The 144,179-nt window shown below is 39.3% G+C and overlaps 1 protein-coding gene and 1 non-coding gene across 2 annotated transcripts; both read left to right on the forward strand.

The window, feature by feature from the left end:
* Positions 1-65,113: 65,113 nt before the first annotated feature.
* LOC119541058 lies at positions 65,114-65,220 on the forward strand. The gene has a single exon (XR_005218188.1). It is a non-coding gene; the product is annotated as a U6 spliceosomal RNA (small nuclear RNA).
* A 6,343-nt stretch (positions 65,221-71,563) lies between these two features.
* Positions 71,564-93,880, forward strand: MCHR2 (melanin concentrating hormone receptor 2). Its single transcript, XM_037844774.1, has 5 exons — positions 71,564-71,745; positions 79,264-79,473; positions 83,288-83,482; positions 91,132-91,251; positions 93,565-93,880. Exons 1-5 carry the CDS (start codon positions 71,564-71,566, stop codon positions 93,878-93,880), a joined length of 1,023 nt encoding a protein of 340 aa, XP_037700702.1.
* The last annotated feature ends 50,299 nt before the right edge of the window (positions 93,881-144,179 follow it).

Below are 144,179 nucleotides of genomic sequence, written 5' to 3' on the forward strand. Positions count from 1 at the left end.
TCAGTGTGTTTACTGCTGAAATTTATGCAGACCTCTAAAGAGTATACTGACTTGCCAACTTGGAATTAGAGAAAGGCCAGAGGAAAATTGCTTTTCCAGGTAAGAAGCCATCTATGCTCCCCAGGGACTACCCTCATTACCCAGAGACTAAAGGAACACATCCCCTCCCCATGACCAAGGCCAGGTCTTCCACCCCAAACCAGAGGATTTCCTAAGTGGAGGCAGAACAGTAAGTAGCTGGACCCAGACTCCTGGGCAGCAACTAGACCTGTCAGAACCGAGTCTAGTTCCCCAGGGGCAGGTTCGCCTTGCCCAACCTCATTTTTTCTGACTCAGAATTTCCATGTAGTTCTAAGTGCCTCCCAAAACTATACCACCCAAGCAGAGGAGAAAGAGAGCAAGTGGCTATCCTGGGCCCTGATCTGCCTAGACACCCACTCTGCATGGTATGGAGGCGCCACCTTGACCCAAAGCAGTCACTCTTTTTTCTGTTTTCCTAGGGCTGAGTCCCTAATTATCTCCTTCCACCCTTGCATTTTCTCAGGCCTGTTTCCTCCAAGAAGTTGTGAGACACCAGCCAGAATTCCTGAATGCTCAGTCAGTTGACAAACTCTCCACTTCCTTACAAAGTGTAAAAGAAACGATACATGTCTGTGCTTCAATGTTTTGTGACATATGAAACCTTCTGTTGGGCAGGGCTGGCAGCCTGGACTCTCTTGCCCTAGTGGAAGAGCCACGTGCACTGTTTCTAAATCCCCTTTTGACCCTGAGTCAGTGATGTTCTTGTTTTCCCACTGCCCATCATCCTCTGTGCTATCAAAAGCACTGATGGTGAGCATTTCTTAAAAGTGTTCCACTATCTTCTCTGGCATTGTTTTTCTAAGCTGCTAATCACTGAAACATGTTTACAGATAATTGAGCAAAAGATCAAATATTGGCACATTATTTTTAGTACATTTGACCATTTTCAAGTCGGTAGGTAAAACTTAGTATTCTGTGTGCATTCATGAAATAAAAGTCAAGAAAATTCCTACAAGATGAATATTTTTTAATGTTTAAAATTTTCCACTTACATATATTTTTTCTTCTTACATATTCTTCAACTTCCAGAACTTTTTGGGAAATCAAGAAAAAGATGTTTTCACCATGCAATTTTCTCATCTTCACATATATTTTTTCTGTTTTGAAATAGCAAGTACTAGCATCAAAAAAGATTGTTATTCTAAGGAGAATAAATTGTCTTTATCCAACAACTTAAGAAATTAAATTTAAGAACACCTTGCTGCTTGTATTATTTGAGATTTCTGGATGGTAAATTTTGTCCAGATCCACTTTCCAAAGTCTTCTCATGTTTTCCTCTATCTTTCCTTGGTGTGGGATAAAGGGTTTTAGGTCTAGCTGCACAACCACCCCACACCCCATTTTTGTGAATGAGGACATCAGCAGGTGTCTACTGCCCTTACCCCAGACCACACTCATGTTATCACTGAATACAGAACTTGAAAGAGGAGGGCCTTTAGCTCCGTGACCTTGGGCCTCAGTTTGCTCAGCTATGAAAATGGAATATTAACAGTACCTACTTTATATGTTTGTAATGAGAATTAACTGAGCTCATTTTTGTAAAACATTTCGTTTGTTAAATCTACTAAAAATAATCTCAGTTAGTACTTAGAATGGAGGACTGACAATGACAGCAATTAAACATGAAATAGAATTTCTCAGAAAATCTACAGAAGTCCATTCTTGAGAGATGGTTAAACAGAGCACAGACATTCATCAAGGTGGAAATATGATGGGGTGGGGACTGGGTGCTAATTGGGGTAGGGCTGTGACTTGGAGGAGTTTCTTTAAACAAGATGATTTTATATGTACATTCCAAGTGAAGAACTGACATATTTTTAAAATAAGCTCTTTCAAGTGCAGGATAATCTATGTTCAAAATCTATGACATAAAGAATTTTACTATAAATAATCATAGTATTTTAAAACCAGGCTTTTTTTTTTTTTTTTGTATAGAGTTGCTAAACTTGGGAGAACCCTGCTCTGCCATTCATATTCTAGACTCTCAACATAAGCCTCTCTGCTTTTTAAGTTTAATGTAAAATGAGTATGGGTTGCCCTTATTTTAAAGGTTTTAAATAATCATATTTCAATCCTGGGTTTACCAACCTGTCAACCACTCTTTTCTGCCACCACACTCTGATGGTGATTGCCATCTCAAAGGTCTAGGCCACCTGTGAACAGAGTTTTAAATATCACTTCCCTGGATTAATTATGCATAAAGCTCAAAATAGGTTTGGATGGCACCCACTGAAGCAGAATTAAACTGAAAAAAAGTTGTGGTGGCCACAAAAAAAAATGTGTTTATCTTTTGTATAATAGGTAACTGTCAGTATTTTTTCTATCCACCATAATTGAGATATTCACAATTAAATTCATGTTTTGTGCTACATATATCAATTAATGAAATGTTAAATGTATAAATAGCAAGCTAACTGTTAAGTATTATACTCATGAAGGGAGATGTTAGGCAGTATCTTTTTGTATTTCCTGCCGAATGTTATTTTAGTTGGTCCTAACTCTAGACCCTCTGAGAAAATGCAAATTAAACAAAAGGCATGGTTTTTGCCTCCAGGCAATCTGCAATATACAGATATAGAAACCATACACATTAAAGAAATCCAAGTATGCAAATACACCTAATTTAGATCCAACTCATTCATGTTTTTGCTGTCCCATCCCTTCCTTCCTTCCTTCCTTCTTTCCTTCCTTCCTTCCTCCTTTCTTCCTTTCTTCCTTTCTTCTTTTCTTCAAATATTTATTGAACACCAATTATGTGCCAGGCATTCTTCTCAGTGTCTAGGGAAAAAAAAAACAACACATTTTTTTTGGAGCTCACATTATAGTGGGTCCTGATACTGGCCCTGGATGGATTAATAATAACAGCTGACATTTATAAAATGTGTGGTTATGTGCCAGGCACTATGTTAATCATTTGCATTCAATTCAAGTGAATGAATATTTATTGAGTGCCTAGGCTATTCCAGAACATTCTAGGTTCTTGGAATATAACAGTGAGAAAACTTATATTCTACTAGAGGGAGACAGACAATAAACAATGGCCATAAGAAATTAGTAAATTATAGAATATGTTAGAGTTGACTGCTATCGTGAAAAAAACTAGAGCAACATAAGCTAGAAGGGGAGCTTTTGCAATTTTAAATATGGTGGTCTGGGTAATTGTCATTGAAAAGTTGGCATGCAAGCAAAGCTTAAAGGAGGTGAGGGAGTTAATTGTGGATTTTTTGGAGAAAGAGCCTATCTTGTGGCTATCCAAAGGAAAAGCATACAGGGAAGAGAGAGCAGCCTATAAAAAGATTCTGAGGAGATGGCATATCTGGCATGTTCCAGAAACAGCAAAAAGTCCAGAGTGTCTGCCGCAGAGTAAGCAAAGGTGTGACGAGTAGATGAGATCCCAGAGGTAATTGAAGGGAGGGGGCTGATCATGTAGGACAAGTGTAAGGACTGTGACTTTGATTCTAAGTGAAATAGGCAACTTTGAAAGATGAACAGTATCTGTCTTATGTTTTAGAAAGATCTTCCTGGCTGCTGTGTTGGGAATAGAGCACCAGGGGACAAGGATGGAAGGAGGGAGCTCAATGAGGAGCCTATTGCAAAAATCCAGGAAGAGGTGATGGTGGCTTGCACCAAGGTGTGCCAGGAGAGGGTTTACAGGTAAGAAAGTGAAGCCTTAGAAAGCAGAAGTAACTTACCCTCCAGGTTGACTCTAGAGGCTGAGCTCTTAGCAACTGTGTCTGCCGTCTCTCACCGAGACCCCTTTAACCTCAAATAGGATCCCATGAAGTAGGTATGAACTGTTTCTCAGAAACGGCTGATCATTTCATGGAGTGAGCTTTCAGATTGTTAAAGGAAGAACTACTTTTACAAGTCAAATGTCAAGTCCTGCCTATCCTTCAAAGCCCATATCGAGTCTAAAAAAACTACTTACCTAAAATCCTATTGCATTATATTTGATGCCTCGTGGTTTCTCTCATAGCTTTGTATAGACTTTTATGATTCCTCAACTGAGTTGTGAATCCTTGAGGACAGGAAGCAAGATTGCATCTGTCTCCCCAACATTCCAGGAATAGAGCAGAGGTATAGATATTTTAAAATATCAATTGATTGATTGGTTGGTTGACTGATTTTCACTGGCAATATACTTTGAAAATGGCCTACAACTACTGGAAATAAGTTATTTTAAAATTCTGATAAGGAAAGGATGGGAGAAGATAAAAAGTCTGTGCTATGTATGTAAACCTCAACAATAATATGTGGTACTTAGATAAGGAATTTATTATGAAAGAACACAATTCTTCATATTTATATAGCACATTATCATTTATTTAATCCTTGCATTCAAATTATTTAATTTGATCACTGCAGTGGCCCCATGATTTTATTCTTACATTGATACTTTTTTTTGAAAAGACCAAAATTACCAAATAATGTTTGATGAAAGATGAATAACGTAGCCAGGGAAAAAATCAATCCAAGACTAAATTTAAATTCCGTTCCCTGTACCTTTAGGATTTATATTTTATAAGCACTAGTGAAAAGTGGAAAAGATAATTAATCATCAAGAGTACACTCTGCTGACCCGAAAGTGGCATTAGTTCTATCGTAAATATTCCTACTTTTGTCAAATATGTTCCAAACATAGATCTGCACACAGTTCCTTTCACAGGTGAATTAAGCACATACTTAAAACTGACCTCTCTGTCCTCTTTCAGCACTTCAACATCTGATGTGGGTTTTAAATGTCACCTATTACTAGTATATCCTTTTCCTCCAACCACACATAGATCATTAATCATGCTCAACCCTACGCAACATTTTGCAGAGTGACATTAACTCCTATGCATGCCTGGTGCTCCCATCACTCTCAGATAGAATTACCACCTCTAGTTTCTCAACCCTTCTTCAGATTTTCACCATACATTCTTTCCATTGAACTCTAAATACCCTAATACAGCTCCCTCTCTATTATCTGTGCTAATGGCACACTGCAGTAAGTGAGAGCCACAGAAAACTTGTAACTTCAATTTAGCCTTTGATCCTCTCCTTATTGCCCTTTACATAAGTTGATAATAAGCAGTGAAATTGACAGATTGAAATGTCACCTCTGTCTGCCCTCTGACATAAGTGTTAATGAAAAGGAATATGACAAGGGTCTGACAGGACATTAGGAAAGAAAAAGTGAGGGGCTGGCTGACCCATATGACAGCCAGCTCTTCTTGATAATTGAGTTTATTTTAGCTATTTCTTCTACAAATCATCCTGTGAGTTGTAGTTGAATATTGCACTCTTCTTATCTTTGACTTTGTGACCAAGTAAGTCACTGAGTACTTCCAAATCACAGATTTTCCATCTATTCAGGTGGGTCAACTAGAATATTCATGACAATTTCATAAGTCAAAAGTATAGGACCTGGCTTGCCATCTCACTAATAAATCCATAAAAAAACAGAGAAGGATTACAAATCATAAGAGAAAATCATGAGAGGATTTTCAGTTAACTGCAAGATCAATGGACCTGAGTTCAGAATCCCACAAGGTGGCTCTTGTACACTTTGCTGCCATAAATAAATGGAAAATATTTACTAGACTGAAAACAAATCGAGGGGATGGTTACATCCTCCTAACTTGTAATGCCCTAACAAAGACAAAGAGGCTACAGTAATCGAGAAACTCAGGAGCTATCCAGCCATCCTTTTGGGTACAACCTCCCTCCACAATGCCTCATTTTCTAACTCTCTTCAGAGATTGTTCATTGTAACTTCTGGAGACCAATAAATCAGTAAATGGGAGGTGAAAAGAGCTGGCAATGATACACTGTGACTTTAGAGATCTGGCAGTTTTCTTGTTAGAGTAAGAACAAACAAAACAAAACAAAACAAAACAAAACAAAACATCAAGCTACAGAAATGAGAAGAGCCTGGTAATGACATATATTCAATTGGGAAGAGATAGAGTCCCTCTCAGGGGAAAACACCACTAAATATAAAGAAGAAATGACTACTAGACATGAGAATTTGAAGAGAAGCTTGTAAAGCATCAAACTGTCTTCCAGTTGAAGATCTGGGAAGGGGATTTTACCAATGCCCAAGTAGTCAGGGAGTTAGATAAAGAGGAAGCCACTTACCCTGCCTATTGGCAAATACCAGGATTGGAGAGAACTTGTCTCATTCCAGGGTTGGTAAGTGGAGAGAAAATAAGATGAGATCCCGAACCTGAAAATATGGAGCATTGGGAGCAATGGAAAAATCATTCTAAAGTTTAGAGTAAAAGCATACTTTTAAAAATCACATAATACAGTAACCATAAGACAGATTTTTTGAAAGAGTACATATCAATAAGGGTAAGATTTTGTGATTTCTCTGAAATAGGAGAAGAAAGTCATGAAGAGAGAACATTTAGATAAAATTGACAACCCAATAAGTTTTAAAGACAATCTGCCAAGATTAAAAGGGATCCTACTGAGATAAAGAAAAAATTAAATGAATTAAAATTGCAAAGTAAGAGAGAAGATGATATTAAGGAGAGAAGACAACAGAGATGCAGCCTCCAAGAGATAGGTATTCCTAAGTAAGAAATTAGGGTGTTGAAAACAACATTAACAGTGAAAGACATAATTGAAGATGGAATTTCTGAAGCTGAAAATATTAGTTATGCCAAGAGAAATGATTCACTTTATTGCTCAAAAAATTATTGCGAATAGACCCATATTTAGATGCATGCATTACTTTATTTTTATAAATAACATATTTCAAATATACAAGAAATTAGAGGGCATTATAATGAATATCCTAGTACCCACTACACATTTTTAGCAAAAGCAAACATTTAATTTATTTGTACAGGTCCTTTTCTTTAAGAAGTAGAATGTTATGGGTACAGTTAAAGCTACCCAATCTCTTTTCCCTTCTCCTATGAAATAAAAACTATCCTGAAATTGGTATATATCTTTCCTGTTTATGTTTTTCTATTTTCTTGTATTTGCATGAATCCATGAAATATACACATGATTGAGCTTAATATTTTAAACTTTACATATATGGAATAATTTGTGTAGCATCTTGTAAGTCACTGTAAGGAACTTGGTTTCCACGTTGAGTGAAATGAGAAACCATTGGAGGAGTCTGAGCAAAGAAATAGCATGATCTGACACATATTTTCAATGAATTTTATACTACAGACTGTAGGAAGCTAAGGGTGGGAGCAAACGAGAGTGGCTTAGACCAAGGGTGATAGCAGAGCAGAAGTAAGAACCGAATGAATTCTAAGTATATTTTTAAGGTAGAACCAATGAGATAATCTCTGTTTTATTCACATTTGTATCCCTAATGCTTATCAGGGCACAGCAATTTTCTACACTACCTAAAATCTTCATTCCACATGTAGCAGGAAGGATTGTTAGGAGAAAGGGACTACTAACCATTATGAAATATATAGTGCCAGCTCAACATGCATTAATGGAGATATGCTTTCTCCTGCTTACATTCCACATGATAACATTGATGTTACAAGATTCTGTTGATTAATGAATTTGTGGGAAAGTTTCCCAGTTAAATTTAGATAAATATATCCAAAATATATATTATATGGAAGTATTTCACTAGTGGGTAGTGGGTTGCTGCTTATCCTGGTCCCCAGGCCCTTGGAAATGTTTTCTGTAGCCTTGATACTAGAAGGACAGCTTGGCTGGATATAAAATCATGTTTGTAATTTCTTTCTTGAGTGTTTTTAAAATACTGCTCCATTGCTACCTTGTTTTGTTTTTGAGAAGTCCAATCCCAGTCTAATTATCTTGTCTTTGTAAGTTACTTGATTTTTTTGACTTGGAGAATTTTTCTTTACCTTTAATGTCATTAGGATATCTCTCAGATTTGATCACTGCAGGTCAATTTTCCCTGATACCCAGTGAGCATTTTGATATGTAGATTTGGATATTATTTTATTTCCATAAAGCTTTCATGAGTTAGAGTTTTAAATATTAGTTTGTTCCACCATTTTGTTTATCTTCTTAAGGGACTCCAGTTATATTTCAATTGGATCTTCTTTTTCTGACTTTAATTTCACCCATTTTATCTGTGACTATTTTTACTTTTTTCTTTACCTCATTTTCATTCTCTTGGTTGCTTTTCTTCTTTACCTTAATGCCCTTTATTGAGTTTTCATACGAATCTATTCTTCCATGTGAATCTTGTAATATTTCCCTCATATCTAATATGATTTTGTCTTTTTCCTCTATTTCCTGAGTTCAATCCTTTTCCCTTCATTTCTTGTGCTGGTTTGAATCTGTTATGTACTCCATAAAAGATTTTAATCCACCCTTGTGGGGGCAGACCTCTTGTGGGTGAAATCTTTTGATTAGGTTGTTTCCATGGAGATGTGATACCAACAATTCAAGGTGGATCTTGATTAGTTTACTGGAGTTCTTAAGAGGGCTCAGAGCTGACACAGGCCCAGACATTTGGAGATGCAAATAGAAAGACATTTAGAGATGCAAAGCTAAGAGACGAAGCCCAGAGTTTGCCCAGAAGAAGCTAAGTGAGAAACCACAAATGCTTAAAGAGAAAGACACTGGAATCAGAAGCTGAAAGCAACACAACCCAGGAGCAAAGGACCAGCAGACACCAGTCATTGCCTTCCCAGCTGACAGAAGTGTTCCAGACACCATTGGCCTTTCTTCAGTGAAGGTATCCTCTTGTTGATGCCTTATTTCAGACACTTTTATGGCCTTAGAACTGTAAATCTATAACTTAATAAATCCCCTTTTTAAAAGTCAATCCATTTCTAGTGTATGCATTCTGGCAGCTTTAGCAAACCAAAACAGATTTTGGTACCAGAGAAGTGGGATGCTGCTGAGTTTGCAAATACCAAACATGTTGGAATGGCTTTTTAAATATATAAGGGGCAGATTCTGTAAGAACTGTGAGAAGCTTGATAGGAAAGGCTGAGATTGCTTTCAAGAGACTGTTGGTAGAAATATAGACTCTAAAGATACATTCAATGAGACCTTAGACAGAAATGATGAATGTGTCATTGAAAACTGGAAGAAATGTGATCCTTGTTTTAAAGTGGCAGAGAATTTGGCAAATTGAGTCCTAGTGTCAGATGGTGGCAGAATTTGAAAGTGATGAGCTGGGATACTTAGCTGAAGAGATCTCAAAATTAACTGTGGAAAATGCAGCCTGGCTTCTCCTTGCAGCTTATAGTAAAATGCAAGAGGAAAGAGATAAGCTGAGAACTGAACTATTGGGTACAAAGAAACCAGAAACTGATGGTCTAGAAAATTCTGGGCTTCCAGAAAGTGAGATCCCATAAGCTAGTGCCCCATGTGAGGATTTAATGAAACCTGGAACCAGCCAGCCATTTCAGTGCAAGCCAGGATTGGAGATGGAGTTATCCAGAAAGGATTTGCAGAAAGTCCTATTGTCTGATGGTTTTGACACCTATGCTGCATAACAAGCCAACAAATATTTTGTGAGATCTGTATAAATGGAACCACTGCCAGCCTGGACTCAAAGAGAAAGAAAAGAGACAGATTGAAGGAAAAATTTCTTCGAAGGCAGAAGCATGGAAGCTGAGGTCTGTAGTCAAGGCACTTTGGGCCAGGAGAGTGGACCCATACATGCATGTGGAGAGGGTGAGCTTGCCCCAGGGTTCAAAGAGGGTATAGAACACTCCCCAGGAGTTAGAGAGAGCCTGGCCACCACCCCACTGTTAGGAGAGGGGCAAGCCTATGCCCCAGAACTGTCAGAGAGTTCAGGTACCACCCTGATGCTTGAGGAGGGTGGGGCTAAAAACAAGGTGGTCTCCCCAATACTTGGATATGTTGGAGCAATCACTCCAGTTTGGAGAAAACAGGGCTGCTGCTGACGAAGGGGCACTTCCCAAATATGGGTTCATTGCTCATCTCAGCTAATAGGAGTCACACCAAACCAGGCTGAAGCAGAAAAGATGATTTAATTTATTGGTAGAAAGCAGGGGAAGTTTGCCCAAATCTGCCTCCCCAAAGTGTTTCTCCAATTTGGTTTTATACCCAGATTCAGAGACAAAGAGATAATCATTCAATTAACATGCATCAAGAGCGATAGGCAAAAGGCCCATCTATCTAGGAGGTGTGGGGCAACCTCCCAGTAATTTAATTGGTCAAACCCATTAGAGATAACAGCAGTCAATTATTTTTGTGAACATGTAGCAGATTTGGAGAACTTTGGTAATTTATTATCTCCTGTTTTCCTATTTCCTTCAGGAGTTTGGTGACACCTGTGAAAGGTGCATACTTTACATTTACATATGTTTGCATAACTTACATTTACAAATTGCTCCTTTGTGAGAATAAAATCTACCATTATAGCCTGCTTTCAGTTTTAAAGGTTACATTTTAAGGTTACTTTACAATTTCCTGCTTGTTTACAGTTGTTTAAGATTATATTTTAAAGTCACTGTTACACTGCCTAAGCCCTTAGAAAGGGTGGAACTCCCACTCTCTCAAGTCCTAAGGATAAAACATCTTTGTATAAATGACTCATAAATTTTGAAATTTAATAGAGTTTGCCCTGCAGGCTTTAGGGCCTGTTTGGGTCCTGTGACCCCTGTTTTCCTTTCAATTTCTCCCTATGGCAATGGGAATGTTTATCTTATGACTGTCCCTCCTTTGTATATTGGAAGCAGATAACTTGTTCAAAGGTTCACAGGTCTACAACCAGAGGGGAATTTTGCCTTAGGACAAACTACACCTATACCAGATTTTAATAAGACTTTGTATTTATCTACTGTTACTGAAATGATTTAAGCTTTGTGATATTGTGATGGAATATATTTTGCATATGGAAAGAACACCTTTTGGAATCCAGAGAGTGGAATGTGGTGGTTTGAATCTGTTATATGCCCCCAAAAAAGACTGTGTTCTTTTAATCCACTCTTGTGGGGCAGACCTATTATAGGTGGGATATTTGATTAGGTTGTTTCCATAGAGATGTGACCCCCAGTTGTGGGTGAGACCTTTTGGTTAGATTATTTCCATGGAGATGTGACCCCACCAATTCAAGGTGGGCCTTAATTAGTTCACTAGAGCCCTTAAGAGAGCTCAGAAAGAGACAGAAAGAGCTCATAGCCAAAAAGACCCAGACACTTGGAGATGCAAACAGAAAGATGTTCAGAGATGCTAAGCTAAGAGATGAAGTCCAGAGTTTGCCCAGGAGAAGCTAAGTGAGAGCCCACAGATGCTTGAAGAGAAAGCCATAGGAATCAGAAGCTGAAAGCAATGCAACTCAGTAGCAAAGGACCAGCAGACACAAGCTATGTGACTTCGCAGATGAAAGAGGAGTCCCAGATGTCATCAGCCTTTCTTCAGTGAAGGTATCCTCTTGTTGATACCTTAGTTCAGACACTTTTATGACCTTAGAATTGTAAATTTGTAACCTAATAAATACCCTTTATAAAAGCCAATCCATTTCTGATATATTGCATTCTGGGAGCTTTAGCAAACCAAAACATTTCTTCTTTGATTTTTGTATCCAGTGAAATAAGTTGTATTTTCAGAAGGAACATTAGAACTCTGCATTTTGAGATGCTTTCGTTTGTTGTCATATTTATCAGGCTTTATTTTCCTGGTATTTCCCACCTCTGAATTAATATTACCTATAAAATTATCCAAACCCCCATAGTAAACTATTAATAGTCATATTTTAAATGACATCAAGTTTCATCAATATATCTATTCAAGAGATTTTCATGTTAACCAAATCTCTCAGAAGATGGCTGACAATATTTTTTAATTTATGGTATTTTATAATTAGCTTTAATTGAAACTACCTCAACATTGTGCTGCATTTTCTTCAACACAATTGCTCTTCCAGCTCTATTAATGAGGATTCTGAGCCTGAGCAGCCAAAAAAAAAAACACGCTTGTGGCTGTCACATTACAAGGTCACTGGGAAATCAGCACCAGAACTCTCACCTTGTTAATCTGGTTCAATAGTCAAGATATACTCAGAGTAATAATCAGTCAGTAAAATTCTAATGTCTCCCTTTGTGACATGAGAGAATTTCCAATTCAATTCTTTTGACTGCATTTTCAGTTAAGACATCTTCCTCAGTTTATCATAATTCATTTTTTATCCACTTCCTAAACTCTTTCCAAAGATCAAGTCTCAAATTTGGCTAAACTTTGTCATGTTTCCATATTAAATCCAAACTGTTTCTGAACTAGATGAATAATGCTTGTGCCAGAGCTGAATTAAAGGATGAGTCTTTAAAGGAAACTAAAATATCAATGAAATATAGTAAAAGATAGTGTCACTTAACTTAGTTTCTTCCATGCACCTCTTTATATAACTGACAAAGCATAAATTGGTCCCTTTGTTACTAGGTTAGGCAGGAAAGAAATGGCACACTCAGGTAACTGAAGATTTAAGAGAGGGAATGTCTACAAAGTTGTGAGCAGGGTTTAGGGAGGCCAACAAGGGATCATGACATCCAGTGACCATCACCTTGGCCTGCAAAGAAAATGGAAGAGAGTGGTTTCCAGAACCCAGTGGAAGGATGAAGCCAACCTGCAGCAACCAGCAGGGAAGGATGTAGGAAAATGTCCCCAATCTTACCTCTGTCTTTCTATCATCTGCCAGTGCTTTCTGTTGTCTGACTTCAACTGGAAACCAGAACGCAGACCATATACTCCTGTGACAAAGAGCCAAATGAAGTAGAGTGGTGAATGGATATGGAGGAGCAAATGCAAAATAACCAAGAGTTGCCTCTCTCTTTAGTGACTGGGTATGATTAACTCCATCCAGTTATAAGAAACAGGAATATTGAGAAACACTAAATAAGTCAAAATGTACCTTACATTCAATGACTATAATAATCTTGAGCTTTCAATATTAATATATATGCAACTTTTGTTAATAGAAAGTTAATTTTTCCTCCTACCACTAAACAAATATGAAACCAATAGGAATATCAGTTAGAATGGGTGCCAATTATACTACTTGTGTTTCTCAGATGCCAAGATCCAGTTCTCTTTGGGCTGGTCTGAAAAGAACTGGATGGCCTTCCCAGCATGAGTTGTTTTGACACCTTTTGATGCAATGAGGTGAGCATTTCTTATAAATGTTTGTAATCAGTTCCATTTTGATTGATTGTCAGGAAGGAGATTTTTAAAATTCTTAGCCAGTAGTAGATTTTCAGCTTAGACATTGTAGTTTTCATTTCTAGATGTTTGATTGGGGTCTTATTTATGTCTTACATGTTTGTTCTTAACTCTTTTTTTGGTCCTATTCCTTCATTTCTGCCACTAGTGTAAATCTTGCCTGGAGTTTTTCCTTTGTTTTGGTCTCTGCTCTCTTCAATACATGTCCCATGACTTAGCATCCACCCTGTACCCCAGTTTCAATGACTCTCTCCTGTCTTATTCTTCATTGCCTCTTGGAAGGTATGGTGTTAGGCAACTGTGTTTGTCCAAGCAAGCTATTAAAGGCATAACCCAGGGCATCTCTCCTGTAGGCAGTAGAGTCTGGCAATAACAAGATTGGGTTAAGGCAAATTCATCCCAGGCTGCTATTAGGGATGGCAGTCAGCAGATCAGAAGGCCTTAGCTGTGAGGCTGAGGTTCAGAGACAACACACAAGTCCCCAGGAAGTCTGGTATAATTACAGTCCCTTGTCTTTATCATTCTGAGTGATGAAGCAGAGATCTAGGCAATGTACTTAACTTTTTAAAGATATAGATACAGTTGTAATAACTTTTAATATGCTTCTTGGCTAAATTCTAACATCTGTATCAGTTCTGGTTTGGTTTCAAATGGATTGATTATTCTCCTCAGCATGCATCACATTTTCCTATTTCTTTGCATGCTGGTGATTTTTTGTTGGATGTCAGAAATTGTGATGTTTATTTTGTAAGATGCTGGATGTTCTTTTATTCCTATAAATATTCTAGTGCTTTGTTCTAGGACATGGTCAACTTACATGGAAGCACTTTGATCCTTTCAGATCTTGCTTTTCAGCTTTGTTATGTGGGACAAAAGCAGCCTTTAATTTATTAAGGTCTAATTTTGCCCCATTACTGAGGAAAAACCCTTTTGAGTGTGCTGTATAAAACTTTCTGATTTATGAGGTTTTACACTCGGGCTGTTGGGAAAAGAATTATTCCCAGCCCTATGTAATCTCTGAGGCATATTTCCTTTAATCTTTCCAGGTGGTACTTTCCCCAGTCTTGGGTAGTTTCCTCACAAGCATATGCTGATCAGTACTCAGCTGAAGACTCCATGAGACTCCTCTGTAAATCACCACAACTATCTTGTTTATGCAACTCTTTCTTCCCTGGTACTCTGCCCTGCCAACTCCATCTATTTGGCCTCCCTGGACCCCCAGCTCCATCTCCTCAACTCAAGGATACTTCCAGGCTCCACCTGGGCCCCCTCTCCCTGTGCCATGATCTGGAAACTCTTTCCCAGAAGTAAGCTGGTCAATCTTGCCTGCTTTGTGTCCTATCTTTTTGTGATCACTGTTCTTCACTCTGTGATGTCTAATGTCTTGAAAACTATTAGTTCATATTTTGTGAAGTTTTTTAGTTGTTTCATGTGTGAGGACAAATCCAGGCCCTGTTAATCCACTTTGGTCAGAGGTGGAAGCCCTTGCCGCTTCTAAGCACTACTTTTTTTTCCTTTTCCAGGCTCAATCCATCCTTATTTTGATGTATTGCCTTTCTTTTAATTGCAATTTTATTAAGATATATTCACACACCATATACCATCTGAAATATACAATCAATGTCTCACAGTATCATCATGTAGTTGTACATTCATCACCACAATCAATTTTACAACATTTTCCTTATTCCAAAATAAAAAAAAAATAAAAATAAGCACCCTAAATATCCCAAACCACTTACCCCCTATTATTTATACATATTTTTGTCTTTATTTTATTACTCATCTGCCCATACACTGGATTCAGAGAGTGTAAGTCGCAAGGTTTTTACAATCACATAGTCACACAATAAATGTTATATGGTTATACAAACACCATCGAGAATCAAGGCTACTGCATTACAGTTCAACAGTTTCAGATATTTCCTTCTAGCTATTCTAATACAATAGAAACTAAAAAGGAATATCTATATAATGCATAAGAATGACCTTCAGAATGACTTCTTGACTCTATTTGAAATCTCTTAGCCACTGAAATTTTATTTAGTTACATTACTTTTCCCCTCTTTGGTCAAGAAGGCATTCTCAATCTCATGATGCCAGGCCCAGACTCATCCCTGGGAATCATGTTTCATGTTGCCAGGGAAACTTACACTCCTGGGAGCCATGTCCCACGCAGTGGAGGGGGGGGGGGGGGGGGGTTGGGGGTGGGCAGGGAGTGAGTTAATTTGCAGAGTTGGCTTAAGAGCAAGGCCCCTTCTGAGCAACAAAAAAGGTTCTCTGGGAGTGACACTTAAGCATACTTATAAGTAGGCTTATCTTCGCCACTGGAGAGAGAAGTTTCATAAGGGCAAAGTCTCTAGATCAAGGGATTGGCTTATTAAATTGTGAGCCCCTATTGCTTAAAAGAATAGCAGGAATTCCCCAGGTGGGGAAGTTCAATAGTTCCATATCTTTCCCCAGTCCCTCAAGGGGACGTTGAAAATTTTTTTTTATTTTCTACCCCAAATATTCTGGGATGTATTGGGGTATTACATTAGCCTGTGCAGAATAACAGGAACTCATTCCCTATTCTAGCTTTCATGTAATTGCATTGCTTAAATTAAACTGACCAAACAGGTTAAATTAGATACTGTGCTACAGAAAACATAAGTGTTTAAAAATAATTATCAACTTTCCTTCAGATTCATTATCTTTGAAATGTAACACTAATCACTTTTCCCATCTGAAACTCAAAAAAAAATTACCAAAAAAATAAGTACCAATAGTCAGTTTCTTTTATGTCAAATCACCTTTATTTAAGTGTTAATCTGAGAACATTAATTTTCATTTGGACAAGCACAGGAAAAATCATACTTATTCCATTCCCAATATTTTCAAAAGTCCCATTGAAATAGTACTCCCAAACCCAATGGAGGAAATAAGGGGTAATTTCAGAATTTTGGAACAGGTGCCACAGAATTTTGAAACAGGTGCCTTGACCACAACCTTCATCACTTTCATTTGTCTAGAAGATAAATTGTAATTTGCTGTTTTATGGCTGCATCCACCACAAGCATATTAGAACTCTTCCAGTCTTTTGAAGACGACTAGGTTAGGCAAGCTATAACTGTAAACTTAGATAGCTTCAAAGCTTCAAAGCAATGCCAGCTAATAAAATTTTGTATTCACCAACCAAACATTCCATGCACCCCCTCTTCCCTCAGATTTCAGAGTACCCTTGGACTTAGAAAATGCAGATGTGTTCTGTCCCTGGAAAATGCCAGATGTGCATAATGATAACATGGTATTCAAGAATAAGAAATCCTTATGCAGACATTGGTTCTTAATGATGCTTAACTACCTGCTCTTGTCAATAATCACAGGATGTACTGCATGAATATCAGGGCTGTGTCTGCAATCAAAATTCTTTAGATGTCTCTATTGATATTTTAAGAACTTTGTATGTTATGTGGGAATTCAGAGGTAATTGGGACTTCGGTAAAAACAAAATAATCCATTTGTTAACCAACACATGGCATTAGGATTAAACTATTAAAGATGATTAAAACTATACTTTTTATTCCAGTTTTCTACTAAATTTCTAGTTTCAATATTGGTAGAATCATAGACATTGAAAAAATATTTATTGCTGCAATAAATACTGGCTAAAGGGTGGCTGGGTCTCTCTCTATATAAGTATTGAAAGAATGAACAACCCTGATTCTTTAAAACGGAGTCTACTTAATTCCTTACCCACTTACACTCTAGACTTAAATTTTTATATATAATGAAGTATATATTTTACTTTTGGGGCTAGTAAGTTAAAAGCTCACAAAACTAAGAAAAAAATTAGAAGGCAAGATAAAATTTAATAATCTGTGGTTTGAAATTCAAATGTGATGTTTGCTGAATGCTTTTAAATAAGACATATGGAGAAATGAATCCTTTTATTGAAAAAAAAAGAATACTATTAGAATGTATCAATAAGGACCTCTTGTCTGGTAATTCCTCCACTGGAGCACACCAGACCTTTCTGACACATGATGTTTGTTCCGTCCCTTGCCTGGTCTGTGCTCCCCAGATTCCATGCTCCTCCCTCTGCACTCAGAACCTCCAGAGCTTTCCAGTCTCAAGAGCCTGAGCTGACACAGCCCCTACCATTCCTCCTCACTGACTGGGCCAGTGCTTCTAGCTTGTTGTCTTTCCATCCTCCTTTTTTCCCTCTCGTTTTGCTAATGTTGTCAACAGTAGGATCTCCAAAATCTTAGACTAACACCTCATCCCTGAACCTCTCCATAGCACACCACCCACTCCTGGTGTCAACCACTGTTCACGGGCAGTCAATTCCTCCAGCAGGTTTCTCCTTATTCACTTTTCTATCATATATGCAGATCCGCCCTTCAGAAGGGTCTCATCTGAATTCCACCATCACGGTTGTAAAAAATTCAAAAGCATAAAAGGGAGACCAGAACTCAAGTGTTGGGGAAGCACTGATTTATGGAACAAAATTCATTGAACTGCAGGCTTCATAAATGCTCAACGATATCTGCTGAATTGTGCAATTAATGCCAATAGCTGAACATTGTATTTTTCATCTGGTTGTTGGTGTCATGTAGACACTGAATTAGATTAATGCAATGAAAGAATTATATAAAATTCTAGTTGAAATCTAACACCTAAAATAGCATCAGCTAAAGTTTGATATGTTTCGAAGTCTTCAAAGACATCTGTGAATGACTAAAACAATGCTGTTTATGTTTAAGTCTGTAATTAGGCCAAAGTTTAATTTGTAGTTATTAAATATGGCCTTTCCTCAAGTAACTTGGAAAACATATTTTTAAGACATTAATCTCTTCTAACTAAACTCTTTGACATTTAATTACCAGGCGTTTCCAGGCTCTAGTGACTATATTCAACAAATTATTAGTTAGAGTCTGTAGAATATCATATTTAGTTTGGTTTTTATAGTAATAGATTTTTCATATTCATCAAATTAATAGTATGTGCCTTTAATCTAGCTAACATGCCAATTCCAATTTTAATTCAATCCTATCTGGCTTCTATATATTATGCTGGCAGTTAATTTTCATTAAACTTTTCATAAAAGTTGCAATAACCTCCTGTGTGTTGTGCTTCTCAAGGACACATATTACACAAACACACACCTCCCTCCAGATTTATTAATCTCCTAATTTATAAATGCTTCCTAAGTGGAACTAAGATTGTTTCAGGTCAGCCTGGACACAGAATTTCCATGCCTAGGTGCCCCCATGTGTAACTGATCCAGTGCCTTGCATTTTCTTTATGTTCAATCAATGTCTGATGACTGACTTCTAAGAAGACATGAAAGTTTCTCTCATAAAACAATATTCAAAATTATGCAATTATATAGAAATCTATCAAAGCAATATACAAACACTTGTGCTCATTTTTTTTAGGATATCAGAGAATACTGTCTTATACTTGTAAAGAAAGGGAGTGGGTAACCTTGAAAATATAATTTCTATTATGATGTTTAAATTGAAGATGATTTCTGGAAAAAATACATAAAGCTAAGATAATCAATATTGAGCTTTTTACTATGTGCTTTCCTGAAACTGTGATGCATCTGTAAAGCATAATTCTGTGAATATAAAATATTATTCTCTTAGCATATATGAAGGGCTTTTAAATGTTTCCAGCTCTGCATAAGTGGTTTATATGCTGTGATGTTTTTATATACACCCTATTCTCCCTTCAGTGATTTATATATTTATATGTTATAAATATTTCAGATTTTAAAAAGTTGTTAGTGAAAATAGCTTGTTGACATCTTAATTGATATTAATGGTCTTTCCATAAATAATTAACTTAGATTTATAAAGTTAAAACTATGGATCTAATTGTTATGAGTTATACTGGTAATACTGCCCACACTGTGGAAAGTAGAAGAGATGGCCCCACAACTTCAGCGCAGCTGGCAGGCAGCCTGATCAGCAGGTTGTTAGGGGCCATGAGAACACACTGCCTCCCTCAAATAGCTGACATTGGGGATTTCTTTCTCCTTCTCTTGTTCTTTCTCCCAATGCCAGGAATATCCTGCAACTTGTTACCCATCTCATTAGCTCACCTTTCCACTTCCATATTGACTCTTTCTCTTCCCAGCCACTGGTATTTTATTCTGATGCGCTTCCTAGGTAGATACAGTATATTGGGGTGAGCAGAGCAACATGCATATCTCTGATATGAATAGTTTCCAAGAAACATTTATTAACATACTTAACTCAGATTATCTAAAACAGAGACACTCCTTTGGTACAAATCTCTCTTCAGTTCATATTGTTTTAGCTCAGTACAGTAAAACCTAGTGAGGTTTCCTTTCATCCTCACCCCTGACCCCAGGCCCCACCTGCCCACCTGCTCTTACTCCTTCCTTGCTTGCTTCATGTTTTCCCAGATGAAATTAATTATTTATGAATTTTTTAAATTCTCTTAAATTTCAGAATCATTAGAAGAGTGAACATTTCATAAATCCTCTTGACTGAATATTCTACTGTACATTAGGTTAAAATAGGTACACAGAATATTTTAAATCACCTTTGTCATGATATATTGTCAACTAACTTTTTTTTCACACCAAAGTGAGAGGAGAATCTACTCTTTTTCTTGAGACTAATTAAAATATGAAGGATGATATTGTCATGAAAATAAAAATCCCATTGGCAAGTCCATGGCTCTACATCATTTTTTGAAGTCTTGGATTTGTGTGATGTGACCCTGAGAGTGAACTACTAGATATTTTTGAACAGGTTACGGTCTCAAAGTTTGTTCCTATGTCTATTTGTTCAAGAGTATACAAGTACCCACCAACCCTACTTATTGGGAAGAGCTGACACACTTTTTAATTCAACAAATATTTATTTAGCACCTACTATGCTTCCAGAAACTGTCCTACACATGGGATACAACAAGAAGAAGACAGATGTATTAGTTAGGGTTCTCTAGGGAAACAGAATCAATAAGAGATATCTATGAATACAAGATTTATTAAAGTGTCTCATGGAACTGTGGGTATGCACAAGTCCAAATTCCATAGAGCAGGCAGCAAACTGGTAACTCCAATGAAGATGTTTGATGAACTCCTCAGGAAATGCTTCACTGGTCAGCTGAAGAAGAAGTGAAGATCCTCTATCTGTCTCACTTAAAAGTTTTCAACTGATTGATTGGATTAAATCCAGCCAACTGCATTCTCTCCTTGTGGAAGATGTGCCCTTCATTGATGTCATCGGTCACAGCTGCAACCAATTGACTGATGATTTAATAAACCAGCCTGTTGGTTTATTAACCAGCCACAAACATCCTCATAGCAATGGTTAGGTCAGCGCTTGCTTGACCAGACAGTTGGGTACCATCACCTGGCCAAGTGGACACATGAACCTAACCATCACAGTCCACCCCTTGTCAAATTGGCAGTTATACACATCACCTAAAACCATACTTTATCTCTAAGTAGAGAATAATAACAGACATGCGTTTTGCCTAACAATACTCTGCTGTGCAGCGTACAGCTGGAAACACACTAAATCTCTCCAGAATAGGGTGCAAGTCCTTGGGTGACATTAACTCTTAAAATTGATTTCCTTTAGCTTAAATACAGCAAAATGAACAATACAGTTTATGCCATATGATAAGGGGATAAGAAAGAGAAGAAAACAAAGATATTTGCTTTACAGACAAATGCAAACAAAACAAGGAGGAAATATTCATGCCATCATAGTCCTCATTTCTGTAACTGGTCATATGGCCATAGTTCATATTTATCACTACCTTCCTCTACTACCCATTCCATGTTCCCTTTACCCTCAGCAAGCACTTCAGCTGGCCATGGTTCTTTGCCTCGTGGGGTGACCCAAACCTTATTCCTGAAGTTTCTTGGCCATTGTTAGTCCTGCCTGGATTGGGTTGTTGCAGTTTTCCATTGACTTGAATCACAGGGTGTCGTAGTACTAAGAGACGTCCTAGGGGATCTCCTGTATTCCAGGAAAACTCTTCTTTACTTCCTTTGTGTAGTTGCAGTGCTATTTCCCCTGATACTCAAGATCAATCACCCCAGCCAGTACAGTAATCCCCTTCCTTGCCTGTTGATTCAGAGACATAAGAAGCCCAAAGTGGCCAGGTGGCAGTCTTAACTTCCAGTTCAATGGGATTATTGTTGTATTTCCTGGTGGAAGCACCCCTCCTTTTGGAACAAAGACTTGTAGACCAGCAGAGCTTAAGCTTGCAGGGACAGGAAGCAAAAATTTGCCTAGCACATCACTAAGAGTGATAGTGAGTGTTGCCACTCCTGTTTCCACTCCTTGATTCCTGGACCCATGAATCCTGGTTATGGGAGAAACAGCACCATAGAGTGGACACTGATTCAGAGCATACACAGCCTCCTGGAAAACACTGCCCCAGCCCTGCAAGGTATTGCCACCTAGTTGGTGCCATAATTGAGTCTTCAATAGGCCATTCCACTGTTCTATCAACCCAGCTGCCTCTGGATGGTGGGGAACATGGTAAGACCAGATAATTCCATGAGCATGTGCCCATTCCCTCACTTCATTTGCTGTTAACTGGGTTCCTTGGTCAGAATCAATGCTGTGTGGAAGACCATGACGGTGGATAAGGCATTCTATAAGTACATGGATGGTAGTTTTGGCAGAAGCATTTTGTGCAGGGAACACAAACCCATATCTGGAGTATGTGTCTATTCCAGTAAAAACAAATCTCTGACCCTTCCATGATGGAAGTGGTCCAATGTAATCAACCTCCCACCAGATAGCAGGCTGATTACCTCAGGGAATGGTGCTATATTGGGGACTGAGTGTGGGTCTCTGCTGCTGGCAGATTAGGCACTCAGCAGTGACTGTGGCCAGGTCAGCCTTGGTGAGTAGAAGTCCATGTTGCTGATCCCATGCATAACCTCCATCCCTACCACCATGACCACTTTGATCATGAGCCCATTGGGCAATGACAGTTGCTGGGGATAGAGTTGCTGGGAATAGAGGCTGATTGGTATCCACCAAATGGGTCATTTTATCCACTTGGTTATTAAAATCTTCTTCTGCTGAAGTCACCCTCTGGTGAGCATTCACATGGGACACAAATATCTTTATGTTTTTTGCCCAATCAGAAAGGTCTACGCACATAGCCTTTCCCCAGACTTCTTTGTCACCAATCTTCTAATCACGTTCCTTCCAAGTCCCTGACTATCCAGCCAAACCATTAGCAACAGCCATGAATCAGTATACAAATGCACCTCTGGCCAGTTCTCCTACCAAGCAAAGTGAGCAACCAGGTTCACTGCTTGAAGTTCTGCCCACTGGGAGGATTTCCCCTCACCACTGTCCTTCAGGGACATTCCAGAAAGGGGCTGCAGTGCTGCAGCTGTCCACTTTTGGGTGGTGCCTGCATATCATGCAGAACCGTCTGTAAACCAGGCCCGAGTTTTCTCTTCCTCAGTAAACTGTTTGTAAGGAACTCCCCAAGATGCCATAGCTATGGGCTAGGAAAGAGGCAGTAAGGTGGAAGGAGTAGGGCCGTGGGCATTTGGACCACTTCTCATGTAACTTACTTGTGCCTTCAGGACCCACTTGAGCTTTATCTCATATATACCATTTCCATTTTATGATGGAGTGCTGCTGTGCACACCCAACTTTATGGCTTGGTGGGTCGAACAACACCCAGCTCATGATAGGTAACTCAGGTCTCATGGTAACTTTGTGGCCCATGGTTGAGCATTCTGTCTCTACCAAGGCTCAGTAGCAGGCCAACAGCTGTTTCTCAAATGGAGAGTAGTTATCTGCAGAGGATGGTAAAGCTTTACTCCAAAATCCTAAGGGCCTGCTTTGTGATTCCCCTATAGGAGCCTGCCAAAGTCTCTAAACAGCATCTCTATTTGCCACTGACACTTCCAGCACCATTGGGTCAGCTGGATCATATGGTCCAAGCAGCAGAGCAGCTTGTGCAGCAGCCTGGACCTGCCACAGAGCCTCATCTTGTTCTGGTCCCCACTCAAAACTAGAAGCTTTTTGGTTCGCTCAGTAAATGAGCTGGAGTAGCACATCCAAATGAACATGTTGTCTCCAAAATCCAAAGAGGCCAACTAAGCATTGTGCCTTTTTTTTTAATTGTAGGAGGGGCCAGATGCAACAGCTTATCCTTCACCTTAGAAGGGATATCTCGACAGGCCCCACACCATTGGACACCTAGAAATTTTACTGAGGTAGAAGGCCCCTGTATTTTTGTTGGATTTATCTCCCATCCTCTGCCACGCAAATGCCTTACCAGCAAATCTAGAATAGTTGCTACTTCTTGCTCACTAGGTCCAATCAACATGATATCATCAATATAATGGACCAGTGTAATGTCTTGTGGGGGGGGGGATGATCAAGATCCTTGTGGCAATATTATGACATAGGGCTGGAGAGTTGATATAACCCTGAGGTAGCACAGTGAATGTAAACTGATGGCCTTGCCAGCAGAATGCAAACTGTTTCTGGTGGCCCTTACTGATAGCATTTGCCAGATCAATAGCTGCATACCAGGTACCAGGGGATGTGTTGATTTGCTCAAGAAGTGATACCACATCTGGAACAGCAGCTGCAATTGGAGTCACCACCTGGTTAAGCTTATGATAACCCACTGTCATCCTCCAAGACCCATCTGTTTTCTGCACAAGCCAAATAGGAGAGTTGAATGGGGATGTGGTGGGAATCACCACCCCTGCATCCTTAAGTCCTTAAGAGTGGCATTAATCTCTGCAATCCCTCCAGGAATCCAGTATTGCTTCTGGTTTACTATTTTGCTAGGCAGGGGCAGTTCTAGTGGCTTCCACTTGGCCTTTCCCACCATAATAGCCCTCACTCCATGAGTCAAGGAACTGATGTGAGGATTCTGCCAGTTGTTGAGTATGTCTATTCCAATCATGCATTCTGGAACTGGGGAAATAACCACAGAATGGGTCCGGGGACCCATTGGACCCACGTGAGATGGACCTGAGCTAAGACTCCATCAATCACCTGATCTCCATAAGCCCCAACTCTGACTGGTGGACCAGAGTGACGTTTTGGGTCTCCTGGAATTAATGTCACTTCTGAACCAGTGTTTAATAATCCATGAAATATCTGATCATTTTCTTTTCCCCAATGCACAGTTACCCTGGTAAAAGGCCGTAGGTACCCCTGGGAAAGGCTGGGAGGAAGATTAACAGTATAAATTTTTGGCAGTGTAACAGTGTCCTTCCCCAAGTGTACCTGGCCTTCCCTTCATTCAAGGGGCTCTGGATCTACAAACTGTCTCAAGTCTGGGAATTGATTAAGGAGCTGTGATTCTCTGTTTTTGTAATTCAAGGGAAACTTTTGTTCACTTGACCTAGAATTCTTCTGCTTATATTGTTCAAACAAGAATTTAGTCAATTGCCCATCTATTTTACTACTTGGTACTCCATGATCTACTAGCCAACGCCATAACTCTCTGTGAGTCATATTATTTTAAGTGCTGCTTTGAGCCTGTTTTCCCTTATGGTAGCCATGCCCACCTTGTCTGTGGCAATTAACTGCAGCCACTTGCCTTCTGTTGACTCCGGATCCAGTTATCCCCATTGTGTTTAAGGATTCCAGCTCAGTGACAGCAGTCCCTACAGTAATATCTGACCTACAGAGAAGGGTGACTACAGACCTCTTCAGGGATGATGGAGCTAGTCTCACAAATTTATTCCTCACAGTCCTGGTAAAAGGTGTGTCCTCTGGACATTCCAGGGGTGTGTGAGCAGATCTTCTGTTCTAGTTTGTTAATGCTGCCAGAATGCAAAACACCAGAGATGGATTGGCTTTTATAAAAGGGGGTTTATTTGGTTACACAGTTACAGTCTTAAGGCCATAAAGTGTCCAAGGTAACACATCAGCAATTGGGTACTGTCACTGGAGAATGGCCAAAAACCTCTGTTAGCTGGGAAGGCATGTGGCTGGCATCTGCTCCAAAGTTCTGGTTTTAAAATGGCTTTCTCCCAGGTTGTTCCTCTCTAGGCTGCAGTTCCTCAAAAATGTCACTCTTAGTTGCACTTGGGATATTTGTCCTCTCTCAGCTTCTCTGGAGCAAGAGTCTGCTTTCAGTGGCCATCTTCAAACTGTGTCTTATCTGCAGCTCCTCTCTCAGCTCCTGGGCATCCTTCAAAGTGTCCCTCTTGGCTGTAGCTCCTCTTCAAAAGTCCATTCTCAGCTGCATTGAAATCCCCCGTCCCTCAGCTCATTTATATGGCCTCAGTGACTCAACTTAGACCCACCCCAGAGCAATACCTCCATGGAAATTATCCAATCAGAGTCATCACCCACAGCTGGGTGGGGTGCATTCCAAAGAAACACTCAACTAATTACAATCTAATCAACACTGATAATGTCTGCCCACACAAGATTACATCAAAGATAATGGCATTTGGGGGGACAGAATACATTCAAACTGGCACATCTTCCATGATAAATCCACTCTAACATTCCAATCTCTCTAAGCCTTTGAATTCCCTCCTCTACATTATACCAGGGCAGTTCTGGCATTTCAACCTCCAGTAATGCCAGCCACCTTTTGATCCAAGTTTCATCCAACCATCCAAATAAACTGTTAATGCCCTTTTTAACCCCTCAAGCTACAGCACTGAATGCAGAATTTCTGCTTAGTGGGCCCATATTAGTAAATTCAGCCTGATCCAACCTTATATTCCTTTCACCATTATCCTACACCCTTAATATCCATTCCCACACATATTCCCCTGGTTTCTGTCTGTATAAGTTGGAAAACTCATACAGTTCTTTTGGAGTATAGCGTACTTCCTCATGGGTCACACTTTGTACCTTACACTTTAGGGCTTGTTGGGACTTTAGTTACAGGTCTTGAAGCAGACTGGTGGTGGGGTGGGTCATGAAAAGAGTTAGAATTATCCCTCAAGCCATTTACCTCAGGACATTCTGTTGCATTTTCATCTCTTAAAACAGGATTAATCTCTCCAGACAGAGGAGTGAGGGCTGCTTCCTCAGGGGAGGTGATTACAGGATTAGCAGACACTGAAGGGTTAATCTCTTTAGGTGGAGGTTAGATGGCAGGCTCCTTAGGGCAGACTGGAGGTGTTGGGACTGTTCCCTCAGGACAGCCCTCTACAGGTAAATCTAACAATGACTCAGCAGATTCCAGGGTTCCAATGTCCTCACTGCCATTATTATCAATTCTTATGTCCCCATCCCAAGTTTCGGGATCCCATTCTTTTCCAATCAATGCCTTTACTTTAATAGCAGACACCCTGAGAGGTTGAGATTTTAGTTTACATTGTAAATCTGCTATTCACACAATGAGAGTCTGCATCTGGTTTTCAGAAATCTCAAGTCTGCGGCCACAGGAAATAAGATTTTCTTTCAGGGCATACATAGAAACCTTTACATCTGTCATAACGGTGTTTAAATTTTAAATTTGAAGCCTTAGCTTGTCCCTTTCTCTTACAACTTCATCCAATGTATCTAAGAGCAGCCAGTCAACATCATTATACCTCTTAATTCTGCAAAACTCTGTGAAGGTATCGAAAACACTGTCACCCAGAGCCTTGCTTCATGCAAGAGTATGATTAGGATAATCATATGGTGCTATTTTGAGCATCTCCTTTGCCAACTCATGCCATGGACTATCAGTGCCCTCTTGATTATTGGAAATGGAGTCATTAGTGCCTTTGAATCTAATCAGAGTAGAATACAAATTGTAAAAGCCCATTTTTAGATTCTGTTTCTTAAGAACCACTCCTGGTACCAAGTTGTATTAGTTAGAGTTCCCTAGGGAAACAGAATCAATGAAAGATATCTATGAATATAAGATTTATAAAAGTGTCTCATGCAACTGTGGGTATCTATGAGTCCAAATTCCATAGGGCATGCAGCAAACTGGCAACTCCAATGAAGATGTTCGATGAACCCCTCAGGAAACGAACTGGCAACTTCAAAGAGCTCCTCAGGAAATGCTTCGCTGGTCAGCCAAAGAAGAAGTGAAGGTCCTCTATCTGTCTCTCTTAAAAGTCTTCAACTGATTGATTGGATTAAATCCAGCCAACTGCATTCTCTTTGTGGAAGACGTGCCCTTCATTGATGTCATCAGTCACAGCTGCAGCCAATTGACTGATGATTTAATAAACCAGCCTGTTGGTTTATAACCAGCCACAAATGTCCTTGCAGCAATGGTTAGGTCAGTGCTTGCTTGACCAGACAACTAGGTACCATCACCTGGCCAAGTTGACACATGAACCTAACCATCACAACAGGTAAGGTCATTGCTCACCTGAAGCCTATATTTTAGTGAAGAGACACTAAAAAAGGAAAACAATGATTTCAGATAGTGGTAAATGATATGAACAAAGCTAAAGAGAGTAATAGGATAGAGAGTGACATTTCTAGGGGTAAATTAGACTGGGTGGTCAAGGAAGACCTCTTCGAGTAGGCAATATTTGAGTTGGGACCTGAATGAGGAGAGGGAGTCAGCATTTGGAAGATGTGAGGGAAGATCATTCCAGGCAGAGGAAACAGCAAGAGTGAATCTGTTGGTGTGAACTTGGTCAATTTGAGGGATAAAAAGAATTCTGTTTTAGCTGAAGCACAGTGAGAAAGGAGGTGAGTGCTCCCCAATGAGATCAAGGAAGTTGGTATATCATCATGTAGGGCCATGTTCAATACAATCAGGAGTTTTCCCTTAATTCTAAATGCATATTGGAAAATTTTAAGCAAGAGAATGGCCTGGTCTGGTTTATGTTTTAGAAAGATCACTCTAGGTGTAGGGAATGTATCCATTAGGAATCATTGCAAGAAATCCAAAACCTAACACAAACTGGCTTCGAGGGGATTTATTGGTTTATGTTACTGTAAATTTCAGGGGTAGAAAGAATTTAGGCATGGTTTGATTGGGGATTTTGCTCCATTTCTCTGAAATTCCTCTGGATCTACACCTTACTATGGTGGCTTCACCCTCAGATGGCTGTACAAGACAGCCACTGGCTCACATACCACCTCACATCCAGGAGGAGAGAGCAGGGTGGCTTCCTTTGACCTTTGGACAAATGTTCTCAGCTTTGCACTAATTGGACCACCTTGAACCAGTTCTCCAGCCAGATGAATGTCAGAGTCCCATTGGGTTATTACTGGATTATCTGAACCAATTACTGTTAAAATAGGGTTTGGATTTTTCTCATATGCTGTAAATCATCAGAGCTTGCCCTATAAATCAGGGTGGGGTCAATCCCACACAAACCACACAGCTACCACAGTAAAGAGAGGTGCCCTAGAGATTGTCAAGATAATCACCATGACCACTTCAGGGAGTAAGAGAGAAAAGAGCAGAACCAGATAGGATACTTTTGTCTGTCAAATTAAGAAATGAGAGTAGCTTAGACTGGGATGGTGGCCCTAGAGGGGGAAATATATTGAGATGGATAGACTCAATATATTGATGGTGGCCAAAGAGGTGAAAAGAAATTATTGGAATCCATATATTTTGAAGGTAAGGTCAAGAGGATTTACAGCTAAATTTGGAGTGGGATGTGTGCATTAAATTGTTAAGTATGAAAAGCAGGTTAGAAAACACTGTGTCTTTCCCATTTCTACTCCCAGTTCCTCCTCCAGGCCAAGTAAGGAGCAGGAGAGTAAATGTGAGTGACAGGCTCAGTTCCCAGCCAATTTTCACAAGAAAACAGGCCTCTCTGCTTCTCAATCCAAGTCCCCACTAGGCAGCAATGTCAGTGAAGTCAGACCTGTAAATATTTCATTATTGGCATTTGTTGCCCTTTTCAAATCAAGAGAGAAACAAAATGTATGTGTTGTACCCAGAGTTCTCCAACCTGCAGCCTCAATTTATCCTCTTGACTGGGCCACTGTTAGAGACACAAACTCCTCCCATTTTCCTTCCCAGCCCATTCTCACTATATTATAGTGAGGTTGGAGCCTGATTGACTTAAGTATATACCATGTACCAGGCTCTGTGCTGGGACTTAAATATGTTGACTCAGTCATTTGAATAACTCCTTTTTCTGTAAGATAACTTTTGACCCCCATCCCAAAAATGAAAAAACTAAGGTTATGTGGGATGGATATTTGGAGCAAAGGAAACTACAATTGCTGAAAGCCTACTATGTGCTTTTTCACACATTCTGTGCTGCACATCATCTAAACAATGCTGTTTGTTATATGAAGAATAAAAATTGTTAAAAATTTTGGGACGCAGTCATAGAGGGCATGAAGACTAATTGACTTTCAGGCAGGGAAGTTTTATTAGAGCAGCAGCATGGTGGGGGTCAGAAAGAAAAGTGTCGTCAGCTTGGCGGGGGTCTGAAATAAAGCTTCAGCCCGCCCGAGACAAAGGGAGAGCTGTATTTATGGTCAGCTATTAGAGGTGGTCAGTTGGTAAAGATGGGCAAGGAGTTTAGCTAATGGGTCAAATGGTGTATGGAGCCAGGGGCCTGTCGGGGTGGGATTTGAGAGGGAATGGTGTTGAGCCAATGGAAAAGTGAGTAGTGGGTTTTAGTGTCCTTTTAAGGATTGGAATGTATATAGCTGAGGAAGGTGGGGTTTGGACAAGATGCAGTGGCTGATCACCAGGAAGTTTTGCACAAAAAGCTTGTCTAGTGTGCCGTTTGTGAAAGCCCGCATTTGAAGTGGAATTTTCTAACAAAAATGAGACTTGGAGAGATCCAGCATTGTGTCCAAGTCCACACACCAAAGAAGTGATAGAGTCAGAATTCCAGCCCTGTTTCTTTCCAGATTCACAGTCTTTCCACCACACCATGTCTTCTTGACCAAGGTTGCCCATGACAGATTCAGACAGGCTTTGATGAGTATAAAGAAAGGGAGGTGAGAAAGCACTTCTAGGAAGTGGTATTCTCTTTCCAAAGAAGCATCCAATGCCCACCTTGGAAGACTTTCTGACCCCAATGTATACACATTTGTCCTTCATCACCATCACCAGTCCATTCTGCTCAACCCAACTCTCCATAGCAATCTCTGCTCAAATGTTGGCACTCTTAATGACATGTTATGCGGAATATATGTAAACATATACACACATACATACGTGTGGGGAGGGTCATGGTAATAGTATGTATTTCTGGCACTTTCATACACATTCTTTCTCTCATTTGATCTTTCAGCAACTCTAGAAGAGTTGGAGAAAATTATTTCCTTTTCCATTTATGAAGAAAACTGCACTCTATGAGGAATACTCATGAGAAACTAAATCTCAAAGAGGTGAAGGGACAATCCAATACTGTTTGGTGTCAAAAGGGATATATTTTACCTACATGTATGTAAATGTATGCTACAGGGTGAGACTTCCATGTAAACAAAGAAAATGGGTAATTTTAATCTTTTCATCCTCTAACAACAGGTTAGGTAGTTACTTCATGAGCAATGTTTTAGAGAAGGATATTCTTATAAGTGGCATTATAATTATCATAAAAACCCTCTAAAGATCCTCACATTTCCCATCTGCAGGCAGCATTGGGGGAGGCAACAGTTTGATGCGGCTGGCTCTGAATGCTAATGGAGCTATTGTTTTCTGGTCCCTTGTATATCCTGGACTCACCTCCCCCAGTGTGGAGGTGCTAGGGAGGCTGTGTGAGCCTCACACTCCTGCTGTCTTTCAAGGGCAGCCTTAAGGTCACGTTATTTTCCACCAGGCTGGCACGGCTCCTCTTCTCACCCTGCAGGGCCCCACACTGTCATCTGTCAAGAGCTTCCTCCAAATTTCAATGCAGATGAAATTCACACAGGCCATGTGTGACAGCAATTTGAAAACAGCAATATGCAGAGAACAAATTCGAGTTCATTTGTGCAAAAGGCATTTATAGAATGCCTATCATATTTTGCACAAGATGTTGAAAGATGGTTAATTTAAGGCCCTGGTTTATGAAGCATTTAAAATAAAAGTTAATGTTCCCAAAAGTTTATATATATATATATGTATATGTATGTGTGTGTGTATATATATATATGTATATATATATGGCAAAAAGTCAAAAGTAGAAAAACATATATCAGTGTATTAGTGTATTTCTCTTATTTATGCTCTTAGTAAATAAAATCTTCCAAAGCAGGAACCATACCTGCCCTATTATCTTTATCTTTTCTCATCACCTTATGTGATTAAACCAAATAAATGGCATTCACTAATTCAAAGCAGCAAATCAGTCTGTCTAAATGAACAGAAAATTGGTTTAGATTGATGCCTATACTGGCTTTATTCCCTGCACAAAAAATACACACTTAATTCCCTGTCCAGAGTGTCAAAAAGATGATATTGTGTAGGAAAGTTGAATAAAGTACAAAATGCCTCTTTATCATCCTATTTGACTATTATTAGCATAAATAATAATTAGCATGTAGTGGCAGTTCATTTTATTCCAAATGTGTTCACCTGTAATGGTGGTTGAAAGCCTAAGCTAAAAATGTCAGGATTTAAATGTTTAAAATATCCTTTTTCAAATGTAGTTAATATATTTCAGAAATGATTTCAATTGAAATTTTACCTAATTTTTTGAAAAAAAAAAAAATTAGTCTGTAAACACGGATGAAGTAGAGAGCTGGGCTGATCTGGGGATGGGGTTCTTCCAGGTGGGTGCTGTACTATTTAGGGTAAAGTTTAAGGTGCTGTGAATATAAAAGATCCCAACCTACTATAAAGTGGTTTATGTACAACAGAAGTTTATTTCTCTATCATAATAGTCCCAAGATGAAAATTCCAGGTTGACCAGGAGGCTCTGCTCTATGAGTTCATTCAAAGAACTAGGTTCCTCCCATCTTTTCCTCATCTGTGTAGTCAAAGTTGGTTGCTGTTTCATCTATGTTCTAACTCATGGGAAAGCGGGAAGAAGTCCAAAGCAAGCAGTTTTCTTTTTTTTTAAGAAAAAGAGGTGGGATTTTCAGGTATCACTTCCACTCACATTTCCTTAGTAAGAACTTAGTGGCATGGCCACCCCTGGCTAAGGGAGGCTAGGAAATACAGAAGTAGGAGAGAGATTGGCATGGGGGATCTGCAATCTTACATGGATACGATGGTCATTTGGAGCTGTAAGTACCCCAGAATACACATTCTTAAACTTAATCCATTCCTATAGGTGTGAACCCATTATAAGTCAAACCTTTTAATGAGGTTACTTTAGTTAAGATGTGGCTCACCTTAACTAAGATGGGTCTTAATCCTATTATGGGAGTCATTTATAAGCAGAATGAAACTCAGACAAAAAGGAAAACCACAGCAGGAGCAGTCAGAACTTGGACAGCAACAGAACCTGGAAGAGAAGGAAGAGACCAGGAGATGCCACCATGTGCCTTGCCAAGTGCCAAGCTAAGGACCAAGGATCACTGACAGCCAGCCTTCGAATGACCCAGTCTTTGGGAAGAAACCATCACTCTGATGACATCTTGATTTGGACTTTCTATTAGCCTCAAAACTCTGAGCTATAGCTAAGTCAACTCAGCAGGTGAACTCACTGCTCACTGCCCTCCCCCGCTACATGGGACTTGACTCCCAGGGGTGTAAATCTCCCTAGCAATGCAAGACATGACTCCCAGGGATGAACCTGGACCTGGCATCATGGGATTGAGAACATCTTCTTGACCAAAAGGGGGAAGCAAAATGAAACAAAATAAAGTTTCAGAGGCTGAGAGATTTCAATTGGAGTTGAGAGGTCACTCTAGTAGGAATTCTCATGCACTATATAGATATCCCTTTTTTGGTTTTAGTGTATTGGAATAGCTAGAAGTGAATACCTGAAACTATCAAACTCCAACCCAGTAGCCTTGACTCTTGAAGACGATTGTGTAACTATGTAGCTTATAAGGGTGACAGTGTGATTGTGAAAACCTTGTGGATCACACTCCCTTTATCCAGTGTATGGATGGATGAGTAGAAAAATGGGGTCAAAAAATAAATGAAAAATGGGGGGGGGTGGGGTAGGGAGGAATGATTTGGGAGTTCTTTTTTACTTTGACTTTGACTTTCTTTTATTCTTTCTGGTATAAGGAAAATGTTCAAAAACAGATTGGGGTGATGAACACACAACTATATGATGGTACTGTGAACAGTTCATTGTACACCATGGATGATTGTATGGTATGTGAATATATCTCAATAAAACTGAATTAAAAAACAAACTGAGTTAATAAACCCTCATTCTTTAAGCTAAAACATTGTATGGTATTGGCTTGAGCAGCCAAGGAAACCAAAACAGGTTTCAAAGAAAGACAAAGATTTTAATGGAGGGCTGGGTTGCAGGATGGACCTTGGAGCTTTCTGAATTAAGGAGTAATGAAAAGGTTCAAGAGACTGGTTGGTGGTCTCTGAGAGAACACAACCTTTGGAATGGCAGTGAAATGGGAGAGATGGTGTTTTGGTCAAGGAATAGTTTAAATTTCAGAGATGAGGAAGTTCAGAGTGATAACTGGTTCCAAGATGTGGCCAGTAGAGTGCATGACTGATATGCAGTGGAGGTAAAGATTGTTAAAGGGCACTGTGGAAATTTTTATAATTTACCTTTTCAGGTGTTACCTAACTATGGGTCTGCTGTGATGTCATGAACTCCAGTAAGAAATTTCTTTAAAAGTTTAATACAGCCTCTTTTTTAGTTAGCAACATTCATCCTAAGCCATGTGATTGGCTGAAAACTTCTTGTAGGTCCCAAAATTTAAATGGATGAAGAGGAGTTCGGGATCATGCTTTTGTATACCCTGACCTCTTGAGTTGGCACTTAGTTGTCACTGTCACTAAGTGGCCAATGGTGAGAACTGCATTCATTGCTAGAACCAATTAATGATGCATTTGCCTCTGAGCCTTCCCAAGACTCAGCTCTCAAGCTGTGGCAGTTAACTGACTTTCCAGGATAATGTTTATGTCATATCCTCCCCGTGGAATGTGCAATCTGTCAATCAGTTAAATGACAAATTACACAAAAGATATAGTCTGATGGATGTTCTATGCTAGCACATCCACAATTTTTTCTTTTGACAATTTGAAAAATGATTGTTTTCAGAATAATTGCATGCTTCTGAAAAATGGAACTCCCAAACATTGAAAAACAGAAAGAGGAAGAATGTTTGAAGAGACCATCTCTATAGGCAGACATGTCTTCAGATCCTGGCAAACTTCTCAAAGTGGATGGACATTGCAACATGGTGGCTGACAGGGATATTCATGGGAAGGATCATGACCTACTCAGGTACCTTTTGCTTTTTTCCTGCATAGTGGAGCTATGTTTGCTCCATACGTGAAGACACCATGTAATTTTTAAATACTCATTTAGAAGACAAAGAGGTGAAATTGATCAGGATTGAGAAGCAAACAGTAAACTAGTACATCCTCTCCAATCTCCACTTGGATTTAATGTGGCTTTTGATGTGGAGTAGGGGAGATGAAGATTGGGAGCTGAACCTCCATTCATTCAACAAACTCAACAATTAATTATTGAGCACTTTCTATGGGCCAGGCACTATTATGGGCACTGGAGAATCAGCAATGAGCAAAAAAGGCAAAAAACCCTGCCCTCATGGAGCTTATATCCCAGTGAGCTGGGGTAGACATTATCCCTGTTTTATAAAAAAGGAAGCTGAAGCTCAGAAATAAAGTGAGTAATTGACAGAATGAGGTTTCAGGCACAGGTCTGTCCTATTCCAAACCAGTGCTTGTTATCTTTACACTACAAGCAAGGAGTTGTAGCCTCCGTATCATTTGTAAGTCCTGTGAATTCTGCTATAAGGGTCTTTACAGAAGGCATTCAGATGCAGGCGATATCTTTGGCAGCAAATATATGTCTTTAAATTTACCTAATGAAAGTCAGGCTTAGCTAAGTGCCTCCACATTCCCCTGTGCCTGTCTTTTTATTACACTGTTTGCTGCATTATACTTAAATTAGTCTATGTATGTGTCTGTCTCCCCTCCTGAACTGTGAGCTCTTTAGGTAGGAACCATGTCTTACTTATCTTTTTCCCCAACACCAAGTTCAGGCACTATCAAGAGAAGGAACCAGAGATACAGGATTTCAAAGACCTGCATCTTTGAAGTACCCGCACTGACTGGTGTCTGGGACATATGTCCCCCTCCGTCCACCCCATCCCCCAGTGCAATACCCTGATAGATTCTCGGTAAATTCTTATTGAACTGAACCTGCTTGAATTTAGTTTGCAAAGGGGAGGTGGAATGGTCAATGGAGAGAAAGTGACACAAAGAAAATTCAAACTTGCAGCTAGATATTTTTTATTCTGTAAGTATAATACCTCCAAAGTGACTGACGGACAAACCCTTCTACCACTTATCTTCATGTGATGCTTTGCAGTTGGTAAAGCTCTTTGCTGTATTTAATCTCACTTGTTTACCTTGTGAAGTACCTAGGAGTGGTTTTACTTTTCCCATTTTTATCCATGATGAAGTTGGGACTCAAAGGTTTAAATGACTTGCCCCAAAGCATGCAACTTATAAAAGGGATTCCTGAACTTGAATCCAATTTGTACCTAGACCTATACCAAGATCTGCATTCCTTACCCTTCTCCTGCCTTGAATCTTAATATCAATTCTGCTATAAATGTGCTTTGTCATCTGAAAATAGCCTTAGACCTTATGCCTTTTTCCTGTATAGTGGAGCTATTTTTTGCTCAGTGCACAAGAACACAGTGAAATTGAAATTTAAAAAAAGGTAAAATTGTTCAGGGTTGAGAAACAAACCAGCAGTTTATCTTCAGTCTCTCCTTGGTTTTATCACGTCTTTTCACTAGAACTGGAAAAAATTAAGTCATTTACTGAGTATTTTTGTCAGTATATGGAATGAAGAAAAGTTATATATTGTTGAAATAATACTTTAAAATATAAATGCTGTAATTATAAAACTGTAATCATTTTTAGAATTTGTTAATTTTCTTAAAAATGAGTGTAGTACAGCTTACAGCAATCACATGGAATTAAGAATTGGCCCTTTCTAAAAGCAAAGTAGTGAAAAATTAAAGACTGAAGAGGTATCACTCAATGGTATACATGCAGAATTACTGTTCCAGCTGTCTACCTAAAGCCTGGAAGGAGTGAAGCCATTCCTTCTGACAAGAGACTTAATGGGATAGGACCCTTTGCAGAAGTTTCTCTTGGTATCTAGGCTAACTTTACATTTGAGCATGTCTTCTAGCACGTTGCTTTATAACAGGTTATGAGTTAGCTGCCATTTATGGTTCATGGGCAGTAATTTATGTACAGTTAGACTTGTGCTAAGGAGGCATGGCCAAATGGTTGCTTTTGCACACATTAGTACTAGGGACTGACATGCTTTTTTTTTTTTCCCTATTCTCTGCTCTTCCTCCAAAATCCAGCAAAACTTCACTACCTTATACACCAAAATTAAATTTCAATAAGAGGGGGATAAAAGGGAGGGGTATGGGATTATTGTTTTTGTTTTTCTTTCTCCCCCCCTTACTTTTTTTATTCTTGATATTTTTATTCTTTTTTCCTCTTCTTATTTATTTGGAGAAGAAATGAAAATGTTCTAATGTAGATTGTGGTGGTGAATGCATAACCATGTGATTATACCAGAAACCATTAATTGTTCACTTAGGATGGATTGTATGGGGTATGAATAAAACTGTTTAAAAAATAAACAGAGAGATACAAGTGCTGGAGATGATGTGGAGAAAGAAATATAGCTACTCAAAAACAAACAAACAAACAACAACAAAAAAAACCCACTGCCTTTACATCCTATTGGAGCACTCCAACCATAGGTTTACTTTCCTCTGTGCTCCCAGAAAATGAATGAGTGTGTGTGTGTGTGTGTGTGTGTGTGTGTGTGTGTGTTTGTGTGTGTGTTTTCATGAAGCTCTTTTGGCAGGGATGTGAAATGCTAAAGCCTTAGAATTTGGAGCTACTGCTCCCAGGGTGTGTGTTAATGGTGCATTGTGACACCCACATTTCTGCTCTATTTCCAGCTCAGACTTAATCTCAAAGGTAAAGTGAGTGAACTACGACATATCTGCCCCTTTCCCACAGAGTAAGCAGGACACATAGTTGGCTATCCCAGGGGCTCACAGCACTGACATTAGACACCACTAATAATCACATTGAGACAACAGACACCAACTGGAATTGTCCAAAGCAAACTGGGTATACGGTCAGCTATAGTAAGTAGCATGCCTGTCTCAAACATTTTGGAAGACAATTAACCCTATAAGCTCTGAACTCAAAGTGAGACTTTTGTGCAAGTGAATTTGTTGAGACTGAGAACAAGGCCCTGGCATTTCTCATTCAGCCCACAGATCCCTGGAGACATAGCAGAAGGTCATTGAGGCCATTGAATCAGATGCAACAAGAGAAATAAAGACTGATTAAACCAAAGGAAGTTCTCTTAAATTTACTTGGTCAAGGTTTTTCACAAATTCTTGGGGAAGGAGTTGGATATCAACATCCATCTTCTCTTTCTATGTTTTATATGGTTTGTTATGAATAATTATGCTTACAATAACTGTTTTATGTAGTGTTATTGAATGCAAAGATTGAATGCAGTGGTTCACAATGAATCTTTACGGTTGCATTTCTTAAGACCCAAGTTAAAGTTTCTCTCCATGCTTTTCCAAAGAATAAAAGCCAGGCTTAAGAGACCATACATTACTATTGAAGTCAAAATTCAGGTGCTCAGAATGAGCAAACCCCAATAAGTAGACCCCCTTCAAGAATGATGAATTAACATGTTTACTTATATCTGGAAATGTTTATTATATCTCCATTGTACTTTAATTATTTATTTATCTGTCTTTGCCACAAGATTGCAAGCTCCTCATAGGCAGGTGTGATATCTTGCTCATCTTTGTAACCCTAATGCATGAAATAATTACTGGTGTGTAGTGGATTTTCAAGATATGTTGATTGATTGGGTTGGCTGGCTGGTTGGCAGTCTGTTGGCTGTGTAGTTTGGCTGGGTGCTTGATTTCTTGATTGGTTGACTGGCTGGTTGGTTGACTGGCTAGCTAGCTGGTTGTTTGATCAAATGAATGAATGAATTAGTTCTGAAAGTGAACCAAAGTCTTCAGGGTAATTTGAAACAGTTCAACCCCTTACTCTCTAGATGAATTATCCTAGGCAATGATTTATATGTTATGCGTAAAATTTCCAATTAAATTAAATTTCCCTTTAATATAATGTGTTCAATTCCTAAATGGTTGAAATTAACTTTTGCAATTATATTTTCTAAAAATTTCCAAAATTTATATTGTCTAACTGTACTATAATTTGAGAGTCCAAGAAATGCAAATTACAAGTAAATAGAAAACCACTTGTAGTAGCAAAGCAAGGTGTGAAATCCCAATTTTAGCATAGGCCTATTCCCAAGAGTATTTACCAAGGTTCGCCAACTACACACATGATATGATTGAGGGATTATTGAGCAGAATATTGTCAATATTTTCATTCATTGTTTCTTTTTCTACCCTCATAGACTACTTTCTTAATGTCTTTGAGCAGTTCATTGGAGACAGATGTTCCTAATAAGCATGACTGAAAAAAGCACCACTTAAATAAAAACAAAAGAATAATAAGGCAGTAGTAACAAATAGCATCTTACCAGCTAGGGACAAATACACAGTGAAGAAAGAAGTTCAGCTAAGAGAAGGAAGACATAAAAAGTCAACAGTTTTTTGCTTTGCTTTAAGGCATTCCAGGTCTTCATAATGTTTTATGGTTGCTGGTAATCTATGGGCATTCTGCAAAAAGCGAGAAAGAAATTAAGTATAAATTGTTGCACAGAGCTCATTGCCAATGGCCAGTTTTGAACACAGGTTTGAAATGAATGCATGTGCTAAGGTACCTTAGAGAATATAAATGACTCATAATTACCTGAATTAAATTAAAAGGGAGCAGTTTTTTACATGTTTCTAAAACTCATGTATTTTCTTCAGTGCTTAGGAAGCAGCCCCAAGCCTTGGCATTGTGACTATGCTATGAACACTTATGTAAGTGCTCCACATTTCTAAAAATGAGGAGAAATAAGGACTAACTAACCATTGTTTGAGGTTATTCATTCTCATTCTTGGCACCAGCATGGCTTCTGAGTGACTTTAATGGTAGATATTTGATATGAGGTTTAAACAAAATGAATTTAATTAAAATTGATCAATTTAATTCATTGATCATTTATTTAAAAGTAAATGTCCTTATGCTGATTATAAAACTTTCTGAAATATGACTGGCATCACGAGTGAAAAATAATTCTTAATCATTTAAAAATTTGAAGGCATACAGGACATGTCACTGATATGAAATTCAAAAGCCATGAGATGATAAATGGCTAATAAGCGAACATTTTAGAGAGTTTAATTGATTGGTAAGGCTTGAAAAGCACTGTCAATTGTGTCTAAGAGTTCATCTCAGGTTTCTTAATAGCAAGTCTAGACAATCTGCCCCTAATTTTAAAAATAAATTTCCAAAGTGCATGTTCTACAGGATATCAAGCATGAGATAAAACATAAACGTGAAATAAGTTTGGGAAGGAATATGTTAATGCAGTGATTCACAGAGCCTTTAATATAGCAATGTGAGTCATGATGTCAAAGAGGTGATTATATAGTATCCAACATGTCCCAAACTCTTTTGACCATTGTATCAGTTATCTATTGCCACAATAATTCTGGATGACAAACCACACCAAAATTCAGTGCCTTAAAGCAATCTTTTTTTTTTTTTCCCAGAGATCTGCAGTTGGGCTGGGACAGTTCTGCTACACATGCTGCAGGTTTGGGCATCTGGGTTTCTTGCCCTCTGTCATCCTTCTCAGCCCAGCAGGCTAGCCAGAGCATGTTCTTCTCAAACAATGGCAAAGGTACAAAAGTGGCAGTAAAAATGTGTGATGACTCTTAAATCCAAGTCCTAGAATTGCCATACTATCTCTCTAATCTGCATTCCACTGGACAAAGTAAGCCACATTATTCCTAAGTCAATGAGTAATGACATATGCTCTGTCCGTAATGAAGCCATTGCAAAAAGTGAATCTGTGTAGGTGTGAAAGAGTTAAGACCAATAACTCAGTCTATCACACCATAAAATCCTTTGTTTATAGATCATCTCAGAGGACTAGCATTCTGTGGGACACACTTTCAGAAACACTCCAATATCTAATTGGTGCTTATGCAATGCTCAAGTTAGTGGGCACAATATAACACCAAAAAGCAGCATCTTGCAATGCTGTGGCCTGAGAGATGCTTAAAAACATCATAGTCTAAATTCCCTGCTAGATTACCAGTAGAGGTTTTTCCTACTAGTAGGATTTAAAAATTCCTCCTGTTATCACAGCTTACTGGGAATTCAGTGCCTAGAGTGAATGGGGAGACACAGTCCACATTCCAGAGACAGAGCACTTCTACCTAGTCTCAGTAGAATTCTGTAAAGCATTTTGGAGGGAAGCAAACACTCCTATAAAAGTGGGTAATTAAGGACTCAGTTCTCAGAGGCTGTGCATTGGACAAGAGCAGAGCCAAAGATCTAGCTCAGCAGCAGGTGGATCATGCTACCAGGTCAGTCTGGCAGCTCAAGAGCAACATGAATCTTCAGAAGAGAGTCAGCCTGGGACAGCACAAAGATATCCCTGAACAGTTCCTTGATGATGAAGAGTGGACACCAGGACCTGCCTTGAGCCCTCTCAGTCAGTGGTATGTGTAAGTGTGTGGAGCACAATGAACTTCATTCTCATCAACTTGCGGAGTCAATCATCTCACCAATTCCTTTTGTTACTTTTATAAGACCAGAATTAATGGGTGTCACCATAAATTCTTGAATCAGATGTAAGTTTATTCAACAATCAGTCAGATGTCTGTACCCAGAATGGGACAAAATCAGGTCAGTGGCAGCTACCCTTGCAAATCACCAGTAACATGGAGTGGTTTGTCTCCAATGCCCTGCCCACTTTCCAGTTGAGAGAAAGGAGGCACAGATATTAAAGGGCAGAAGCAGGGTTTTAACTCAGCATTTCAGTTCCCCTTGGGCTTTCATCATGAAAAGAGCTGAAGAGTCAGGGTAAGAAGTGGATGGCATTCTATTCCTGATTCAGCCTCCACTTCACTGTCTATAGTTTATTCTTTTTACTTTTATTTCAATTTATTTATTAGTAAAATGGGATTAGTTCCATCCTATGAAAAATAAATAGTATATGTAATGATACTGTGCCAGTTTGAATATATTGTGTCCTCCAAACGCCATTATCATTGATGTAATCTTGTGCGGGCAGACATTGTCAGTGTTGATTAGATTGTAATTCTTTGAGTGTTTCTGTGGAAATGCACCCACCAAGCCATAAAGTTGGGCGTGCACAGCAGCACTCCATCATAAAATGGAAATGGTGTATACGAGATAGAGCTCAAGCAGGTCCTGAAGGTACAACTAAGTTACATGAGGAAGTGGCCCAAATGCCCATGGCCCCCACTCCTTCCACCTTACCTTCTCTTTCCCAGGCCATAGCTATGGCATCTTGGGGAGTTCCTTACAGTCAGTTGACTGAGGAAGAGAAGACTCGGGCCTGGTTTACAGATGGTTCTGCACGATATGCAGACACTACCTGAAAGTGGACAGCTGCAGCACTGCAGCCCCTTTCTGGGATGTCCCTGAAGGACAGTGGTGAGAACTTTGAGCAGTGCACCTGGTTGTTCACTTTGCTTGGAAGGAGAACTGGCCAGAGGTGTGTTTGTATACTGATTTGTGGGCTGTTGCTAATGGTTTGGCTGGATGGTCAGGGACTTGGAAGGAACATGATGGGAAGATTGGCGACAAAGAAGTCTGGGGAAAGGGTATGTGGATAGACCTTTCTGAGTGAGCAAAGAACATGAAGATAATTGTATCCCATGTGAATGCTCACCAGAGGGTGACTTCAGCAAAAGAAGGTTTGAATAACGAAGTGGACAAAATGACCTGTCTGGTGGATACCAATCAACCTCTTTCCCCAGCAACTCCTGTCATTGCCCAATGGGCTCATGAACAAAGTGGTCATGGTGGTAATGATGGAGGTTATGCATAGGCTCAGCAACATGGACTTCCACTCACCAAGGCTGACCTGGCCACAGCCACTGCTGAGTGTCCAATCTGCCAGCAGCAGAGACCCACACTCAGTCCCCGATATGGCACCATTCCCCGAGGTGATCAGCCTGCTGCCTGGTGGCAGGTTGATTACATTGGACCACTTCCATCATGGAAGGGGCAGCGATTTGTTCTTACTGATTAGACACATACTCCAGATATGGGTTTGCCTTCCCTGCATGACATGCTTCTGACAAAACTACGATCCATGGACTTACAGAATGCCTTATCCACTGTCATGGTATTCCACACAGCATTGCTTCGGACCAAGGAACCCACTTCACAGCAAATGAAGTGAGGGAATGGGCACATGCTCATGGAATTCTGTGGTCTTACCATATTCCCTATCATCCAGAGGCAGCTGGGTTGATAGAACGGAGGAATGGCCTGTTGAAGACTCAATTACGGTGCCAACTAGGTGGCAATACCTTGCAGGATTGGGGCAGTGTTCTCCGGGAGGCTGTGTATGCTCTGAATCAGTGTCCACTCTATGGTGCTGTTTCTCCCATAGCCAGGATTCATGGGTCCAGGAATCAAGGGGTGGAAACAGGAGTGGCACTACTGACTATCACTCCTAGTGATACACTAGGTAAATTTTTGCTTCCTGTCCCTGCAAGCTTAAGCTCTGCTGGTCTACAGGTCTTGGTTCCAAAAGGAGGAGTGCTTCCACCAGGAAACACAACAATAATCCCATTGAACTGGAAGTTAAGACTGCCACTTGGCCACTTTGGGCTTCTTATGCCTCTGAATCAACAGGCAAGGAAGGGGATTACTGTACTGGCTGGGGTGATTGATCCTGACTATCAAGGGGAAATAGTACTGCAACTACACAATGGAAGTAAAGAAGAGTTTTCCTGGAATACAGGAGATCCCCTGGGGCATCTCTTAGTAGTACCATGCCCTGTGATTCAAGTCAATGGAAAACTGCAACAACCCAATCCAGGCAGGACTACCAATGGCCAAGAAACTTCAGGAATGAAGGTTTGGGTCACCCCACCAGGCAAAGAACCATGGCCAGCTGAAGTGCTTGCTGAGGGTAAAGGGAACATGGAATGGGCAGTGGAAGAAGGTCATGATAAATATGAACTATGGCCACGTGACCAGTTACAGAAACAAGGACTATGATGACATGAATATTTCCTCCTTGCTTTGTTATAATTATGTTTGTATTTGTCTGTAAAGCAAATATCTTTGCTTTCTTCTCTGTCTTATCCCCTTATCATATGGCATAAGCTGTAATGTTCATTTTGAAGGTATGGTTTTAGGTGCTGTGTATAACTGCCAAGTTGACAAGGGGTGGACTGTGATGGTTAGGTTCATGTGTCAACTTGGCCAGGTGACCCAGCTGTCTGGTCAAGCAAACACTGGCCTAACAATTGCTGTGAGGACGTTTGAGGCTGGTTAATAAACCAACAGGCTGGTTTGTTAAATCATCAGTCAACTGACTGCAGCTGTGACTGATGACTCACCAAAGGGTGTGCCTTCCACAATAAGAGAATGCAATTGGCTGGATTTAATCCAATTAATCAGTTGAAGACTTGTAAGCAACACAGATAGAGGACCTTCACTTCTTCTTTGGCTGCCCAGTGAAACATTTCCTGAGGAGTTCGTCGAAGTTGCCGGTTCATTTCCTGAGGAGTTCATCGAACACGTTCGTCAAAGATCCCAGTTCATTGTCTGAGGAGTTCGTCAAAGTTGCCGGTCTGTTTCCTGAGGAGTTCATCGAACACGTTCGTCGAAGATCCCAGTTCATTTCCTGAGGAGTTCGTCGAAGTGGCCGGTTCATTTCCTGAGGAGTTCATTGGACATCTTCCTTGGAGTTGACAGTTTGTTGACGGCTCTACAGAATTTGGACTCGTGCATACCCACAGTTGCGTGAGTCACTTTTACAATTTGATAATCAGAGACACCTCTCATTGATTCTGTTTCCCTAGAGAACCCTAACTAATACACCATCCAACTGTAGGTGATAACTCTGATGAGATATTTCCGTAGAGGCATGGCCCCGTGTATTCAGGGTGGGCCTTGATCAGTGGAGCCATATAAATGAGCTGACAGACAGAAGGAACTCAGTGCAGCTGTGAGTGACATTTTGAAGAGGAGCTACAGCCAAGAGGGACACTTTGAAGAAAGCACAGGAGCTGCAGATGAGAGACATTTTGAAGATGGCCATTGGAAGCAGACTCTTGCTCCAGAGAAGATAAGAGAGTACAAATATCCCAAGTGCAACTAAGAGTGACATTTTTGAGGAACTACAGCCTAGAGAGGAACATCCTGGAAGAAAGCCATTTTAAAACCAGAACTTTGGAGGAGACACCAGCCACATGCCTTCTCAGTTAACAGAGGTTTTCCAGACACCATTGGCCATTCTCTAGTGAAGGTACCCGATTGCTGATGTGTTACCTTGGACACTTTATGGCCTTAAGACTGTAACAGTGCAATCAAATAAACCCCCTTTTATAAAAGCCAATCCATCTCTAGTGTTTTGCATTCCAGCAGCATTAGCAAACTAGAACTGATACTTTTAAAAGTATATATAGGATCTAAGATGGCAGCATAGAGAGGAGTGGAAGCTAGTTAGTCCCCCTGGAACAGCTAACAGACAACCAGGAACAGCTCGGAAATAATCCAGAATAACTGCAGGGGGATAAACGTGACCATCCACTCATCATACACCAACCTGAATTGGGAGAAATGCCTGAGATTGCAGCATAAAATCTGTAAGTAAAAACTGCGGATACAAGCTGGGAGCACCCTCCCCCCACAGCCTGAGCTGCAAAGCCTCGTGGTGCTAGAGAGAAGCTCTCTCCCAGCAAACAAATATAGCTCAGTTGAGCTCCAACTGGGGTTTTAATTAACAAATGTGGACTGCTTGCTATGAGCTATGACTCTCCAACAAGTAGACAGAGGCTTTGGGTGACGACTGACCTTGGAGAGCTGGATGGTTGCCACAGACTGGCCCTGAAGGGGGCTTTCTGTGTCTGTTTCAGCACAGTGGAGAAAGCCTCAGTAATTTTTAGTTCCCAGCGCTCTGACCCAGACAAGGGTGGAGATATCACAGGCAGAGTTTATTCAAATCCTAATGACCTCTCCCTGGGGGTTTATCTTCCCTAAGTGGAAAGGGGTGGGGCTCAGCTCTACTACCCTCCTTCCATTCAGAACCAGACCCCAGAGGCTGGGGGAAAACAGCCACGGGCCACACCTTCTTACACCAGTCTGTAGTTACAGGCTGACAGATGCCACCTGCTGGGCAGAAAAGCACAGTGAACTGAAGCATCACAGGGTGTACCAATTTTCTAAGACACACTGTCACAGAAACTGGATACTGAGTATTTCTTCCTTTTGGGACCTGAACCCATTCTGGTCTGGGAAAACCTGATTGGGATAACCAAGGAAGCCATGCCTAGACAACAGAAAACTACAACCTACACTAAGAAAAACAAAGTTATGGCCCAGTCAAAGGAACAAACTTACCCTTCAACTGAGATACAGGAATTGAAACAACTAACAATAAGTCAATTCAAAAAGTTTAGGGAAGATATGGTGAAAGAGATGAACCATATAATGGAAATACTGGGCATATATAGAGTAGAAATTGAAAGTTCGAAAACCTAACTGGCAGAATCTATGGAAATGAAAGGCACAACACAAGAGATGAAAGACACAATGGAAACATACAACAGCAGATCTCAAGAGGCAGAAGAAAACACTCAGGATCTAGAGAACAAGGCACCTGAAAGCCTACACAAAAAAGAACAGATAGAAAAAAGAATGGTAAAATATGAGCAACATCTCCGGGAACTTAAGGACAAAATGAAAAGCAAGAATTCTTGTGCCATTGGTGTCCCAGAAGGCGAAGAGGAGGGAAAAGGGGAAGAAGCAATAATAGAAGAAATAATCAATGAAAATTTCCCATCTCTTATGAAAGACATAAAATTCCAGATCCAAGAAGTACAGTGTACCCCAAACAGAATAGATCTGAATAGGCCTATGCCAAGACACTTAATAATCAGATTATCAAACATCAAAGATAAAAAGAGAATCCTGAAAGCAGCAACAGAAAAATGATCCATCATGTCCAAAGGAAGCTTGGTAAGACTATGTGGATTTCTCCATAGAAACCATGGAGGCAAGAAGGAAGTGGGGTGATATATTTAAGATACTGAAAGAGAAAAACCACCAACCAAGAATCCTATATCCAGCAAAACTATCCTTCAAATATGAGGGAGAGCTTAAAATATTCTCTGTCATTGTCTAATGACAGAATTTGTGAACAAGATACCTGTTCTACTGAAATACTAAAGGAAGCACTGCAGACAGGAAAAAACAGGAGTGAGAGGTTTAGGAACACAATTTGGGGAGATAGTAGCACAGCAATGTAAGTACACTGAACAAAGATGACTGTGAGTATGGTTGAAAGAGGAAGGTTGGGACCATGTGGGACACCAGAACAAAAGACAAAAGATAAAGACTGGGACTGTGTAATTCAAGGAAACATAGGGTACTCAACAATTGTAATACAAGGTACAAATTTGTTTTTACATGAGGTAGAACAAATGAATTCAACATTGCAAGGAGTTAAAAGTAGGTGGGATTGGGGGGAAAATACAATCAATGCAAACTAAAGACTATAATCTACTGAAACATTGTATTACGCTTACTTTAATATAATGGGGGCAATATACCAAAGCTAAATACATATGGGGGTGTGGGGAATAGGAGAAGGGTTTGGGACTCCTACCATTGGCGATGTTGTCTGACTCTTTATTCTACTTTAGGTTAATGCTATCTTTCCTTTTGTTGCTGTCTAGCTGTCAAGTTTTTTCGTTTTGTTTTATTTTGTTTCTCTCTCTCTCTTTTCTTTTTCTTTTTTCTGCCTTCTTTGACTCTTCCTCCTTCTTTGTGGAAGAAATGGAGATGCCTTATATAGATAGTGGCAATGGTGCTGAATACATAAATATGTGACTATACAGGGAACAAACAATTGTTTACTTAAGACAAAATGTATGGTGTGTGAACAAAACCACCTTAAAAGAAATGGGTTGATGAAGAAAACTTGAAGGCACTATGTTGGATGAAATGGGACAGACACATAAAGGCAAATATTGCAGGGTCTCACTGATATGAACTAGTTGTAATATGCAAACTCATAGACATGAAATATAAGTTACCAGAGTATAGAATGAGGCTAAAGAATGGGGAGCGGTTGCTTATTATGAGCAGAATGTTCAACTAGGGTGAACTTAAACATTTGGAAATGGACAGGGGTGATGGTAGCATGTTGTGAGAACAACTAACAGTGCAGAAAGGTGTGTGATGGTGGTGGAAAGAGTAACCTCAGAGTCACGTATGTCACCAGAAGGAAAGTTGGAGGTTAAAAGATGGGAATGTATAAAACAGTGAATCTTGTGGTGGGCAATGTCCGTGATTAACTATACAAATATTAGAAATCTCTCTCAGAAACTAGAACAAGTGTATGACACTATAACTAGAAGTTAATAATAGAGAAGCATATAGGAAAAATATATATATACCTATTGCAAACTATATACTACAGTTAGTAGTACTTTGACATTCTTTCATCAACAGTAACAAATGTACTATACCAAAACTATGAATCAATAATGGAGGGTGGCGTAGTTAGGGGTATGGCAGGATTTGAGTTTCCTTTTCTTGTCTTTATTTCTTTTCTGGAGTAATGAAAATGTTCTAAAAATTGAAAAAAAATTAATTATGTTGACAGATGCACAGCTGTATGATGGTACCATGGGCAATTGATTGTGCACTTTGGGTCTTTGAATAGTTGTATGGTATATGAACAATCTCAATAAAATACATATATATAAAAATTACATGAATAATAGGGGGGAAAGAGTATGAGATGTTTTGGGTGTTATTTCATACTTTTATTTTAATTTTTATTCTTATTTTCATTTCTTGGAATAATGAAAATGTTCAAAAAATTGATTGTGGTGATGAATGTACAACTATATGATGATACACTGAACAACTGATTGTACACTTTGGATGATTGTATGGTATGTGAATATATCTCAATAAAATTGCATTTAAAAAAGTATATATAAAAGTGACACCAAAATATAAGATGAGGCTACATATCTTTGACATCTATGAATGTCGTCTGTGAAATGTCATCTATGAAAATTGTCAAACATAAGCAAGGATGTATTTAAATCTCATGTGGTAATATTTTCCTGAATTGTGGTCCCTAGCACAGACCTTTTAGCTACCAACACCTAGTAAAACACACATTTATCCTCCATTTAGAGTACATGGATTATATAGAATTTAACTTTGTCATCATCATCATCAATCATTGGAACAAAGGATTGAAGTGGCAAAAACTAGCATTGCAGATACTGCTGCCCATTTAAAATGGAATACTTACAGGTGAGGTCTGCCAGAAAGTCAAATTCTGGTCAGGGATAGAAAAATTGAATAGAGAAATAAAGAATTTAAGTTGGGGAAAATTTAAGTATGAACTCATAGTGGACTGCATTTTATATTACCAGAAAAATAGAAAATGCTTTCTGACAAGCAGTATTGCAGAGGAGGTTTAGATAACAGCTAAGAATTAGACTAAGTGATGGATCAGATGGGTTTTTGCCTTTCCTCAGAGAGGCTGTCATGAAATCTCACTTGTCTCACTTACTAACAATTCCTCCCACCCTTCTAGAATCTTGGCTTCTAAACTTCCCATGTTGAACGCCAAATTCTTTTGTAAATTCTATGTCCCATACTCCTCCCCTTGTTATTCCTATGAGAGATTTTAGAGCACATTGTCATTTAGAGACAGTATCTTTTTGCATAAAACTAGCTCTAAGGTACCTTCCATTTCTAAAATGTATAATCTTTAAGTCTACATTTGCTTTAAAAATTCTGATCTATTGAATTTTAGAAGCAATTTCTCCAACCTTTGTGACTTTTTCTGATTTTTCTAATTCATTATGTAATACATGGCATTTCCCCATGCCACTGTCACCACTAAGGACATAGAGGAGGAAAGATTCTGAAAGTTGCCATATTGAGCACAGTATCAGAGGGACCTCTTATCAGGCACTTAATATATGCCAGGGTCTGGTTTAAGTGCTTTTGCACATGTCCTCTCAGTGAAGCTTTCCCTCATCCCCAGAGATAAATATTGCAATCCTCAGTTGACAGAAGGAGCAACTGAGGATTAGAGACATTAAATAATCTATCTAGAGTCATATGTCTAATATTTGCTACGGTGCCCGCGAGTTAAGGTACGAGCTAGCCAAACAGAATTTAAAGAGCCTTTATTAGTCAGCTAGCTGGCGGCTACTGCCTGTCACTCCACGCAGGGAGTTTAGTAAGCAGCAGCAGCACACCGGAGAGTGCTTGAGACTTATATAGGCAGAAGCCACATCCTGAAAATGCAAGCAAGCTACTTTGACAAAAGCAGAGTTGGCGGTTAATTAATGGGTGCTTAAAATCTTTAGCAAGCTTGAGAAGTTTTCTCAAGGCCGGTGCAATGATTAATTATTGAAATGGTTATGCTTGGCTAATGCATACATCTGCAAGTCTCACTCCCTAAAACGGCACAGTTTCACTCCCTCCTCAGGGCTTAATGTTTACTTTGCAGTCATTACCGGTTGTGGGGGAAGGGGACTCTCTTGTTACAGATTTAGGGGAGGGAGCTCACTTTAGGGCCCCACTTCAATATTAAGGATGATTCTGGGAAGGAATTCATGGCTAGTTGTCTCCAAAAAACCATGAGACTCCTCTTAGAGAGAACAAATCCAGTTCCACTTTTGTAAATATGTCACCTGATTTGCTCAGTAGCAATTGAGGAAGAATCCACAGGGCCAGCAGATTTGATCAAGGATCGAACATGAAACTCAAGGTCATTATTAAGCAGTTTTGCTAAGTTGTATTAATAGTTTTTAGGGTAGCAAAGACATTTATTTTTTTAATACCTTTTTTATTGTGAACTTTACCATGTATATGTAACAGTGATAACTTTCAAAGTACAATTCAACAAGTAGTTAGAGAACAAATCTCAAAGAATTGTCATGTGTCGCAAAGACATTTAATCAGGCTAAAGCCACAGTTTGAGGAAAACAACTTCCTAAAGGTTTTTCTTTCTTCTCTCTCTCTCCCTCCCTCCCACCTTTCCTTTAGTCTTTGGGACCTCAATATATGTTTGTTAAAATAAAAAGAAGGTCGGATTTCTATTCCTTAACTCTGCAGCTGAAAATACTCAGAAATGTTCAAAGGAACTTATGTGACTGTTAGAATCAAGAGAAGCCCTTGGGTGAAAAAAAAAAGCTCCGGACAGCAGAGGTATTTCGTCAGTTTATTCGCTAAGGTATCCCAAGCGCCTAGAAGAGCTCCAGGCACACAGCAGGCGCTCCGTAAAGATCCGCCGACTGGATGAAGCGCGCTTTAAACGGCAAAGGTAACCCCGCTGCTAGCCGCGTGCAGCCGTTCCTTCCTCCAGACGCTCCGTAAGAAAGGGAGACAGGGTGGGCTCCGGACCTGCCTTAGGCTGCGGTCCCGGAGCCAGACCCTCCCACTCCTCCCCCCACTTCCAGCGGCTGCAACCAGTTGCCAGCGGTGTTGCGACGAGGGTTTGGGGTAGGTCTCCAGTCCCGCCGAGGAGAGGGGCGCCGGCCCGCGTGTCGCCGTGTCCCTGTCCACTGGGGGGAGGATGGACCCTCAGGTGCCGTTTCGGAGGGCTGAGGCGGCGCGGAGTGTGGGCGCGCCCGGGGTGGCGCGGCCCGGAGCGGGGAACGTCGGGCGCCGGCTCCGCTGCTGCTCCGCCCGGGGCGGTTTCACCTACAGGGTCCGACTTTTGCAAGGATTTTCCTCCATCCCCGGAAGGTACAAAGTTTGGTTGGGTGGAGGAATCGGCGGGACGAAGCGGGCCGGTTGCCGGCGGTGTCATACTCAGTCAAGAAAATGTAAACAATGGTGGGAAAAGAATGGGGAGAATGGCTTTCGGCGAAGCAACACCCCAACCCGGAAAGCTGGGGCTCGCGAGGTTAGAGCGGGGATTCGGCATGGCGGGGCTCAGGCATCCCGGGTCTTTACCGGAGTAAATAGAATTAAAGTGGCGAAGGCAAGGCAGTGATCACTGGTTTGTGTCTTCCTAAGTAGGAGTTCAGGATGCCTTTTCTGAACTAGAAAAGTCAAATACAGTTCCTCCCTGTACTTCCCCTATCCGTGTGTCCCGTGTTCCCGCCTTTGAGCTGCGTTCTGTGAAGCTGCCTTGATAAACTTTATATAATTCGTGTGTCACATGATCAGTGCAAGGTCATCTGAACTCATCAGATGCCTTTAGGAACTTAGTGGCTACCAGGGAACTGGGAAGCGTGGGGAGGAAAGAGCCTGGGTCTTTGTGCATCAGCCTGGGGCTTAAAGCCTTTGGGAAATTTTCTAAAAATTCTTTCATTAGCAATGAAAGAAAAATGTGCTTTTTGCACTTTTTACTGAGATTATGCCCCAAACCTAATATCTTTATTAGTGGTGGAATCTTCTTATTAAAATGTCCCTGGAGATACTCTTAAAGAATCAGGTATAAACAAGAAATTGTTTCAATATGAGGCATGCATTGATATTTCCCATAACTTTGCTCAGTGCAAATTGGGGGGTGGGGGGAGTGGGGGTGTGTACTCTTTAGTGAATATGTTCTAACTTTTTTTTATATTGCATTTTCTACTTAAATAATAACCTCTTTGTCAGTATAACTTAGTGGGTAGGGATGTAGTGGGGATCTGGCTAGAGAGGACTGGGTTTAGTGGGTAGTCCAATATTTGCGTTCCATTTGGATCATGACATCTATTTAATGTCACAATTGGATTGGCCTTTTGCAGAGCAGATCTGTCATCTCATGGCTATGACAAGAGAATTACAGGGCAGTTTTATTTGACTCTTAGCCTAGGACATGTTGTTAAACTGCACAAAGCAATCCAATTCCAAGAAAAGAGCTTTTTCTAGCCTGGGGAATAAAGAACCATCAGTGCACAGGCCACCTAATGTTTCTGAAATATTAATGTAGATTGGTAAACAGAGATGGAATAGGGGAGGAAAACCCACCATGGACTTTAGAGGAGCAAGGAATAGTCCTGTGAGTCCAAGATGCTGTTAGAGAACCAATTTCATTTTTAGCATCAAACTGGATCTCCTCAAATACCAGAAATGGATTTGTAGTGAGGGGAACAGATAGGTGGAGTGGGGGAATCTGTCGCTGTGTAGGCCCCACTGGGGTAAGTCCATCTCTTTTGATAGGTGAGCCTGTAGGACTTAACACAAGTGATGGGCTAAATGTATAAATTGTGGCATTTGTCCCACCAGATATTCACCATTTTATCTGTCCCCCCAGATACTACTAAACTCCGAGTGCACTGGGGTTGTTCTCTCTCCACATAACCTTAGACCCGCTGGCTGGAGCTGTGTCTGGTCAGAGGCCCTAGATGCATTGTGAGGGACAGTAAGAGTTTTCACACAGGAATAGCCTTCCCTCCACAAAGGACAGGAAATGCTCGTGTGCCCTGCCGATGGTGGTGATGCTTCTGCCTTCCACCATGACATCTCCTCCTCTACCCCAGCTAGAAGGAACCAAAGGCCGTCATTTACCTTCCCAGTCCCTTATGCATTTATTTTTAACATTTTGATCCTCAGGAGTGAAATGAAATAAATATAGGTTGGGGAAATTTAGAAAGGTCCAGAGGGGGGAGGAGAAGAAGACTGCCTTCTTTGTTTCTCGCGGTTGAAGCAAAGGAAAGGAAGAACTTTCATCAAGAGCCTATGGTTTTAGGCAACATTGGGGTACTTCATTTCATTAAATCCTCACAATAACTATCTAAGGTAGAGAGTACTATTCCCACTTCATTGATAGGGAAATTGATGCTCAGAGAGGTTGGTGACTTAAGTCACACAGCTAGAAAGTGACTGACCTAAGGTTAGGTCCTCATCTGTCTAATTCCTCCCGGAAGGTAAGTATGCTTTACTTTTGAGGGCTGTTGAGGAAGGTCTGAGTGGCCATCCTCCCTCTCCCACCTGCCCTCTAGGCTCCCCTAAGAAGGATGAGTTTCGCTAAATCTGCCAGAAGCTATGCCCTAGAGGCATGGACAGACACCTCAGGGTCTCTTGCAGGGCCACTGGACCCCACAGGCCGCTCTGCCCCCTCTTCCCTGCCCCTTATCTGCATCCCTTCACCCTCTCATTCCTATGGCCCCAAATGGTTAAATGCTGGGGTTCCAGAACCAGTGACATGTGCCCTTTCTTCATCCTGGGAGATCCACCCCTTCCCCTCATACCTGGCTTCCCCTTTCTATTCCACCCCACATGGCTGGGGATCAAAAAGACCCTTCCAAATAAGGCCGAAGATACATATCTAAGGCCCCAAACTAGATGTGGCTTCGATGTCTGCAGAATCCAGAGCCTGGTGCTTCCGGAAGACAGGATGGGTGAGAAGGTGGACAAGTGGGAGTGCTTGGACAAACTCAAGGCCCCTCTATCCTGGGGAAGGGCAGGAAGAAAAGGAGAGGAAAGAGACAGAATTAAATGGTTCTTAGTATCCACAGAAAACTTTGATTATGGAGACGCTTTTGAAAATGAGATTCAACTATGTAAAATTATGCTAATGAAATGACAGCCTTGTAAACTCCTTACCACTTAGGGCTAATTACCATGCCAGCACAGTAACAATTGGGTATTTCATTAATACCAGTCGGAATAACTTTGTGATATATTTTATCTAATTAAAATTATAAAATTCTTAATTCTTTCTATTTATTTAGGCCTAATAGAGTTGCTTGTGGATTTGACATGGTTATCAGATCACCCATTGTAAGGAATGAAGAATAAATGAATGAATGAATTGCTTGTGCAACATAATAGATAGTGTGTCTATTCTGTGACTTTGGCATTCTGTGAGCCTGGCTGGAAGCCATGTTTCATGAGGTGTTCTTATTTCGGGGGTTTTATATTAAGTATGTAAAATAGTGCAACACTGAACCTGAGTCTCAGATATTTAGTAGCTCTTAACCCCAATTTTTTTATGTGTAAATTAAGTACTCTTCATTTCACAATGTGCTGGCCACTCAGTCTCATTAGGACAGATGGATTAAGTGGGTTTTTAAAATTTTTGTAGAGCCTTTGACCAGACAAATATCCTTGTGTGAAAAAAAATGCTTGTTAATCTTGACAATTAAAAAAATCATGTATTACCACTATTTTAAAAGGCATAGTGAATATTTTACTTCATAGCACACATGGAAAACATCTTTTCATATAGAAATGGTATAAAATTTTATACCCTTAAGGCATTTTACTGCCTAAAATATTTTATATTTTCAAAAGATAGTTTGGGAGTTTATACCATTTGTCCTTTTTGGAGAGCTTCTATATCAGAGAATTTAATTTTCTGAAAACTTTTCTTGATTCTTTTGAAATAGCAGTGATAATTTACTAACACAATGTCTGAGCAGCTCTTCAGGAACAGTTTGGGTCCCCAAAGAGACATTTCAGGGGAGATCATTGTCGCTATAATCTCTGCAGAGTGGAGGTCAAAGGTCAGCCACACAGCTATGGAGGCAGATCAGGGCTGGGTTCAACTGATGCTGCCACTCACCAACAGGGTGACCTGGGCCTTCTCCTCTCAGCCTTTGTATCCACAGTGAAGATAATGGTGAAGATAATGGTAGCGTCTATCCTTGAATGTTATTGTGACAATTAAAGAACAGAATACATTTGAGAAGCTTAGTATGGTAACTGGCACATAACAAGCACTCAATAAATTTTACTTATTATTATAATCAGTACTTCTCTGTATTGGTTTTTGTGTGCTCCCTTTTTGTCATGAGAAGCTAAGCAGTGATTTTTAATTGGGGGTGTGTTTCTATAAACAAGATCTTGGATCCTCGTCAATTCTTGGAAATGCTTGTTTTTAACATATACTTGAACTCATGTTTGTGTTTATTTTTCTTATTGAAGTTACAGGTGTGTTTGTGTGATTGTTGGTGTGACTCAGTGTATCGTGTGTGTGTGTGTGTGTGTGTGTGTGTGTGTGTGTGTAAATATCCATCTAGCTCATAAGCCTGGTCTCTTCATTGACTCTTCAATACTTTGAGAATTTAACATTAGTCATGGGGATTTATATTAAATAATGAATAAATATATCATTATGATCACTCCTGAAGAGAAATCCAGTGTGTCATTAGTTAAATGGAGATAGTTATATACCTAATGGCAGCAACTCGTGCTCAAGCCATTACAAGCTGCTTGCACAAAGGATGGAATTGTGGTTCTTCCCCCACCAGTCTGCCCCTCACCCTCACTATTTGAGAGCTGTCAAAATCGGGAGGCCGACTGGAAGAAGACGCAGAGTGAGTTCTGTTCTCAGTCTCCCCCCATGACAAAGCCTTTTGGTTGATTATTCCCTTGTTCCTTACACTGAGTTTGGGTGTCTGTGTGCTTTAAGTGAGTCTATATCCAACACTAGCCCCAGGGGGAGTCTAGATCATTTAAACTCATCACTGCAATCACACTCCTCCTACCAGTGATTGGTTTAGCAATGAACTTGTGGCACATTGATACTTGTGGGGAATTTTGCAAGAGAGGCCACTGTGAAAGGATTGCACTTTCTTTAAAATGTTCACAAGAAAGGGATGTTCTCTTTTCTAGCCTTTGTTCTGGTTATCGGAGGGTGTGGTGTTTGAAGCCGTTGCAGGCATCTTGTATCCCAGAGGGGACCAGCCTGGAGGAAAAAAGCTTGCATGATGACGATGGCTGCAGTGCAGAAAGGTGAAAGAGACCTGGAACCTTGAGATCACCTTTAGGCCACTGAAGTAAACCACCTTGAAACCACCTACCACCTTATCTCTGCACTTCTCTATTATGTTTACACTGTTTAGGATTGGGTCTTGTGAAATCCACAATTTTCCGTGAAATTATTTATAAACCAGCCAAAGAAAATCAAATCAGAAATCTCTTGCAAGAAACCCATCCCTTGGGAGAGCAAATGGGTTAAATATTTTGTTGGAGTTTTTGGCTTCCTTTGTTCAAGGAATGCAGATTATCTGTAATGATTTTTAATTTAACCTGCTACTTTAATGCCTTACTCAAAAAAAAGATTAACTCTCTATAAGCTTTTGTTAATCTCGTTTCCTTTTATTCTGTTATTGACTTGCTAATATCTTATCAAGAAATATATAATCTTTTATAACCACATAAAAATTTTAAATCATTTTTACATTTTCTATATTATGTGCTAATGAAGTGTTTAGTCTCTTTCATACTTCTCACTTTATTTCTGTTTTATAATTACATTTCTTTTTTGCCTTTTAGTTTTTATGCTCTGCTTACTTTTTCCTTGTACTATTTTGATCACTTTTGCTTTCAGTATAGTTTGTTTTGTAAATATATATATATATATATATATATTCCCACTTTTGGAAGATGCAGTATATAGTGGAAAGGGCATGAAATTTCATGTCAAATAAACCTTCATTTAAATCTTGGCTCTGTCACCTACTTTCTGTGTGGCTTTTGGCAAATTTCTTAACTAAAAGAAAAAGGAATGGCAGTGAGCATGAGGCACTTAATCATATGATCCATCATAAAGCAAATGCAGGGATTGTGATGGCATGCTATCTACCCTGAAAATTTTTAATGACATGCCTATCAAAAATTGAAAGAGGAAGAGGGAAAGAAGATGGGTGGTAAAGTAGATTCATTTATATTGTGTAATAACTGAGTCAAAGGATTTGTTATTCAAGATGACAAACCAAGTATTAAAAGAACATTAAAAAGAACATTATAAGAACATTAAAAAGTACAAAACTAAAAACTTTAAGTATAATATTGTTGACCAAAATTTAGTGGTGGAAGGCCAGAAGGAAAAGAGTAAGGAAAAAGAAATATGTTAAAGCTACTTTGCCAGTACTAGAGACAGAGATAATGTTTAAAGAACTAAAGTCTGAGTGGTATATAAAATTAAACAAATGTAACCTATAAAACAAAAATATACATCTTCCTAAATGCACAAAGCCAAAACTTATTATAAAAGCATAAAGAGTGAAAAATATATATAAATAATAGATTGATACATAGTTTTCTCTCTCATAAATATATATACATGTATGTGTGTGTGTGTGTGTATGCAAGCCTGTGTGTGTAACAGAAGACATAATATGAAAGATTTTTTCTTTGTTATGTAAGATAATAAATTCCCTTCATTTTTGTGAGATTTGGGTTGTGTCTTTTGGAACTAGCAGCCAAAGTCATCCCAAATGATTCACCTGCCAGCTAAAGGATACCTAATCAGGACACCCTTGCAAAGAACCCAACCCTTCCTTCTAGAGTTAAAATCAAACATATCTGTCATAATAAATGTAAAAGATAATAATAAATGTCACAATAAATGTAAAAGACCTAAACTCACCTCTATTACAAGAGAATTTCAGATGAGCTTAAAAGGCAATATCTAAATCTATACCGTAGACAGGAGACATTACTTAAAGTGATTCAGAAAGGTTGTAAAATAAAAGTATTGTCAAAGATACACCAGATAAATGCAAACAAAAATAAAGTACAAATATATACACAGCTGCTAAAATGATGATGAGTGCTGCTGCTGCTGCTATGTATTGATATGCCATGCATTTAAGAATTTTATTTGTATTATATGTATAAGCAATTTTCACTTGAAGTCATGGATGGAGAGTTATGGGGATGGGAGGTTAGGACAGAAGAAAGAACATCATCAAAAGAAACTGAGCAGGAATAGAGAGTAAGAAGAAAACGAGGAGAGTGTGATGTCATGGAAGTCAAGAGAAAAGAATATTTTAAGGAGGAAATTGGCCAATGATGTAGACGTTGCCAGGAAATCAGTTAGAATAAGGCAGGGTGGAGTTCATTCAAATTATCAACCATGAGATTGTATAACCTTGACAAGAAAAGTTTCACTAGAGTGGTGAGGCAAAAGATAGGCTATGATAATCTAAAAGTTTTCTTTTGGAACAATTAGAGCAGGATTGCTTCTGAAAGCTCAGAGTAGGGGACAGGGCTATACATTAAAATAGGATAGGGCCTGTGCCAGTTTGTATGTGCCCCAGAAAAGGCCATATTCTTTAATGCAATCTTGTAGGGGCAGAGGTATTAGTGTTGATTAGGGTTGGAAACTTTTGATTGAGTGTTTCCATGGATATGTTACCCACCCACCCTTTGATTACAGTGTGATCTGTTGATTGAATGTTTCCAGGGAAAGTGGCCCTGCCCATTCAGGGTGGGTCTTGATTAGTTCACTGAAGTCACAAACAGAGGGACCTCAGAGCAGCTGTGAGTGACATTTTGGAGAGCAACTGAGAGTGACATTTTGAAGAGAAGCTGCAGCTAAAAGAGGACAAAACACCCCAAGAGCAACATTTTGGAGAATGCCATTTTGAGACGCAACCTGGGAGTGAGCAGATGCCAGCCACGTGTCTTCCCAGCTAACAGAGGTTTTCCAGATGCCAATGGCCTTTCTCCAGTTAAAGTGCCCTATCGTTGATGCCTTACCTTAGACATTTTATGGCCTTAAGACTGTAACTTTGTAACCAAATAAACCCCCTTTATAAAAGCCAATCCATTTCTGGTGTTTTGCAAAATGGCAGCATTAGCAAACTGGAGCAGGGCCCTAATCACAGAAAGGATGGCTGTCATGAATATTCTGCTAGTCCAGATGATGCTTTGAAACACAGTTCTAGTCATGACATCCATGAGGAACAAACATCAAAGTATGAGGACCCAGGAGAGGCCAAGTCCTTTCCCAAGAGGAGTCACTGACATCCTAGCTGGCATCAGCCACATACACCTTGAGGAAGACCACTGATGACAGGAGTGCCCTGCCTGGAGTAGAGAGGTGATAAAGGGAGGGTGAGCATTTAGTGCTACTTCCTTTTTGCCCCAGCAGCTAATAAGCAGGCTTCTTTCCCTACTTATTATCTAGTATTGGGTTTTCAACTTCATTAGCCCATGTGCTGGTTTGAATCTGTTATGTACCTGATAAAAAGCCATGTTCTTTAATGCAGTCTTATGGGGGCAGACCTATTGTGGGTGGAGCCTTTTGATTAGGTTGTTTCCATGGAGATGTGACCCCGCCAATTTGAGATGGGTCTTGGTTAGTTTATTGGAGTCCTTAACAGAGCTCAGGGGCTGACACAGACCCAGATGCTTGGAGATGCAGACAGAAAGACATTTGTAGATGCTAAGCTAAGAGATGAAGCCCAAAGTTTGCCCCAGAGAAGCTAAGAGAGAACCCCCAAATGCTTAGACAGAAAAGCCTTTGGAGAGCAAGCAAGGATACACAGGAGCTGAGAGGGAGAAGCTAAGACAGACAGAAGCCCAGAGACAATTTGGAGAAATCCATTTTGGAACCAGAACCTGGGACCAAAGGACCAGCAGATGCCAGCCACATGCCTTCCCAGCTGACAGAGGTGTTCCAGATGCCATCAGCTTTTCTTCCATGAAGATATCCTCTTGGTGATGCCTTAGTTTGGTCACTTTTATGGCCTTAAAACTGTACATTTGTAACATAATAAATCCCCTTTATAAAAGCCAATCCATTTCTGGTATAATGCATTTCCAGCAGCTTTAGCAAACCAGAACAGCCTATTTCAAGGACTTTAGGAGGTGAAGAAGAAGCCACTTCCTCACCCAAAGGTAGAGCCTGGGCTGCTATGACAAATACTACATAATGGGTTGGCTTAAACAATAGGCATTTATTGTCTCATGGTTTTGAAGGCTGGAAGTCCAACATCAAGGTATTGGCAGGACTTGCTTTCTACCAGAGTATGTAGCATTCCAACAGTCCTCTACCACATGGGCATCTCTCTCTCCATGTGTCTGCTCCTCTGATTTCCACTGATTTCTGGCTTCTACTGTCTCCTAGCTTCATCTTACCACGTCTGAATTTCCTCTGCCTTATAAGGACTCCTGTCATTTGGACCAAGGCCCACTCTGATTCAATTTGGCCTCCTCTAAATAAAATCTTCAAAGATCCTAGTCACAAATGAATCCACACCTTAACTAGTAATAACATCTTCAGAGGTCCTGTTTACAAGGGGGTTCATACCCACAGGAATGCAGATTAAAACTTGAACATGTCTTTATGGATGTGATTCATTCCCCCAAAAGTGAGGTTTAAAGCAGTTAAATAATTTACCCAACTGAGACTCTTACTTCTGATAGGGCAGAACTTGGGTTTAGTCCCAGCATCCCCATGCTTACCCGCTCCCCGCCCCCCCCCCACACACACGCACTGGCCACATCCCCATGAGAGTAAGATTGTCCCAGAGGCCAGGGCCTGGGTTTGAAGAAAACAGCTCTGGTAACAAGCCACTGCCTAGAAATATAACTTTTCTTCTATATGATCATTATAATAGGTTGAATGTTGGGCCCCCCAAAGATATGCCCATGTCCTAACCCTTGGAATGTGTGAATGTAACCTTTTTTGAAAAAGGGTCTTTGCAGATGTAATTAAGTAGAGGAACTTGAGATGAGATCATTCTGGATTATGTGAGTGGGCGCTCAGTCCAATGACAACTGTCCATATAAGAGAAATATAGAGGAGAGATATGGAGAGAAAGGGAGAAGGTTATGAGAAGAAGGAGGCAGACTTGGAATTACATAGCTCCAGCCAAGGAACACCTGGAATTACCAGGAGCTGGAAAAAACAAGGAAGGATTCTCCCTTAGAGCCCTGCTACCTTAATTTTAGACTTCTAACCTCCAGAACTGTGAAGGAAAACATTTCTTTTGTTTTAAGCCACACAGTTTGTGATAATTTGTTACAGCAGCCTGAGGAAACTAATACAGCCACCCTCTTCTTTGTTCCTGAAACTCCTACCCCTGTAGAGAAGTATTTAGGGGAAAAGTTCTAGTCAATGTCATCTCAATTCTATCAAAACATTTTTGGTTTTTGACTTCGATATAGAATGGTAAGTGATAGATATGACATGCTGAATTTGTGTTTTGACCACAACTTAGAATAATCTATGCTTTCAAAATTGGTAATAATAATAATAAACAAACAAATGAAGTGCTATGTTTGATGCCCACGTTAAGAGTTAGCTGCCAGAAGGACCCTCAGACCCTATTTTTACTGCAGTAGACTTTTGGTTGTTAAACTAAAGTGTCTCTTGTTTTATGAACATTTGACCTATTTGAAAGAAGTGCAAATTATCTGAGCATTTCCTTTGTTAAATTCACATCCTTATCTTGACATCCACTCAATTATAGAATAACTTTTTAGTCATAAAGCCTGCAGCAAAAATGAATACTAAATTTTTCATGTAAACCTTCTGGGGTTGTACCAAGTGCATTGGATATATCTTTTCTTTGATGTCTTTGAAATTAGTTGTACATAATCAGTACCTGTCAGCGAAACACTAAATAATGACAGAATAAATGATTCTTTCCTATTCTCATTGCTATTATGTACCTTACTCCTAATTTTTACAGCAGCCAGTGTTTGATTCAGCCCTGAAAATCCCAATATAGATGGTATTTTTTGTTGGCCATATTGTCTAGTCCTTGGAATCGTTATATCCAGGAAATTCTGTGTCTCTTTCAGTCTCTCTCTGTCTCTTTGTCTCTCTGCCTCTCTCTCCCCCTCTCTCCTTTCCTCCATTCCTCCATTCGTCTCTCCTTTCCCCCCATACACACACACACTCACACACACACATCCATCGTATGTATCTTTTTAAAGGGCTGAAGATGACATGTAGTTCTATAGAACTTCTATAGCCACCCCCAGGCTCTCAAAGCTAGACCTGGCCAGGGTATTCATAGGAGAAGCTTCTGCCTCACTGTCCCCGCGGGTGAGTCTGTGGAGCTGAGGAAAGTCCATATACCTGAAAACTAGTATTTAACAGGAATCTCTAGTTAGTTGAGCAAAGCCTGCTAGTGTGCTTTTAGAATGTTCATTTTCTCAATAATTAATAGAATGCAAGACATAATAATCATATGTAAATTGAAATGATCGAATTAAACAAAAATCTGTACGTAACATAAGTCACCATGTTCATGTAAGACTTATTTAAATAACGCCAGCATATTTTTAGCAACAAACAACTCTGTTCTCTAAATAAAAGCTCATAGGTCAGCTGTCAGCCAAGCAATATAATCATTTTTTTTTCTCTTAACCTCTCTCTACCAAGAAGGTAGAATTTTTTTTCAAAAATTCTATTCCTTTATCCTATTTGGGAATTCTCTCTCATGTAATTCTAAAAAGGGATATGAGGTGGATCAGGATTATATTTATTAAAGGATATTAAGCTCATAACAATATAATCATTGTATTAAACTACTGTCAAGGATATTTTCACTAGTCAGCCTTGTAAGGCAGCTGTGTCCAAAAAAATATATATATATATGAAGCAATCTGCATATGTAATTTTAAATATTTTAGTAGCCAAATTAAAAAGGTAAAAAGAAATAGGTAAAATTAATTTTAATTATATTTTATTTAACCCACTATATTACTAAATAAAAAATGCACTGTTTCAAAAATTATCATTTCCACTTATAGACAATTTAAATAAATCATTGAGTTATGTTATACTTTTTTCATACTTAGTCTTTAAAATATAATGTATATTTTATATTTAAGCATATCACAGTTTGGATTAGCCACATTTCAAGTGCTTAATAGCCACATATGGCTAGCAGTAGCTACTGCAGTTCTAGGGAAAGCTCAATTCCACATGTATATATTGTGCTACTCTATTAGGTGATAGGAAACAAAGACGACTAAAACGTGCAGAGATTCTTTCAGGCTGGGGACCTTCCTACTGGTTACAGGGCTGCAGCTAGCCTATATGCACCTTTCTGCAAATTGGACATTCTATTATTCCCTACATCACTTTACTCCCACCTGTCAGAAATTGGATGTACTATGCTGATTTTATTAAAACAAGACACTTTACCATCATCAGCCATAAAACTGTGTTAATAAATATACAAACCTATGCTGTCTACACAGTGAGTGAATGCCCACTTCCACCCGCTTAGATGTGGCAGCTTTGGTCAGTGCACAACCTGCACAATTGTACCAGGAGCCCTGCTGGTTCCCTTGCCTAGTCTTGGCCATTGTACCTTCTCCCCTCCCCAATTACTTCCTTGACCACTCCCTAATCAAACTCAGAAGAACAAAGCTCTCTAATTTAGAATCCTGCTTCACAGTGTCCTCTGGCCTTTTTATCCTGATTGTAGCACAAATGCTAGGTGCTCCTAGCTTCCTTTATCTGTGTCCTCTCTCCCCTTGTATGCTATGCTCCTCCTTCATGGAGGGCACATGGATGACCTCTACTTCTAAAGAAACTGTCTTAACTTCCCATAGCCTCTTCCAAGCTCTAAAAGCTGGGCAAGACCAGGACATTCCCCTTTAAGACAACCTACTTTCAGGGAAGGATCCGACTGCAGTCCTTAATTCTACATCACACACATAAAAGAATACTTCATCTTTCTAAGGGGTTTTCACATTATGATCATCATTTGTAATATGGAGATGAAAGTTGGCATTCATGGTTAAATTAATTACAAGCTTCAGCAAGTGAGTAAGAGGAGAGACATGTAACTGGAGCTGCTGAAATTTGCTTATAAGGCGGAAACTTCCCTTGCATTTGGCCATGGCCCTCCCAGACAGGCCTATCAGTCACAGTTTCTTCCTTCACATTTGCTCCATTTAGTGTTGGAATCGCTGCTTAAGTTGATTCTTAAAGTTTTGCTTTTCCTACCTTCTCAACTTTGAGTATAATTCCTACATTTGCCACACTTTCAAGGTATTTACATTCAGATTATATTCATTTCCAGAAAAGCAGTGATATGGCCCAAGATTGAATGTTAACATGATAAATTATACTTATCATCTAATAGACGTCATTGTGCTTTAATTAACTTGTAATAGCCTAGTTTTTAAGTAAGTGAGTCTTTTTATTCTAAACCTGAAGAAATAACATCCCATTTTGAGTTTCTAATTCAATTCTTTACTACATTAAAACAGGTGACAGAGATGATAGATATATAGATGATAGAGATTAGATAGATAGATAGATAGATAGATAGATAGATAGATAGATAAAGTGGAACAGGGCTAACTTATCCATTAGGCACAGTAACACTGTCCAGGTCCATGATTTTTTAGGGTCCACAAAAATGTTTTAATTTCTTTTAAAATCAGAAGGAAAAACTAAATATTATACAGTCTGGATTGTATTTGTCTTTATACCACTGCAGTTGTAAATATAATTTTTTATACTTTCTATGGAGGAAAGGCCCCACAAAGGATAAAGGTCTAGGGCCTGTGGAGGTCATGGTGCAGCCCGCTCTGGATAATATCGCAGTTTTCATATCACTTTGGCTGATTGAACAGTCATGCAGATACTCCTTTCCTTCTAAGCAAAAAAAGTAAATTTCCTTCAAAATGACTAGGAACTTCAAAATTTCTGTCCAACAATTTGTAAAAACCCTCTGCAGCAAAACAATGAACTGGAGTTTTCCTAAGACCCTAAAGAAAACGAAGGTCTAGAACGTGAGAATCATTGTCTCTTTAAACTGTTTTCTAATCCACAAAGAACAGTCCCTCCCAGCTAGTACAGTTCAGGGTCAAAAGGAGATTTTGAACATGCTAATTAAAACACTAGCTATTGTTTGAGCATAAGAAAAATAACTTTTATTCACACATTTTGAGAATGATTCATGAATGAGGGGGAAAACATGTCAGGCTGTATATCCCAGACCCTAGTCACTTATTTAAAAGGAAAGCGTTTACTGTGCTTGCTTCAGCAGCACATACACTAACATTGGAATGATAAAGAGATGATTAGCATGGCCCCTGAGCAAGGGTGACACACAAATTCATAAAATGTTCCATATTTTTTATTGCTATGGAATAAAACACATTGTTTAGTAAAAAAAAAAAAAAGTATTTACTTACATCAAACCAAATTCACTAAAACAAAACTTCATAATAAAAGCAAGGTTAAAAGAAAATCAACAGGTCAGGTAAATATTAACATTCAGCCTCTATAAGCCTAAGATTGTTTTTGATGTTGGGGAATGTGTGAGTTGCCGACAAAGAAATATGTGTGGCAGGGGGCCAGGAAGAGTGTAGAGGCAAGAATGTGAGTGAAGGATGCAAATCCCTTAAATAAAAGGCAAGCTAGAATTTTAGCAACAGTCCCTGGATCCAAGCCCCTTGCCTTACCTTATCTTACCTTACTTTGGCTTACTTTACCTTAACTTATTTTTGCCTTCCCTTAGCAGAGCCTGGAAGGTCTTGGTACAAAAAGAGCTGCCAGTGATGAGCTGAAATAGGTCTCAGGGGCTTGAAGGCCCCTGGAGTTCAGGGGGGTGCATTAGCGAACCTGAAGTAGCTGGGGAGCACTGTCAAAATGTCATAGGCGATGCTCCTTGAAATTTCACAGGCTTGGCTCATTGGCAGAAGCCACACCTGGGGTAGCTTTTTTTGAACAAGGACATGGATAGGCGATGGTTGAGGGTCTGAGCTGTGGAGCAGCTGTGGCTTCACAAATGGAGACTGTAGCAGCCCTACCGCTTCCCACCATCAATTGCCATCAGTAGTTTCACCTTCTAGGGTGCTAATGCCATGTGCAGAGGTCCCAAAGCCAAGACTTTGCGTAGAGTTGGTGCCCACCAGATTATAACTGTTTTTTTTATAGACTAAAAATACTCAGACATAAAAACTGTTGAGATTTCCGAAAAATCTCATAATTTCTTTAGGCTATAGATTCTGAACTGTCAGATAGATATTACACAGAAATTGTCATTTGAAGAGAGGATAAAAGATTATGCAGCCAAAACATGTACGGAAAAAGTAAAAAAAGTATTAAGAGATCCATTAGGCAGTTAATTAATGAAAACATGATTTTTTTTTTTTTTGGATTTTGTGTTTGGGGTATTTTTAGCTTTTTTAATGTGTAATGTGCTGCCATTTAAATTTGTATTTTTTCTTAAAGTCCCCTCCCCAGATGTTTATGATTAAAGCCCCACAAATCCTGCATCTAGTCCTGCTTGCATACCCACAGCCAACTGCAAGATTCAATTTCTGTATTATCCAATTGAGAAAAGCTCCTCTCTAATCACTTAGAAAAATTAATTCTAATGAAGGTTCCTATGATTGTTTTGGGCAAAAAGTTAAATGCCTTTGTACCAATCAAGGGTGATCATAAAGATAAGTTGTTTAGGCTACACTGATTACAGAGCTTAGCCACTATTTATCCTAAGGAGATTCGTGAGAGCAGAAATGAAATGGTGGGTATATTTAAAATGCACTCCCAGCCAATTCGACCACATTTTTGTATCATCATTTCCAACACAGGTGGTATTTACCTTTAAGATAAACTCCATAGTATCTCTTCTCCTCAACACTTAGAGATTTGCAGGAAACTGAATGTGATGGGGTGACCCTTAGAAGGTTTTCTTTCTTGGTGTGACAGGTGACCAGGCCTGGATTTTCCACATCTATGTCTGGCCATCATAGCTGCTTATCTAGACAACAAACATTAGATAGAAATGGGGTCATAGGAGTGATCCATTTTCCTCTGGTTCTCTTCACTCTCTGAAATGTTTTGACCTAAAAGCTGGTGCCTTGTTTCTAAACCTGCTTGCTGTAGTTTAAAGACTACAAAGTGGGAGCCTTAGCTTCAGCTCTGTCTTGGTTCACAACTCTCTTCCTACCACTCTTGCCACCCTATCCCAGGGCCCCATACCCTAGTAAAAAACTTGAGTGCATGATGATGTGATGGCAATCATGATGACGATGGTAGTGATAATGGTTGATACTGATTGAACAACAATTAGATTTCCAGACGATTCTCGGCACTTTTTTTATTATCACATTAATCATCACAACCATATTATGAGACAGGTACTCTTATTTGTACAAATGGGGAAGCTGAGACCTAGAGAGACTATTCATTAACAAAAGTTACAGATTGCAAGAGGCAGAGCACAGCACATTTTATAAACCTAAACCTGAATATAGTAAAATGGAAGCTCCATAAGACAGAGATGCTGTTCTTTGCAATGGACATTATAATGTGTGTTGGACAAGTGAATGACATAAAATAGAGCATGCCTGTAGCCCATTAAAATAGAGATTCTGCAATTGAGGAGTTCAGCAACAGAGAATGAACTGGGTGGAGAAGGTGAGAAGACAATAGTGAGATCCCCAGGTAATTGGGTCATAACTTGGAGATCAAATCCCTATAATTTGGAACCATAAGTGTGGAGGGGAGGATGTAGGCAGGTAAATGTAATGCTATATATTGTGTTTTGTAGATATTGAAAAATATTTTTTCTAAGATGATTTTTTTCCTGATAGTTAACTTGAAAATAGTGACAAGACAAGCATCCATAAAGTTGGCTCATCAAATTCACTTTATCCCATCATCATGAATATGCTGACTGAAAAAAAGTTCAAGATTATTATTTTAGAGTTTATTTTTAAAAATAATTAAAACTGTGAAATTGTCACTATGATGTAAGTAAACTCATCATCTGTTAGTTCTTTTGATTTATTCTCCACATCATGTTGTTCTTTGCCACATACATTGTCTTATCACATTTCAGACTTCTTAACACTTATTTTTTTTTCCTTAAAAAACGTCTAATTTCCTTTAAATTCATTCCTCCTTTTGCTTGTCCTAGTCATCATGAATAAATTGTGTATGTATGAAGATGTCAGTGTATATAGATGAATGATGTGAATCAGAATACATTAACTGACACCGTCAGTCTTCTTTCAACACCAACCTCACAAGCATAAATTTCCTTTTTTTTTTATTCAAGGGAAAAAAAATCTTCCTCCAAGAAAAAAGGCATTCTCACCTAATTAAGACCAATTTTCTATGGCTATATTCCAAATAAGTCAAAACTTGCAATTTAAGGAACAAGAAAGAGTTTTAAACTCAGAAAAGCTTCAAGGAAAAATACTTGAATACTAAGGGTGAGTGGGTTCAGCTCAGAGGTACCCCACAACCACAGACAGAGAGGCAGTGCAGGGGAGTTTTCTGCAAAAGAGTTTTTATGAAGTTAATCTTATTTAGCTTTGGCTTCCATGATAAAATGGAGAACTGTCCTGGGGGAGAATGGCCCTTAGATATAATGAAGTCATACTTATGAATTGAAAGACTCTTTATAGAAAACATTCTTTAAAAAAAGACCTTCTGAATAAAAATTAAAAATATTTGAAATATGAACATCATTTAAATACTAATGCTTAAACTTTTCAAAACTGGTACTTAACAATAATCAATAAAATAATATTTCATTTCTGTATACTTAAATGAGTTAGAGAGATATGATTATGGTACTTGTTGAGCCTTATGAAACACCAAGTATTGTTGTACATTCTTCTTAGAGTTTAGCAGTCACATACCTGGAGGGAAATCAGGCCAACACCTGCCACTGCTAACAGGACAAGATGACAGACCAAGGGTGGGGGTCCTTAAAGTGAATTTATTATTTGATAAATTTTCCAAATTTGAAATTATTTAAGTGAATTGGTAAAACAAGGAATTTCTTATAAGTATGTTAAAAAGATTTACAAAATTTTAACTATATAGAATCTTTACTACTAATACACCCATTTGCCTTTTCTTCTAATTCCAACACTGCTGGGAGATTTTCAATGTAAGGTTTTAATCGATACTAAAGAACAGTAACTGCCAAGTAACAGGGCTTTTGCTCTGTCTGGCTTTTAGTGATATCAGTAAAGGTTATATATTAAAGATTACAGTTTACTTTCAGATTTCTTTCCACACATAGTATTATTTTACAGATTTCTTCCTTTTCCACTCTGTGAAGCTCCCAGAGTCCTCAGAGGACTCGAGAACCAAGTGATAAATAAGTCAAGAGGTACAGAGAGATGGAAGTGTAAGGCTTAAGAGCTTTGGGTTGAGATTTCTATAGAGTAGGAGCCATCAATAACAGGTAAACCCTCTGACTTTGCAATTTTTTTAAATTAAATATTAACAAAATTAATGTCTTACACACAAGGCTAATTGCCTTTGAAACACATTTATCAGTGTACCTGTTAGCTAAAACTTGGGGAGCCATATTCCCGCAGATTATATTTGGAGAAGAGATACTGAAATACATAATATTTGAGAGGAATAGTTATTGTGATACATAATTCATTGGAAAAATCTGCTTTAGTCTTAGATATAAATCATTTCAAAAAATGCATATGTCCCCCAAACCTAGTAATTTCAGTAGAAAAATCCATACTTTTAAGCTGATAACATTTGTCAAAAAGTTAATTTTCACCTATCTTAAATTATTATAATTCTTAAACAACTGGATTTTTGTGTATTCCCCCAAATCTCTTTTAAACACTGGTTTTCAATGATGCTAAATAACAAGATAAAAATTTAAAAACTTCAATCATCTTGGCTTTTTCAAATAGCCACATTTGGTGTTTTCAAAACAACATGAAGTGATTGACTGTGAAATGTCTCTCCATATGAAACTGTTCAGTGAGTTCAGCCAGCAGTCATGTACAGCTGTTTTGCCTGAAAATGCCTCTTTTACTAAATTTTGCATACATTTTGGCATCAAGTTTCAACACAACAGAAGCATAATCAAAGTCAACATTTATATTAGATGATTTCAGGTTTGAAATAACTGAAGAGAAAAGTAAAAGATAACTGAGGCAGAATAGGAAAATTGAAAAGAAGATAATTACAGTATTAATAAAGAAACGAGATTATTGCCTTGAAATCATATGGTTGGATGTTAGACCAGTTTTCAAACAATATTTTACTGTAAATATAACCTTCAAAGCCACACATAAAACACTGACCATCAAGGACAAAAAAAGATCACCTCTGTTGTCCCTTATGAATCTTTAACCAATCACAACCCACCTTCAGAGCTAACTAGCATTCTGACTTTTGCAGTTATTTTGCTTTTCTTTTTCTATTTACTATCTTTACATGTATTCCTAATAATATAGACAAGTTTTGCCTCTGTTTTAAAATGCTATATAAATGAAACTATACTGTATAAGCTCTTTCTTTTTATCCAACATTAAGTTATTAGATTCATCCAACTATTGTGTGTATAATGGTTCAGCCTTATCTTAGGATGTTGCCCCCAGGAGTTCCTGCGCAGAAAAGGGGATCTCCTTCAAAATCCCCCAACCTCCATGGTCTCTGGGTCTTGACTTCTCTCTGGACTCCATAGAGATATGCAATCAGAGTTTAAATGGTGTGACATCAATAAATACCTTTGGACAAGATAGCCTTGGTACTTTAATATTCTGCTTATCTTCTAGTTACAGGCTTTCATGCAAAAACTGACCTGGGAGGGCCCCACTGGATTTTCAGACCTTGAAAGTCATATATACCACATATATATGCTGCACATATATAGCATCTATATATGCCACAGGAATATACTACACACACATGCATATGCATTTTGTCCAGCATATTTAATAGTTTTCACTGGAAGGGTTAATCTGAGTCACGCAGTTTACCATTACCAGAAACCAGACTTTGATGGAAGATTTAGACCTTTTATCAAAATAGTCAAGCAAATAATTTGGTTTTGTTCATATGTTCATTTTTAGGTTGACTAGTTCTTTTGTCCTGTGACATAATTAATCTCTGTACATGCTTCCTCCACTGGCTATAAAACTTTCTCCTTTCCCCACTGCCCCTTGTTGAGCTTACTCCCTCATCCTTCAAGATAGCTCAGGAATCATCTCATGAAAGCCTAGCCCATTCCACTCCTAAACAATCAGTTAGGTGTCCTCAATGCACTTCTATAGCAGACAGAGGAGATATATTTAACAGCCAATCAGAATGGGCACACAAGCCAATAAAAACAGAAGCCAGCTGCACACAACCAGGACCAATATGTGCTGGGTGAATATCAGCTATGCTCAAAGCATACACTGTGATCAGATGTACATACAATCATGATTCTTCTCATACTTTTTGTAATTTTGTTTACCCATCTCCTCTGATAATCTGTGAGAGCCTTATAAATAGGGGCCAATCCTACTAAACCTGGGATCTTATGTTGCATGATTCTTGATACAAATAAGACCTCAATAAATGTTTTTTTAATTAAATAAAGAAAATCTATGTTGACAGCTTGCCCTTGAAAGTAAAATGGTTTTTATTATCATAGTCATTTAATAAATCACTTTCTAATACTTCATAGATTTAAGCACCGGAAGTTCATGAACAATGAATTCACTTCACTCATCTTGTTGGAATACCTCAGCTGAACTTTTGAACAAGTCCTGGAATAAAGAGTTTGCTTATCAAATTCCCAGCCTTGTGGATGCAGTCATTCTCCCTTCCATGATTGGGATTATCTGTTCAATGGGGCTGATTGGCAACATCCTCATTGTAGTCACCATAATAAGGTAAGGACTTTTTCTTTTCTTCCATAATTTAGGGAACCACATTCTATATTCCCTAACTGAATTTTTTCCCCTGTAGGATTAGGCTTCATGAAATCAAGTTTTGCAAATATTTGCTTAAAACAATTAATGAAGATTTTATGGTTATTTTCACCATATGAAGTCAAATTTGACTGGTAGATCTCAAAATGGTAAGACCAAGGCCAGTGTTTATGGTGGGCCAGTGAATTTTTAGAGCAATGATTCTCAATCCTATTAAAATCACCTGATACACAGTTGCACCCCCAGACCAATTAACTCAGACCCTCTAGGGTGGGGCCTAGGCAGGGCTTGAAAAAGGCAATGAAACCATTTTCTTTCCAAGCAATAAGAGTTTTCCCAAGCTGACCTGCTTTGGCTGTGAAAGAGACTCTGTCACTCACATGGGCAAGACAGGGACTCCCTGATCACATGGAGATGCAGGGGTTCTCAGATGGTGGGGTCTCCCTCAGAACAGACCACCCCCATGTAGGCCAAGCTGAGAGACATCTGCTCCCCATTACCTCCTGGCCTTGCTCCACATCCTCATCTCCCTCAGGTGATTTCCTCTTTTCTCACAAACCCAGAGAATAGTGTTTAACCTGGAGAATAAGAACAGATTATGTTTTTCTACAGATTTGACAAAATGGACTTAGAATTAGTGCAGATACTCTCACTACTTGATATCTTTGCTATCTTGACTATTTTCACATTTAAGCTTTACTGGTCTGTAATCAGTACAAGAAGTTAATATTTTTTATCCTGGTCTCTGATCATACTTATAACCACTATTTCAAAAAATGTCTTCCATATTTATATACTATAAAAGACATTGTTTTGGGGTACTATCTATCTAATGGTTGTTTTTCACTATTATGATACTAACACATAAGGACAGCAAATTTTTGTAGAACACATTACATTTACAAAGCATATTTGTAAATGCACTTACTCCTCAAAACAGAGTACTATTGTTATCCCCATTTGAAGAAAGAGGTTCCAGAGAGTAAATAACTTATCCAGCATCACCCAGCTAGTGAGTGATGGTTCTGATGCTTGAACTCAGATTCTGTGACTCCAGATTTCCTCCACACTAACAAAAACAGACAAAGAAACAGAGAAAGAATGAAAATTGCAAAGGTGGTTGTTGGATTAGCCATGTGGATAGGAGAGTCCTCACAGGGCCACTTAAGAACAAGAGCAGCTCACGGGATGTGGCTGCGACTGAGGGTGGCAATCTCTGAGAAAGCACATAAGGTGGTCACTTTCCCCCAGCAGCTCCTCATTAGCCAGCCCCTTTTGAACTTTTATTGCCACCATCTCCGTTAAGTGTAGAGGGCTGATGGTATTAGATCTTTTTTTACATCATCCATAATTGAAAAAATATTTAGTGTGCTCAGATTCTATTTTGAATGAATTTGGGTATTAATAAGTCCTGAAAAGTGGTTATGAATAAACAGCCTTTTAAACTACATAACAAAAAATTGTGTTGCAAAAAACATTTGAACTCAATATGTAAAATTAAATACACATTGCATGTCCAGCACTGTCTTAGGAGTTATGAAAATATTTAAGAATATTATGGCATTGTTTGCCTCCAAAAAGTTTATAGTCTAATTGGGAAGATAAGATTTAAACATCTGAAGTAATTAGGAAAATAATACAAGCCATTAAAAGCAATCAAGAGAAAAAAAAGAGAGGGTTCAAATAATAAATCCCAGGAAAGGAAATGGACCCAGTCAAAGATTGCCAAGAAGCCTCAAGGAAACAGGAATGCTAAGTGGAAAGTTAATAGCCTGGGAAGAAGGGCTCTCAGTTTCTGGGACAGGAAAGCTGCAGATATAGGGAGAGCCCACGGCATGTATAAGAGATGTTAGACCAGCTCTTTAGACCTGAAAGCATGTTTTATGGAGCACTAGAAAAAAGCCAGTCCTTGGAATGGTTTCAAGGTTGTCCATATTTGTCTGGTGCACCTGCCCACTTTTCCTTCCATCTTTCCCTTGGACCCCTCAGTAATTTATCATGCTCTCCTAAAGAAGCATGTACTGGGTTCCACACCCACAGAGCTTGGTCTCACAAACTGGTGAGAAACCAAATCCTTATGAAGTGTTAGCCTTTAGAAATAGCCCAGAGATATGGTTGCATTTTTCACAGGCAATTTTTATATGCAAAGACTCTTCAATGGTGAAATTTCAGGCCCTGTGACAAGCCACTGAAGGCATATTTAGAGGCAGAGCAATTCTGGGTCCCCCTCAAATCATACCAATAGATAAGAGCCTGCTATCGCCTACTTATATGGTGACACAGTTGGAAAAAAGGGAAGGAATATGGAACGTGAACTCTCCTGAAAGTCAATGCTAAGCTAATAATGCATGGAAACAGATTCTTAACATAGAATAAATAGTCACTTAGGTAGGAAAAAGAAAAGCTAACTAATTTTTTTGCAAGGATTGTGAAATATCTATCATTTGTTCATAATATTGCTATTTTAGAGGTATGTAAGAAAATACATTAGAAAAAAAGAATGTTAATGGATTTTTAAGTAAACATTTTAACCTTTTAAAAATAATTTGGAAACAATATTAATTTTTTATTGCTACGAAGTTATCCAACACTTATTTTGCAAGTTGATCTCCAAGAATTTTGAGGCAATTTTTATTAAAGTTTGTATTTTGCCTTGCCATGACTTTTTATGTTACTTTCTTAATAGATGGGTTGCTCAATTAAAATATCAAAACTGCACTAAAACAAGGGGAAATAGATAGTGTTCAAATAAGATTTCACAAGCTTTTCGTTTATGGTAAAACACTTGTATCAGAATATGATTAATAAAACCAGTAGTACGATCAATAATAGAACTGAAAGTTAGTAAGATCATTAGTGCACTGGGAAGCAAGCAGTGAGTGAACTAGTTTATGAATTTTTCCCACGGAAGACCAAAAACATTTATGAAAAATTAAATTTATGGAGATGGAGCTTCAAGAATAAGATGTTCAATATGATTCTTCTAAAAATCAAGAAGCAATTTGAGTATTAGGAAGGTGACCATAAAGTAATGAGGCCAGATAACTACTAGTCTGTTGTACCTTAGAGTCACTGCATATCAGAAGGAAGCCAGTTTAGAAAATGCAAGAGATAAGTTGAGCCAATTATAACAAAATATTTCCCCCTTACATTCTCAGGAGACAGACTAATGAATTCAACTCTTATTACTCAGCCATTCTCCAGAGGCACAAGCAGGCCCTGGGAAAATACTTCAATAAAGGAGATGAGGTTTTCTCTTTACCAGTCCCCACCTCTATCTCCTGAACACATCATTTTCCTATCCACTGAGGGGCCTCTTCAAATGGACAAAGACTTTCTAAGATGTGCCTTATCCCTTGATAAATAAAAAGTTCCCTTTCTGTCATTCCCTGCCCTCATTTCCCTGTCAGGTCAACCAATTTGCACAAAATCACAAATTACAGAAACATCCTAGCTTTTAATCCTCCAAATGGTGTCAGCATTTTATACAGTGATTACAAGAGGGACAGTGTGAATATTGTCTAATGGTGGGATTCCAGTTGCAGAGACAGACAGAAAGGGGCAATGTTTTAGAGGAGAGGTCTCTTCCTTTTTCCCACCTAACTTAAATCACAACTGGTGATCCAGCCCTTTATGTTTCCCAGAGTGTCAATCATACACGAGATCTTGTTGGGGTTGAGTCACAGCCTTAGCTGCACACATGCCCTGCATTTCAGATTCTATAGCACCAGTCACCTCTGTCCAAATGAACTGGAATGCTGATTGGAGAATCTCGCTGCTGTGGACCAGTTGGCCAATGCACCAAGAGGATTTGGAATCTAATAGGGGTGAACATTTTGCCCAAGGACAAGAAGTGAAAACATTGAAATGAAAATAGAATCCCCAGTTAGGTTCACTTTCCATTATATCACATTATGTATCTAGACCAGAGTCAGCAAATATGTAACTCTACTCTAAACTCTCCCACCCTTGGCAGCCATCTCTAGTCACACAAGTCTGTTCTCTAGTGCTGGTGTGAGACCTAGGACTTGTGCTATCACAGCACTTCTGGAAGTCACTACTGAATGGCTGGAAGTCGTTCACAAAAGGAATTTGATTCATTTAGAGTTAAATGCCAAACAGGGAATGTTGAGGCAACCCAGAGATTAGCCAGATTGGCAAGAGCACTGTTATATTCTTTCACTTTTTTACCCCAACAACCCCACCCATGCCCAAACTGGAAGGACCTAGAGAGAAGGTGGTTTATTCTATGAAATTAGACCCCAGGAGTCTAGTCTGCCTGGTGGGAGCTGTAACCATAGTGCGAGCTGCAAAGTGGGAGCCAGGGCCATGGACGGAGTGCTGCAGGAGGGAGCTGGGGACACAGAAAGGGTGCAACCACTGCCCATATGCCAGCAGCAGAAGGGGAAAGGAAATAGCCTGGCTTCAAGGGAGCCTGAGAACAGAGCTGGGGAAGGGGGGGAATGGATTTGACAGCAAGCTGTCAAATAGTTGGCTCAACACCTGGATAGGTGGTTTTATGTTTTATTAGTTTTCTTTAACCCATAACATATAGTTTTATTTCTGATTGCAAAAGGTAAGCATGTTTTTTATAGAAAACTTGAAAAACATTGAAAAATACAAAGGAATAAAGTAAAAATCAGTCGTACTACTATTTCTATCAAATAAATAGCCATTATGAACCCCTGACATATTACTCCAGCATATTTCAAAGCAAATGTATTAAACAAATTTGGGGATCATGCTACACACATAGTCGATAGTCTGTGTTTTGCTTAACACTACATGTGTTTTTCCCATTTGATTAAATATTCTTCCAAACTATGATTTGTAACAACTATATCATATATTGCATGGGGTTCTGGAGTATCATAATTTATTTGATTGCTTTTCAAATTATTGAGCATTAGAAACAGCCATGACAACCATAGGGAAATGTGTTAGACAAAATTATCACTAATCTACATTTTTAATTTAGAATGTTTGGGTCATGAGAAGCAGTAGTCTAATGAAGTCTGGCAACAATAAATCTGAACATAAATTAGACCTAAAAATGAATGCAAATCATAGAGTTAGAAATTATACAATTTCTATTTATTTTAATTTCCATGCTGTCACTTTCAGTAAAGAAAGCAGTAATAAATACAATGTGTTTTCACTGCCCGAGCACCTATGTGCAAATAAATGCATCATTTGCTTCAGAATTCTCTTTGAAGCATGCAGAATATCTATTATCTAGAAATATTTTTATTTAATTATTTTTAATTGCCAGTTAATGGCATGAACTGTCCTCAACAATGGGATTGCCATAATTCATTATCAGTAAATGATGGGTGCCTGTCTAGAGGAGAGCAAGGGCCACAAGGATCTAATTACTGGCAATTAAGACCTGAACAACCGCTTTTGGTTTATATCCCATTCAAATGCAAATATCATCTGTTTATAGGCCAATGCTTATGGTATCTTTTTTAACGTGGAACTCTTTCTACTTGACCTCTAGTGTCTGTCCTCCTCCCTTGGCCCCTCTCCATTCTCCACTTCCAGTGGCCTGGAGAGGATGAGGGATGAGAGACCAAGGACCATAACTTGGTGCTCTTTTGGTTGGCATGATCTTTTCCTCAAGCTTCTTCTCCCTCTTGGTCATTCTTATGTGAGCCACCAGTCTCCTGGGGGCAGGGAACCAAGCTGTTTTTATTAGTGCCCAGAGTATTTTTGTTAAGTAAGGACTCAGTAACTTCCCCACAGACTGTACATTGCCAAGGCCTGGGTAACACATCCTCTCCCGGTCTGATGTCTCACACAAGGATTTGATGGCTTGGAAATGAAGTTCACAGCCTATAGAATTTGCAGCTACTGAATAATAAAGACACACACTACCTTCCAAACAATGGAACAATAGCCCTGAATCCAGAGGGAACTAACAACTGTGGTATAAGTTCAGGGATAATTCCTATTTGTTCTTCAAATTCTTATTTATCTTCAGCTCAGATGCCTTCTCTGTCAAGAAACCCACCTTGACCATCTCTAGAAGGGGTGGGTGGGGACCCGTTCTGTGTGCTCCTTGTGCTTGTTGTAATGTGACCATCTATTCATACATGTCTAGATGATAAACTCCTTGAAGATAGGGTTTATATATATTATTTAGTATTGCAGCCCCAGAGCCCAATATTGCATCTGACATATAATTGGTATCAAATTGGTGTCAAATCAAAATCAATGAAAGATTTGTTGAATTAATGAATAACATCTCCCTGATAAAGATGATATCTGATGGCTACTGAATGTCCCAGCTCCTTGAAGATAGGAATCAACTGAATTTTAATTTAAATTTCTGCTCTCAGAAGATCCCTTTATCTACAGATGAGTGTACCCCCTTTGGATAGTATTGCATTCATTCTTCCCAGCAGGAGACATGAGCCCATTCTCAGTGCACTCTATCAGCTCACTCATCTAGGATTTCTCCTCACTGCTGGATTTCAGGGACTTCATTAATAATTTTTGCTATTGGGTTAGGTTTTACCAGAATATTTCTATGTAATTGTTGAAAATTTTTCTTAATAATGACCTCAGTTAGCATTGGAACGTACAACTTCAGTGGCAGAAATTGCATTGCACAACTGAAACCATTTCTTATCTGTTTAGCTGCTGTTTTAGGTACTAGAGAGGAGCAAAGACTAATCCCTTTACCTGGGTAAGCTTAGAGTTAGTGTAATGTGTTGCTGTGTCACAAATTACACTAAAACTTAGTAACTTAAAACACTAAACATTTATTTTTATCTCACAGAGTTTCTGAGGGTCAGGAATCCAGGAGCCATTTAACTTTGTGGTTCAGTCTCTGCATGTCTCATAAAGTTGCAATCAGACTGTGCAGTCAAAAGGATTGATTGGGACTGGATGATCTACCTTCAAGATAGCTCACTAAGACACCAGGCAAGCTGGTGCTGGTTGTTGATAGGGGACCTCAGTTCTGCTCCAAATGGACTTTGCCATAGTGTTGCTTGAGTATTCTCACAATATGGCAGCTGGCTTCCCCACAGCCAGTGATCCAGGAGAGGGCAAAGAGAAAGCTCCACATGCTTTTTATGTCCTAATTTCAGACATCACACTCTGTCAGTTCCACCACTTTCTATTTGTTAGAGGCAAATTACTAAATCTAACCTGCATGAAAGGGAAGAGAATTAGATTTCATCTTTTGAAAGGAGAAGTATCAAAGAATTTATGGACACATTTTTAAACCACCACAGTTAGTTATGAGATAAATAGCTTGAAATATATATATACATATATATATATATATATATATATATATATATATATATATATATATATATATATGACGAGGCATCCACATGTGCATTTTTGTAGGTTTTACTTTAACTTTTAAAATTCATTATGGCAATTGAAAGTTTACAACAAGCAGCATAAATTGAAGAAAGTGCATACTTTTAATGTCAATCAGTTTCTCTCTATTTCTTTCAGGTCCAGGAAAAAAACGATCCCTGACATTTACATCTGCAACCTGGCTGTTGCTGATTTGGTGCACATCATTGGAATGCCTTTTCTTATTCACCAGTGGGCCCAGGGGGGAGAGTGGGTATTTGGGGGGCCTCTCTGCACCATCATCACATCCCTGGATACCTGCAACCAGTTTGCCTGTAGTGCCATCATGACTGTAATGAGTGTGGACAGGTGAGTGAAGAGACTTCGAAATATCTCAGTGGTACCTCTCCTCCCCCAACGTAGTTCCAATTTAAATAGCTCGGTGCTTGTTTGTAACAGCAAAGCTCCTCTTCCTTTGTTTGTTTCATCATATGCCTGATTACTTAAGAATATTTTCTTCAGTGTTTACAGAGAGAATGTTTTTATGGAAAACTTAAACACTAAAATCTCCTTTTTTGTAATCATTCTTTTTTGCCTTAGTTTTGTTTACAATTCACTATAAGAGAAAAATCATAAAATCATGAAAAGTTGGAAACCAGAATGAACTCCCCCCATCATTATAGCAGTAAGGCAGCTCAGGCCCAGCACAGTGAGGGGATTTGCTGGAAGGGCATGGAACGTTGCGGCAGAACTGAGAACCAAACTGTCCAGGGCTATTTTGGTGTGGTCACTGTCTCATACACTCTTGTTATCATCTGATAGCTCTCTCTAAGGAATGAGTGGAGTAGATACAGGTTCTTCTACAGCTATGAAGAAATTTCAGTGCCAGGAAGTAAACTGGAAGCGATATTCACCAACCATGTAAGCTATTGATATTTGGGGTGATGATGAAGATGATGTCAGCTCTTATGGAGCCAGTGAGTGATGGAGCCCAGTACAGATCTGGGCTGTCTGGCTCTAGAAATGGCAAATAACTTGCAACTACCTCATTCCCAGGCCTCTTTAGGAATCAGGCGAGCTTCCCACATCATCCAGATGCCACCAGTCTTACCAAATATCTCCATACAGAAACAGACCCCCATAACAGCTGTATTATGCACTGCAGTGATATGCTGTCTGGGAAAACCCACTTAAAATCTCAGTTCAACTTCTACTTTCCACCCGAGCCCAGGCTGGCACTCCTTACCCTCTTGCCCTGATTTACTTTTTCTTTTTCCCTTGCTTCAAATATATTACATAATTTACTTATTTTCTCTTTTTTCCTTACCTTTAATTATCTAGCTCCACCTACCCCAGAAATATAAACTCCACAAAGGCAAAATCTTTTTTTGCTGTATCCCAAGTGTCTATTTAAGAGTGCCTGGCACATAGTAGAGGCTCAAAAAGTATTTGATGAATGAATAAATGAATGAATGAATGAGAGTCTTGAAGAGTGTTTTAATTTTCCTGGCTCCATCCAGAGCTTCTTCTTGTGCACTGTCTCTCACATCTTTCCAAGTGGGCCTTTGGAGTAGGGAAGTGATAAGCAGCTCTTCAGATGGATAAACAAAAGAATGACAAGTTTATTATAAATCATTTGTTCTGTCAGAAATGAATAATAATGGTATTGTTTTATGCATTTGTATATCCTTTTGCTTTTGTGCAAGAGAATTCTCAAAGTAGAGAGCATGCTTCTCAATTTATAATCAAGGCCATGCTTTTTAACCAATGTGTGGTGTAGGATGGGTTAGCTCCACTGATGCTGAGTCAGCCTGACAGATTCCTTTTTCCACTCCATTGCTTGCCAATTACATGAGCCATTTCCTCATCATGTAGACACAGCCCAAGAGGATAGAGGTGCAGGCCCTGCAAGGCCACAAACCCAGGGGAAAAAATCTTCATATGAGGGTGACATACATAAGATTGTCCTTTCGTTACTTCTCCCACCAGTGTTGGTGGCTCTCACAGATAAAAACTGTCACCCAACTGAAGGACCGAAATGCTGAAATTGCACTTAATTACTGGTGGCTGATATGCTAATATGCTCCCAACCTCTCTAAAAGGAAAACACAATCAAGTCTCACTATGTGACCTTGCCCGGTGTCAAAGAAATGAAAGAAAAGAGGGGAAAAAGGTTGATTATTTTGTACCAACAGGTGATTCTTCTCTTTCGGGTTGGTGCTCCAAAGCCATTGGTGATGCCCACAGCACCAGAAGGCTTCCCCATGGGCATGAGTGAGGCCAGTTGTAGAATCAGCCAGACCATCCTCGGTGTGCCTCCAGAGGGAATTCCCAGGTGTGTCAACTCCATTCCTGCATGGATGCCAGGTGTCCTCTTTCCTGGCAGGAACCTGTCCTTGGGAAAAGAAGGCAGGCCCTGCTAGGGTGAGTGTGGGCAGGATGGCAGGGAGAGCTCCTGCCACCAGAGGGGCCAAGGGTGTAGCACCATAGTTTCAGCCTCAGGTCAGGCAACGGCTCAATCCTAGGAGGAGCAGCACAGGTTGTAACCTCAGAATGTCCTTCACAATAACCAACCCAAAAGAGCTTTTCCTTCCTGGTACTTATCCCTGTGGGGGATTATACATTTACCCACATGCTTCTGACTTGAAGTCTGTCTACACCATGGGAATGGAGCTCCCTGAGGGCAGAAACCTTGCCTATTAGTTTAATGCTGCTGCATCCCCTGCACCCAGCACAGTCCCTGGTCTATGGTCCAGGCTCAGTGAACATTCATTGAATGAATGAATGAATGAATGAATGAATGAACAGGAATTTCATTGAGCAGATGGTTAAAGACTGTGGGTCATGATAAGAACTCTGAATTTTACCTGCCAGGCAATGGAAAGCCATTGAAGGTTTTTTCAGCCAGGGAGAGATACAATCAGAGAAGAGCTTCCCACCCAGTTGACACCACGATTCCATCAGCTTTAACCCCAGTCAGAATGATGGCCAGACTGTTATGCAATCACCGCTTCACCCCCTCCCCCATCAGGGAGGGAGGGGTGCAGGTGACCTACAGACACACACACACATACACACATACACACACCTCAGATCACATATTTGGGGACTTCTTTCCTTAGCCACAGGTAATGAGGGTGTAGGGTAGAAAGGGAGGGGCAGTGGAGGCATCCTATGCAAAAAGCCTCTCCCTACACACCAAGCAGTCCCTTAAACTGAATGCAGAACATCCAGCCTCTTTTGCAAAATTGGAAGAGCAAGAGGAAGGGGATTTTTCATTTTTCTGAATCATTATTAAATATCTCTACAAAAAACTGAAGAAAATTAAGTGACGATTGAAACCATCCTTTATAATTTCTACTAATGTCCAACACCCCTGATCCCCAGCAAACAGATTTTTCAAATACCTTTCCTTCTGAATCTGTACTCTTTTTCATCCTTTAGCTTTCAGTTGGCTGGGAAAAGTTTTTGGATTTACTGGAGAGCCGAATATATTTGATATGTCATAATTTCAAGTTTGATTAATGATTAACCTTTTTTCTGGGTCTAAAATGAAAAAAAAAAAAAACCTTCCCCCATGAAATTAACTAGTTTCTTCCCTTCTGCCTCTAGCCCAAGTTCCCTGAGGAGTTTGCATTGTCTATACTAGTCACGCTCCTATGATTTCTGTGAACTGAACCAGTGAGAGCCTGGGGACCCTACTGCAAAGCTGTACAGGCAAAATGTCTGACCGATGGGCCTGAACTTTATCCTGCTGGGGGGATTCTATCAGCTCCCACATTTTCCTCCTTCCTGCCTGAATGTTAGTAAATCCTGCAGGGAAAAGAGTCACTTCCTCCTGGAGGACATTCCTGTTCGGAGACAAAGTTTTCCAGTGCCTCATCCACAAGAGAATCACCTTTGTAAAGAAAGAGTTTGCACTAGAGAATTTGGCCATTATCAGAGTGTTCATGGAAGTGACAGCTATTTCAGTGAGTGGTTTATTCAGACTTTCAGGGTCAAGAGTTGTTTTCTCTACAGGTACCAGCCAACTCTTAAAAAATATAACTTTCTTTTACCCTGATAGACGTGTGCTTCAGGGAGGATAATAATACTAATAATTTACTCTTGTCATGAACCTTTCATCCTTGGAGCTCAGTGCTTTTATTGATTGTTTCCAAACACTTCTTAACTGGCTTTGCAGGTACTTGGCTCTTGTCCAACCATTTCGACTTATGAGTTGGAGAACGAGGCACAAGACTATCCGCATCAATTTGGGCCTTTGGGCAGCTTCTTTTATTCTGGCGTTGCCTGTTTGGGTCTACTCCAAGGTCATCAAATTTAAAGACGGGGTTGAGAGTTGTGCTTTTGATTTAACATCCCCTGACGATGTACTCAGGTAAGTTGCTAAAACTTAAGAAAAATAGAATTGAATTAAGTTGTGAAGTACTTCATCCTCCTTGTCAACATGTGAGCAGGCTCATAGAGAGCCCTTGGGGAACCTCTTCTGGCCAGTCTCCCTGCCTAGTTTTCTGCTGTCCACAATCAAGTTGATAGTTTGATTTTAAGGAGAGGAGTGCCTACTCTCCTGGTAACCTTTATAAAAAGATTTTGAATTTAACCTCAGTGTTTGCAAATATATTTAAATATAGATTTAAAAGATACATGGCAGCCAGCCAGACAAACAAGGAATGCATCAATGAAATAAGGGGTAGAGTTTTCTAAAAGTGCCTAAGAATTACCAAGACATACTTTATCAATATGCAACCAACACAGCCATTTGGGTTCTTACATTTGAAGTTGAAAAGAAAATTTAAGTCAAAAATTTTCTATTTGAAATTTTTGACCATAGCATTAGAAGTCCACAACTAAAATTTTTTGGGCATCTTCTAAAAGCCAGGTACTGTGCTAGGTGCTTTTTTCATACCTTATCTCACATGAACCTGACAGATTCCTTTTCCCACTTGATCGCTTGCCAAATAGATGAGCCATTTCCTCATCATGTAGACACAGCCCAAGAGGGATGGAGGTGCAGGCCCTGCAAGGTCAAAAACCCAGGGGAAAAATCTTCATACGAGGGTGACATACATAAGATTGTCCATTCGTTACTTCTCCCACCAGTGTTGGCTTCTCTCACAGATAAAAACTATCAGCCAACTGAAGGACCCAAATGCTGAAATGACAATCACTGGTGGCTGATATGCTAATATGTCCCCCAACCTATCTAAAAGGAGAACACAATCCAAGTCTCACTATGTGACCTTGGCCAGAGTCAAAGAAATAAAAGAAAAGGGGGGAAAAAGGTTGATTGTTTTATACCAACAGCTGCTTCTGCTCTTTTGGGTTATTTATCAGGAAGGACACTCTGAGGTTACAGACTCTGCTGCTCACATAAGGATTGAGTCCTACGTGAACTGAGGCTAGAACTATGGTGCTACACCCTTGGCCCCTCTGGTGGCAGGAGCTCTCCCTGCCGTCCTGCCCACACTCACCCTAGCAGGCCCTGCCTTCTTTTCCCAAGGACATGTTTCTGCCAGGAAGGAGGACACCTGGCATCCGTGCAGGAATGGAGTTGGCACATCGGGAATTCCCTCTGGAGGCACACCGAGGATGGACTGGCTGATTCTACAGCAGGCCTCACTCATGCCCATGGGGAGGGCTTCTGGTGCTATGGGCACCACTGTGGGCTTTGGAGCCCAACTGCCTGTCTGGGCTCAAATCCCCTCTCTGCCACTTACCAGTTAAGTAACCTTGTTGAAGCCACTTAATCCTTCTGTGCCTCAGTTTCTTCTTCTGTAACATGAGGAGCCTAATGACATCATACTCAAAGGGTTGCAAGGATCCAGTGGATTAGAATATATAAAGCACTAAGAACTCTGCCTAGTGCATAGCAAAGCTGCCTGCTGCTGTGATTGTACTGCTGATTTTGTTAATAATACTAATGACAACAATAATAATAAGTAGCCTCACCTGTCCTGCGCTCAGTAGACTGGGCTTGCTGAAGAAGGGACAAGCCTTGTTGCCAGAGAACAATGTAGAACAGGACTTCACATAAAAACACCCAAAGAGGCGCCAGCCTTCCTTCCATGTGTTTGGCTGGACGCCCTATCTTGCAAGATAGTAAATAAATTCTTTTCTCCTCCAGAACCGAGAGAGCGTTTATTCCCTTACAGGTACCACTTTATTTCCGACAACTTGGGGGCTCGTCCGGGATCCAAAGCTTCGGAGGGGGACCCCCGAGGTGGACAAAGGGAAGGCGCGCCCCGCTGATTGAGCGGTCTCGGACTCCGCCATTGGGGGCCCATCTCCGGCAGCTAAAGGGCCCGAGACCAGATGCTTGAATCTGCCGGTTGTGGATGAGAAAAGGGGGAAATGAAAAGGCCTGCCTCTGGTTAACCAGGCAACTCCGTGCACGGACCAAGGTAAGGAAAGAAATATTATATTACCTTGGTGGTTAAAGCATTCTGAGAGTCTAGGGCTGATCCTGAGGGAAAGATGCCCAAACAAGACTCAGAATGGGGACATTCTGATGAGCCTAGAGCTGATCCTAAGGGAAAGATGCTCAGGCAAGACTCAGAATGGGGAATAGAGGCAGTCAGCCGGCTGGGAATAAAGGGAAGGGGGTACCTTTAGGGTCCCTGGGGAACATTCCTCTAAATAATCCATTGGGAAACATGTTAAAACATTGGGCTAAAAGTAATTGGACCAAGGGAAAGGGTAAAAGAAAACGATCAAATATTATTGTTATGTTTAGACAAAAAAAAAAAAAAAAAAAAAAAAAAGGCATTTTGCTGCCAAATATATTCTGGCCAAAATATAAGGCAGATAAGAGTTGGCTTTGTGCTGACCTCGTGTGTCATGTTAATAAAAATAAACCTTTTTCCAAGGCAGAATTGAACTGTGCCATGTGGTGGCTGCAGGAAAAAAAAAAGAAACTAAAACCTGGGATAAGCATTCCCCCACCTTATGGTTTCCCCTCCCCCACTGGGGTGGGAACCATTAAAGCCTGGGGTTTTAGTGGAAGCAGTCTATGCCCCCAGGCAATTGGAGAGCCAGTTAATGCTGACTGCTCCAGTAATTACAACCCACCAAAAGTTAAGAAAAAAAAAAAAAAAAATGGAGAGATTTCCAAAAGTTTCTGTTTCTAAAGGCTCTTAAAGAAAGAAAGGTAAGAATCATTAATAAAAAGCCTAGCAAGGCTAGCTGAATAACAATTAACTTAATTCTTAAACTTTGGTTTATGTAAATATCCCTTTCTTGGGAGAAGAAAGGGAAATGGGAAAGAGGGCGGCTATGAGAGAGAGAGACTGCATCCACCTAAAATAAAATTGGCTGTACCCATATCCCCAAAGAACGATGAAAGTTGAGGTCTGAAGTCAAGTGGTCTCAGGCTGGGAGAGTGGAGTGGCCCACATGCATGAAAAGGGTGAGTTTGCCCTGGGGGTTGAGGGTGGGCCTTCCGCCTCAATGCTCTAGAAAAGTTTTGCCGCCTCAGGACCCAGAGGGTGGAGCACATTCCCAGGGGAATGCGAAAAGCCTGGCTGCCACCCCACTGTTCAGAGAAGGTAGAGCCTTTACCCCGAAGAGGCAGAGTCTGGGTGGCACCCCGATGTTTAAGAAGGGTGGGGCCAAAAAGGTAATCTCCCCAACATCACCCCAGACTTTGAAAAGAAAAGGGCTGCCACAAAAGCCTCTAAAAAGGGTTGGACTCCCACTCCCTCAAGCCCCAAGAATACAATGTCATTCTGTTAATAACTCAGACTTTAAAAGGTCAGTTATATAAAGGAATTTTAGCCTAATATTCAGAGAAGATCCAAAAATCGATGAATGGCTGAATAAGCCATTAGAGGAAATATTCAGAGAGTCAACAAGCCAGGGAGGAAACAGACAAAAGTGAGATAGAAAAGTAATTGGAGCAGTTTAAAAAAAAAAAAAAAGGAGGAAGGGAATTTGTAGCATGGGGTTTGTGTGATTCTCTATTCATATACTTATGTGGGGCTAAACAGGTATTAATAAATACATTTACATATTTTAGTGTGCTGTGTAATTAAGTCTAAGGCATGTGGAAGCTACATTTAAAGTCCCTTAATGTGTGTATCAGGGTATACAGGAAGTTATATGCACATTTTTTAGGACTGTATTTGGATGCATTCTGAGAGTTAAAACTTCATGAATCTAATGGGAGTTTAAGTTGTATGTTTACACAGGAATGTGGGATAGTTGTATTTGTATGTAATAAAAGCATGTAATATAATTACGTAGGAGTCTTTCAAACTGTGAAAGTTTGTCAGTGTGTAATTTAAAACTTGGCAAAAATTTCCTGTGTACTCATCTATAGTAAACTGAAGCTATTTCTTTGTGTCTATAGCATATACTAGTTTGTGTGTACTCTAAAGCTGGGCAATTGTGTGCAGTTTCACAGTAGTGTGAAAAATGAAAAAAAAAAAGTGAGAAAAACTGTGTAAAAGTTTTCTATGTATGTGTAACAGTAGTGTATTGGCTATACATGCTTGTAAATGGGAATGTATGTCTGTTTCATATGGTTATGAGTGTGTATATGAGTTATATGTGTCTGTGTTCCAGATATATGAGACTGTGTATTCTTGTAAAAAGCAGAATAATTTTTCTGATATATTTTGGGCAAAAGCAAAAGGTCCATACTCAAAGTGCAAGTAAATGTTCCTAGAAAAGGGTTTAAGGTTCACTAAAGCTGAATTAAACAAACTTAGAACAGTGAATGGTTCATATCTCTTCCCAGGTCTCCATTTGGTAATGCCAGGTTGCTATCTTAACATTGAGTCTAATAGGAATAAAGACACCACATATATTGTCAAATACTACACACCAAGGCTTGTCCTCCTCTCCCTGGAGAGTGGGTTTTTACTCATCTAACAGCAAAACTTGTGTGTATGTTCAGGGTATGCATATATGTGAATCACGTATATTCAAGCATCACTAAACTAGGTGTACTAAAAACTGAATTTTAAGTTAGCATTTAAGAGTGGTAAGCCTTTTTATGTTCATTAATCTTAGGTTATTGTAAATTATAGTTGTCCTTTAGTCTAATTGTTCCAGCCCGAAATGTTGGTAAGTTCTTGCTGCTCTTCATGCACATGACTTCAGGAGTGTCTGTACCTAAAGCAGGTATTAGCAGTTTTACACTAGGGGAGTCATTAGAGGGGTGCAAGCCATGTGTAATTTAGTACTTAGGCAATTATAAGGTGTAGGCCTTTGGTTTTTTGGTTTGCCTTTCCCTAGGAGGACTGGAGAGCTCCCCTCCCTAGACACAAAGGATCTTTTTCTTAAGAATTATATACTGGCCTTGTCTTCTACTTTATCATCTCTCAGGCACTGTGGACTGTTGGCTCAGACCCCGCCTCTTGAATTTGCTGCCCATCGACATCAGCCTGGCAGCTGGGTTCTGATCCAGTCGTGGAAAGAATCCAAACTTCAACCGATCTGGGAAGGACCCTATCAAGTCTTGCTGACAACTAAGACGGCAGTCCGAACGGCAGAAAGAGGCTGGACTCATTACACACGAGTGAAGGGACCGGTGCTTGAACCAGACGATAAGTATCCAGCAACTCAACCTGAATCCTGGAAAGTGACTCCTACCTCAGATCCCCTAAGGATCACCTTAAATAGGCAACAGTTGAAAGAACATACTAGGAGGGAGGAAGGGCTGGATTAAACCCTATGTTTGCATTGTGCTCTGTGTATAGCTTAATGATGAAATTGCTTATACTGATCATAATGTTCTATATTCAAGGAGTAACAGGTTCTGCTAAGCTGGTTATAAGTGTAGTCAAAGGCTTAAAGTCTCAAACTGTACAATTTGATGTCTGTCAAGTAATGAGCTGTAAAAATCTAAAACATCAGCAACAACTGAGGAAGGAATATAAGCATTTATGTAAGCAGACTGTTCAAGTAGAAAGCAAGATTGTTGGGGAGCAAACATTTGAGAGTATAACTTATGAGACACCTAACCCCTGTTATTCTTGGAACACTGCTTGGTGGACCACACAGTATGAGGGATGGGTCTTAACCCAGGTTGAAGGAAAAACCATTAAGGAAAACTTGGCTGGAATTTAACTCTCCAGTACAAATTGACCCCAAGGTCATTAGAATACTTAAGGCCAAAGACTTAAAGCAAACCACAGAAATAGAGACAGGTTATGGAAATACAAATGCCTGGGTAGAATGGGGCAAACATACCATCCAGAGTCTAAACAGAAGTAACTGTTTGCTTGTACAACCAAACAACCCACTGTTCAGATTATGCCCTTCCCCTTGGGGATGAAAAAGCATGAAAGGGAGTTTAAATGTATAACACTCCTCTTTCAAAATGCTACTCCTGGTGAAAGTTGTAGTACGTTGTCCTCCCTTTTCCCTCCAGTCCAGGAGGGAAGTGTCAAAGCCATACCAGCATCTCACCTTGGTTCCGGAAACCACTCTGCCTGTCTCTCCAGATGGGAAGAAGGGCTCCAGAATCTTGGTACCATGGCTTTGTGTACACAGGTGTGGAATGTGAGCAAGGATAGTACTGGCAACTTCTCCAGCCTAACTATACCCCGAGCAGACCTCTGGTGGTACTGTGGGAAGGGCATCCTCTGGCCAACACTACCTGAAAGGTGGGGAGGAACCTGTGCTCTGGTTCAATTGGCTATCTCATTTACCCTGGCATTTGAAAGTAATAAAGTACCAACCCAAGGCAAAGGAGAAAAGAAAAATGTACAAAGTGTACCTAGTTCCTTCAATAAAAAATGTTTGTAAATAGTATAGGGGTTCCCCAGAAAGTTCCTAAAGAGTTTAAAGCTAAAAATCAATTAGCTGCAGAATTTAAATCATCCTTATTCTGGTGGGTCACCATCAATAAAAATGTCAATCATCAGCTAAAATTTATCAACTATACCAGGAATGTCATTAAAAAATAGCAGAACAGTTAGATGCCACTAGCCGAATGGCATGGGAGAACAGAATGGCCCTAGACATAACGCTAGCTGAAAAAGGAGGCATCTGTGCTATAGTTGGGGGAAATTGTCGCACATTCATCCCCAATAATACTGCACCTAATGGAACTATCACCAAAGCCCTACAAGGCTTAACAGCCTTATTTCAAAAACTAGAAAAGAGTTCTAGCATTAACAACCCACTCATAGAATGGTTGGAAAATTGGTTCGAGAAATGGAAAGGAATTGCAACATCTATTTTAATTTTCCTTATCATTCCAGCCAAAATGTTTATAACAGATGGGTGCTACATAATCCCGTGTGCTCAAAGGCTAGTTCAAAAACCCATCAAAACCACTAGAATCAAAAATAAAAAAAAGATCCCTATGATAAAAAATGTGAAAAAGCCCTTAGCAAATTTGAGAATCTAAAATGTGAAAACTAAAAGTGTTTAAAAAGAAAGAGGAGGGAATCTGTAAGAAAGGAATAAGTTTCGTTTTCACATAGAGACAGCATGGAATAAGGGAAATGGAGGCAAAACCAGTTTAAACAAGCCCCAGACAAAGAGAAGAGAGAATCTGCCTGATGTAAAGAGACATGAGGTAGTATCAGAGGCGGGAACTCACAGCAAAAAAATAAAAATTTGGGGGGGGATTGGCTAATCAGTTCAAAATCTTAATAATGAGCTAGTTGGCTCTCTGGGATTGGCTGTACAAATTAAAATCTCAAAAGATGAATTAGTTAGTGTTCTCGGATAGGCTGTAACCTCTGTAGTACCCAGTCAATGGGGAAACAGGGGAGGGACTTGCGAATTAGGAGTAGGAGATTTAAACATCGCCATTCTCTTCCTCGGGCGCGCCAGCCTTCCTTCCATGTGTTTGGCTGGACGCCCTATCTTGCAAGATAGTAAATAAATTCTTTTCTCCTCCAAAAAAAAAAAAAAAAAAAAAAAAAAAAAAAACACCCAAAGAGCCTTAGCTTTGCCCAAGGACTTTCATCCTGGACCCTGAAAAATTAGAGAATTATGCCTCTCAAACTGTAAAACTAATTCCTAGTACAGTGAAAGTAACAGTGATGTCCTCTCTCTCTCATTTTGCAGGTATACACTTTATTTGACGATGGTGACTTTTTTTTTCCCTTTACCTTTGATTCTGGCATGCTATATTTTAATTTTATGCTATACTTGGGACATGTATCAACAAAATAAGGTTGCTGGATGGTAAGCATTTGTTTTCTTTTGCTTTCTTGGTTAACAGAACAATTCAGACCTGAAACATCTACAATGGAAACTTAAGCTTCAATCACTTAAAACATGCCATTCTTCCACATATAGGCATTAATATATGTCTACATAAGTAAGGTATTTTCTCAAAATAAGACATGTTCTACAGAAGCTATTTGAGGATCTCTCAGTGGTAAATGCTGAAATCACTGATGTAATGATTTCTTTAAAATGTCAGCAGAACTTGAGATTCTATTTAAAGAATAATTTTATATTTGCCATCAACAAATGTCATTTAAATGTCTTTGTTGGACATTTTGCAGAGTTGTGTACATATGCATATATCTTAAATGTTAAGAGCAATCTTCTAAGTTTTGTTATAATTTTTTTAATTTAAAGGAGACGAATCTCATTAATATTTGAATTCTTAGTGGGAGGCTGACTAGGAGTAAATAAAACCAAAGAGTTACCTGGAGACAATAAACTTGAGAAGGAACTTCAAAGATATATATCTCTAAAACTTCATGAATAAATATAAAACATTTTCACCTTAAAATTTTATATACCAACTCATTCAAAAGAGTAATACAGTAATTACATAACCTGATGGGTCAAAATTATTATTAAAATTTGTCTTTTGGATAGACTTTTGTATTTCTTTGGAAAGGTAAGTTTTCCCTGCACACCATATGTAACACTGTGAAGATAAAAACAGAATATGTAAGCAATATAACTCCCATTTATCAAAATCTGTGACAAACCCACAGTATCAACAGTTTAAGTAGTCAATTTGCTCACAACTATTTTTCCATTTAGCTTCTTGAAATTCTTTGAAAGTCTTACATTATTTAAGGGTGGTTTATTTAGAATAGAAAAAAAAAGCAGCCACAGTTATAGAGGGGAAAAAAAAATAACTTTGATCTTTTAAATGCACCCCAGGGAGCTGAATTTGTGAGAGGGTTGAAATGGAATCATGTGAAATATAAAGACACTGGCAGCTGGAGAGGATGCTTGAGCCCTTTTAAAATAGTTCTCCGAATCAGATCATTTGGGCCCTAACACTTTCCCCAGAAATGCTAAAAGCATCTTATGAAACAAACTTCACATAGTACAGATGCCTCAAAATGCAAGAAGTCAGAGGAATGATGGTGCCTGCTCTGATGAGCTGCAGAAGAAGTGTATTAGACTAATTTTCTGCTGCCAAGCTTTCTTTTTGTATTATTCCCAAGTCTTATTCATCTGCTTCAACCATGTCCCCCAGGGAAATTTCTGTTTAATGTGTAAATATGGCATAATATGATCAAATTGGGAGATTTTTTAATAATTTTTGAACACTTTGGAATAATTTTAAATTTGCAGAAAAGTTGCTGAGATAGTGCGGAGAATTCCCAGACAATCCTCACCCAGTTCTGCCATTGTTAACATCTTACATTACCATGGTACATTTGTCAAAACAAAGAAACTGATATTGGTACATTACTATCAATCAAACTCCAGACTTCATTCGAATTTCACCAGTTTTTCAATTAAAGATCTCTTTCTGTTCCAGAATCTAATCCAGACTGCAATTAGTAGTCATGTCTCCCTAGTTTCCTTTGGCCTGTAATAGTTTCTCCATCCTTTTTGTTTTTCATGACCTTGATGGTCTTGAAGAGTACTAGCCAGATATCGTATAAAATGTCCCCTGATCTGGGTTTATCTGATTTTTTTTTCTCACGGTTAGACTGTAGTTATATGTTTTTGGAAAGCATCAGCTCTCCTCATTGCATCATATCAGTGGGTACATGATTGCCACATGGCATCGCTGGACATTTATCACTTGGTTACAGTAGAGTTTTCCAGGTTTCTCCACTGTGAAGTTCTTATTTATCCCTTTCTCTATTCTTTGGAAGTGAGTCCCTATGTCTAGTCCACCCTCAAAGGGGAATAGAAGGGAAGTAGGAATTAAGCTACATATATTTTTGGGAATTCTTCTGTTAAATAGGTTTGTCTCTTCTCCCCTAACTTTATTCAATCATTTGTTTTTATCAGTATAGACTCATGTAGGTTTATTTAATACTTTGGGTTATAATGCAATACTGTGTCATCTATCTTGTTTCTCAAAATGTTCCAGCTTTGGAAAATCAGGGAAATTATTAACAAGAATGAAAAAGAATCTCGTCACAATGCTCTGAATAAGTAGGAACAAAAAATGAGCTTCATATTTCACTGCAAAACCTCTGTGAACTGTCCTAAAAGTTCTAGGAAACCATTGCCTTATCACTTCTGTGGTAGCTTATGTTCACATCTATCCTAATGTTTTCTTTGCAGTTACAGTCCCAGTGTTCCAAGGCAGCGGGTGATGAAGCTGACAAAGATGGTGCTGGTGCTGGTGGCAGTCTTTATCCTAAGTGCTGCCCCCTATCACGTGATACAGCTGGTGAACGTACAGATGGAGCAGCCTATGCTGGCCTTCTATGTGGGGTATTACCTCTCCATCTGTCTCAGCTATGCCAGCAGCAGCATTAACCCTTTTCTCTACATCCTGCTGAGTGGAAACTTCCAGAAACGCCTGCCTCAAATCGAAAGGAAGGTGACTGAGAGGGAAATCAACAATATGGAAAACACCCTGAAATCAAGCTTTTAGGAGAGTTTATGCAGCATGGGAGTCTAGATGGGCTCATCTACATTATCAGTATTATTAAAAAGGGCAGGTGTGTATGTGTATGTCCAATATTCATGTGTACTTGTGACACTTAATCGCGTGGATCAATGCAATGAGTTTAGTGTGCTAACTTTAGCGAGATGTAAAATGTTGACCTGTATTGGGGGTGGGAAGTGGGATAGTCTAAGATACTGAAGCTCCATGATCTTGTATGTTATTAGAGCATGTTATAGGCTAGTCACTGATGAAAATGGCTGTCCATGACCATCTACTAAAATCTCACCAAGGAACCTGCAACTACCAACCTGTGCTATCTGCACTGTGATCTCACTGCAGTAGTGCCCTGAAGATTCCTGGGAGAGGACCACCTTACAATGAGATTGGATAGTCAACCATTTTGGTGTACCAAAGTAGTAATTTCATATGATCCACTCTAATAACTGCAGTAGTCAAGCTCCACTTTTTAGAATAACAGTCACCATTTATGGCACATATGCAATGTATAGTTTACCTGTAACAAATCTGTGAGATAAATACTATTACTTCAGTTTACCAAGGCTCAAAAAGGTTAACTGACTAGCTTAATGCTAGATAGCTATGTAAGAGCCAGGATGAAATTCTGGTCTGCCTGATTCTGTCTTTTTCTTCCATACCACCTTGGAAAACTATATCCAGCATCCTGGAGAGAGCCAGTAACAGGGCTTCTTTTGCTTTCTCCTGCAGCCCCACAAAACAAAAAACTAAAGTCTGAAAGAAATGAGTTGATGGCTTAAGCATACTCTTTTGGATTTAGCTTTTTTCTCACACCTGCTCACTGAAGAAACCAGTGTCAGCATTTTTAACAATAGTATTCTTCACTTCAGGATGTCAAGCACACACTTAGATACCATCCCTTAGATTCAGAGTAAGTGTGTTCAAGGGTATAAAAAGTAAATATCCCTCACATTCATAGGTATTCACTATATCCATCTTCTCTTCTTTTGATTTGTATAAAAAAAGCACATTGATATAATTAGGAAAGAAAAAAGTCTAATTCTCAACAAAGGCAAATGTTAATTTGTTTGTGGATGAAATCTGTAAACCCACCTCCTTCATCTAAATACATGAAATTTCTAGCTCCATGGATAGCTGAACCTGATATTTAATCAGCCCTTTTGAGAAAGAGTCCCAGAGCCCAGCTTTTTAAGTAACCTTATCTTCCTTTGTATATCTCAGTTGCCTTTGAATTATATTTGAAAACCAAAACATGTAACTTTTAACCCAATGTGTTTGGTTCCAGATCTTTTAGAAAGTGTGTTGGTACAGGTAATAGGTAATATCATATGCCTAACTACACATGAATGGCTGCATAAACAACATAAGAACTGTAGTCTACAACAGGTCACATCTGAGACATTTTGGTTCTGTAGTTGAGGTTGGAGATCCACGCACAGAGGCTGGATGGTCCTTTATAGTTTTGATCAAAAGCTGGGCCATGACTACAATTTCAGGGGCCTTCCTTCTCTAGGGTGCACCAGGCAGGGTTCAGTGCAAAACCCTGATATCTGAAGACCCAACACAAAGGGTCGTAAACAGATGTTATAATTTGACATTTGAAGAACACTTGTTTACTTCGTCTTTTTTGATGCAGAAAATATAATTTTAAATATTTAAGTGGTTTTAAACCAAAACACATTTTTCTAATAGCATTCCCAATAGGCTTCAAATAATTCCAATATGTAAATTGGTCAGTGAATTATTTTAATTTATATTTATTAAGTGTGGTAAAGGGTTTTAGCATTTCATCAAAGAACAAAATAAAAGGGGGGACTAGCAAATTCATTTTTGTGCCTTTATACAACTTTTCTATGCATAAGCACATTTATATCCAGTTAGTTATGCAGGGGTAGTTTGACAGAGATTCTCTACGTGTTTTGTGTTTTTGTTTATGTTTGTATGCCTGTTTACTTTCAAGTGAGGTTAACATCTATTTCATTCTTGAGTATTTGTTATTATATGATATCATCATTGTATCTCTCCTCTATGTTCATTCAATTTGAGATGCCTCATGTAAACTTTGATCATCGATTAATATAAATCAATGACTGAAAATCGCTTGTATATTAATTTACTGGCTTGTAGTTTCTACTCTTATGGTTTTCAGATTTCCTTCTCAGAAATAGTTTCTCCTGCACAAAGAATAAAATATTTCAGAATTCATGAAATGTTATAAATATAGCCAATAGTATGAGGGTGCTCATTATCATACCAGTTTCTCAGAAATCTAGGCAACTGTATTCTCTTGAAGTCCCAGAAATTTCTGCTGTCATTGATTACAGAGTCATGGAACTTTGGATCTGAAAGGTAATTTAGAGATTATAAGTGTTACAGATGAAGTAAAGGAGCCCCAAATAGAGCTTTACCGAGTCCAGTGTGTGTCCAGAAACCTGCACCTAATGAGTAGCTGGAAACCAGTTCTGAGTTCTGGAATTTCCACTGAACCATAATTTTTCCCTTGTGGGTCAGTGGAAAACAACTGGTAAGAAAATTCCTGAAAGTTTAGTGAGAAAATCACAGTAGTATAAATATATTATACCAGTTGAATAGTTAAACAAACAAAAACATCTGGCTCATCATAATTTACTTGAACTTCTAATCAAGATGGCAGAGATTAATTTTCCATTCACTTCACAGATTTCTATGAAATCAGCCCCAATCAAAACAGAGAAATTAACAATATCCTTTACTGCCCCCAATTTTTGTTGACACCTCTCTACACAGAGAATTTAGTCATTCTTTGGGGAGTTTCCTCCCTCACCTAAGGTTAGGAAGAGCCTACAGTCGTGACTCCTTTGGGACTTCACTCCAGCAAGGATATTATCTGAAAGAGACTTAAAAATTACTCCCAGAGCTATTCTTGTCCTTATCCACAGAAGTGGTGAATGTGACCTTAAATGGCAAAAGGCACTTTGCAGATGTGATTGAGTTCAAGATCTGGAGATGGGGAGATTCTCCTGGATTATACTGGCAGACCCAATGCAAACACAAGGGTCTTTATAAGAGGGAGTCAGAGGGAAATTTGATGAAAATAGGAGATGCAAGAAAGGGATCACGAGCCAAAGAATGCAGGCAGCCTCCAGAAGCTAGAAATGGTAAGGAAACATATTCTCCTCTAGAGACTCCAGATCTGCAAAGGAATAAATTTGCATTGTTTTCAGCCACCAAATTTGTGGTAGTTTGTTACAGCAGACATAGGAAGCCAGTACAGCATCACAGTGTTTTGTTTGTCCTTTTACAAGTAGCTCAGCTACAGCTATAGTCCATTCAAAAGACCATGCTTAATTGGTGTCTTGGTTTCTGGTGTTCATAAATTCATCATTTAACACCTATTTACAGAGCACCTTACCTTTAAGGTGCTGTGGTAGACTTCATTGGGAATCAAAAAAATGCCTAAGACATTACCCCATCTCAAGAACTGAAAATCCAACATCTCCTGTGTTTCTTGAAGATCACATCTACCCACTTGTGTGTACACAGAATAATCTACAGTGTTTTATCAGTTCTAAGATACAATTAATTGTAAGATATACCATTAAGTTAATAACTGCTTTTTGGGAAAAAAAAAACACTACATTAAGTATGCACAGGAACAGCAAAATGTACCCTAATTTCAGAAACATTGACATGGAAAAATGCACAACAGAGAATTGAGGAAAAACAACATCTACAACTCCTCAATACATTTTCTTGTAAGACAAATGTACTCATGTCTATAGCTCTCTGAAAAGGTTCTTCAAGTGATTGCATCACAACTAATAAATGTCTAAAATCCAAACACATAAGTGAATCACAGAAAAGTATCAAAATTCATTAAACATCTCACAAAATGTTTTTCTCGGGCACAGTATTGAGAAAACAATGTGAATGATCTTGAAGTAATGCTTTTATACCAGCAAAGCCATAAGATCTTGTTACCTTAACAATGGAAAACCTTAGCATTGCATACTGAAAATAAAGTTTTTAGCTTCTTGGGACTGAAAAGATATCTTGGGCTTCACTGAGAAAATAATTCTGGGATACTGCTTCAAAACTATTCTCTTCTATCAGAGTCCATATTGAAAGTCCAAAGTAGTCCCCTAATCAAAAGTGAAAAGAAGCGTTTCTGAAACACTATGAGTTTTACTTAAAATACAGTTGGTTCCTGTAGCACGTTAAATAAAATGTCTCATTCCTAATTTACTGAACTGAATACATTTGCTATTTCTCTGAAAAACATTCAAGCCAAACATTCACTTTTGCTCAAAAGATCTAAGCAAGACTAGGTCCTTTTAAGAACAGCAATCTAAAATGTCGTATGTAGATTTGTTCCAAAACATTTAACAAAATTATTTCCAAGAATAAGGAGGCTGTTGCTCTCCTTAGTTTTCAATTTTGTTTACAGAGCTCTGGAATTCCCAGGACATCAGTAGACATGGTTTAAATTCCAGGTTGATCAATTACTAGGTATAAGCCCTTGAGAAAACCATTAATCAAATTACTTAATTTTATAGATTAGGAAACTAAACTGTGGCTCAAAGAGGGGAAAGTGATAACCCAAAGTCAAGCAGCTTTTTATTGTCAAAACAAGAGTAAAATTTTGAAGCTCCTGACTCTTAGTCCTTCCCCGTTTCCACTATGTCCATGTCCTTCCCTCTCGGACAGGCTGCACTGGGAGAGTAGTGGGCTATGGATATCATGACAAGAAGTTTGGCTTATAAATGCAGTGAGATGCCCTGAAGCTTTTCAAGGAGGCAGTATCACAAGCAGATCTGTGCTATTGGAAACAACTGGACTCTATAGAGTATACAATGGAATTAACGGGAAAAGGCTGGGGCTGGAAAAGCATGTAGGAGGTTATCAGAATGGCCCAGATGGGAGGAAACAATGTCTTCAACCAGGACAATGACAATAGAATTGTATATATTTTTAGCTGCCATTTGTTGAGTGCCTACAATATGCCAGGCATTATGCATAATTCCATTTAATCCTCATGTCACCCCTCAGAGCTGCATAATATTATTGTCCCCATTTTATAGAGGAGGAATCTGGGGCTTTGGAGAGGTTACATGGCCTGCCTGAGGTTACATGGTGTACCAGTTTGGATATATTATGTCCCCTAGAAAAAACTATGATCTTTTAATCCAATCTTGAGGAGCAGACATATTAGTGTTGATTAAGTTGGAACTTTTGGATTAGGTTGTGTCCATGGAGATGTGACTCAGTCAACTGTGAGTGAAGCATATGAATGGATTATTTCCATGGAGATACGGACCTGCCCATACAGGGAGGGTCTTGATTTAATTGCTGGAGCTCTATAAAAAGCTCATAAACTGACGGACCTCAGAGCAACTGAGACTGACATTTTGGAGAGCAGCTGTAGCTAAGACAGGACAAAATGCTCCAAGAGCAACATTTTGGAGAACATCATTTTGAAATGCCACCTGGGAGCAAGTGGACGCCAGCCATGTGCCTTCCAAGCTAACAGCAGTTTTCCAGACACCACTGGCCATCCTCCAGTGAAAGTACCTGATTGTTGATGCCTTACCTTGGACACTTTATGGCCTTAAGACTGTAACTTTGTAAACAAATAATCCCCCTTTATAAAAGTCAATCCATTTCTGGTATTTTGCATTCCAGCAGCATTAGCAAACTGGAGCACGGGGACAGTGAGTGGCAGACTCAAGATTCAAACCCTGATCTGATTGTCTTATCCAAAATGCCCAAGCTTCTTAAACTTTACAGTGCCTGAAAATCACTTGTGGATCTTGTTAAAATGCATATCCTGATTTAGAAGGGCTTGGGTAGAGTCTAAGAGTTTGCATTTTTCTAAAAGACTCCCAGGTGGTGCCAAAGCTGCTGATACACAGACCACACATTGAGTAGCAAAGAATTATGTATGATGGAATTGCAAAGTTGGAGAGAGACAGGAGAAATCTTGCAAAAAATGGAATTGGTTATGCAGAGTGAGAGAGTGGGAAAGAGAGGGAATGATTGTGAGGTTTCTAGCCCAGGGGACTGAAGATGGGAAAGGTGCTGTTTGCTAAGGAAACCCAGGGTGGGGGGACATTAACTGGAGTCTCTGTCTTTCTTTCCTGAAATCAGTTTTAAAAAGAGCTGAACTCACTTTTTCAACAATTATCAAAATCAGGCTACCAATGGCAGTGAACGGTGCTTACATATCTATTGACTTTTTCAACTCTATTGTTTATCAACTCAACCACAAAGATCATTTCTCAGGTTTCATAAAATGATTATAAACTCTTTATAGTTTTGCATCATTACTTAAAATTGGGGTTGATGTTGAGATGGAAAAGCATAATACAGATGGCAGGGATTAATTACTGCATAAAGGGCACAGAGAAATTGGGGTTGGGTGGAGAGAAAACCACTGGCTATAAAGTCAGTTAACCTGTATCCTCATCCCTAAATTGCCAATTACTAGCTGCATAACTTTGGACAGTTCTTTAACTGCTCTAACCCTCAGTTCTCTCTATATAAGTTGAGGGTAATAATATCACCCACATCTTACTGTTGTACTTAAATCACTTAGAACTGCTTAGATTGTGTTTTAGTTTCCTGGCTGCAAAAACAAATGCCATACATTGTGTTGGCTTAACAGGAATTTACTGACTCACAGTTTCAGAGGCTAGAAGACTTGCTTCCTCCAGTGTCAGTATCTTCTGTCTGGTGGGCAATCTTTGGGGTTCTTTGGCTTCTCTGTCACATGACAATACACATCTGTATTTTCTTCCTCTTCCAGATTCCATTCACTTCCAGCTGGCTGCTCCTCTGGGCTGTCTCTCCATCTGACTTTTATTCTGTTTAGAAAGGACTCCAGTAATCCAGATTAAAGCCCAACCTGATTCAGTTGGACCACACCTTGACTGAAGTAACATCTTGAAGAGATCTTATTTGCAGTGAGTCCACACCCACAGGCTCAAGGTTGATCTGAAAATGCCTTATGTGGGGAGCATGATTCAATCCCCAACAGATAGTGACATACCCTGTACTTTTAGTATCATCATCATTTCTTAAAAACACTTGACAGATTGGAAAAGATGGCCATAAAATCTTGCAAATCCTCCCTTTGAGAAGAGGAATCTATTTTCCTCCTGTTTGTATCTAGACTGGCCTTGTGACTTGTTTTGAGCAGTAGACTGTGGCAGAAGTGACCGTGTGTGAGTTCCAGAGCCTGGGCATTGAGAGGCCTTGCAGCTTCCACTTTTGCCCTCTTGAAACTCTGCTCTGAGACACAATGCAAGAAAGCTGCCTAGTCTACTGGAGGATGAGAAGCCACATGGAGGAGAACCAAGGAACCCCAGATGGTACGTTCACCAACTGCCAGACCTGAGTGAGAGTGAGGCCACCTTGGACATTTCAGCCCAACTGACCAACCAGCTGAATGCAGCCATTTGAGTGAGTCACATGAAATCAGCAGAGGAACCACCTAGCCAATCCACAGAAAAATAATAAATTGTTGTTGTTTTACACCGTAGTTTTGGGGTGATTTGTTATGCAGCAATAGGTCATTGGAGTAGCATCCAGGGAAGTAAAAATTAATAAAATATTCTTTGATGGGAACAAAAATTTTGAGTCTCTCAGGTATAAATCATTGCAGCTATTATGAATCTTGATTCATTCATTTCTTCCTTTATTCTATAAATATTTATTGAGCACCTACTGTATTCCAGGTAAAATACCATTTCAGATATAGATTGAGGAATAAAACATTTTCCTGCCCTTACAGAGTTTAAAGTCCAATTAGCATTAGGCATGCTATCACATAAATAAGTATAAAATTATAAATTGTGACAGGTCCTATAAGACAGAAAACAGGGGAGACATGCCTTAGCTATATTGGTGGTTTGTCGTCAGTGCCCAGGCACAGAACAGCTGTGAAATCAAGCTCTCTCCCAAAGACTTTATTCTGAAAGAAGTGGCTATTGCATAGATTTCAAAATGTTTAGAGTATGAAGAAACTGTTGTTCTGTCTTTTTCTATTTAAAAGAGTAGATATAAATAAATTGCCTACCAAGATGCAGAAAACAGATGGATTTGAAAATTCAGCTCACATTGAATATAATTAACTTGGAAAGGGAGAGAAGCCAATGATGCCTGAGACCATAGGTTCCAGGGAGACAGGCAAAGGGCTAACTTATTTTTAACACCACAGTAGTCTCCGCAGTAAGGAAAATTCAAACTCTATTAGAGTCTCAGAAAAAGTAAAAGAGCAAATGAAGAGAGGAAAAAAATGTGGCCATTGGAGAGTAATTAACATTGTGACCCAGGTGCCAATCTGTGTAAGTGTTCACTGCTTGTTAATAGAAGTTGGGTTTCCCAGGTCATTGCCAATGAGAAAGTCTAGTGAAAGCAGACTACCAGTGTTGTTTACTATTCGATTCTGAAAGAGGTGCACCTGAAGAGACAAACATGTTTCTGCCAAGCACTTCTTTAGAAGGAATAGAGAGTTGCTTTCTACACAGAGAGGGCCTAATTTACATACCTATGTGGGGTACTCTGGAATAATTGGACCCAAGATGGCCCTTGGCCTTAGAATAACTGTGTCTTGGTGACGGTCATGTCCCAGGTCACTGGGATTGAGATTTAAATATAGTTGGGTGTACAGAGCCCTTCACAATTCACACCCACACCCAAGCCACTATTCCCCTCTACTCACCCCACAGTTGAATCAGTGCTAAACATGGGGTTTATATTTACAAATCCATATTTTTTTTATGTACCATTCCTACTACCTGGAATTTCCTTTTCCCCTCCACCTAATAAACTCCTTCTTATTAGACACCATTTAAGTGTTATTTTCTTCCATTCCCACACTTCAAGTGAAGTCCAGATTGTCATCTTCTTGTTAGTACTTACATTGTATTTTGTATGTCCCTCTATTATAGCATAACCAATAGATTATTTGTATACTTGTCTTACCCACTACATTGTAAGTGCCTCAAACCCATAATATATCTGACTCATATTGGTATATGCAGTACCTAGGTATCTATCACACAGCAGCTGTTCAGAAAATATTTAATTGATGGAATAAATGAATGGATGGATGGATGACAAAAGAAGGAGACAAAGCATACTCCAAGGGATGTCATTGTTGTGTGTGCATGTGTATGTGTGCACATGCATGTGTTATATATATATTTATACTTGTATTTATATCCCTATTCATAGTTACCTATGGGTGTGAAAGGATATGTATCTGAATGTTAATAACTAAGATTTCTCATATAAAGTAAACTGCAAGAAGACTTTTGAGATTGAGAAGACTTACAAATCTATTTAAATCTTTTTTCACTTCTTGGTTCTGAATGTAGTTATAAAGCACTGACATCACTTGTGTATTAATATCCTTGCAAACATTTTGCCTTTATTTAGATTTTAGCTGGGATTTTCTAAAAGTCAACTGATTTGTACTCTTAAGATTTAGTGTGAAGGAGAACCTAAGATGGCGGCTAGGTGAGACAGGACAAAAAAACACCTCTGTGAAAAATACTAGATAAAAACCAGGAAGTGACCCAGAACACCAGTTTCAGCAATGCACCAGCTGGACAAGGTCTGCTAAAACCACAGGGACCATGCACTTGGTGAAACTGGGAGTCTGCATTCTGAAACGAGTGAGTGAGCCAAGTAAAAGTCCCGCGGCCATGCTGCAGTGTGGGGAAACTGGGGGTTGGCGTTTGGAGATGGACTAGTTCTTTAAAAAAAAAAAACAACCCAGGATCAGCTGCCGTTACGACAGTGAGAACTGCGCAGTGAAGCACAGCAGGAGTGGGCTGTGCCAATCTCTTGGTGTCTGGCGTGGAGGATAGCCCACTGCTGATTGCCTCAGGGCCAGGGGGGCAGAGGGGAGAGCCAAAAGAAGAAAGAAACCACTCTGCTTGCAGCTGGCTCCCCGGCATGCTGGCAACACTCCTGCCCGGAGCCAGACCCACAGCCCAGAGCCACACCAGGAAACCCAGCGTGACGGGGAGAGTATCCCATGGCACCGCGCACATACCATGTTATGGGCCATGGACAGTGGCCTTGGGTGCACACACAGCTAGTTGTCCCGGAGCTGGGAAGGTGGAGCGGTGCAAAAAGTGGGGGTGGTTGAGATGCCCCATTCAGCCATTTTTGCATCAGGCTGGGAGCACCCCTGCACAGCCTGGCAGCCCAGGCTTCCCTTAAGGAAGGTGCGCACTTGTGACGTAGCACAGCCTTCCCTCAGCAGAGGTCCTGGAAGATCACAGCTGAGAAGGGGGGCCCTCTCGGAAATCCTAGGGACCCTACGTCAGTGCCGGGGACTTGTGGGTCAGCGGCAGAGAAAATCTGTGGCAAGACTGAAATGAAGGCTTAGACTATTACAACAGCCTTGAATCTCTGGAAACACCTGGGAGGTTTGAATATTGAAGCTGCCCTGCCTCCCTAGCCACCCAGAAACACTCCTCACATTCAGGACGGACGGCACCAGTAACACACCCGGGCTTGGTGCACCAATTGAACCTCACAGGAATCATTTCCCCACATACCGCAGAGACAAGGTTGGGGAGAACTGACTTGAGGGGAACAGGTGACTTGCAAGTGCCATCTCCTGGTTGGTTGGAGAAGGTGAACGCCACTAAGTTGTAGATCTGAAAAATTAGATTGGTATTTTTTATAACTTGAAAGAACCCTATCAAGCAAAGCAAATGCCAAGAGGCCAAAAACAACAGAAAATCTTAAAGCATATGATAAAACCAGACGACATGGAGAACCCAATCCCAAGCACCCAAATTAAATGATCAGAAGAGACACAGTACTTAGCACAATTAATCAAAGAACTACACTCAAAGAATGAGAGCATGACACAGGATATAAAGGACATGAAGAAGAACATGGCACAGGATATAAAAGACATAAAGAAGACCCTAGAAGAGCATAAAGAAGAAATTGCAAGATTAAATAAAAAAAAAGATCTTATGGAAATAAAAGAAACAGCCAAATTAAAAAAACTCTGGATACTCATAATACAAGATTAGAGGAAGTTGAACAACAACTCAGTGTCCTAGAGGACCACAGAACAGAAAATGAGAGAACAAAAGAAAGAATGGAGAAAAAAATTGAAAAAATCAAAATGGACCTCAGGGATACGATAGATAAAATAAAACGTCCAAATTTAAGACTTATTGGTGTCCCAGAAGGGGAAGAGAAGGGTAAAGGTCTAGAAAGAGTATTCAAAGAAATTGTTGGGGAAAACTTCCCAAACCTTCTACACAATGTAAATACACAAAGCATAAATGCCCAGTGAACTCCAAATACAATAAATCCAAATAAACCCACTCCAAGACATATTCTGATCAGACTCAAATACTGAAGAGAAGGAGCAAGTTCTGAAAGCAGCAAGAGAAAAGCAATTCACCACATACAAAGGAAACAACATAAGACTAAGTAGTGACTACTCAGCGGCCACCATGGAGGCGAGAAGGCAGTGGCATGACATATTTAAAATTCTGAGAGAGAAAAATTTCCAACCAAGAATACTTTATCCAGCAAAACTCCCCTTCAAATTTGAGGGAGAGCTTAAATTTTTCACAGACAAACAAATGCTGAGAGATTTTGCCAATAAAAGACTTGCCCTACTTCAGATACTAAAGAGAGCCCTATCAACAGAGAAACAAAGAAAGGAGAGAGAGAGACAGAGAATTTTAGCAGACATATATAGAACCTTACATCCCAAATCACCAGGACACACATTTTTCTCTAGTGATCACAGATCTTTCTCTAGAATAGACCATATGCTGGGGCATAAACCAAGCCCCAATAAATTAAAAAAAAACAAAAAAAAACAACTGAATATATTCAAAGCACATTCTCTGACCACAATGGAATACAAATAGAAGTCAATAATTTTTGATTTGCAACTCCACTATTTACTTCCTACAGAATATAAAATACATAAACTCTAATGACAAATCAATGGTTTTGGACTCAATGTAAAATATGTAATTTTTGACAAGAACTATATAAAGGTGGGGGAATGGAGGAGTATAGGAACATAGTTTTCATGTCCTATTGAAGTTAAGTTGGTATCAAAGAAAACCAAGATTGTTATGGATTTAAGAGGTTAATTTTAAGCCCCACAGTAAACACAAAGTAATTATCAGAGAATATGACCATAGAGATGAAAAGTAGAGTATGGGTTATGAGAAGTGGGGGAAGGGGCAATGGGGAATTAAGAAATGAGTGTAGGGTTTCTGTTTGAGGTGAAGGGAAATTTCTAGTAATGGATGGTGGGCAGTTGATAGCATTACAACATTCTAAATGTGATTAATCCCACTAATGGAGTGCTAGGGAGGGGTGGAATGGGAAGATTTAGGCTATATATATGTTTACACAATTAAAAAACAAAAAAAGACAGTCTAAATAGATGACAATTGAACACCAAGGATGATCCTGGATGGGATCTGAGGATGGAGGACAGGAGGCTCAAAGGGACACAGTTGGGACATAAGAAAAAAAAAAAAAAGGAAATATAGAATGTAAGCTTTGTATCAATATTGAATTTCTTGAACTTCTTAGCTGCACTTAATGGGATTACATAAAAGAATGTTCATGTTCATGGGAAATGTATATGTGAATTATAGTGCTTGTTCAAGGATGTGGGCAGCTTGCTCTCATATGTTCAGAAGACAGAGCAATAGATGATGGATGATAGATAAGGAGGGAGGGAGGGAGGGAAAGAAAAAAATGGTGGTGTGACAGCATGTTAAAGTTGGTGGATTGGGGTATCAGGGGAGGGGGGTCAGGGTATGCTGTGTATGGGGTTTGTATTGTTTTTGCAACTGTTCCTGTAACTTTGAATTTATTTCAAAATAAAATTTTAAAAAAAGATTTAACATGAAAAAATAAAAATAAATGAGATAGGAAGACTTAATGTGATTTCAAATGCCTTCCTCTGAATCTATGAGAGAATGTTTAATAAATGATACAAGTGCCTAACCTAAAGCCTGTACCTCTGAAAACCAATCTTTAAACTGCAAAGGTGCCTCATCCATTTTAAGGACATTTGAAAGTTTGAAGAACAACCTTTTGGTAATTATATAATTAGATTAGGTATCAAGGGGAAAATTCTCAGTTCTGTATTCCTTTTCAATGAATCAAAATCCCATAAATGTTATCAAACTAAGGAAAGCAACTACAGATTCTAAAGACAGTTGGTTCTCCTGGATATCTTCCCTACATGAATAAGTTCTGCCTTGCTTCCATATAATAATTGTAACCTTACAAGCATTTGAACATTTTAAAATATATATTCCTGCAGTCAGATGTGTTTTCAAAATAATTTTTCCTCTGAATTTATAAAAGGATGAAAATGTTCATGACAGGGAATTTGGAAAACAGACAAGTAATTTTCCTTGAAAGAAAATAGAAATCATCCCTAATTCAGCAGCCAGAGAAAACCATTGCTAAATATTTTATTTTAATAACATTTCATTTCAAAAGTAATACAAATTACAAAGAAAATTTAGAAATACAAAAACAAAAAATAAAATGAAAACCATCGTGATTTCTATGTTAGTTGTTTTAAGCATATATATCATATCTGAACACAATTTGGATCATGATATGTATTCTTAAATAGAATTTAGGTTATTCCCAGTGTTATGAGATTATAATTAATACTACAATGGGCATTTTTGTATACAAATATTTGTCCAGGTTTTTTACTACTTTTTTAGGACAGATCCTAGAAGAGGAGTAAATAAATCTGTATCTAAGGGCCCTTGATATGTTTGCAAGATACTTCTAGAAAAATTGCCCCAATGGGACCTCCTGCTGTAGATAAGAGCATCTGTTTCCCATCCCCTCAATAATATTCAGCATTATTGTTTTTTTAATCTCTGCTAATATGACAGGCCAAAATTGTTTCTCGATGATTTTGTGCATTTCTTTGATTACTAAGTGAAGCTGTGCATTTTTCAGATGTTAATTGGCCAGTTGGTTTCACTTACTGTGACTTAAACTCCTTGAGGACGGGGGTGTTTGTCTGTCCCAATACTCCTGGTGTCCGCCACTTGGTAATCACTCAATTACTGCTGTAGGAAATCACGCATGTTTATATACTTTGGCTGTTTTTCATATTGGTTTTAAATGTTTTTCTGGTTGATTTGAAAAGCCATACTAAATATACTAAATATACTAAATATAAAAATATACTAAATATTTGTTACAATTATTTTCCCTTGAGTTCTCATTTTCTTTTTAACCTTGTTTATGGTATTTTTTGATGAACTTCTTTCATTTTTATGTAGTCAGATCCATTTTTCTTTATGATTTTCTATTCCATTTATGCTTATGAACTCCTTTTCCATTTTGAAATTCTTTTCAATGTTATTAACATAATTTAATTATTGTTGGATGGAGGACAGTATAGCTTCTGTTAATGTGTTTTAGTTACACAAGGAGATTCAGTGCCTCATGAGGATAACTTAAGGATTTTATTGCTACATACTAGCAATCCCTAAGAAGTAAGAATATAAGACACTGGAGAGGGTACACTTTTCCTTACAAAGATTATCAATCTGGGTTGAATCCTCTGAACCTACAAAGTTTGATGTGTACTTTTCTGAGTAGTATCTCAAAGGATCTGTGACCCCAAAATGGTTAAGAATCAATATTACAGGTTCTTTGAAGAATTTTCTTGTCTGACACCAACTGGATTCCCCAACGTTTCAACTTTAACAATTTATCTGCACATTCAGAATTTGACATCCCACAAAAAGCAAAAAGAATGAGACTGAAAAATAGTGACTGAAGTTCTAACATTGAAGAACAAATTCAATACAAGCTTCTCTGAAGTTGCGATCATGCTGAACGCAAACTTAGAGCAACAATAACTTAGAACTTTGAGTGCCAGCTCTGCATGGGTGTCAGCCTACTTGCATGTCATTGAACAATCAATATATCCTAAGGTCAAATATGTCATCTTTTCACATAATCTAGATTTATAATCTAGACCCAATCTCCTGATTGGATGAAATCTTAAAAACCACCTAATCCTATATCATCAACCTCACCATAATGTCTCCAACAAACAGTCACCAAGTCTATGATTAAACATTTCCAGGGATGGAGAACTCTTTGCTTCTTAAGGCAATTCATTGCAGAATTTCTCCTTCTAGCCCCCATTTCATGAAGATCTATGTTTCCCATTTATCTTGCAGAACCAATAGAGCCCAGGTAATCAGACACACCTGCAGGAAATCTGCCAAAACAACTTTTCAGCCTTCTTAGATGGATGAGCAGAGATGTAATTGAAACAGCATGTCACTCCTCTATACAGATTCTTGCTGAAAGGTTTACGAAACAGCATGAGATTTTAAATATAGAGTACTCTTTAAAAATGAAAGCAGAATGCAAGTCATCAAAAGAATGTGGTGAAGTGCGAGCTCTACTGGTTTTTAGACCTCCTGACTTGGGGAAACAGGGATAGCAGTTCATCTGTGTACAAGTTATTGTTAAGGGATAAGGTTGGGCTATTTACACAAAATAGGCTAGGCATTTTGGCAAAGCTAAGCAACGGGGCAGAGGTAGTCTCCATTTTGACTTGAGGAATTTACCCAACACAACATGGGCAAACGTCTAAATGCTCTCTTGTATTGCCAAACTCTGGGTGGAGACTAAGAAAACAGTCTTTTATCCAGATTAGAACAATGGAAGGGGGACCAAGACTAGCTAAGCCAGTTATTATTTAGTATAAATATGCATATGGATGCAAAAAATACATGTGAAATAACATCAATCTCTTTAAACACATATTTAAAAATAATAATAGTCTCCTTGTAATTTGTCAAAAAAAACAAAAGCTGGGGAATTAGCCTTAATGTTTATATCATCTGCAGCAATAAAGAGAGCTAAGTTCAATTAGAAACCCCATGGGGGAAAGAGTGCTCAAATAGGATGAACTCAGAGGCAACTTGTTATAGACTTACCACTACTGCTGGGTCCCTAAAGAAAAGATCTCTCTTCTAGTTAAACACTTTTCTAAGTCTTGGGTTCTGGTTTCTTATTTCGAATTAGTTTTATAGAGGGTTTTAGCATATGGATTTTTCAAAATGCATATCTCTTTATGTAGAATAGGTACTAATAGTGTTTCTCAAGCTACACATCACAACCAGAGTGCCATGAAAACAATTTAGTGGCTCTCAACCAGCTTACTCCCTTCTTTTTAACTTAATTAATAGCACAAAGCAGAGTCTGTATATGCATGCATGTGTGTGTGTGCATGTGTGTGGTGTGCACATAAGCATACAATGGTATGTGATGAAATACATTTTTACCGTAAGCTATCAAAGAATTTTAAAAAATAACTTCATTAATCTTCACAAGTCTCCTGTGGGGGAGAATTGGACTTACATTAAATGGTTCTGTCAACTTTATCTCAAGGGTATAGATTTCTACAGGTAGAAGCTGCCAATTTTTATTTGCCAAACCAAAGATTTTTCAAGCACACAGAATAAGATTTCAGAGTTGTGACTAAAAACGAAATGTCAGTGGAGATTTATTTCTGATGATAACAATTTAGACTCGGTCAAAGCACAGACTTAGAAAGCATAAAACATCTTCTACAAGTCTTGGTAATCTAGAAATGAGCTATCTGTATTGTGAATTATAAATTTAAATTTCCAAAATATTCACAGAACCGGGGCATGCACATATATTCCCCATCCCCATGCTCCTGTCACCTCTTTGCTTTATACATAAGGTGTCAATTGCTTGCCTACACCACAGTAGGGAATCGAAGCTCTTTGACCACCATGATTTACTTTCCAATGGAGCCTCTGATTATCAGCCAAGCTCACTTCTAGCCTGACCCTATCCATCCCTAGGAAATAGCTTTCCACTAAGCCCAGTTCTACTTCCTGACTATCCTCTTTGTCTATATCACATTGTCACTGATAAGTAAATTCTGTGAGCATGTGACTGTATGGTGGTGTGCTTAGGAAACAGAATTAAACACACTCAGCTCTGTTTTATTACTCCCTCAGTTATAATGGACTCTCAAAGCTACAACCAACCCCAACAACTGAACAAAAAAAGAGGCCCTCAATTAGGGTCTGTGAGAATATGATATCACCTATGTTCTGTAATAGTAGACCCAAAGTCCTACCTCCCCACCACTAAGAGAGATACCTATCTAAGTATTCATAAATAGGGAGTATAGTCTCCCAACAGAACTGTGGAGCTAGGTAACAGTAAGAGGAAGACAAAGACATTACCGGGATTAACATTGAGAAAAGATATGTTTGAACTTAAAGAAAAGAATCTATAAAAGGTGATATAAGAATAAAAGGTACAAAGAAAATGTGCAGAAATGATCTGCATTTCAAACAGGCATTCTATCTTGGATGAATCTCTAGAAAAATATTAAGTTTATCTTGTCACCCAAAGCAAATTGTTTGCAAACTGGTTTTTAGTAATTCAGTGGTTATAATAAAAATACTTTCCAAGTACAAAATGGGGTATAATGAAGTCATGTACTTAAGTGACCATTTTTATTTAATTAATCACTCAAATCTATCAAACACCTGGTCAATTTGGTGAACAGAAAAATACTCAAGTAGTTATTTGGCTTAACTGATTATTCAAACCAGTTTAAATGGCTGATTCTTTAGTTCTACATAGAGACACCTTACAACCAGCTCCAAAAGAGTTAGAAAGCAAGGATTCAGTTTCCAAGCATTTGCTTCTGAGGTCAAAGAATCAGGTCCTGTTCTATCATAGTGTGAGCAGAAATGCATGGTGTCCACCCCACTTTTTCAGGACCAGTAGATGGGATAAAAGGAAGAATGGAATAGTCCAGGAGGAAGAGATCTCCATAGTACAGCAATACTGGCAGCAAAAGGAACAAGTGCAAGTCATCTACATGGAGATCAGTCCCCAAGGATGTTTTGGAGTTCCTTCTCTCCTCAAGAGTTGTAGCAAATTAATAATAAGGAGGACTAATTCACAGATCAATGAATTATGCTTTGAATAACAGGAAGAGAGAAACTCCAAGAAAATGTTAGATTTGGGGCATGTGAGAGGGCTTGCATTTTTGTAACTAAAGGAAATAAAACTGTCCCATTCTGGCAAAATAGACATGCTGATTGCATTATCAAAAGCAATTTAATTTTCCAAGCTCTTGGGGAGGGCTGCAACATCCTTTATTCAATAACTTTCTGTAAAAATTGATCTATTTCCTTCAATACTCCTCATCTACAACAACAAATACAGTGCAATCATCTTCCAGTTTATTATCATCAGCATACCCTTCCATCCCTCTGTACTAAGGTCTCACCTAGGCATCTTTGCCAGGTGTGCTGGTTTGGATGTATTGTGTCCCCCAAAACTCCATGTTCTGAAATGGAATCTTGTGGGGGCAGATGTATTAGTGTTGATTAGGTTGGAATCCTTTGACTGACTGTTTCCATGGAGATGTGACTCAATCAACTGAGTGAAACATTTTATTGAATTATTTCCATGGAGATAGGGACCCTGCCCATTCAGGGTGGGTCTTGATTTAATCACTGGAGCCCTATAAAAAAGCTCATAAACAGAAGGACCTCAAAGTAGCTGAGAGTGACCTTTTGGAGAGCAGCTCAGAGAGACATTTTGGAGACAGTCCCTGAAAGCAGACTTTTGCTGACACTTTGGGGATGCTAGCCCAGTGTTTGCTCCAGAGAAGCTAAGAGAGGACAAAAATGCCCCAAGAGCAACATTCTGAAGAATGCACAGGAGCTGAGAGAGGAGCTGGAACACAACCTGGGATCAGCAGATGCCAGCCACGTGCCTTCCCAGCTAACACAGGTTTTCCCGATGCCATTGCCTCGTGTTGATGCCTTAATTTGGACATTTTCATGGCCTCCAGACTGTAAATTTCTAACCAAAAAACCCCCTTCATAAAACTCAATCCATTTCTGGTATTTTGCATAACAGCAGCATTAGCAAACCAGAACACCAGGTCAGCTAGAACATCTCACTTCCTGCTGCCTCCTGATGGTATCTCTGGCAGCAGCAACAGCAGAAATGTTGGAGGCAACTTCAGCATCAGCATCAGCACAGTTCCAACAGCAGTGGCTACAGCAGCAGTAGCAGGGGAAGGGGGAGAAGGAGAAGAGGACCACAGTTACCTGATCTCTGGGTAACATGTTTTATTCTGTTTTGTTCCTTCATCTTTCCAACAACTTTTCAACCCATTCCCTGTGGTAATTCCTCTCTGCTTGGGATACCTAGAATGATTTCTAACCCTGATTGGACCTTGCCCAATACAGACAGTACCTACCTTACTGCTCAGCTTCCCCCATTTACTCCTCATATTTTATTAACTTATAACTTAAATGTTTAGCTTAAATTCATAAGATTCCTATGGGACCTATAGTATCAGGGCAAGGTGCATTCCCTTTTCCCTGTCCTCATTATATCATTTCCCAAACCTTTCTCCAAGGAACATTTGGCATCTGTATACAAAAGTGCTCATATTTTCCATTATATGTGCAATTAGAAGATTAGAAGAACTCTTTGGGGGAAAGTTAATAAATTATTTTTGATGTTGGCTTTCTTCCTTGAAAATAGAGATGACCTGAGTCACTTGTTAAAGGACCACCTAGAACACAATTAACATCCTGAACATTTTTTCCATATGGCATAATATGTTGGTTCTGACCAAAGAAAGAGAAAAGAGAAGAATTCCCATGCTGAATGCCTACTGTTAAGCATCTTGGTCTTGTATTCACGATGATTTGAAAGTCTTCTTTTCCTAGTGGAGCAAAATTTCTATTATCATTCTATTTACATAACCTACCTCTTAAATACTATAATAAGAAACAATTTGTTTTTCCAAGTGAAGAAACTTGACCTAAAGAAATTATTCCCTAGTTTTAAAACTCAGTGGGCTATCATATAGCTCACATTGTCCATTTATATCCAAGGGGATTCAACTGATTGGTCTGAAAATTGACTAGAGTCTGTTTTGATCATCTGATGATAGGATAACCACTTAACAAAGTAAAACCTTTATTCTTGCCAATCCAATATCTTCTGAAGAATCTACAGGGACCAGCTGACAGAAGAGGCAAGAGCGTTTGGAGATTAATCCTTCTGAATCAATTTAGAACGCTAACTTGGAATTGTGGCAGAAGCGGAACGTGTAAGTGAACATTAAATGAAATATAGTATTAAATTATCTCTGAGACACATGTGGACCCAAACTATTGAAACCAAGGCTAAATGTGTTTTGAGTTGCGCATGAAATCTTTAGTTTGGTAAATATAATACCAGAAAAAAATATTTTTGTTTGCTAAAATGACAATGTTACATTTTCCAAGGGCATCCTTTTATCCTCCTAAATAACTAACTAGAAAGTAACAATATCACTACCCGAGGAATCAGAGATTATGCTAAGAGTCTTGAGAACCAATTACTGGCTTTTTGTGTGTTGTCAGATTTATCTGAAAGCAATCAGTCAGAGCATGGCAACATAATCATGGTCTCATTCTCTAAGCACCAGCTAGTTCCACTCAGTTTCATGGCAGTAGACTCTTCTCAAATGCCAGGCAACCACTCTGCAAATATACTCTATTGGACTCCAGGAAATAGAGTGAAAGAATCAAAGAATAACGGCATTGTCATTTTAGAACATCATAAGACTTTAGAAATCTTTTCAAGATACTGAAAGATTTATCCAAAGTCCCATACTGATAAATAAAGCAGTCAGGGCAAGAACCCAAATGTCCTGATTCAGTTCATTCTGCTTTGGGCATGTGGATGAAGATCTTGGGAATACCATCAACACATGCAGGAAACTAATGCTCCGAGCCTGTCTTGCTTACAGTCAACTAATCATGCACCTTGTCCATTGAAACTTTTTCCTAGGTCTCTGGAATCAATTCTACCCTGACAAGAAGTTCTGCATTGTGGTTTAAAGTCAGTCTGTAAAATACTGTATTTTAAGTATAAATTAATTTTCAAGGAGGAACTATGCCTTCAGATATGTCTATTTTTAAGAAAATTTTCACAGACCTTTGACACAGATTGAGGTCATCAAAGCTACTAATATCACATAAGTTAATTAATTCCAAAGTCAATGGGTAAAACCAAATATCGCTTATGACCTTAAGTGAAAAAATTATATGTTGAAAGCACTCTAGTAAATGTAGTTTCTTATAACAAATACTATAGTGCAGAAGCTATCTGTCAACAGTTTGGAGAACTATTAAACCAAAAACTTACATTGCTATAGGAAAGCTCTTTGCCCTCATTAGCAAAGAGGCTCAGAGAGAAGTATAACTTTAATAATGAGATATAAATAAATATTGAATAATCTTCAGCTTTTTAGGGACAAGTAGACAAATACTCACTAATCTTGTTCTTATCTAACAATAGGTAATGGCTGATGATGTGCTTGTACTTCCAAAGCACCTGTGTCAACAGACCCCATTTTTCCAAGGTTCCCTTCCTACAGCTGCTGATTGAGGCTGGCAGTTTTTACTTTAAAATATTTTCTGGACAAGGCTGATGTAAAGTGTATGAGCTCACAATTTTATGTTTCCACAGTCACTTTTTTCCATTCTCACTGCTGCAGTCCTCATCAGCCTCTGATCTGCAAATAGTAAGGAAGCCATCTTCCCACCTTCCGAACCCCTAAAAAAGAAAAATCTATTTTCCCCTCTGAAGTCAGGTTAATTCTCAAAAACCACATCATAACCCCATGGAGCCTCTTGTTTTTTCATATCCAAATCCTACCTTTTCTCCAGGCTCAGGTCAATGAAGTTTGTTGTTACTCCTCAGTGATAACTCTCTCCACTGACTTTCCTTGTCATTTATTTTCTTTAAGGCTTGTGCAGCTTTTATATTCCACTTTGGGTTGTTATTTGTCATCATTATATTCATATTCCCAAGGTCCAATTTTATACCTCAGCACCTGGCCTGATAGTAGGCACCTGCTCATAGTAGGTGATCAATATTGCTGATTTTGGCAGCCAATTGGTGAAAAATATCAGCTTTGAACCAGGCTGGCTTTGTTATAACCCTCACATGACTCTTTGAGCCATAAGTCTCCTTTGTAAAATGGTGATATTGATACCTATCCTGAAGTTTATTATGAAAAACAGAAATACTTAAGTGACTAGTATAATAATTGGCATATACATAGTGCTCAATAACAGCAGCTCTTATAATTAAAAAAAAAAATCACATCATATAAAGGTCATAGTTATACTATATAGTCTATAATAACCATAGGTATTGTTACTAACAGCATTATTGATTTGTAAACTAATGACAATAAACCAAAGTTTGGATCTCTCAAGTCCTATTTCCACTATCCCATAATTATTTATGTTATTATCAAAACAAAATATTGAACATTTCGGGCTTGGTTAGCCAATATCCATATTATCTACAGTATCTATGAATCTATAAAAGAAAGATTTTTATATTTTTACTTACCATACTACATTTGTTTGATTCTTCCATTTTTCATGAGCATTTTTTTATTTTTCTGCAGCAAAGTGACATATGACTACAGCTTAACAATTGTTCTAGCTTTGACATGCCAAGTTGTGATAGGGACATTCTAAATCTTGGTCTCAACACCTACATGACATTTCAATAAAGCACAGAGAAAACCATCGATTTTTCATGATGGAAATTTATTTTTCCTTTAAAGTTGGCAGATGAAGTGATCTATTACCAATGACCTTTATAAATGAAAAATAAAAAAAGATGCACTTTGGATTTTTTGATCCAAAAAAATTACAAATACACCTTTTGGCAACTGAAGCATTAAAAAGCAGTAGCTCTATCAGCAGAAGCTTCCATTTTCCAGTTCCAAGAATATGTTCCTGTAGGGACAAAATGCATTTTAAAAAGGCAGTTCCATTCATCAGTTTCCAAACATCTCAGAGAAGTTCCTGTGACTGTGGAACTCTTAGAAAGTCCACTGGCTCACACACAAGATCTCGTTATAGCCATAATCACTCTCCTCTACTGCTTACAAGCCAGACACACTGTGCACATCTCGCTATCCAGTATGTCTCCCCTGGCCTCGCTGCCATCTCTTAACATTCGTCCCAAGTGAACCCAGAGTTTAGCCTCTACCTTTCCCTGGTCTAATAGCTCTGTACTTGGTTATGGACTAGGCTAAACCTTGTTTTTCAGAGTGTCCCAAAATTACCCTGTTTTAGTTTGCTAATGATGCCAGCATGCAAAACACCAGAAATGGATTGGCTTTTATAATAGGGGGTTTATTTGGTTACACAGTTACAGTCTTAAGGCCATAAAGTGTCCAAGGTAAGCACATCAGCAATTGGGTACCTTCACTGGAGGATGGCCAATGGTGTCCGGAAAACCTCTGTTAGCTGGGAAGGCACGTGGCTGGTGTCTGCTCCAAAGTTCTGGTTTCAAAATGGCTTTCTCTCAGGGTGTGCCTCTCTAGGCTGCAGTTCCTCAAAAATGTCACTCTTAGTTGCACTTGGGGTATTTGTCCTCTCTTAGCTTCTCCAGAGCAAGAGTCTGCTTTCAACAACCGTCTTCAAACTGTCTCTTCTCTGCAGCTCCTGTGCTTTCTTCAAAGTGTCCCTCTTGGCTGTAGCTCCTCTTCAAAATGTCACTCACAGCTGCACTGAGTTCCTTCTGCCCATCAGCTCATTTATATGGCTCCACTGATCAAGGCCCACCCTAAATGAGTGGGGCCATGCCTCCATGGAAATATCCAATCAGAGTCATCACCCACAGCTGGGTAGGGCGCATCTCCAAAGAAACACTCAAAGAAATCTAATCAAAACAGATAACGCCTGCCCACACAAGATTACATCAAAGATAATGGAGTTTGGGAGACACAATACATTCAAACTGGCACATATCCAAACATCAAATGTCACCTGAATAGTAGATAAGTAAATAGTAGATAGATAGGTAGATAGGTAGATGAGATAATAGATGATGATAAATGATAGATAGATAGATAGATAGATAGATAGATAGATAGATAGATAGATAGATATTTAGATAGATAGAATAGATAGATTCCCCACACCTTTCCCTGAAAATTCTGGTTTAGAAGTTCTGGGAAAAGTCTTGGGATTCTTGCTGTTATACTGGTGTACTGGTAATATGTATGACCATATGGCTGATCTGATAGCATCATCTTAGTTCGGAAATCCCAAACTTCCAGACCGTGAGCCCTCAAAGTGTTTTTCAAAAATTTGAATTTGAAGCATTTAGGAGGGATTCAAATTCAGCAGTTTCCTTAGAGTCCTGTCCCTGTTAGTACTATTACTTGGGGCCTCACCACTTTAAGCCACCTGTCTCACATATGAAGGCACCTGAGTTTGTGAACTCTGCTTTAGTTACTATCCATATATTCATATTTCTTCTCCTCCATAAGCATTCAATTGCTAAGAATAAACACAATAGAAAAAAATAGACCCAGCATTCAGGGATGGTTTTTTGTTCGTGTGTGTGTGTGTGTGTGTGTGTATTTTGTGGGTTATCTTAGAGTATGGGCCTCCTGAAGCATTCTCTGGCAGACTATGTGAGCCTTTGAGGTACACCCAGGGCAGGCAGACAGGCACAGGATTCTAATGTCCCCATGACTCAGGGCTGGAGCCAGCTGAGTTTTAGATCTGTGATATTAAGCCCCTCTTTCTTGAACTATCAAGTGTAGTTCTCTGAAAGCAAAGATGACCTAGCAGGTATGCTGAAGCCTTTAGCATCCTGCTGAGACAATGTCCCCTGGGCATTCATTTGGAGTATTTACTCTAGGAAAAAGTGCCATCCACTATTCTCTGCTCCGGAGGAAAGAATGGGCAATCCCTCTACCCTGCATAAAGCTCAGAGTATTGACCCCAGTTTTACACACAGCCTTTTCTACAAGAAAGTTGGAAGATCACGGTCTCCTTTTTTTTCTCACTTTAACAATGCTATTTTATAGGATCCAGAAAAGCATGGCAAAAAAGAAGGGAAGTGTGCTCACTCCAGGAGGAATATATTGGAGTTGGACTATGTAAATACATATATTTGAGAGACTGTTGAATCAGAAGAAAGTTTAAACTGAAGCATGAGAGATTTTTAGTTGATTAGAGAAAAGTTCTCAAATGAGGGTAAGTGGCTTCTGATGTGGGTCATAATTTCTCCTTTCCCAGAACTCTCCAAGGGAAGTGCAAAGAACCCTGGGGTCTGGGTGTCTCAGACTTTAATCTACCAAAAAGTAGCAAAAGAATGGAGAAAAGTTATCCTGAGTTCTTTAAACAAACATGTCTTGAGAGTTTACTTTGGGCAAGGACAGTTCTAAGCACTAGGATAAATAAGCCACTGCTCTCAAAGTCAAGACAGACCAGTGAAACTTAATTAAAAAAAATAATAATAAAGCAACATAATATATGTTGTATATCATACATAAATGCAAGGTGGCTTGGGGCACAGAAAATAAATTTTGGCTCTGCCTGAGGGTAAGAGCAGGAAAGTCATCAGCAAGAACTGAAAAGAAGTACCACTTGAGTTAAGTCTTGATAGCTGATTAAAAGCTCACAGGGTAAATAAGATGGGTCAGGACATGCTAAGCAGAGCTAATAAATAGCAAAGCATGGAGGTTTTGGAAAGTATGGTGTGGTCAAGTGTAGCTATAATTTGTGGTCAGGAGAGGTGAAAGGGGTGGAAGGAATTCAGATAAGTAACTGGGCCAGTGGGCAGACTTACATGAAGAAGGGCTCATGAACTAAGCCACCACTTTCATCAGGACAGCCTTCCATGCAGGCACATATGATTGATAAAAGGGGTGCCCACCCAGGCATCAGGCTTTGTCCAAGATTTGAAAGTTATCATGCAGAATCAGCAATAGGTGTGTCCTTAAGAAGCCCCACCTGAAACAAACAAACAAACAAAATAGTAACCTAAGTATGGAAAGCAAAAGCAAAGTCTCCAGGTAAATATGGATCATTGAACATATGTTTTTTATAGTCTCTCTCTTCTGAATTCCCACTAAAATATGTATGAAAGCATTCTTTTAAAGCATACACATCCACAAGGACCAAGACAGCAAAAGAGAAGATAATAGCAAGGGTGGGTAGGTTGAATTATGTACCCCAGAAAAACATGTTCTTAATCTCATTCCTGTAGGTATGAATTCAATGTAAATAGGACCTTTTAAAGATGTTATTTTTAGTTCAGCTGTGCCCAAGTGTATCAGTATGGGCCTTAATCTGGAATACTGGAGTCTTTTATAAGCAGAAGAAATTCAGACACAGAGAGAGAAAGCCACAGAGTGGAGCTGGTGGCTAGAAGTCAATGGAACCTGGGAGAGAAAGAAGAAGACATCTTCATGTGATGGGAAAGCCAAGGAACCCAAGGATTGCTAGCCAGCCAGATACCACTGATCCCAAGAGGAAGCAATCTGTCTCCTCCAAAACCATGAGTCAATAAATTCCTGTTGTTTAAACCAACCCACTGTGCGGTATCTGTGTTCAGAGTCTGGAAACTAAGACTAGCAAGTGAGCTTTATTTCTGGAACTATTGCCCCCTGGAACACAAGAGTCTAATTTTCAATCATTGGGGAAAATTTCCAGCCTGTAGGAAGAACTGAGTTACCACTTGCTCTTTAGCTTTCCAGGGTTAATATGGTTGGTCAAAACAGTTCTTCTTGAGATTAATCAGGTTTTATTTTGCAAATGCCAATTTGGGGATCAGGAATAACCTTTGTCTTTCTTGTAACAATAGTTTTCATGGGTTTTCATGTCCTAGAAAACAAATAAACAAAAAAGCACATCCCATATGGTTTCCAACTTTTTGTTTTGTCAAATAAGAATATTTCAGAGTAGCTACCATTCTCCTATCATCATCATTTGGTGAAAGAAAGGATACTTAACCAAAATCACAGAGTAAAAGATATTCCTTTTACTGGGTTAAATAGTGCCACCCCTCCCCGCCCCCCCCAGCCAAAAAAAAATTCGTGTCGCTACAGAACCTCACAGTGTGATGTTATTCGTAAATAAAGTCTTTGCAGATGTAATAAATTAAGTTGAGGTTAAGATGAGGGAGCCCAGCCATGTGAAAACAAAGGCAGAGATTGGAGAATCCCTGCCAAAGCCAAGGAAGACCTGGGGCCACCAGAAGATAGAAGAGGCAAGGAAGACCACACACACACACACACACACACACACACACCCTGCCCCCTGAGGCTTCAGAAAGAGCAGACCTCTGCCAGCACCTTGATTTCTGATTTCTAACCTCTAAAACTGAGAGAATAAACTTCTGTTGTTTTAAGCTACCCAGTTCATATTACTTTACTATAGCAACCTTAGAAAACTGATACACTCTTTTAAATAGAATATATTTAGCTTTTTGAAAAAACTCAGCATTATCCTTATTTGCCAAATCATACTGAAAGCCAATGAAAGCTTTGTTGTAGTCTGGCTTTTGTAATCCTCTACTTTCAACATCAGGTTGCAGGTACACAGATAAGTACAGGATACAAATAATTATTTAAATGTTTGAGGAAGCAGGGCTTATAATTGCATTGTTACTCAGGCAAGTTATTTACAAAACCTAGATTCAAGCCAAAATATGTGCAAAGCAGCTTCTTTTCTATCAGTGGCTTTCTCAGAAAACAAAATTGTAATTTTTTAAAAAGAAACCTGTATACACACGACAGTACAAATTCAAATAAAAGCTAAAAGCCAATTTTAATCCTGGGCATCAAAATGAACAACAACATGCATGAAATTCAAAGGACACTGTTAGCAATAAATTTTCTTCATTATAAAGGCAATGTTTTCTGCAGTGGGTGGAAGCAAGTTTTGACTAGCAGATTTCCAATAAAGTAAAGTACGGAAGCTGAAAACGAAAAAAGGAACAGTAACACCAAGGTCCTTTTCAGAAAGCATATTTTGAGCGCCTATTAATTTGGTGTTTATTTATCTTGAATATATTCTCCTCTGACCTATCCCATCTCCACATTTCACACCAACCAACACCCACCATCATCTTCTGAAATAAACTAGTGTGTGGAGAATGGTCAATTGTATGTGTGGAGAATGGTCAACTGTAGTTGTATCTTTAAGACTATGGACTCATCTCTAGAATATCAGGGTTGTAAAACAAAAAGACATAGTGACTGACCCAAAGCAACTTACTGGAACTTTTGGAATGGCCCAAAAATCAAAAGGTGTTTTTTGAATGTGGAAAGATGGAGAGAGTTTTACTTTGAATTTACAAGCACATATTCAGAATCAATGGTGCTGATACCATTCAACCAATATATACATTCAACCAATAAATATTGTTAACAGGCATTTGGGGCATTCAAAAACAAACAAGACATAGTCCCAGCCCTCAAGTAACTCACATTATGGTAGTTAGAAACAACACACAATCCTCCTTGGTAGGCATTAGAGTAGACCCAGGGCTAGGCCATCCCAAAAGCAGATAGGCCCATACTCGGGACATCAGCAAAGCAGGGCCACCGATAAAATGAAATTTTTAAAGCTCAACTTTGAGAAATTTTGTCTAGAGCTTTGCTCTCAGAAAATCTACAAAGAAGCGATTTTAATTTTAGCATGCAAATAAATTTTGCATCATGGTGAAAAAACAAAATTTTTTTTAGGATTTTACATGGGGGTACATAATCTTGAGATTTTAGGGACTCTTTGTGCATGTGGACAATTGTGGTTTTTCCTTCTGAGACCATTACAGTGTGATGAAGAATTAAACCTTTGTTTTAATGAAAATTTGTGTAGGATAAGAACTGGTTATGTGTCTATCATGATTCTGAATCATTAACTTCATAGTTAATAGTGTTGTCTTTATCACTCACCTCTACACTGATTTCTAAACAACCTCACGTTATCTGTACCATTTGTGGGTCTTGGATTTCTAACTCTCCAACTTTATGACAAACAATGGAAGGCAGTGACTTGTACAGGACATCTGTGTAATGTCAGTCCTTCCTGTCCTATTGTCCATTGATGTCACCCACTTTTACAACATATTTAATTATGAGCCATCATATTCACAATCGACCCAAAGTGAAGCCACTTTGGCTCCAACTTTGGTGTATTATCATGTGATTCTTGTGCCCATCATCATAAGGGAAACGGACACTGTGGTAGCATGACTTTTGTACCCCAAAGAAAGATGTGTTCTTAATGTTAATCTGCATTCCTGTGGATGTGAACCCATTGTAAATAGGACCCTTTAAAGATGTTATCTTTTTAGCAAAGGTGTAGCCAACTGAATCGGAGTGGGTCTTAATCCATGCTACTGGAGGCCTTATAAAAAGAAAAAAGTAGAAGCCAGAAGTCAGAGAAAGCCACAGAGAAGAGCCAAAAGCCAGAAGTCAGTGGAAACCCAAAGACACAAGGACAGAGAAATGACCATGTGGTGAGAGGCACAGATGCAAGCCAAAGAACCCCAAGGATTATGGCAAACCAGCACCAGAATGCTACAGACTTCTGGTGAAAGCATTGCCTTGCCAGAGCCTTGATTATGAACTTCTAACCTCAAAACTGTCAGCTAATAAATGCTTGTTATTTAAGTCAACCCATAATGTGGTATTTGTAATAGCATCGCTGGCAAACTAAGACAGATAGTGTATTACAGTTTTACTCACCCAAAGAAAAGACAGAGGGAGAGAAACCGTTCAAGTGTTAAATAAAAAGCAACTTCTCTCTTTCCCTCAGCAGCTAGCCTCCTGGGTGTGGACGTGGAGCTGATGGAGCTGTACATAGATGCTGATGCCTTTTCTCATCCCTAGATGAGCTAAGCGAAGATCTCTAGCAATGGGAGCAGGCATCACTATTTTTTAAAGCTCCCAGGTGATTATAATGTGCAGGCAAGTTTGCAAATCAGTGATACTGGTGTTTCCTCTATCCCACCTACTCCTTCTGTGAAGTTTACTCTTAAGATTAAGGATGTAACACAAATTATTTTATTGCTTTATTAAACATGTAATGTATTTACAGTGAATCTAATGTTCATGGGACAACATTAATAGGAAAATATCTAGACTTTTTACATGACATTTCACATGTACTGTAATTTGTCCCAATAGATATTTCACTCTAAGTAGCACTTGCCTGGAATAAAATCTCAACTAATCTCCGTACCACTTTTGTTTCATTCCCTTCCTCTTAGCACTGTACCTAGCCCATTGCTAAGCACACAACTGGTCACCCAATAAATTCTTATTGGATTGATGGTATTTTTCAGTCATTTTCTCAGTTAAACAATAGAAGTAAGGTATAATTTCTTGTTCCCAGTGTGTCTCTCAGTTGTCTCATAAGTGCCTCAAACTAGACTCATCTTCCTTTATCCAAAACTATGTTTCCTTTATTCATTTGCTCAATTAAGAAGCAAAGAGAGAGGCGGGGCAAGATGGCGGACTGGTGAGCTGTATGTTTTAGTTACTCCTCCAGGAAAGTAGGTAGAAAGCCAGGAACTGCATGGACTGGACACCACAGAGCAATCTGACTTTGGGCATACTTCATACAACACTCATGAAAACGTGGAACTGCTGAGATCAATGAAATCTGTAAGTTGTTGTGGCCAGGGGACCTGCACCCCTCCCTGCCAGGCTCAGTCCCATGGGAGGAGGGGCTGTCAGCTCCGGGAAGGAGAAGGGAGAACTGCAGTGGCAGCCCTTGTCAGAAACTCATTCTACTGATCCAAACTCCAGCCATAGATAGACTGAGACCAGACACCAGAGAATCTGAGAGCAGCCAGCCCAGCAGAGAGGAGACAGGCATAGAAAAAAACAACAAGAAAAACTCCAAAATAAAAGCGGAGGATTTTTGGAGTTCTGGTGAACATAGAAAGGGGAAGGGCAGAGCTCAGGCCCTGAGGCTCATATGGAAATCCTGAAGAAAAGCTGATCTCTCTGCCCTGTGGACCTTTCCTTAATGGCCCTAATTGCTTTGTCTCTTAGCATTTCAATAACCCATTAGATCTCTGAGGAGGGCCCTTTTTTTTTTTTTTAATCCTTTTTTCTTTTTCGAAAACAATTACTCTAAGAAGCCCAATACAGAAAGCTTCAAAGACTTGCAATTTGGGCAGGTCAAGACAAGAGCAGAACTAAGAGAGCTCTGAGACAAAAGGCAATAATCCAGTGGCTGAGAAAATTCACTAAACACCACAACTTCCCAAGGAAAGGGGGGTGTCTGCTCATAGCCATCATCCTGGTGGACAGGAAACACTCCTGCCCATCGCCAGCTCCATAGCCCAGAGCTGCCCCAGACAACCCAGTGTGATGGAAGCGCGTCAAATAACAGTCACACACCACAAAACTGGGCGTGGACATTAGCCTTCCCTGCAACCTCAGCTGATTGTCCCAGAGTTGGGAAGGTGGAGCAGTGTGAATTAACAAATCCCCATTCAGCCATCATTTCAGCAGACTGGGAGCCTCCCTACACAGCCCAGCAGCCCAGAACTGCCCTGGGGGGACAGCACTCACCTGTGACAAAGCACAGTCATCCCTCCACAGAGGACCCAGGGTGCACAGCCTGGAAGAGGGGCCCACTTGCAAGTCTCAGGAGCCATACGCCAATACCAAGGACTTGTGGGTCAGTGGCAGAGACAAACTGTGGCAGGCCTGAACTGAAGGATTAGACTATTGCAGCAGCTTTAAAACTCTAGGATCACCAGGGAGATTTGATTGTTAGAGCCACCCCCACTCCCTGACTGCCCAGAAACACGCCCCATATACAGGGCAGGCAACACCAACTACACACGCAAGCTTGGTACACCAATTGGACCCCACAAGGCTCACTCCCCCACTCACCAAAAAGGCTAAGCAGGGGAGAACTGGCTTGTGGAGAACAGGTGGCTCGTGGAAGCCACCTGCTGGTTAGTTAGAGAAAGTGTACTCCACGAAGCTGTAGATCAGATAAATTAGAGATAAGGACGTCAATTGGTCTACAAATCCTATAAGAACCCTATCAAGTTCAGCAAATGCCAAGAGCCCAAAAACAACAGAAAATTATAAAGCATATGAAAAAACCAGATGATATGGATAACCCAAGCCCAAGCACCCAAATCAAAAGACCAGAAGAGACACAGCACCTAGAGCAGCTACTCAAAGAACTAAAGATGAACAATGAGACCATAGTACGGGATACAAAGGAAATCAAGAAGACCCTAGAAGAGCATAAAGAAGACATGCAAGACTAAATAAAAAAATGGATGATCTTATGGAAATTAAAGAAACTGTTGACCAAATTAAAAAGATTCCGGACACTCATAGTACAAGACTAGAGGAAGTTGAACAACGAATCAGTGACCTGGAAGATGACAGAATGGAAAATGAAATCATAAAAGAAAGAATGGGGAAAAAAATTGAAAAAATCGAAATGGACCTCAGGGATATGATAGATAATATGAAACGTCCGAATATAAGACTCATTGGTGTCCCAGAAGGGGAAGAAAAGGGTAAAGGTCTAGGAAGAGTATTTAAAGAAATTGTTGGGGAAAACTTCCCAAATCTTCTAAACAACATAAATACACAAATCATAAATGCTCAGTGAACTCCAAATAGAATAAATCCAAATAAACCCACTCCGAGACATATTCTGACCACACTGTCAAACACAGAAGAGAAGGAGCAAGTTCTGAAAGCAGCAAGAGAAAAGCAATTCACCACATACAAAGGAAACAGCATAAGACTAAGTCGTGACTATTCAGCAGCCACCATGGAGGCGAGAAGGCAGTGGCACGATATATTTAAAATTCTGAGTGAGAAAAATTTCCAGCCAAGAATACTTTACCAGCAAAGCTCTCCTTCAAATTTGAGGGAGAGCTTGAATTTTTCACAGGCAAACAAATGCTGAGAGAATTTGCTAACCAGAGACCTGCCCTACTGGAGATACTCAAGGGAGCCCTACAGACAGAGAAACAAAGAAAGGACAGAGAGACTTAGAGAAAGGTTCAGTACTAAAGAGATTCGGTATGGGTACAATAAAGGATATTAATAGAGAGAGGGGAAAAATATGACAAACATAAACCAAAGGATAAGATGGCTGATTCAAGAAATGCCTTCACGGTTATAACGTTGAATGTAAATGGATTAAACTCCCCAATTAAAAGATATAGATTCGCAGAATGGATCAAAAAAAATGAACCATCAATATGTTGCATACAAGAGACTCATCTTAGACACAGGGACACAAAGAAACTGAAAGTGAAAGGATGGAAAAAATATTTCATGCAAGCTACAGCCAAAAGAAAGCAGGTGTAGCAACATTAATCTCAGATAAAATAGACTTTAAATGCAGGGATGTTTTGAGAGACAAAGAAGGCCACTACATACTAATAAAAGGAGCAATTCAACAAGAAGAAATAACAATCATAAACGTCTATGCACCCAATCAAGGTGCCACAAAATACATGAGAGAAACACTGGCAAAACTAAAGGAAGCAATTGATGTTTCCACAATAATTGTGGGAGACTTCAACACATCACTCTCTCCTATAGATAGATCAACCAGACAGAAGACCAATAAGGAAATTGAAAACCTAAACAATCTGATAAATGAATTAGATTTAACAGACATATACAGGACATTACACCCCAAATCACCAGGATACACATACTTTTCTAGTGCTCATGGAACTTTCTCCAGAATAGATCATATGCTGGGACATAAAACAAGCCTCAATAAATTTAAAAAGATTGAAATTATTCAAAGCACATTCTCTGACCACAATGGAATACAATTAGAAGTCAATAACCATCAGAGACTTAGAAAATTCACAAATACCTGGAGATTAAACAACACACTCCTAAACAATCAGTGGGTTAAAGAAGAAATAGCAAGAGAAATTGCTAAATATATAGAGACGAATGAAAATGAGAACACAACATACCAAAACCTATGGGATGCAGCAAAAGCAGTGCTAAGGGGGAAATTTATAGCACTAAACGCATATATTAAAAAGGAAGAAAGAGCCAAAATCAAAGAACTAATGGATCACCTGAAGAAGCTAGAAAATGAACAACAAACCAATACTAAACCAAGTAGAAGAAAAGAAATAACAAGGATTAAAGCAGAAATAAATGACATAGAGAACAAAAAAACAATAGAGAGGATAAATATCACCAAAAGTTGGTTCTTTGAGAAGATCAACAAGATTGACAAGCCCCTAGCTAGACTGACAAAATCAAAAAGAGAGAAGACCCATATAAACAAAATAATGAATGAAAAAGGTGACATAACTGCAGATCCTGAAGAAATTAAAAAAATTATAAGAGGATATTATGAACAACTGTATGGCAACAAACTGGATAATGTAGAAGAAATGGACAATTTCCTGGAAACATATGAACAACCTAGACTGACCAGAGAAGAAATAGAAGACCTCAACCAACCCATCACAAGCAAAGAGATCCAATCAGTCATCAAAAAGCTTCCCACAAATAAATGCCCAGAGCCAGATGGCTTCACAGGGGAATTCTACCAAACTTTCCAGAAAGAACTGACACCAATCTTACTCAAACTCTTTCAAAACATTGAAGAAAATGGAACACTACCTAACTCATTTTATGAAGCTAACATCAATCTAATACCAAAACCAGGCAAAGACGCTACAAAAAAGGAAAACTACCGGCCAATCTCCCTAATGAATATAGATGCACAAATCCTCAACAAAATACTTGCAAATCGAATCCAAAGACACATTAAAAAAATCATACACCATGACCAAGTGGGGTTCATTCCAGGCATGCAAGGATGGTTCAACATAAGAAAAACAATCAATGTATTACAACACATTAAAAACTCGAAAGGGAAAAATCAATTGATCATCTCAATAGATGCTGAAAAAGCATTTGACAAAATCCAACATCCCTTTTTGATAAAAACACTTCAAAAGGTAGGAATGGAAGGAAACTTCCTCAACATGATAAAGAGCATATACGAAAAACCCACAGCCAGAATAGTACTCAATGGTGAGAGACTGAAAGCCTTCCCTCTAAGATCAGGAACAAGACAAGGATGCCCGCTGTCACCACTGCTATTCAACATTGTGCTGGAAGTGCTAGCCAGGGCAATCCAGCCAGACAAAGAAATAAAAGGCATCCAAATTGGAAAAGAAGAAGTAAAACTGTCATTGTTTGCAGATGATATGATCTTATATCTAGAAAACCCTGAGAAATCAACGATACACCTACTAGAGCTAATAAACAAATTTAGCAAAGTAGCGGGATACAAGGTTAATGCACATAAGTCAGTAATGTTTCTATATGCTAGAAATGAACAAACTGAAGAGACACTCAAGAAAAAGATACCATTTTCAATAGCAACTAAAAAAATCAAGTACCTAGGAATAAACTTAACCAAAGATGTAAAAGACCTATACAAAGAAAACTACATAACTCTACTAAAAGAAATAGAAGGGGACCTTAAAAGATGGAAAAATATTCCATGTTCATGGATAGGAAGGCTAAATGTCATTAAGATGTCAATTCTACCCAAACTCATCTACAGATTCAATGCAATCCCAATCAAAATTCCAACAACCTACTTTGCAGACTTGGAAAAGCTAGTTATCAAATTTATTTGGAAAGGGAAGATGCCTCGAATTGCTAAAGACACTCTAAAAAAGAAAAACGAAGTGGGAGGACTTACACTCCCTGACTTTGAAGCTTATTATAAAGCCACAGTTGCCAAAACAGCATGGTACTGGCACAAAGATAGACATATAGATCAATGGAATCGAATTGAGAATTCAGAGATAGACCCTCAGATCTATGGCCGACTGATCTTTGATAAGGCCCCCAAAGTCACCGAACTGAGCCATAATGGTCTTTCAACAAATGGGGCTGGGAGAGTTGGATATCCATATCCAAAAGAATGAAAGAGGACCCCTACCTCACCCCCTACACAAAAATTAACTCAAAATGGACCAAAGATCTCAATATAAAAGAAAGTACCATAAAACTCCTAAAAGATAATGTAGGAAAACATCTTCAAGACCTTGTATTAGGCGGCCACTTCCTAGACTTTACACCCAAAGCACAAGCAACAAAAGAAAAAATAGATAAATGGGAACTCCTCAAGCTTAGAAGTTTCTGCACCTCAAAGGAATTTCTCAAAAAGGTAAAGAGGCAGCCAACTCAATGGGAAAAAAATTTTTGGAAACCATGTATCTGACAGAAGACTGATATCTTGCATATATAAAGAAATCCTACAACTCAGTGACAATAGTACAGACAGCCCAATTATAAAATGGGCAAAAGATATGAAAAGACAGTTCTCTGAAGAGGAAATACAAATGGCCAAGAAACACATGAAAAATTGTTCAGCTTCACTAGCTATTAGAGAGATGCAAATTAAGACCACAATGAGATACCATCTAACACCGGTTAGAATGGCTGCCATTAAACAAACAGGAAACTACAAATGCTGGAGGGGATGTGGAGAAATTGGAACTCTTATTCACTGTTGGTGGGACTGTATAATGGTTCAGCCACTCTGTAAGTCAGTCTGACAGTTCCTTAGAAAACTAGATATAGAGTTACCATTCGACCCAGCGATTGCACTTCTCGGTATATACCCGGAAGATCGGAAAGCAGTGACACGAACAGGTATCTGCACGCCAATGTTCATAGCAGCATTATTCACAATTGCCAAGAGATGGAAACAACCCAAATGTCCTTCAACAGATGAGTGGATAAATAAAATGTGATATATACACACGATGGAATACTACGCAGCAGTAAGAAGGAACAATCTCATGAAACATATGACAACATGGATGAACCTTGAAGACATAATGCTGAGCAAAATAAGCCAGGCACAAAACGAGAAATATTATATGCTACCACTAATGTGAACTTTGAAAAATGTAGAACAAATGGTTTATAATGTAGAATGTAGGGGAACTAGCAATAGAGAGCAATTAAGGAAGGGGGAACAATAATCCAAGAAGAACAGATAAGCTATTTAACGTTCTGGGAATGCCCAGGAATGACTATGGTCTGTTAATTTCTGATGGATATAGTAGGAACAAGTTCACAGAAATGTTGCTATATTAGGTAACTTTCTTGGGGTAAAGTAGGAACATGCTGGAAGTTAAGCAGTTATCTTAGGTTAGTTGTCTTTTTCTTAATCCCTTGTTATGGTCTCTTTGAAATGTTCTTTTATTGTATGTTTGTTTTCTTTTTAACTTTTTTTTCATACAGTTGATTTAAAAAATAAGGGAAAGTTAAAAAAAAAAAAAGAAAAACAAGGAAAAAAAGATGTAGTGCCCCCTTGAGGAGCCTGTGGAGAATGCAGGGGTATTGGCCTACCCCACCTCCATGGTTGCTAACATGACCACAGACATAGGGGACTGGTGGTTTGATGGGTTGAGCCCTCTACCATAGGTTTTACCCTTGGGAAGACGGTTGCTGCAAAGTAGAGGCTAGGCCTCCCTATGGTTGTGCCTAAGAGCCTCCTCCCGAATGCCTCTTTGTTGCTCAGATGTGGCCCTGTCTCTCTACGGCTAAGCCAACTTGAAAGGTGAAATCACTGCCCTCCCCCCTACGTGGGATCAGACACCCAGGGGAGTGAATCTCCCTGGCAACGTGGAATATGACTCCTGGGGAGGAATGTAGACCTGGCATCGTGAGACAGAGAACATCTCCTTGACCAAAAGGGGGATGTGAAAGGAAATGAAATAAGCTTCAGTAGCAGAGAGATTCCAAAAGGAGCCGAGAGGTCACTCTGGTGGGCACTCTTACGCACACTTTAGACAACCCTTTTTAGGTTCTAAAGAATTGGGGTAGCTGGTGGTGGATACCTGAAACTATCAAACTACAACCCAGAACCCATGAATCTCAAAGACAGTTGTATAAAAATGTAGCTTATGAGGGGTGACAATGGGATTGGGAAAGCCATAAGGACCACACTCCACTTTGTCTAGTTTATGTATGGATGAGTAGAAAAATAGGGGAAGGAAACAAACAGAGAAAGGCACCCAGTGTTCTTTTTTACTTCAATTGCTCTTTTTCACTCTAATTATTATTCTTGTTATTTTTGTGTGTGTGCTAATGAAGGTGTCAGGGATTGATTTAGGTGATGAATGTACAACTATGCAATGGTACTGTGAACAATCGAAAGTACGATTTGTTTTGTATGACTGCGTGGTATGTGAATATATCTCAATAAAATGAAGATTAAAAAAAAAAAAAAAAAAGCAAAGAGCACCCAGCAAGTGCCAGTGTTTTGGATGACTGAGCTAGCTAAAGAAACAGAGAAATGAGAAGGAGAAACCACTTATCTCAGAACTCCCTGTCTCACCCATGTGGGCTAATTAAAATAAGCACTCAACGTTGACTTTTTTAAAAATCCAAGAAGTAGGGGGCCCTTTATATTGAGTGCAGTGGACAAAGAAAGAAGTGACACTAATGCAAACCCTCCTCTTTTTCCCCACCCTTGCTCCAGGTTCAAGCATCATCTTTAGGAAAAACATGGTTGATGGAGAATGTGATGTTAGTGATTCCCCTAGAAACTTGCTCACTGCCCTCCACCCCACCCAGGCTCCAACCCAGAGTCAAAAGGGCTGTCTGGGTCTTCCAGAATTGCTGAAACAAGAGGATGTACTTGATATTACAGCTGCCTCCTGGCCTGGGGCTCTATCTTTATGGAGCTACTTTTCCCTTGCTATTTGTCAGAAGCAGGTCTCTCTCCACTGATCTACTGCCTTCAGATTGTTACATTGAAAGTGGAGTACTTATTTTACATTGTGTACCTGTGGTGGGTTGATTTATGTACCCCAGTTTGGACATGTTCTTGGTCCACATTCTAGTGGGTATGAACCTATTGAAAATAAGATCTCTTCAAGATGTTACTTCAGTTAAGGTGTGACCTAACTGAATCAGGTTTGGCTTTAATGCAGATTACTGGAGTCTTTTATAAGCAGAATGAAATTCAGAGAGAGAGAGAAGCCACTGAGAGCAGCCACAAACTGGAAGTCAATAGAACCTGTAGGAGAAAGGAGAAGACATCACCATGTGCATTGCCATGTAATGGAAAAGCCAAGGAACCCAAACGGTTGCCAGCAGCCAGCCCCTAAAGACTGCCAGCGTCTTTAGGAAGAAAGCATCACCTTACTGATCCTCAATTTTGGACTTCTCCTAGCCTCTAAACCATGAGCCAACACATTCCTGTTGTTAAGTGAACTCTTTGAATGATATTTGTTTTAGCAGCTAGGAAACTAAAACAATAATTTATTCCTTATGTCTGTTTGCTAGAAGCAGAAGTTTATTGTCTCAGCTGCCTTATATTGCTTAAGCAGATAACATTTAGTAATACTAGAAATTAAAGCATGCTTATTGTCAGTTCTTGGGGGTAATTATTTTTTTATTATTGTAACCCAAAGCAGTTTGACACTTGTTCTCCTTTCTGTGCCTCTCAAGCTAATATAATCACAGACAGAGACTGAGAAATCCTTTATCCAGACAGATGAGAGGCAAAAGGAGATGCCAGTGAACAGTATAGACACAGGTCTATCTTCACCAAGTCTAGAAACCAGAAGTCTTTTGGCCCCTCCTTCTTCCTTGCCCTTCACATCCCTCGGGGATGAGGTTCCCGAGTCCACTGCCCAAACCCACTCCCCTCCAGCCACTGCCCTTGCTTCAGATTAGGCCTCATTATCTCCAGCTTGGACTGTGGAAACAACCTCTTTTCTGATGTCACTGGTTGCACATGGATGGGATATAAAGGAAATGGCAACTAAGAAGAAGGTGTAGGATTCACTAAATCCATAGGAGGCAAACCAAACTCAAGCACTGATGTGAGACAGAAGGAGGGAGAGTAGATGGAAGGGGCAAGTGCTCCACAGTGTTGCCAGCTGCAGGAAAGCCAGCAGGTGGCTATGAGAAGAGGCCATGGTTATAGCTAAGGCATACACGCCCTCTGAAAATGTAATCACAGCCAAAGGACAAAGTCGGACTCCAGAATGTTTAACAAGTAAGCAGTGGTGCAAAACCTAGGGCTCTTAATACAGGAAAATATCAAGGAGAGAAACTACAACTATGTTACAGGCACACTTCTCAACTTATGGGGATATTGCTGTGTCCCTGAAATGTAATGAAGTAGGACTCATCGTGGTCTCTCAAATGCAGAAGAAAACCCAGCAGTCCTTCTTTGTGCCATCTTTATGTGGAATTCCTCTGTGCTATGCACTATTTTAGGTTACCTCATAAGCTTGGAAAGTAGGCAAATGTTAATCTGTTTGATTCCTCTTTGTTCAGGACAGATCTATATATACTTACTTTGACATTATTTAGTTTACACTATTCCTTCTTAGTTTCTGAAATCTAGAGAGAATAGAGCCATAAAGCTGGTATCACCATCTGACTAACTCTTTTATCCTAAAGAGACACATCAGAAATTTTGGGGGTGGGGGATACATGGGGTACCATAGGACCAGAAAGGGAAGGAGAATTAATAACTGGCTTATTAAGTGATTCCTTTGGTTGTTGAAGCCTTGCTCTACAATTAAATCTGTAATTCTAAAATCAGTTGAGGGAAAGGCATAGAGAAAACAATAGGTTACAATAGAAAGAAGAAAAGACCATTTGGGAACTGTTTGTACATCAGAGGAAAAAGAAGCCACAACAATGGAAACCAACTGTAAGAGAGAGGAGGAAATTGATGGAAGGTCAAGAGGTGTGTAGACTTAAGTCAGTCTTCATCCTGGCCCGGACATGAAAAACTATGTAATGGTAACAGTCATAGAAGGCAAATGAAGATTAGGGTGTCTATTTTGAGGCTGAACATATAGGTCTTCATCCTTTCCAATCATACTTCTTCTACTTTCTCTTAAGTGACTGCTGAGCAGACGTAGTAGCCTAATGTGCCCCTCACATGAGCCACCAGCCAAGGCCAGTCATCGCCTGCCCACCATGAACCAGTCAAACACCCTCCATCTAGCCATTCTACCCTCCTATAATGACCGAGACTCTCCTTTTGGTTTGAAAGCCTTATTCTCCCAGCCGCTGAGAGTGCTATCATCTGACAGCCTTCAGCTGGCATCCCACTTTGGAATTTTCTAGACAATCATCATTACCTAGATTGCTTAACTGGTTTAGAGAATGCTTCAGTGTTCTGTGTAATGATTCTATCTACTAATTCATTTGTCAGTCTAAGTGCATGGGATATAGCGAATAGCAGTTGATGGCCCAAAGTTACGTTAAAACACAAATTTGCCGATTGTTTGTTAAGCTGTACAACAGGAATGTGGTCTTTCATTCACCAGAAATGTTAAATGATATAGTTATGGAATATTTGACATCAACTTATGTCTTCATAAAATAAGCATTTCTGTTTCTAATCTAGATAACTTCTGCACCTGCCAGAATTGAAAATTCTCCCTAGATTTTCAAGATAAAGACTGTTGACTAGTGACACATGTAAAAATTTGGATTCCATGACATTGATGTGTCACTGAATGATAACAGTCAAAAAGGATTCCAAAATTTTAAAAGTTCTTAATTTATACATTTATCCTTAAATAATTCATGCATGATTTAATCTGAAACTCATAACCACCTATTAAGTACCCACTCCGAGGCAGGCATCATGCTAAACATTTTATATTCATGCATGCATGCATTCAAAAATATTTATTACTTCTTAATCCTCATAAAAGCACCTTGAGATTAATAATTTTCCATTGTTCACTTATTTGTTCTCTCAGCAAATAAGGATTGGTCACCTGCTCTGTGTCAGGCTCTGGGCTAGGAGCTAGGATACATGGAGCATATGACCTGGTGAAGGCAACCAACAGTTTTAAATATCACACAAATAAATGTATAGCTGTGATAAGTAAGATGAATCATAAGCATACCTTGCTGAGAGTTGAAGAAAATAAGGGTCTAAGAGATCAGGCAGTGTTCTGGCATCCTGCCTCCTTGGGCGAATGATCTGATTCAAACATTCTAGCTGTTCCTGGGTTTCCCTCAGCTGCCCCACCCTCACCAGCAGCAGCCTGTGGTCCCCGCTGCGGAAGGACCCCCACGCAGACATGCTCTGCTCACACCGCAACCCAACTCATTTTTCAGCCTTACTGATGAAGGATGGTTAAGTTGGAGGGGATGTTAACTCTCAGGACAAGAAATCTGGCACCAGGACAATAACCTAAATCACATTGGTTTGGGAACTTATTTTACAGCAATCTGTCCACACTGATAATCCCAAAAGTAAATTCTATTAATTCTCAAATGGGTCATCACTTCATGGTTTATATTATGGTAGACTGTGTCCACATCAACTTATTCATCTTTGTGGCCACAGCTTATTTAAATAAATCTTTGTTGACAGAAAGAAAGAAGAGAGAGAGAAGGAAAGAAGGAAGGAAGGAAGGAAGGGAGAGAGGGAGGGTGGGAGGGAGGAAGAGACAAAGGGAGGAAGGGGAGAGGAGTGAGGAGGAGGAAGAAAAATGCCAAATATGACCATATTCCCACAATTATGACAAAAGAAAAAATGTAGCATATCAACAGGGAGGCTAATTTTTCAGGAAAAAAGTCAGCAAAAATCAAATAGTATCAATATTTATATTCTGAAACAAGGTGTTTTAGTTTGCTAATGCTGCAGAATGCAAGACACCAGAGATGGATAGGCTTTTATAAAATGAGGGTTTATTTGGCTACACAGTTACAGTCTTAAGGCCATAAAGTATCCAAAGTAACACATCAGTAATCGGGTACCTTCACTGGAGGATGGCCGATGGCATCCGGAAAACCTCTGTTAGCTGGGAAGGCACGTGGCCGGCGTCTGCTCCAAAGTTCTGGTTTCAAAATGGCTTTCTCCCAGGACATTCCTCTCTAGCAAGCTTGCTCTTCTTCAAAACGTCACTCACAGCTTCACTCCGTTTTCCTCTCCTTGAGCCAGCTCATTTATATGGCTCCACTGATTAAGGCCCACCCCGAATGGGCGGGGCCACACCTCCGTGGAAATATCCCATCAGTTATCATCTACAGTTGGGTGGGGCGTATCTCTGAATCCAAACATTCCAACTTAATCCCCACTATTATGTCTGCCTCACAAGATTGCATCAAAGAATACAGCTTTTTCTGGGGGACATAATACATTCAAACCGGCACACAAGGTTATAAACCTAAAGTATAAATAATGTGCAATAGGTAATATGAATGCCAACTATATATACACAGATACATTATATTCCTCCATTGTAATTAACATCTTTGTAACTAGCATGGATAAAAAATGTAATAATCAGGTTGATTTTGTAAATGTTCCATCATTTCTCAAAAATAAAATTTACCCTTCCCATTTTCAGCTTTGCCTGGTAAGTTACATATCTCATTTCATAAGAATTTTCAGGCTAGAAATGATCTGTTCTTTGGTAAATTGCCTAGTCTGACCATGACACTGAGCAGACCATATGACAGTGAATTATTCCCTGTGGAAAGCATGTACCCTACTGGGCACCTGGCTGCAAAGCTCACTGTCATGTCCTAGACCTAGCAAACCAGGGATGGGGCAAATCGCCACCTCTGCTAGCTTGGTAATGTACAGGGCATCTCATTAGAATATCATAATACAGAGAGTGTTACACTTGCTCCAACACATGAAAACATTAAACTGTGATGAATTATCAGCACTTCCTCTGAGTTGCTCACATTTCTGAATTGTTAATGTGAACATTTCCCTACATATAAACTTGGAAATATTAACTAGAAGCCTTCTTAAAATGACCTTAAGTACTTAAAGATAAAGACATTGAAAAATCAAGTAGAGTTTCTGTCACTTTCTGGTTTTATAGAATTTCTTGGTTAGTTTCCTTGTGAAGAATAATAGAGTAATAATGATTGAATTATTTTGACCCACATCCATGTGAAATTATAGGTTATAAATCTGTGTCAGACTCTGAAGACTTTCCCATCTGTTCTAATCACTTGCGAAGGAATAAAAAATGTAATTATAAGACTGCTACTTTAATAAATAGTTCAATAGGAAAGAAAATGGAATCTTGTGTTATGACAGTTTCTTCTACCAAATATGGTTTGAAATGTGATACCAACTTTGTAACTTTCATAATCTCTTTACATTTGTTTGGGTCTTTATTTGTGAACCAGATTTTGATTCAGTAGGCAGCAGAAAAATTAGACTTCGGACCATGAAAAAGTAAAAACAATCACAACCACCACCAAAAAGTCCCATTACATACTACACGTTCTTCTTAAACTGCTCCAACCAACTATTGATCTGGTCAAGCTTGGAATAGTGTAATCCCACCCAGAAGCTAGTGCTCCGTGGAGGCTGACTTCCACTCCATGAGGGAGAATGGAAGCTCTGAAGGATACCCCTGGTCAGAAAAGGAAACCTCTTTCTTTGACCAAGAAAGTCATTCTTTCTTTCATTTCTTCCTGGAGCAACCTCCTCAGAGTGGTAATCTAGTGGGAGGAAGAGTGCTGTCAATCATTACTGTCTTCTTTGGGCATGAAATGTCAACAAAATCTGTCAAACTATGACTTCTACCTGTTGAATGTCATTTCTGATCTTTTTTCCAGAGTAGCACTTTGATCTCCTTTGATGACTTGACCAGTGGTGGTTATTCATTCTCAGCTGCTAAGAACCACTTGTGAAATCAATCTATCACTCCCTGGTCCTTACTTCTGAAGAGAAAAAACAAACAATCTTCCCATTAATTGCTGGGAGCTTTAAAAATGAGATAAAACCTAGTAGGACCTGCTACTTAGGAAAAATGTCATAAAAGCCAAGGAACTCCATCAACTGTTTGAAGAAAAAAAAATAAGGGGAAATATGCATGAAATCCACATACTTATCTCAATTAATCCTCATAATAATTCTTCAAAGAAGGTACTAGCCTCCTTTTGCAGTTGAAAAACCAGAGGCTCAGAGATGTTGAATAAATTATTTAAGGTCTCAAAACTAAAATATGAGCCCAGTTCTGTCAGTCCCCAAGTTGCAGGTGGTTGAATGAGTTACATGCAAGATTGGGAGAATATGTTTTATAATAATATAGCACATAGGAGCTGGTATACACAAGTACTTGTAGCAATTCAAGTTTTAGTAGAACTCCTTTTCCTTCAAAATATTTTTTCCTTAGGTCTTTTCACATTCTTTTCACTCTTCACCTGGCTAAATACTACTGACCCTTTGTGACTCAGTTTAAATGGCTCTTCCTCCAGAAATTCCTTCCCAAGCTTCCAAGAATGTGCCCTCTGACACCGTTTTGACAATTGCATTTTGTCTATATTCTCCACCAGACTGTAAACTCCTTGAGGGCAGGCCTGTGTCTTGTTCACCATTGTGTCTTCAATGCCTAGCTTTGTGCCTATCCCATAGAAGACACTCAATATTTGTTGAAGGCTGTTTAGAAATCAGGTAAAACATTGTTTTAATCTCAATATTTTATTGTACAAAATTGGATCCACTTCTGGCAACATAAATAATAAAGTAGCTAATGGTACCTGAAGACGGAAATGGAGGCTGCTGTTTGGTTAATAATGTAATGAGTGCCCAACCCCCTTGTTAGTATATAGGACCTTTGGGGGACCTGTAGTTATTTAAAAGAAGACAAGTTTAGTCAAGGTCACATATGCTAGATTTAATTGGCACCACGAGACCCATAGCACCATGGGAGCTCAGTACAAATGTAGTCTACCTAACTCTTAGGTGGTCAAGAAAAAAGGAAAGAACTCTTATTTTTTGGTCTTATATTCCAGTTTCCTCTAGTTCTCTCTCCTGACTTAATACTCAAACTACCCTCATAAGATGAGGAGTTGAGAGACATATATGATGAAATCAGTGTAACAGGATCACAAATTCATTCACAATAACCTCCACTGTTTAACAAAAACCTGGTGCTTATTGCCTCCCACTGATCTGGTCTTCCTCATAAGCCCCCACATTATTGGCAAGAAGCCAAATCTCATTTACTATGTCATCAGTCTAATAAATAAAGCAATCCTTTATTAGATCTCATTCATCTTTTGGGTAAAAATGTTCAGTCCACCTTAATCCTGCCCTTTCTCTTATTTACACATACCATTATGTTCCAAGTTGACATCTGGGCTCATAAAAGCTGTTGAATGAATAAGTGAATGAATTGACTCAGATGAGCAGAGTAAAGGAGCCCTCCCATCATCACAGTGATCTCCAGAGTCTTGCAAGCCCCCCTGTGGGATTACTGGTCCAACCATGGGCACTCTTCTGTATCCATGGCTGGTATATGAAGCTATAAATTCATGGGTTTTTCTTCCTTAGCTTGGCCATGGCTGGTTGAAAAATTACTGCGGGCTCAGCTTCCTTCCCTTGACTGTTAATGGCTATAGCCCATCCTGAGTCTCTGAGCCACCCTCCATGTGGTTCCACAGGCTTAGGTGTTCCATTCTCAGATTCTGCTCTGGGGTCAACTTGACTCTGCAAGGGTGTGGGGTTGCCCAAGGCAGGCATTCTCATTCTCAACTCAATGTCTAAGCCACACAGGAATTGAGGGAACCTCGTGAGTCAAACGAGACCCTCTGGCTGACCACACTGCTCTGTCGGGCTGCCACAGTTGGTACTGGGCTCCCTCCATGGTGGCCTCCTCCAAGGGCCCCGAATAAAAAGGTGAGCACTTCATCTCTAACTTTGGTGTCCCCCAAATTTTCAAAAGCCAGGGTCAGTTTGTTGTCCTCCTTCTCTTGTCTTCTGCTTATATCTTTCTCACCACCTATGGTGGTTTGAAGAGGTATTTACCTCAGAAAAACATGTTCTTAAATCTAATTAATTTCCGTGTGTGTAAACTCATTGTAAGTAGGACCTCTTGATGAGGTTACTTCAGTTAAGGTGTGCCCCACCTTAATCAGGAAGGATCTTAATCTCGTTACTAGAGTCCTTTATAATAGCATGAAATTCAGAAAAAGAGAGAACTACAGAAGCCAGAAGCTGAAATCAATGAAACCTGAAAGAGAAGACCAGCAGGTGCCTCCATATATGTGCCTTGCCATGTGGCAGAGGACTCAAGGATCACCAGCAGCCAGTCTTTGGAAAGAAAGCTTCATCTTGACGATGCCTTGATTTGGACATTTTCCCAGCCTCAAAACCATGAGTGAATAAATTCCCATTTTTAACCCAACCCATTTCATGGTATTTGCTTTGAGTAGCCTAGGAAACTAAAACACCACCCTTTGGGTCAGAAGGGGCAGACTTTCACACTTCCCTTCCTGTGTACTCTTATCCCATGTCCTAAAATTCTATGTTCAAATTTACCAAGCCTGGCTATTGATATGTTAAAGAGGCAGATCAAAGTACAGACACTTCAAGATATCTTCTTTCCCTTTCCTCTTTCTCTCTCTCTCTCATCCCTTCCTCTGTCCCACCCACCTTCCCCTCAACATCTAGCTTTCTTACGTATCATACCATCCTGTCCTGTAGGTAAGAAGTCACGGCTTAGACTAAAAATAAAAGGAGATAGAATAGGAGAAGATAACGTAAGTAGGAAATTTAAATGAATCATTTTAATATTGTCAAAAATGTGTCACCTTGTGGTTATGATCTTAGATCTTAACTTAGAGGTATGTGTCTTGAAGTCAAGGTCCCCTTTAATTTTTTCCTCAAAAGCCCCAAGAAGTAGGCATCATGCCACAGAAAGGAATCCCCCTCCCATACCTAGTATAAAAGGTCAATCAGACAATTGCCCCACATTACAAAGAATTTATCTATCACCTAAATGAATGTTAAAAGTGTCATATAAAAAAAGGAGCATAGGTCTCAGTGAGTGGTTCTGTCCATTATATAAAGGAATGCCAGGCACAAGACTGTAATATTACATAATCCTTCAGCAACCGTAAATCAGGTCCCAATTTTTAGAGAGGGCCTAGAAATCTCACCTAATTCTGACTTATGCCATCCTCAGAATGGCATTAATATCTTCCTTCACTTTACACTTGAGCCATTGTAATAGTTATGGATGATGGTCTCAGATCGGTATGTTAGCATCATTACTGAAGACATCTCTTAATTTTCTAACAATCAAAGATACTCTTACCCCTCCCAAATATATTCAAATCTGTTCTGAGAGCATTTTCACACATTACCATCCAGCTATCACTTTCACATTTTTTTCTGCTGAGAATTGCCTAGAAAATAGATAAGCCAGAATGTAGGTGTGAAGATTTAGGAAATGTGAGAAAACTGAGATTTAATATTAAAGTCAAGCAGTGAAGCCCCCCCCTGTGTCTGTGTGTGAGTATGTGTGTGTACGTGTGCAAGTGCCACCCTGCATACATGGGAGTCCCTATGTGTGGCTTCATATTCTTGCTTGAGATGTGAGGAAAAATAACTGGTTTTCTAATTTGTTTAAAAGTCTGCAATAAGCACTTAGTATGGACAGCATAGTAAGAAATGCTGAAAAGAAATACTACAAAATGTTAGGAGTAAGTTGCAGATTGTGTTCCTACCTCTGTTTTCTAATTTTCTTGCCATGTTATACTAAAACATGCAATTTTATATGGAAAATATTTTGAGAAATTCTAAAATGAAAGCTCCCACTGAAGCTTTCAAATTCTGATTTAAGCCTGTTCATGAGGACAGTACAGGTAGGGCAACTTGGGGTTAGGCCCAGCCTTCTGTGAGAAACCAGCTTTTTAGTATTACTTCCTAAAGGCAGGCTATACAATTTTATTCATCCCAAATCATAACTTGGAAGCTGGAAATGTATAGTGCATGTTGTGAAGCTTCCCGAGAGCAGAAATTCCAGTTTTAGAGTATACAGTATACCTCAAAGCAATGTGTTCAAACTGCAGGTGATGAAGTCAAGTTAGAGGGGTAGGACTAGCATTTTTAAATAAATGAAACAGAATATGAAATGTCAAAATTTAGTCCTTGTAATAAATGTATTGCTTTGTGTAATACACACATGCATCTATTCTTATGGGGTGGGAAGTAAAATGAATTCCTTACTGTAGATCCCATATATTGGGGTTATGAAGTAAAATAGAATCCCTTACTACAGTTCCTGTATATCTTTCCAAAAAGTTTGGAAAACGTTATCCTAAAATATCTATCTCAGGGCCTTATCAATGGTAAGTGTAGCAAAGTGGAGACACACACACATACACACACACACACACACACACACACACAGTTAACTACAACTATTTCTAGCTCCTTCCATTTTTCCCTGGAAGAAAGGGCTTTTTGCTTAACAAAGCACTTCATTACACTATTTGCTTACAGAACAATGAGCTTCTGGGAAGGTGGAGACAAAGAGAATGAAAGTGCTCTGCATAATGAAAGAAGCACGTGGGGCTCCCAGGTCTCAGCTCACCAAGGGAAGGCGGCTGCTAAAGAAAAGGGGAAAGGGAGGCAGAAGGACAGCCTGGTAGAGGATGGGGGTCTGTGAGAAAGGCCAATTCCCAGTAGCATGAGTGAGCAGAGGACAGAATTCAGTGTTCAGCTTTAAAATTCACATCTTTCTGGCTTTGTGCTCTGATATGTTATTCTGTGATGTAACCGCCTTCTGTGGCTCCAAAACCACCAGAAAAATCAGTTCTGGACACAGCCTCGAAAACCACCAGTGAAGTCTGCTCCAGGCACAGCAATATTTTAAAGAACTGACTCAGAAACCTGCCTGAGATGTCTCTTTCCAAATGTGCTATAGAAGGGGCTGATTCTTAAGTATCATAATTATACAAATATTTATTGAATGGAAAAGAGACCTTGCCTTTCTTGCACCCCACTTAGGGTGGCCAGTTTTCCTGGCCTCTGGCTGCTACTAAGTGGGAACCTTCTCAGGATAATTTGCTCCACAGATTCAAAACATAGAAACCATATCCTATCACTGCACAGATACTCCTAGCAGACTGCCTCCTTTTCTGCCCAGCCCTCTGACCCCTCCTCGAGTAAGGCAGTGAGTGTTTCACGAGGCAAATTTTCATTCTGGGATATGGCTCAGGGTTAGCCTCTCTGTCTATGAAAAGGATTGTTAACCTTACTGCTAAGTAGCCTTTATTGCTTTACTTTTCAATGTAAAATGATGATGAAAGCATTTACATGTAGATCTGCAGTGATGTATAATGAGAAATAACAGAATCATAACATGCTAATTCCATTTTTAAATCCTAATTTCTCCAGCCAGCAGACATGACTAACAAACCCAAAATTATTCAGAATCTTCATTTTCATCAGCTGCTGCGTCCTTCTCCAGTCTTCAATCATCTCTTCCACTTCAACCTACAAATTCCACGTGTTACAAGCAGCAAAATCGGCATGAATTGGTTTCATCTCCTTTTACTTCCCAT

The sequence above is a fragment of the Choloepus didactylus genome, chromosome 7 (assembly GCF_015220235.1).
Source record: "Choloepus didactylus isolate mChoDid1 chromosome 7, mChoDid1.pri, whole genome shotgun sequence".
Taxonomy (NCBI): Eukaryota; Metazoa; Chordata; class Mammalia; order Pilosa; family Megalonychidae; genus Choloepus; species Choloepus didactylus.

Excerpts from the sequence above, each read along its gene's own strand:
- MCHR2 (XM_037844774.1), top strand. The coding sequence starts at position 71,564 with ATGAATTCACTTCACTCATCTTGTTGGAATACCTCAGCTGAACTTTTG. Across the intron at positions 79,474-83,287 it reads ACTGTAATGAGTGTGGACAG|GTACTTGGCTCTTGTCCAAC; the intron begins GTGAGTGAAGAG and ends CTGGCTTTGCAG. Across the intron at positions 91,252-93,564 it reads CAAAATAAGGTTGCTGGATG|TTACAGTCCCAGTGTTCCAA; the intron begins GTAAGCATTTGT and ends TTTTCTTTGCAG.